The sequence below is a fragment of the Ranitomeya imitator genome, chromosome 5 (genome assembly GCF_032444005.1).
Source record: "Ranitomeya imitator isolate aRanImi1 chromosome 5, aRanImi1.pri, whole genome shotgun sequence".
In the NCBI taxonomy this organism is placed as follows: Eukaryota; Metazoa; Chordata; class Amphibia; order Anura; family Dendrobatidae; genus Ranitomeya; species Ranitomeya imitator.
This window is the reverse complement of record NC_091286.1, coordinates 229,450,655-229,594,833: the sequence shown is the minus strand read 5'-3', so window position 1 is coordinate 229,594,833 and position 144,179 is coordinate 229,450,655. Positions and strand designations below refer to the sequence as shown.

At 44.3% G+C, this 144,179-nt stretch overlaps 1 protein-coding gene across 1 annotated transcript; it reads left to right on the top strand.

The window, feature by feature from the left end:
• Positions 1-41,768: 41,768 nt before the first annotated feature.
• On the top strand, positions 41,769-66,652 carry SMIM28 (small integral membrane protein 28). The gene is made up of 2 exons (XM_069767954.1): positions 41,769-42,030; positions 65,906-66,652. Exons 1-2 carry the CDS (start codon positions 41,920-41,922, stop codon positions 66,293-66,295), a joined length of 501 nt encoding a protein of 166 aa, XP_069624055.1. The 5' UTR covers positions 41,769-41,919; the 3' UTR covers positions 66,296-66,652.
• Positions 66,653-144,179: the final 77,527 nt, after the last annotated feature.

Below are 144,179 nucleotides of genomic sequence, written 5' to 3'. Positions count from 1 at the left end.
CTTCTCTAATGGTTCACCCCGAGGTTGCCAGGGATAACATTTTTAATGAGATTCAGTTGGGTAGAGTTTCAGGCCCATTTTTATCTCCCCCGTTTAAAAATGTTCGCATTTCACAATTGGGTATCGTTCCTAAAAAGGATTCTGGTACGTTTTGCTTAATTCATCACTTATCATTCCCACAAGGATTAGCATTGAACGACGAAGTAGACAAAGCCTTATGCTCTGTGTCTTAAGGCCCCTTCACATTAAGCAACGCTGCAGCGATACCGACAACGATCCGGATCGCTGCAGCGTCGCTGTTTGGTCGCTGGAGAGCTGTCACACAGACAGCTCTCCAGCGACCAACGATCCCAAGGTCCCCGGTAACCAGGGTAAACATCGGGTTACTAAGCGCAGGGCCGCGCTTAGTAACCCGATGTTTACCCTGGTTACCAGCGTAAAAGTAAAAAAAAAAAAACAGTACATACTTACCTACCGCTGTCTGTCCTCGGCGCTCTGCTTCTCTGCACTCCTCCTGTACTGGCTGTGAGCACAGCGGCCGGAAAGCAGAGCGGTGACGTCACCGCTCTGCTTTCCGGCTGACCGACGCTCACAGCCAGTACAGGAGGAGTGCAGAGCACAGCGCCGGGGACAGACAGCGGTAGGTAAGTATGTAGTGTTTTTTTTTTTTTTACTTTTACGCTGGTAACCAGGGTAAACATCGGGTTACTAAGCGCGGCCCTGCGCTTAGTTACCCGATGTTTACCCTGGTTACCAGTGAAGACATCGCTGGATCGGTGTCACACACGCCGATCCAGCAATGTCCACGGGAGATCCAGCGACGAAATAAAGTTCTGGACTTTGTTCAGCGACCAACGATCTCCCAGCAGGGGCCTGATCGTTGGTCGCTGTCACACATAACGATTTCCTTAACGATATCGTTGCTACGTCACAAAAAGCAACGATATCGTTAACGATATCGTTATGTGTGAAGGTACCTTTATTCGTCATTCGATGATGCTTTAAAGGGAACCTGTCACCTGAATTTGGCGTGACCGGTTTTTGGTCATATGGGTGGAGTTTTCAGGTGTTTGATTCACCCTTTCCTTACCCGCTGGCTGCATGCTGGCCGCAATATTGGATTGAAGTTCATTCTCTGTCCTCCGTAGTACACGCCTGCGCAAGGCAATCTTTTATCACACAAGAATCCTAAATTTGTCTGCAGCTTTCTATCCTTTTCCTGTTTTATCTTATATCATTGAGGGCACTAGCGTTAGGCTATGTGCACACGCTACGGATTTGGCCGCTGCGGATCCGCAGCAGTTTTCCCAAAGTTTACAGTACAATGTAAACCTATGGGGAAAAAAAACCGCTGTGCACATGCTGCGGAAAAAGCGGCACGGAAACGCTGCGGATTATTTTCCGCAGCATGTCAATTGTTTGTGCGGATTCCACAGCAAGTTTCAACCAGCACCAATAGGAAAGTGCTGGTGAAAACCCGCTGAAGAATCCGCAGAATAAACCGCAAGAAAATCCGCAGTGAAAACCGCAGTGATTTTGCACTGCGGATTTTCAAAATCCGCTGCGGAAAAATCTGCAGGAAATTCCGCAGCGTGAGCACATACCCTTAGTCTCTGATATAACTGTATCTTGCAGAGCTAACCACAGATCTTCTATGGATGTTGGCATCTATAAATCAGGTAGGCATTTGATTGTCTCTAAATTTATTCTGCAGCAGGACAATGTCCCTGAGCATACAGTCAATGTCATTAAGAACTATATTCAGTATAAAGAAGTCCTGGCAGTGATTATATGAAACCTACAGAGCCCTGATCTCAACATCATTAACTTGGGATGAAGAGACAGAAAGATTTGCACAGGGCGAGTACATCCTGAGAAGATCTGTGGTAAATCTCCAAGATGTTTAGTACAACCTCCGTGCTGAGTTCTTTCAAACACTGGGCAAGTGTACCTAAAAGTGTTGATACTTTGATGCTGTTATAAAGGCAAAGAGTGGTCACATCAAATATTGATTTGATTTAGAGTTCACATTTATTCATTAGCTTTGCATTTTTGTTAATTGACAAAAATAAATTACACTGTTCAAAAAATAAAGGGAATACTTAAACAACACAAAGTAACTCCAAGTCAGTCACACTTCTGGGAAATCAACCTGTCCAGTTATGAAGCAACATCTATTGTGAATTAATTTCTCCTGCTGTTGTGCAAATGGAACAGACAACAGGTAGAAATGATAAGCAATTAGCAAGACAACCCCTATAAAGGAATGGTTCTGCGGGGGGTGACCTCAGTTCATTTCTCTGTTCTCATCCTTTTTGGCTATTGTTTTATTCACTTTTGCATTTTGTCATTGCTCTCACCTGTGAGCACTGCATAGTAGCATGAGGCGGTGTCTACAACCCACAGGCGTTGCTTAGGTAGTGCATCTCACCCATGATGGCACGGTGAGCTGTGGAAGGAAGGGCGGCTGTGTCTGCTAGCACAGTGGCCAGAGCATGGAGCAGATACTAGGAAACAGGTCAGTAAACCAGGAGACGTGTAGGGACCGTAGGAGGCAAAAACCCAGCAGCAGGACTGCTACCTCCTCCTTTGTGCAAGGAGGAACAGGAGAGCCTGCAAGATGACCTCCAGCAGACCACTAACATCCATGTATCTGCTCAAACTGTGAGAAACAGACTCTATGACGACCCGACGTCCACAAGTGGGTGTTGTGCTTACAGCCCAACACCGTGCAGGGTGATTGGCACTTGCCAGAGAACACAAAGTTTGGTAGATTTGACATCAGCATCCTGTGTTCCTCACAGATGAGAGCAAGTTTACACTGAACACACGTGACAGAGTCTGGATGCGCTGTAGAGAAAGTTCTGCTGCCTTCAACATCCTCCAGCATGACCGGCAGTGGGTCAGTAATGGTGTGTGGTGGCATTTCTTTGGAGGGTGGCACAGCCCTCCATGTCCTAGCCATAGGTACCCTGACTACCATTAGGTACCAGGATGAGATCCTCAGATCCATTGTGAGACCATATATAGGTGCAGTGGCACCATGTTGTATTACAGACTATCTAGGAGTTAACTCATGCTTTAATCCAGGTGTGAGAGGAGATCCCTCAGGAGAACATCCGCCACTTCATCAGGACTGTGCCCAGGTGTTGTAGGGAAATCATACAGGCACGTGGAGGCCACACACACTACTGATCATCATTTCCTTTTCTTGAGGCATTTTCATTGACGTTAGATCACTCTGTAATTTGATTTTCCACTTTGATTTTGAGTATCATTCCAAATTCAGACCTCCATGGGATATTAATATTGATTTACATTGATTATTTTTATGATTTTGATTGTTCTCAATGCATCTCAACGCATTCCACTATGTAATGAATAAAGATTTGCAACTGGAATACTTCATTTAGTGATATCTAGAATGTGGTATCTTAGTTTTTGTTTTATTTTTTTTGAGCAATGTATTAACTTCTATTTTTGAAACCAGTCTTACTTTGGAGCATTTTTTACACACCTGACTAAAAGTTTTGCAAAATACTGTACATCTCTTACATGAGCTGAACGTGTATCTAACACTATGTGGTTACTGTACGGGGGCAATATTAGTCTTTGCAATTTTTATTTAATAATAGCATTGTTATCTCCTGAGACACGACGATATTTCTGCTTTATTCCACATGGGTTTAAAGGGCCACTGTCACACCCTCCAGCCGTTATAAACTAAAAGAGCCACCTTGTGCAGCAGTAATGCTGCATTCTAACAAGGTGGCTCTTTTAGTTTTAGGTTCAAGTATACCCCAAATAAAGCGTTTTTATACTTAGCCACAATTCCTGTCTCTAGCCAGGGAGGCGGGTCCTCACTCCCCAGCTCTAACCGCTCCTCTGTCATCACTCAACTCTTCCTGCGCTTTCGGCGCCGCCCCCTCAGCGCTGTGTATGTTTCAAAACCGGCGCCTGCGCAGTGTACTGCTGTGCTGCGCAGACGCAGTAAGCTCTGGCCGTCTGACGTCTCAGCCAGGCTTGCAGACTGCGCCGGTGCGGGCATTGCGGCCAGCCACCTTTGGAATCCCCGCCCCGCACTGTGTTATGCATTATGCATTACTGCTGCACAAGGTGGCTCTTTTAGTTTATAACGGCTGGAGGGGGTGACAGTGGCCCTTTAACTAGATAGTCCAAGACATTTCTCGGTAAATGAATAGTAGATACAGCATTTGTAGATTGTGAGCCTTCGCAGGCAGGGTCCTCACTCCTCCTGTACCAGTTATGACTTGAATTGTTTAAGATTATTGTACTTGTTTTTATTATGTATACCCCTCCTCACATGTAAAGCGCCATGGAATAAATGGCGCTATAACAATAAATAATAATAATAATAATACAGTGAATATGCTAAGTACAAGCTTTACTTACATTTCCAGGTCACAGCAGTTTTTCAGCTATTTGTGGGCAGCTTTACTCAGAAAACAACTCAAGGGAATAGAAACCATTAGAATGCTCAACTTAGCATAACGACGGCATACAAACACATTGAAAAGTGCCAGGGATTATATCCTTATATTGCAGCTATGGAGAATGAAGCCTTATTTCTGTGATTATTGTGCGTTTTAGTGCCAAGTGTGAGGGTGGGTGACCGGTGTCACGGATCCCTACTGAGGGGGGGTGAATGGAGTTGGTGGAACACATCAGCTTCTCAGGCTGCCCTCACATGTGAACACAATTCTCTGTCTGCAGCCTAAATTTGTAACTTTGGTCTGAGGTCAGGTTTCTAGACCGGCCCCCCAGGTTAATATCATAATTGCGGTCTGTTTGATTGGGCACGGCCGCTCTACTAATAAATATATATTATTTTCCTCTGGAGACACTTGTGAGATGGTTCCCATGAATAGCTAACCCTCAGGCCGCAATTAGCACCTCCCCTCCAAGACCTAGGAGGTGCCAAATGTTAGCTTCTTCTTGGCCCTAGCTAGACCTCCTGGGGAGATATGGAGACACAATTTCTACTAGTCCCAAGGAAATACCTATTAACACCTAGGTGCGACTTGCCTTCAGGACAGATGTTACATTATCACTAGTCACACATATAACCCTAGACATATGTCACTAAACACATATAGATACATATATACACACATATTTCAACACAACCGGCTTTACCAGTTAAATGTAAAAGTGGGAAATATTTCAATAACATTAGAACCTCAGAGTAATGGTGGTTCACAGTTGTGGTGCCATCCAAACACATATTTCTCAAGCATCATATGACTTGGTTCACACTAGCATGGTTTTTGTTATATATAAAATGTTTCCTTTACTTGACTGAAAATTATGATGATAACCTAATATTCCCAGCATTTCATTATTGCCTCATCTCATGTCCATAGACCTCAAATAATAAAGAGAGAATCAGATTGATTGCACAGCAATCCTAACGAATTTCTGAGGTGTACGTCTCGCCCACGACATGCAGCAACAGTCAAAGAGCAGAGTACAGCGCTGAAGTAATTAATACAAAATTCAATATGTAATATAATCCAGTGATGTAATATTTCAACGCAACAGGGTTGTCCATGAACATAACTAGTTATTTGATCTTTACAAATAGAAATTAACCCCTTTACCCCCAAGGGTGGTTTGCACGTTAATGACCGGGCCAATTTTTACAATTCTGACCACTGTCCCTTTATGAGGTTCTAACTCTGGTACGCTTCAACGGATCCTGATGATTCTGACATGATAGTGGTAACATTTCTTTGATATTTCCTGCGATAATTTGTAAAAAAAAAAACGGAAATTTGGTGAAAATGTTGAAAATTTCGCAATTTTTCAACTTCGATTTTTTTATGCCCTTAAATCACAGAAATATATATCATACAAAATACTTAATAATTAACATTTCCCACATGTCTACTTTACAACAGCACAATTTTGTAACCAAAATTTCTTTTTGTTAGGGAGTTATAAGGGTTAAAAGTTAACCAGCAATTTCTCATTTTTACAACACCATTGTTTTTTAGGGACCACATCACATTTGAAGTCGCTTTGAGGGGTCTATATGACAGAAAATACCCAAGTGTGACACCATTCTAAAAATGACACCCCTCAAAGTGCTCAAAACCACATTCAAGAAGTTTATTAACCCTTCAGGTGTTGCACAGGAATTTTTGGAATGTTTAACAAAAATTGAATGTTTAACTTTTCATCACAAAAATTTTTTACTTCAGCTCCAATTTGTTTTATTTTACCAAGGGTAACAGGAGAAATTGGACTCCAAAAGTTGTTGTGCAGTTTGTCCTGAGTACGCTGATACCCCATATGTGGGGGTAAACCACTGTTTGGGCGCATGGCAGAGCTCGGAAGGGAAGGAGCGCCATTTGACTTTTCAATGTAAAATTGGCTGGAATTGAGATCGGACGCCATGTTGCGTTTGGAGAGCCCCTGATGTGCCTAAACAGTGGAAACCCCCCAATTCTAACTGAAACCCTAACCCAAACGCACCCCTAACCCTAATCCCAACACTAACCATAACCCTAACCACACCCCTAACCCGAACACGCTCTTAACCCTAATCCCAACCATACCCCTAACCACAACACACCCCTAACCCTAATCCCAACCCTAACCACACCCCTAACTCCAATACACCCCTAACCCTAATACCAACAATAACCCTAACCACACCCCTAACCCTGACACACCCCTAACCCTAATTCCAATCGTAAATGTAATCCAAACACTATCCCTAACTTTATCCCCATCCCTAACTTTAGCCCCATCCCTATCTTTAGCCCCAACCCTAACCCTAACTTTAGCCCCAACCCTAACTTTAGCCCCAACCCTAACCCTAACTTTAGCCCCAAACCCTAACCCCAACCCTATCCCTAACTTTAGCCCCAACCCTAACCCTAATGGAAAAATGGAAATAAATTTAACAAAAAATTGTTATTTTTCCCTAACTAAGGGGGTGATGAAGGGGGGTTTGATTTACTTTTATAGCGAGTTTTTTAGCGGATTTTTATGATTGGCAGCTGTCACACACTAAAAGACGGTTTTTATTGCAAAAAATATTTTTTGCGTCTCCACATTTTGAGAGCTATAATTTTTCCATATTTTGGTCCACAGAGTCATGTGAGGTCTTGTTTTTTGCAGGATGAGTTGACGTTTTTATTGGTAACATTTTCGGGCACGTGACATTTTTTGATCGCTTTTTATTCTGATTTTTGTGAGGCAGAATGACCAAAAACCAGCAATTCGTCTATTTCTTTTGGGGGGGCGTTTATACCGTTCCACGTTTGGTAAAATTGATAAAGCAGTTTTATTTTTCGGGTCAGTACGATTACAGCGATACCTCACTTATATAATTTTTTTTATGTTTTGGCGCTTTTATACGATAAAAGCTATTTTATATAAAAAATAATTATTTTTGCATCGCTTTATTCTGAAGACTAACTTTTTTATTTTTTCGGTGATGACGCTGTATGGCAGCTCGTTTTTTGCGGGACAAGATGACGTTTTCAGCGGCACCATGTTTTTTATATCCCTCTTTTTGATAGCGTGTTATTCCACATTTTGTTTGGTGGTATGATAATAAAGCGTTGTTTTTTGCCTCTTTTTTTTAACGGTGTTCACTGAAGGGGTTAACTAGTGGGACAGTATTATAGGTTGGGTCATTACAGACGCTGCAATACTAAATATGTGTACTTTTATTGTTTTTTTTATTTAGATAAAGAAATGCATTTATTGTAACAATATTTTTTTTTCCTTTATTTAGGATTTTTTTTTACTCATGTAAATATTTTTTTTTACTTGTTTACTATATAGTGTCAGATCGCTCATCTGACACTTTGCAGTGCACTGTGTCAGATCAGCAATCTGACAGGCACTGCAGGAGGCTTGCTGGCGCCTGCTCTAGGCAGGCGCTTGCAAGCCACCTCCCTGCAGGACCCGGAAGGAGCCCCGTGGCCATTTTGGATCTGGGGCCTGCAGGAAGGAGGACAGAGGAGATTTGATCGCAGTGTTCCGGGGGTTAGTGTGCCAGATGTCAGCTGTGATAGCTGAGACCCGGCCCCGATCGGCCGCACTCCCCTCGTGAGCGCGGCTGATCAGTGATGACGTTACTATCCCGTCGGTGGTCATATGGGCCCATACCATCTCGACGGGATAGTACGCCATATGTTAGAAAGGGGTTAAATGGCATTCCCATCTCCCAGATCTCAACTCAATATGTAATAAGTGTAATAATAATATTAGCAAATACCTCCAATTAAAAATGGAGTATAGTTCTTCTGATTTGTATACCTCATGTGCAGGGCATTGCTGTAGCTTTGGTATCCATGGTTACAACCACTAACAACTAATTAACTGTCACTACATGAGTTGTCGTAACCATGGATATCTAATCTAATGCAGTGCCCTCCACATGGGGAAAGTAACTTACTTGTCAAGAGAACTATACTACATTTTTAATGGGAGGCAATTGCTAATATTATTACTATTACACTTACTACATATTGGAATATGATCTTGGAGATGGAAATACCCCTTTAACTTGCTAATATACTTCAAATATGAAATAAGCACTGGTATTCTGATCCCCCTTTCCACTTTTTATTGTTTCTCCCTTTTTTGTAATTCTACCAGCTTCGCTTCAGTGTTTGCTATGACTCCGTTGCAGAGCTTCCTCGCTTCCACTGTGTGTTACATGGTGAAGGTGACTGGGAGGTGTAATGCTGCCGCCACGCAGAATAGCGCAACCTTCACCAGGGAGTGATGGTGGAGTAAGAAAGGTTGCACTCACAGCGTAGCACCACAGTGCAGCAGAGCAAGCGCCACCAGGTGGCAAGAGAGTGGTCAGACGAGCTGGGTCAGTAACGGTCCCAACGCAGTACGAGATGAAACAGCGAAACACGTGGTCAGGTACAAGCCAGAGAAGTCGGGAGCAGAGAAGCCAGAAACAAGAGACAGTCTAACAAGTCAGAGGTCAAGCCGGGTCAGATACCAAGAGGTCACAGCATGGGGAACAAACACTAGACAAGCAGGGTAACAGGAATCGAAAGACACGGGAACTGAGCAAAGGAGCAGAAGAAAAATCAGGGAGTAATGGGGCCAGCTGCTTGAGCCTGGACAGGAACTATAACTGACACTTGCTGCAGAAAGCAGAGTGTTGAAATAGCCAAACTGATCCCAAAATGAGGCAAAGGAGGTTAACCTCCGCATGACCAGACCGGGGAGAGAATAACAAGAAACAAACCCCGGCCTGGATCATGACAGGCGGCAGCTCCAATTCTTCGTCTCTGCATCAGCTATGACAGAGAAAGGGGCTGAGGACTCGTGGAAATAGAGGTGCTATGACTCAAAGAAGTGTCTGAAATCGAAACATCAGTGAATTCAAAGCAACCAAAACACTGCCACAGAGGTTTAAAAACCACATTGTCAGATTTGTTCATTGGACTCAGCAGAGGAAGTGATGCTCAGGAACCACATTGAATCTATACCAAACACAAATAGGTTTAGTGTTGATCTAGTCTGCATGGATGCCAAACTCAAGCCCCATGGGCCGGACTTTGCTTGCAATGTCATTCTATGTGGCCCGCAAGGTCGGGACACACTTCAACACTGCTCAGACCAGCTCTCCATATGGAGAAAGTGGAAATGCAGTTGGAACAATAATGACCACCAATGCGCCTTTTAATGGTGGCAGTTAAGGATACTTATTCCTCAGCGCTGCTTTTTAACAGCGCTGAGAAATAAGGTTATAGTGCCCTCCAGCGTCAGAAATTCTCCGGAGTCTTGGCTACCGGGGGTAGCTGAGACCCCGGAGAACATGATTCGGGTCAGTTTTTACTGTCCCCAGTGTTGCGATCACCATTTTTCACAGAAAAACGACCGCAAAAAAAAAGATCTAGCACATCAGAGGAGAGAGAAATGGGGTCTCCCGAGACCCCGGTACCTCTGGCACCTCCTGCATTCCCTGGTGTTGTACCCCGGCCCTTGACGCCTTCCAAGAAGAAAATGATGGGTGCATGCGCAGTGCGCACGCCATGATCTGCTTGCTGGCACTCGGCAACAATAGGAGATTTATATTGGTTCATTTTGATGACTGTAATAGACCCAATCACAGTGATCAAAATAAAAAATATTGTAAATCAAACCCCTCTTTATCACCCCCTTAGTTAAGTAAAAAATAATAAAATAAAAAAATGTATTTATTTCCATTAGTGTTAGCGTTGGGGTTAGAGCTAGGGTTAGGGTTGGGGTTAGTGCTAAGGATAGGGTTGGGGTTAGAGCTAGGGTTAGGGTAGGGTTAAGGTTGGGGCTAGGGTTAGAGCTTTTGGGGCTAGGGTTAGCATTGGGGTTAGAGCTAGGGTTGGGGCTAGGGTTAGAACAAGGGTTAGGTTTGGGCAAGGGTTAGGGTTGGCTTAGGGCTGGGGCTAAGGTTTGGGTTGGGATTAGGGTTGTGTTGAGGTTAGGGTGTTGGGGTTGGGATTAGGGTTAGGGGTGTTAGTGTTGGTGTTAGAATTAGGGTTTTTCACTGTTTAGGTACATCAGGGGGGTCTGCAAACGCGACATGGCACCCGCCATTAATTCCAGACAATTTTGCATTCAAAAAGTCAAATGGTGCTCTCTCTCTTCTGAGCCCTGCCATGTGCCCAAACAGTGGATTTCCCTCACATATGGGGTATGTATATAGCATATACCTCTGTGTCATCTCCTCCTGTTTATAGTATATATCTGTGTGTCATCTCCTCCTGTATTAGACCTCGTTCACACGTTATTTGCTCAGTATTTTTACCTCAGTATTTGTAAGCTAAATTGGCAGCCTGATAAATTCCCAGCCAACAGGAAGCCCTCCCCCCTGGCAGTATACAGTATATTGGCTCACACATATACATAATAGACAGGTCAGGTGACTGACAGCTGCCGTATTTCCTATATGGTACAGTTGTTGCTCTTGTAGTTTGTCTGCTTATTAATCAGATTTTTACACACAAGGATAATACCAGACTTGTGTGTGTTTTAGGGCGAGTTTCATGTGTCAAGTTGTGTGTGTTGAGTTGCTTGTGGCGAAATACATGTAGCGACTTTTGTGAGATGAGTTTTGTGTGGTGACATGCCTGTAGCAATTTTTTGTGTGTCGAGTTGCATGTGACAGGTTAGTGTAGCAAGTTGTGTGCAGCAAGTTTTGCGCATGGCGAGTTTTGCACGTGGTGAGTTTTATGTGTGGTGCGTTTTGAGTATGTGCAAGTTTTGTGTGAGGCAACTTTTGCATGTGTTGCAACTTTTGTGCATGTGGCAATTTTTCCGCGTGTGCAAGTTTTGCGTGTGGCGAGTTTTCCACGAGGTGAGTTTTGCACGTGTGGTGAGTTTTGTGTGAGCCTAGTTTTGCATGTGGCGAGTTTTGCGCATGGCGAGTTTTGAGCGGCGACTTTTAGGTTTCAACTTTTATGTGGCGAGGTTGGTGTATGTGTGGTGAAATGTGTGCTGAGGGTGATATGTGTTCAAGCACGTGGTAGTGTGTGGCGCATTTTGTGTGTGTTCATATCCCCGTGTGTGGTGAGTATCCCATGTCGAGGCCCCACCTTAGCATCTGTACGGTATATACTCTTTGGCGCCATCGCTCTCATTCTTTAAGTCCCCCTTGTTCACATCTGGCAGCTGTCAATTTGCCTCCAACACTTTTCCTTTCACTTTTTCCCCATTATGTAGATAGGGGCAAAGTTGTTTGGTGAATTGGAATGCGTGGGGTTAAAATTTTGCCTCACAACATAGCCTATGACGCTCTCAGGGTCCAGACGTGTGACTGCAAAATTTTGTGGCTGTAGCTGCGATGGTGCAGATGCCAATCCCGGACATACACATACATACACACATACATTCAGCTTTATATATTACATACAGTTATATGAAAAAGTTTGGGCACCCCTATTAATCTTAAGCTTAATGAAACTGAAATAGCTGTTGCAAAAAAAACAATTTTTATAAAACATTAAGCTTAAGATTAATAGGGGTGCCCAAACTTTTTCATATAACTGTATACCTGTATGTCACCTCCCCTGTATATAGTATATACCTGTATGTCATCTCCCCTGTATCTATATATATAATTGTCTGTCTGTCCTGGAAATCCCGCGTCTCTGATAGGTCGAGACCGCCAGGCCTCGACCAATCAGCGACAAGCACAGCATGGCGACGATGATGTCATAAAGGTTGCCTTGACCAATCAGCGATGGGCACAGTCTGCCGCGAATTCGCCTCGACCAATCAGCGACGGGCACAGTATCGACGTAGATATCATAATGGTTGCCATGGCGACGATGATGTCATAAAGGTTGCCTCGACCAATCAGCGACGGGCACAGTCTGCCGCAAATTCTGGAATCATCATTGTCCATATACTCAATGGTCCTCTGAGGCCACTCACAAAGATGGCCACACGCTGGACCTCATCTTCACCCGCCTCTGCTCCCTTACTAATCTCACTAACACACCCCTCCCCCTGTCTGACCACAACCTACTGACATTCTCGTCCCTCTCCTCTCCTAGTGTGCAACCCTCACTCCACAAACTCACTCACCCTCGCAGAAATCTCAAACATCTCAACTTACAATCACTCTCTGAGTCCCTTCTCCCTCTCACAGACATAGCTTCCCTTCATGACACAGATGCTGCTGCCACTTTTTATAACACCACAATAACAACACTCGATTCGGCCGCCCCACTCATGCATAGTAAAACTCGTACAATTAACAGGTAGCCCTGGCTGACCAGCCTGACCAAAGAATTGAGACGGGCTTCCAGGATTGCTGAGCGGAGATGGAAGCGATCCCACTCTGCCGACCACTTCACTGCATACAAGCAGTCCCTCGCCAGCTTCAAGTCTGCGCTCACTGCCGCAAAACAAACTTACTTCTCATCCCTCATATCCTCCCTGTCTCACAACCCTAAACAGCTTTTCAACACTTTCAATTCTCTACTCCGTCCCCCCGCACCTCCTCCCTCCCCCCTCATTTCTGCTGATGACTTCGCCTCTTTCTTTAAACAGAAGATCAATACGATCAGAGAAAGCTTTGGCCCACAGCGCCCACTGCCCCTCTTAGCTGCTCAACCCTGCTCCTCCAAAACCAGCTTCTCCACCATGACAGAAGATCAGCTCTCCACCCTCCTGTCAAGATCACACCTCACCACCTGCACGCTTGACCCGCTCCCATCCCACCTCATCCCTAACCTTTCCACGGTCTTCATCCCAACCCCAACGCACCTCTTCAACCTCTCACTCACAACAGGTGTCTTTCCCTCATCCTTCAAGCATGCCAAGATCACACCCATCCTTAAAAAGCCCTCCCTCGACCCATCCTCTGTGTCTAGCTATCGCCCAATATCTCTTCTCCCTTATGCCTCCAAATTGCTGGAGCAACACGTCCATCTTGAACTGTCCTCCCACTTCTCCTCCTGCTCCCTCTTTGATCGGTTACAATCAGGCTTCCGTTCCCATCACTCAACTGAAACTGCCCTAACTAAAGTCACCAATGACCTACTAACTGCCAGGAGCAAGCGACACTACTCTGTCCTCCTTCTCCTGGACTTGTCTTCTGCCTTTGACACTATTGACCACTCCCTTTTGCTACAAATCCTCTCATCCCTTGGCATCACAGACTTGGCCCTTTCCTGGATCTCGTCATATCTGACAGACCGAACATTCAGTGTCTCCCTCCCCCACACCACCTCCTCACTTCGCCCCTTGTCAGTCGGTGTTCCTCAAGGCTCTGTTCTAGGACCTCTACTCTTCTCCATCTACACTTTCGGCCTGGGACAGCTCATAGAATCCCACGGTATGCAGTACCATCTCTACGCCGACGACACGCAGATCTACCTCTCCGGACCTGACCTCTCCTCCTTGCTTACCAAAATCCTGCACTGTCTGTCTGCCATTTCAGCCTTCTTTTCTGCTCGCTTTCTACAACTGAACATGGACAAAACAGAATTCATCATCTTTCCCCCATCTCACTCTACCCCTCCACCACATCTATCCATCAATGTCAATGGCTGCTCACTATCCCCAGTCCCACACGCCCGGTGCCTCGGGGTGATCCTCGACTCTGCCCTCTCTTTCAAGCCACATATCCAAGCCCTTGCCTCCTCCTGTCGTCTCAAACTCAAAAATATTTCCCGGATCCGTGCTTTCCTTGACCGCAACACTGCAAAAACGCTAGTGCATGCCCTTATCATCTCCCGCCTCGACTACTGCAACCTCCTACTCTCTGGACTCCCCTCTAGCACTCTGGCACCACTCCAATCCATCCTACACTCTGCTGCCCGACTAATCCACCTGTCCCCCCGCTATTCCCCAGCCTCTCCCCTGTGTCAAGCCCTTCACTGGCTTCCTATCGCCCAGAGACTCCAGTTCAAAACCCTCACACTGACATACAAAGCCATCCACAACCTGTCTCCTCCATACATCTGTGACATGGTCTCCCGGTACCTACCTACACGCGACCTCCGATCCTCCCAAGACCTCCTTCTCTACTCCCCTCTCATCTCTTCTTCCCATAACCGCATCCAAGACTTCTCCCGTGCTTCCCCCATACTCTGGAACTCTCTACCCCAACACATCAGACTTGCGCCTACCATAGAAACCTTCAAAAAGAACCTGAAGACTCATCTCTTCCGACAAGCCTACAGCCTGCAGTGATCCTCAACCTACTGAACAGCCACACAGCCAGCTCTTCCCTCTCCTAGTGTATCCTCACCCACCCCCTGCAGACTGTGAGCCCTCGCGGGCAGGGTCCTCCCTCCTTATGTACTCGTGTGCCTTGTTATCTGCTCATGTTTAATGTAATTGTCTATATTTGCCCCGTATTCACATGTAAAGCGCCATGGAATAAATGGCGCTATAAAAATGTATAATAATAATAATAATATACTACGGGGACATGCATATTCTAGAATACCCGATGCGTTAGAATCAGGCCACAATCTAGTATAGTATATACCTGTATGTCATCTCCCCTCTATATAGTATATATCTGTGTGTCATCTCCTCCTGTATATAATATCATAGATGGCGGCCCGATTCTAACGCATCAGGTATTCTAGAATATGCATGTGCACGAAGTATATTGCACAGCCCACGTAGTATATTGGCCAGTCACGTAGTATATTGCTCAGTCACGTAGTATATTGCCCAGCCACGTAGTATATTGCCCAGCCACGTAGTATATTCCACAGCTACATAGTACAGGGGTGTCAAACTGCATTCCTCAAGGGCTGCAAACAGGTCATGTTTTCAGGATTTCCTTGTACTGCACAGGTGATAATTTAATCACCTACACACATCATGATTCCAGAACCTTGTGCAATGCTAAGGAAATCTTGAAAACCCCCATGGTTTGCGGCCCTCGAGGAATGCAGTTTGACACCCCGACGTAGTATATTGCCCAGCCACATAGTATATTGCCCAGCGACTTAGTATATTGCCCAGACACGTAGTATATTGCCCAGTCACGTAGTATATTGCCCAGCCGCGTAGTATATTGCCCAGTCATGTAGTATATTGCCCAGCCACGTAGTATATTGCCCAGCCACGTAGTATATTGCCCAGCGACGTAGTATATTGCACAGCGACGTAATATACAGCACAGAGCCACGTAGTATATTGCCCAGTCACGTAGTATATTGCCCAGTCACGTAGTATATCGCCCAACCACGTAGTATATCGTCCAGCCACGTAGTATATTGCCCAATCACGTAGTATATTGCCCAGCCACATAGTATATTGCCCAGCCACGTAGTATATTGCCCAGTCACGTAGTATATTGCCCAGTCACGTAGTATATTGCCCAGCCACGTAGTATATTGCCCAGTCACGTAGTATATTGCCCAGCCACGTGGTATATTGCCCAGTCACGTAGTATATTGCCCAGCCACGTAGTATATTGCCCAGCCACGTAGTATACAGCACAGAGCCACATAGTATATTGCACAGCCCGCGTAGTATATTGCCCAGCCACGTAGTATATTGCCCAGTCACGTAGTATATTGCCCAGTCACGTAGTATATTGCCCTGCCACGTAGTATATTGCCCAGCCACGTAGTATACAGCACAGAGCCACATAGTATATTGCACAGCCCGCGTAGTATATTGCCCAGCCACAAAGTATATTGCCCAGTCACGTAGTATATTGCCCAGCCACGTAGTATATTGCCCAGCCACGTAGTATATTGCCCAGCCACGTAGTATATTGCCCAGTCATGTAGTATATTGCCCAGCCACGTAGTATATTGCCCAGCCACGTAGTATACAGCAGAGCCACATAGTATATTGCACAGCCCGTGTAGTATATTGCCCAGCGACGTAGTATATTGCACAGCGACGTAGTATACAGCACAGACACGTAGTATATTGCCCAGCCACGTAGTATATTGCCCAGCCACGTAGTATATTGCCCAGCCACGTAGTACATTGCCCAGTCACGTAGTACATTGCCCAGCGACGTAGTATATTGCCCAGCCACGTAGTATATTGCCCAGCCACGTAGTACATTGCCCAGTCACGTAGTATATTGCCCAGCCACGTAGTACATTGCCCAGTCACGTAGTATATTGCCCAGCCACGTAGTACATTGCCCAGTCACGTAGTATATTGCCCAGCCACGTAGTATATTGCCCAGCCACGTAGTATATTGCCCAGCCACGTAGTACATTGCCCAGTCACGTAGTATATTGCCCAGCCACGTAGTACATTGCCCAGTCACGTAGTATATTGCCCAGCCACGTAGTATAGTGCCCAGCCACGTAGTATATTGCCCAGCCACGTAGTACATTGCCCAGTCACGTAGTACATTGCCCAGTCACGTAGTATATTGCCCAGCGACGTAGTATATTGCCCAGTCACGTAGTATATTGCCCAGTCACGTAGTATATAGCCCAGTCACGTAGTTTATAGCCCAGTCACGTAGTATATTGCCCAGCTACATAGTATACAGCACAGAGTCTCGTAGTATACAGCACAGAGCCACGTAGTATATTGCCCAGTCACGTAGTATATTGCTCTGGAATGCTTCAACGGATCCTGCTGATTCTGACAATGTTTTCTTGTGACATATTGTACTTCATGATAGTGGTAAAATTTCTTTGATATTACCTGCGTTTATTTGTGAAAAAAATGGAAATTTGGCGAAAATTTTGAAAATTTCGCAATTTTCCAAGTTTGAATTTTTATGCCACACAAAATACTTAATAAGTAACATGTCCCACATGTCTACTTTACATCAGCACAATTTTGGAACCAAAATTTTTTTATGTTAGGGAGTTATAAAGGTTAAAAGTTGACCAGCGATTTCTCATTTTTACAACACCATTTTTTTAGGGACCATATCACATTTGAAGTAATTTTGAGGGGTCTATGTGATAGAAAATTACCAAGTGTGACACCATTCTAAAAACTGCACCCCTCAAGATGCTCAAAACCACATTCAAGAAGTTTATTAACCCTTCAGGTGTTTCACAGGAATTTTTGGAATGTTTAAATAAAAATGAACATTTAACTTTTTTTCACACAAAATTTACTTCAGCTGCAATTTGTTTTATTTTACTAAGGGTAACAGGAGAAAATTAACCCCAAAAGTTGTTGTACAATTTGTCCTGAGTATGCCGATACCCCATATGTGGGGGTAAACCACTGTTTGGGCACATGGCAGAGCTCGGAAGGGAAGGAGCGTTATTTGACTTTTCAAAGCAAAATTGACTGGAATTGAGATGGGACGCCATGTTGCGTTTGGAGAGCCCCTGATGTGCCTAAACATTGAAACCCCCTACAAGTGACACCATTTTGGAAAGTAGACCCCCTAAGGAACTTATCTAGATGTGTTGTGAGAGCTTGCAACCCCCAAGTGTTTCACTACAGTTTATAACGCAGAGCCGTGAAAATAAAAATTATTTTTTTCCCACAAAAATTATTTTTTTAGTCCCCCAATTTTTTTGCCCCCAGTTTTGTATTTTCCCAAGGGTAACAGGAGAAATTGGACCCCAAAAGTTGTTGTCCAATTTGTCCTGAGTACGCTGATACTCTATATGTGGGGGGAACCACCGTTTGGGCGCATGGCAGAGCTCGGAAGGGAAGGAGCTAAATTTGGAATGCAGACTTAGATGGAATGGTCTGCAGGCGTCACATTGCATTTTCAGAGCCCCTAATGTACCTAAACAGTAGAAACCCCCACAAGTGACCCCATATTGGAAACTAGACCCCCCAAGGAACTTATCTAGATGTGATGTGAGAACTTTGAACCACCAAGTGTTTCACTACAGTTCATAACGCAGAGCCGTGAAAATAAAAAATCATTTTTTTCCCACAAAAATGTTTTTTTAGTCCCCCAATTTTTTATTTTTCCAAAGGTAACAGGAAAAATTTGACCCCAATGGTTGTTGTCCAATTTGTCCTGAGTACGCTGATACCCCATATGTTGGGGTAAACCCCTGTTTGGGCACACGGAAGAGCTCGGAAGAGAAGGAGCACTGTTTTACTTTTTCAACACAGAATTGGCTGGAATTGAGATCGGACGCCATGTCGTGTTGGGAGAGGCCCTGATGTGCCTAAACAGTGGAAACCCCCAATTCTAACTGATACCCTAACCCTAGCCCCAACCCTAACCCTAGCCCCAACTGTAACCCTAGCCCAAACCCTAGCCCTAGCCCAAACCCTAGCCCTAACCCTAATCCTAGCCCTAACCCTAGCCCTAATCCTAACCCAAACCCTACAGTCATGGCCAGAAGTTTTGAGACTGACACCAAAATTATATTTTTACATGATCTGCTGCCCACTGGTTTTTATTAGTGTTTGTCTGATGTTTATATCACATACAGAAATATAATTTCAATCATATTATGAGTTCCAATAGGTTATATTGACAGAATGAGTTAATGCAGCAAGTCAATATTTGCAGTGTTGACCCTTCTTCTTCAAGACCTCTGCAATTCTCCCTGGCATGCTCTCAATCAACTTCTGGACCAAATCCTGACTGATAGCAGTCCATTCTTGCATAATCAATGCTTGCATTTTGCCAGAATTTGTTGGTTTTTGTTTGTCCACCCGTCTCTTGATGATTGACCACAAGTTCTCAATGGGATTAAGATCTGGGGAGTTTCCAGGCCATGGACCCAAAATCTCTATGTTTTGTTCCATGAGCCATTTAGTTATCACCTTTGCTTTATGGCAATGTGCTCCATCATGCTAGAAAAGGCATTGTTGGGCGCCAAACTGCTCTTGGACGGTTGGGAGAACTTGCTCTTGGAGGACATTCTGGTACCATTCTTTATTCATGGCTGTGTTTTTAGGCAAGACTGTGAGTGAGCCAATTCCCTTGGCTGAGAAGCAACCCCTCACATGAATGGTTTCAGGATTCTTTACAGTTGGCATGAGACAAGACTGGTGGTATCGCTCACCTCTTCTTCTCCGAATAAGCTGTTTTCCAGATGTCCCAAACAATCGAAAAGGGGATTCATCAGAGAAAATGACTTTGCCCCAGTCCTCAGCAGTCCACTCCCTGTACCTTTTGCAGAATATCAGTCAGTCCCTGATGTTTTTTCTGGAGAGAAGTGGTTTCTTTGCTGCCCTCCTTGAAACCAGGCCTTGCTCAAAGAGTCTCCGCCTCACAGCGCGTGCAGAAGCACTCACACCAGCCTGCTGCCATTCCTGAGCAAGCTCGGCACTGCTGGTAGTCCGATCCCGCAGCTAAAACAGTTTTAAGATACGGTCCTGGCGCTTGCTGGTCTTTCTTGGGCACCATGGAGCCTTTTTGACAACAATGGAAGCTCTCTCCTTGAAGTTCTTGATGATGTGATAGATTGTTGACTGAGGTGCAATCTTTGTAGCTGCGATACTCTTCCCTGTTAGACCATTTTTGTGCAGTGCAATGATGGCTGCACGTGTTTCTTTAGAGATAACCGTGGTTAACTGAAGAGAAACAATGATACCAAGCACCAGCCTCCTTTTAAAGTGTCCAGTGATGTCATTCTTACTTAATCATGACTGATTGATCGCCAGCCCTGTCCTCATCAACACCCACACCTGTGTTAATGGATCAATCACTAAAACGATGTTAGCTGCTCCTTTTAAGGCAGGACTGCAATGATGTTGAAATGTGTTTTGGGGGTTAAAGTTCATTTTCTGGGCAAATATTGACTTTGCAAGTACAGTAATTGCTGTTAAGCTGATCACTCTGACATTCAGGAGTATATGCAAATTGCCATTAGAAAAAATGAAGCAGTAGACTTTGGAAAAATTAATATTTGTCTCATTCTCAAAACTTTTGGCCATGACTGTAGACCTAGCCCTAACCCTAATAAGAAAATAGAAATAAATACATTTTTTAAATTTTATTATTTTTCCCTAACTAATGGGGTGATGAAGGGGGTTTACTATCTTAAGCGTTTTTTTAGCGGATTTTTATGATTTGCAGCCGTCACACACTAAAAGACGCTTTTTATTGCAAAAAAATAGTTCTTGCGTCTCCACATTTTGAGAGCTATAATTTTTCTATATTTTGGTCCACAGAGTCATGTGAGGTCTTGTTTTTTGCGGGACGAGTTGACGTTTTTATTGGTAACATTTTCGGGCACGTGACATTTTTTGATCGCTTTTTATTCCGATTTTTGTGAGGCAGAATGACCAAAAACCAGCTATTCATGAAATTCTTTTGGGGGGGTGTTTATACCGTTCCACGTTTGGTAAAATGGATAAAGCAGTTTTATTCTTCATGTCAGTACGATTACAGCGATACCTCATTTATATTTTTTTATGTTTTGTTCTTTTACACAATAAAAACTATTTTATAGAAAAAATTATTATTTTTGCATCACTTTATTCTGAGAACTATAACTTTTTTAGTTTTTCGCTGATGATGCTGTATGGCGGCTTGTTTTTTGAGGGACAAGATGATGTTTAGCGGTACCATGGATATTTATATCTGACTTTTTGATCGCATGTTATTCCACTTTTTGTTCGGCAGTATGATAATAAAGCGTTGTTTTATGCCTCGTTTTTTTTTTTTTTTACCGCGTTCACTGAAGGGGTTAACTAGCGGGACAGTTTTATAGGTGGGGTCGTTACAGACGCGGCGATACTAAATATGTGTACTTTAATTGTTTTTTTATTATTTAGATAAAGAAATGTATTTATGGGAACAATATTTTTTTTTCTTTATTTAGGAATATTTTTTTTTTACATATGTGAATATTCTTGTTTTTTACTTTGTAACATTGCACCGAGGGGGGGGGGGGGAAGGCATCATGTTATAGGGTCAGATCGCTGATCTGACAGTTTGCAGAGCACTGACATGCAGGGCTCTGAGCAGGCGCTGTAAGCCCCCCAATAATAATAATCTTTATTTTTATATAGCGCTAACATATTCCGCAGCGCTTTACAGTTTGCACACATCATCATCGCTGTCCCCGATGGGGCTCACAATCTAAATTCCCTATCAGAATGTCTTTGGAATGTGGGAGGAAACCGGAGTACCCGGAGGAAACCCACGCAAACACGGAGAGAACATACAATCTCTTTGCAGATGTTGTCCTGGGTGGGATTAGAACCCAGGACTCCAGCGCTGCAAGGCTGCGATTGGCCGCGCTCCCCCCATGAGCGCGGTCGATCGCATGCGCGGTCGATCGCATATAACGTACTATCTCGTTGGGTCGGTGGTCATAGGGGCCCACCCCACCTCGACGGGATAGTAGGTCATATGGGATTAAGGGGTTAATCAAATTGATAGGACTTGATTTGGAAAGGCACACACCTGTCTATATAAAGACCTCACTGCTCCCAGTGCATGTCAGACCAAATGAGAATCATGAGGTCAAAGGAACTGGCCAAGGAGCTCAGAGACAGAATTGTGGCAAGGAACAGATCTGACCGAGGTTACAAAAGAATTTCTGCAGTACTCAAGGTTTCTAAAAGCACAGTGGCCTCCATAATCCTTAAATGGAAGAAATTTGGGACCACCAGAAGTCTTCCTAGACTTGGCCGTCCAGTCAAACTGAGCAATCGTGGGAGAAGAGCCTTGGTGAGAAAGGTAAAGAAGAACCCCAAGATCACTGTGGCTGAGCTCCAGAGATGCAGTAGGGAGATGGAGAAAGTTCCACAAAGTCAACTGTCACTGCAGCCCTGCACTAGTCGGGCCTTTATGGCTGAGTGGCCCAACAGAAGCCTCTTCTCAGTGCAAGAAATATGAAAGCCTGCATAGAGAAAACCAGACACTGCTCATCACCTGCCCAATACAACGCCAACAGTGAAACATGGTGGTGGCATCATCCTGGTATGAGGGTGTTTTTCAGCTGCAGGGACAGGACGACTGGTTGCCATTGAAGGAAACATGAATGCTGCCAAGTACAGAGATATCCTGGATAAAAACCTATTCCAGAGTGTTTTGGACCTCAGACTTGGCCGAAGGTTCACCTTCCAACAAGACAATGACCCTAAGGCTAGGTTCCCATTGCGTTAATGGGTTAACGCTAACGGACCACGTTGCACGGCGAAAATGTCGCAATTAACGCCGTGCAACGGGTCCGTTAGTGCACCTATTGACAGCAATGTTCTTTCTGCCTGTAGCGCATCGCTAGCGCGTGCCATTTTCAGCACGCGCTAGCGATGTGCCATTCTTTTGTGACGCGCCTCGGACGCTGCTTGCGTCCGAGGTCCTTCCCTCGCTACCGCAGATCGGGGATCTGCGCTAGCGGGGACGGCGAACGCGGCCACAAAATAAACATTGCGTTAGCGCAATCCGCTAGCGCTATGCGCCTAACGGATTGCCCTAAGGCAATGGGAACCTAGCCTTAGCACACAGCTAAAATAAAAGGAGTGGCTTCAGAACAACTTTGTGACCATTCTTGACTGGCCCAGCCAGAGCCCTGACCTAAACCCAATTGATCATCTCTGGAGAGACCTGAAAATGGCTGTCCACCAATGTTCACCATCCAACCTGATGGAACTGGAGAGGATCTGCAAGGAAGAATGGCAGAGGATCCCCAAATCCAGGTGTGAAAAACTTGTGGCATCATTCCCAAGAAGACTCATGGCTGTACTAGCTCAAAAGGTGCTTCTACTCAATACTGAGCAAAGGGTCTGAATACTTATGACCATGTGATATTTCAGTCTTTCTTTTTTTTTTTTTTTTAAATAAATCTGAAAAAAAATCTACATTTCTGTTTTTTTTTTCAGTCAAGATGGGGTGCAGAGTGTACCTTAATGAGAAAAAAATGAACTTTTTTGAATTTACCAAATGGCTGCAAAGAAACAAAGAGTGAAAAATTTAAAGGGGTCTGAATACTTTCCGTACCCACTGTATGTGTATATATATATATATATATATATATATATATATATATATATATATATACATATATATATATATACATATATATATATATATATCTAATATATAAAGCTGAATGTGTGTGTGTACTGTATGTGTGTGTGTGTATGTATGAATGTCCGGGATTGGCATCTGCACCGTCGCAGCTACAGCCACAAAATTTTGCACAGTCACACGTCTGGACCCCGAGAGCGTCATAGTAACATAGTAACATAGTTAGTAAGGCCGAAAAAAGACATTTGTCCATCCAGTTCAGCCTATATTCCATCATAATAAATCCCCAGATCTACGTCCTTCTACAGAACCTAATTGTATGATACAATATTGTTCTGCTCCAGGAAGACATCCAGGCCTCTCTTGAACCCCTCCAGGTTCGCCATCACCACCTCCTCAGGCAAGCAATTCCAGATTCTCACTGCCCTAACAGTAAAGAATCCTCTTCTATGTTGGTGGAAAAACCTTCTCTCCTCCAGACGCAAAGAATGCCCCCTTGTGCCCGTCACCTTCCTTGGTATAAACAGATCCTCAGCGAGATATTTGTATTGTCCCCTTATATACTTATACATGGTTATTAGATCGCCCCGCAGTCGTCTTTTTTATAGACTAAATAATCCTAATTTCGCTAATCTATCTGGGTATTGTAGTTCTCCCATCCCCTTTATTAATTTTGTTGCCCTCCTTTGTACTCTCTCTAGTTCCATTATATCCTTCCTGAGCACCGGGGCCCAAAACTGGACACAGTACTCCATGTGCGGTCTAACTAGGGATTTGTACAGAGGCAGTATAATGCTCTCATCATGTGTATCCAGACCTCTTTTAATGCACCCCATGATCCTGTTTGCCTTGGCAGCTGCTGCCTGGCACTGGCTGCTCCAGGTAAGTTTATCATTAACTAGGATCCCCAAGTCCTTCTCCCTGTCAGATTTACCCAGTGGTTTCCCATTCAGTGTGTAATGGTGATATTGATTCCTTCTTCCCATGTGTATAACCTTACATTTATCATTGTTAAACCTCATCTGCCACCTTTCAGCCCAAGTTTCCAACTTATCCAGATCCATCTGTAGCAGAGTACTATCTTCTCTTGTATTAACTGCTTTACATAGTTTTGTATCATCTGCAAATATCGATATTTTACTGTGTAAACCTTCTACCAGATCATTAATGAATATGTTGAAGAGAACAGGTCCCAATACTGACCCCTGCGGTACCCCACTGGTCACAGCGACCCAGTTAGAGACTATACCATTTATAACCACCCTCTGCTTTCTATCACTAAGCCAGTTACTAACCCATTTACACACATTTTCCCCCAGACCAAGCATTCTCATTTTGTTTACCAACCTCTTGTGCGGCACGGTATCAAACGCTTTGGAAAAATCGAGATATACCACGTCCAATGACTCACCTTGGTCCAGCCTATAGCTTACCTCTTCATAAAAACTGATTAGATTGGTTTGACAGGAGCGATTTCTCATAAACCCATGCTGATATGGAGTTAAACAGTTATTCTCATTGAGATAATCCAGAATAACATCCCTCAGAAACCCTTCAAATATTTTACCAACAATAGAGGTTAGACTTACTGGCCTATAATTTCCAGGTTCACTTTTAGAGCCCGTTTTGAATATTGGCACCACATTTGCTATGCGCCAATCCTGCGGAACAGACCCTGTCGCTATAGAGTCCCTAAAAATAAGAAGTAATGGTTTATCTATTACATTACTTAGTTCTCTTAGTACTCGTGGGTGTATGCCATCCGGACCTGGAGATTTATCTATTTTAATCTTATTTAGCCGGTTTCGCACCTCTTCTTGGGTTAGATTGGTGACCCTTAATATAGGGTTTTCATTGTTACTTGGGATTTGACCTAGCATTTCATTTTCCACCATGAATACCGTGGAGAAGAAGGTGTTTAATATGTTAGCTTTTTCCTCGTCATCTACAACCATTCTTTCCTCATTATTTTTTAAGGGGCCTACATTTTCAGTTTTTATTCTTTTACTATTGATATAGTTGAAGAACAGTTTGGGATTAGTTTTACTCTCCTTAGCAATAGTCTATGTTGTGAGGCGAAATTTTAACCCCGCGCGTTCCAATTCACCAAACAATTTTGCCCCTATCTACATAATGGGGAAAAAAGTGAAAGGAAAAGTGTTGGAGGCGTCGCAGCTACAGCCACAAAATTTTGCACAGTCACACGTCTGGACCCTGAGAGCGTTATAGGCTATGTTGTGAGGTGAAATTTTAACCCCGCACTTTCCAATTCACCAATTTTGCCCCTATCTACATAATGGGAAAAAATGAAAGGAAAAGTGTTGGAGGAGTCGCAGCTACAGCCACAAAATTTTGCACAGTCACACGTCTGGACCCTGAGAGCGTTATAGGCTATGTTGTGAGGTGAAATTTTAACCCCGCACTTTCCAATTCACCAAACAATTTTGCCCCTATCTACATAATGGGGAAAAAATGAAAGGAAAAGTGTAGGAGGCAAATTGACAGCTGCCAGATGTGAACAAGGGGGACTTAAAGAATGAGAGCGATGGCGCCAAAGAGTATATACCGTACAGTTGCTAAGGTGGGGCCCCGACATGAGATACTCACCACACACGGGGATATGAACACACACACAAAATGCGCCACACACTACCACGTGCTTGAACACATATTACCCTCAGCACACATTTTACCACAAATACACCAACCTCGCCACATAAAAGTCGAAACACAAAAGTCACCGCTCAAAACTCGCCACGCGCAGAACTCGCCACATGCAAAAACTAGGCTCTTGCAAAACTCGCCACAAGTGCAAAACTCACCTCATAGAAAACTCGCCACACGCAAAACTTGCACGCGCGGAAAAATTGCCACATGCACAAAATTTGCAACACATGCAAAAGTTGCCTCACACAAAACTTGCACATACTCAAAAGGCACCACACATAAAACTCACCACGCGCAAAACTCGCCATGCGCAAAACTTGCTGCACACAACTTGCTACACTAACCTGTCACATGCAACTCGACACATAAAAAGTTGCTACACGCATGTTGCCACACAAAGCTCATCTCACAAAAGTCGCTACATGCATGTCGCCACACGCAACTCAACACACACAACTTGACAAACGAAACTCGCCCTAAAACACACACAAGTCTGGTATTATCCTTCAAAAATAAAAATCTGATTAATAAGCAGACAAACTACAACAAATGTACCATATAGGAAATACGGCAGCTGTCAGTCACATGACCTGTCTATTATGTGTATGTGTGAGCTAATATATACTGCCAGGGGGAGGGCTTCCTGTTGGCTGGGGATTTATCAGGCTGCCAATTTAGCTTACAAATACTGAGGTAAAAATACTGAGCAAATAACGTGTGAACGAGTAGGGTTGAGCGAAACGGGTCGAACATTTTCAAAAGTCGCCGACTTTTGGCTAAGTCGGGGTTTCATGAAACCCGATCCGACCCCTGTGCGGGGTCGGCCATGCGGTACGCGACTTTCGCGCCAAAGTCGCGTTTCAATGACGCGAAAAGCGCCATTTCTCAGCCAATGAAGGTAAACGCAGAGTGTGGGCAGCGTGATGACATAGGTCCTGGTCCCCACCATCTTAGAGAAGGGCATTGCAGTGATTGGCTTGCTGTCTGCGACGTCACAGGGGCTATAAAGAGGCGTTCCCGCCGACCGCCATCTTACTGCTGCTGATCTGAGCTTAGGGAGAGGTTGCTGCCGCTTTGTCAGAAGCAGGGATAGCGTTAGGCAGGGTCCATTAACCACAAAACCGCTTGTGCTGCAGCGATTTGCACTGTCCAACACCACCCTCGGTGTGCAGGGACAGTGGAAGTTTTTTTTTTGTTTTTTTTCCCCTCAGCGCTGTAGCTCATTGGGCTGCCCTAGAAGGCTCCCTGATAGCTGCATTGCTGTGTGTACGCCGCTGTGCAAACCAACTGCTTTTTTCAAAGCACAAATCCTCTTGTTCCTTCCTTTCTGCACAGCTATCTTTTTTGTTTGTCCACACTTTTTATTTCATTTGTGCATCAGTCCACTCCTTATTAGGGTTGAGCGAAACGGGTCGAACATTTTCAAAAGTCGCCGACTTTTGGCTAAGTCGGGGTTTCATGAAACCCGATCCGACCCCTGTGCGGGGTCGGCCATGCGGTACGCGACTTTCGCGCCAAAGTCGCGTTTCAATGACGCGAAAAGCGCCATTTCTCAGCCAATGAAGGTAAACGCAGAGTGTGGGCAGCGTGATGACATAGGTCCTGGTCCCCACCATCTTAGAGAAGGGCATTGCAGTGATTGGCTTGCTGTCTGCGACGTCACAGGGGCTATAAAGAGGCGTTCCCGCCGACCGCCATCTTACTGCTGCTGATCTGAGCTTAGGGAGAGGTTGCTGCCGCTTTGTCAGAAGCAGGGATAGCGTTAGGCAGGGTCCATTAACCACAAAACCGCTTGTGCTGCAGCGATTTGCACTGTCCAACACCACCCTCGGTGTGCAGGGACAGTGGAAGTTTTTTTTTTTTTTTTTTTCCCCTCAGCGCTGTAGCTCATTGGGCTGCCCTAGAAGGCTCCCTGATAGCTGCATTGCTGTGTGTACGCCGCTGTGCAAACCAACTGCTTTTTTCAAAGCACAAATCCTCTTGTTCCTTCCTTTCTGCACAGCTATCTTTTTTGTTTGTCCACACTTTTTATTTCATTTGTGCATCAGTCCACTCCTTATTGCTGCCTGCCATACCTGGCTGAGATTACTGCAGGCAGGGAGATAGTAGCTGCCTGCCATACCTGGCTGAGATTACTGCAGGCAGGGAGATAGTAATTGTAGGACATTCCCTGTTTTTTTTTTTTTTTTTTTTTTGGTGGGAGATTAAGATTGGCAATTTGGCATTTCTGCTAGAGTGCCATCCCTGTGTGTGCCATCTCTCTCACATAGTGGGCCATAGAAAGCCTTTTCATTTTTCTGTATTTTTTTTTGTGGGGTGTATAAATTCTCCCTGATAAAAATACAGTGGGAGATTAATATTGGCCTTTGGGCTTGTGTGCCAGTCCTGAGTGTGCCATCTCTCTCACAAATAGTGGGCCATAGAAAGCCTATTTTATTTTTTTTGGGGTTTTATAAATTCTCCCTGAAAAAAAGGGAGATTAATATTGGCCTCTGGGCTTGTGTGCCAGTCCTGAGCGTGCCATCTGTGCCAGCCCTGAGCGTGCCATCTCTCTCACAAATAGTGGGCCATAGAAAGCCTATTTATTTTTTTTTTTGGTTTTATAAATTCTCCCTGAAAAAAAGGGAGATTAATATTGGCCTCTGGGCTTGTGTGCCAGTCCTGAGCGTGCCATCTGTGCCAGCCCTGAGCGTGCCATCTCTCTCACAAATAGTGGGCCATAGAAAGCCTATTTAATTTTTTTTTTTGTTTTATAAATTTTCCCTGAAAAAAGGGAGATTAATATTGGCCTCTGGGCTTGTGTGCCAGTTGTGAGCGTGCCATCTGTGCCAGTCCTGAGCGTGCCATCTCTCTCACAAATAGTGGGCCATAGAAAGCCTATTTAAATTTTTTTTTGGTTTTATAAATTCTCCCAGAAAAAAAGGGAGATTAATATTGGCCTCTGGGCTTCTGTGCCAGTCCTGAGCGTGCCATCTGTGCCAGTCCTGAGCGTCCCATCTCTCTCACAAATAGTGGGCCATAGAAAGCCTATTTTATTTTTTTTGGGGGTTTTATAATTTCTCCCTGAAAAAAAGGGAGATTAATATTGGCCTCTGGGCTTGTGTGCCAGTCCTGAGCGTGCCATCTGTGCCAGCCCTGAGCGTGCCATCTCTCTCACAAATAGTGGGCCATAGAAAGCCTATTTATTTTTTTTTTTTGTTTTATAAATTTTCCCTGAAAAAAGGGAGATTAATATTGGCCTCTGGGCTTGTGTGCCAGTTGTGAGCGTGCCATCTGTGCCAGTCCTGAGCGTGCCATCTCTCTCACAAATAGTGGGCCATAGAAAGCCTATTTAAATATTTTTTTGGTTTTATAAATTCTCCCAGAAAAAAAGGGAGATTAATATTGGCCTCTGGGCTTCTGTGCCAGTCCTGAGCGTGCCATCTGTGCCAGTCCTGAGCGTCCCATCTCTCTCACAAATAGTGGGCCATAGAAAGCCTATTTTATTTTTTTTTTGGGTTTTAGAAATTCTCCCTGGAAAAAAAAAGGGAGATTAATATTGCCCTTTGGGCTTGTGTGCCAGTACTAAGCGTTCCATCTCTCTCTCTCTCTCTCTCAGTCAGTGGGCCATAGAACGCCTATTTTTGGTTTTATTTGTTTTATAAATTCTCCCTGAAAAAATCATTTTATTTTATTTGGTTTCTAAATTCTTCCTGATAAAATCATATTTTTTTTATTATTTTTTTTTCTAAAGTCTCCCTGAAAAAAAAAAAAAAAACAGTGGGAGATTAATATTGGCCTTTCTGCTTGTGTGCCAGTCTTGACTCCTGGGTGTGCCATCTCTCTCTCTCTCTCTCTCTTTCTCTCTCTCTCTCTCCAATTGTGGTCCATAGAAAGCCTATATTTTTTTTCCTTGATTTGGGTTCTAAAATCTACCAGAGAAAATAACTACATCAATCATTGGTAGAAAAATATTGGCCTCTGGGTTTGTGTGCCACTCCTGACTCCTGTGTGCGTCATCTCTCAGTCAGTGGGCCATAGAACGCCTATTTTTGTTTTTATTTGTTTTATAAATTCTCCCTGAAAAAATCATTTTATTTTATTTGGTTTCTAAATTCTTCCTGATAAAATCATATTTTTTTTATTATTTTTTTTTCTAAAGTCTCCCTGAAAAAAAAAAAAAAAAACAGTGGGAGATTAATATTGGCCTTTCTGCTTGTGTGCCAGTCTTGACTCCTGGGTGCGTCATCTCTCAGTCAGTGGGCCATAGAACGCCTATTTTTGGTTTTATTTGTTTTCTAAATTCTCCCTGAAAAAATCATTTTATTTTATTTGGTTTCTAAATTCTTCCTGATAAAATCACATTTTTTTTATTATTTTTTTTTCTAAAGTCTCCCTGAAAAAAAAAAAAAAAAACAGTGGGAGATTAATATTGGCCTTTCTGCTTGTGTGCCAGTCTTGACTCCTGGGTGCGTCATCTCTCAGTCAGTGGGCCATAGAACGCCTATTTTTGGTTTTATTTGTTTTCTAAATTCTCCCTGAAAAAATCATTTTATTTTATTTGGTTTCTAAATTCTTCCTGCTAAAATCACATTTTTTTTATTATTTTTTTTTCTAAAGTCTCCCTGAAAAAAAAAAAAAAAAACAGTGGGAGATTAATATTGGCCTTTCTGCTTGTGTGCCAGTCTTGACTCCTGGGTGCGTCATCTCTCAGTCAGTGGGCCATAGAACGCCTATTTTTGGTTTTATTTGTTTTATAAATTCTCCCTGAAAAAATCATTTTATTTTATTTGGTTTCTAAATTCTTCCTGATAAAATCATATTTTTTTTATTATTTTTTTTTCTAAAGTCTCCCTGAAAAAAAAAAAAAAAAAACAACCAAAAAAAAACAGTGGGAGATTAATATTGGCCTTTCTGCTTGTGTGCCAGTCTTGACTCCTGGGTGTGCCATCTCTCTCTCTCTCTCTCTCTCTCTCTCTCTCTCTCTCTCTCTCTCCAATTGTGGTCCATAGAAAGCCTATATTTTTTTTCCTTGATTTGGGTTCTAAAATCTACCAGAGAAAATAACTACATCAATCATTGGTAGAAAAATATTGGCCTCTGGGTTTGTGTGCCACTCCTGACTCCTGTGTGCGTCATCTCTCAGTCAGTGGGCCATAGAACGCCTATTTTTGTTTTTATTTGATTTATAAATTCTCCCTGAAAAAATCATTTTATTTTATTTGGTTTCTAAATTCTTCCTGATAAAATCATATTTTTTTTATTATTTTTTTTTCTAAAGTCTCCCTGAAAAAAAAAAAAAAAAAAAAAAAAAAAAAAAAACAGTGGGAGATTAATATTGGCCTTTCTGCTTGTGTGCCAGTCTTGACTCCTGGGTGTGCCATCTCTCTCTCTCTCTCTCTCTCTCTCCAATTGTGGTCCATAGAAAGCCTACATTTTTTTTCCTTGATTTGGGTTCCAAAATCTACCAGAGAAAATAACTCCATCAATCATTGGTAGAAAAATATTGGCCTCTGGGCTTGTGTGCCACTCCTGATTCCTGTGTGCGTCATCTCTCACTCAGTGGCCCATAGAAAGCATATAGTTTGTTACATTTGTTTTCTAAATTCTCCCTGCAAAAATCTTTTTTTTTTTTTTTGGGGGGGTTTCTAAAGTGTTCCTGAAAAAAAAAAAAATAAAAAAAAAATAATAGTGTGACATTAATATTAACATTTGTGCTTCAGTGACAGTCCTGCGTGTGGGGCATCTCTCTAATTTGCAGCCACCAAAAAAAGAGTGTGTAACATTGGGCCTGATTTTCGCTGTGGTCTCACCAACCTGTAAAGGGGTAGCTAAATCATACTGAAGTTATAGCTCACCGTGTAAGTTGTGTGACTGCAACAAATAACGTTAGTTTGGTTACGTTTTTAAAACAATGAGGAAGTCTAGTGGAAGAGGTCGTGGCCGGGGGCGTTCATTGTCAGCTGGTAATGAGGGTAGTGGTAGTGGTGGAGCATCAGGTGGTCGTGGGGGAAAAAATATTGCACCTAAGTCTGGAGCTGTGGAGCCAGGTTCGTCGTCCGGCTACACAAGGCCTCGAACGCTCCCTTTTCTGGGATTAGGAAAACCGCTTTTAAAGCCGGAGCAGCAAGAGCAAGTTTTGGCTTATCTTGCTGACTCAGCCTCTAGCTCTTTTGCCTCATCTCGTGAAACTGGTAAAAGTAAAAGCAGCGCGTCGTTAGTGGATGTTCACGGTCAGGGACAAGTCACTTCCTTGTCCTCTTCAGCAAAAACAACAACAGAGAAGAATGCAGCAGGCGACACAACGGGTTACTCCATGGAGCTCTTTACACATACCGTCCCTGGCTTAGAAAGTGAAGCAGTTAACAGTCCATGCCCATTACAAATTGAATCTGACATGGAGTGCACTGACGCACAGCCACAGCCAGACTACTATGCTGGTCCTTTGACTCAGACCACAACATTGCCCTCGCAGGGTGCTGATCAAGAATCAGACCCTGATGAGACTATGTTGCCCCATCACGAACGCTATACCACCGAACGACACGGTGACACAGACGAAGTTGCGCAGGAGGTACAAGAAGAGTTATTAGATGACCCAGTTCTTGACCCCGATTGGCAGCCATTGGGGGAACAGGGTGCAGGCGGCAGCAGTTCTGAAGCAGAGGAGGAGGAGGGGCCGCAGCAGGCATCAACATCGCCACAGGTTCCATCTGCCGGGCCCGTATCTTGCCCAAAACGCGTGGCAAAGCCAAAACCTGGTGGAGGACAGCGTGGCCATCCGGTTAAAGCTCAGTCTGCAATGCCTGAAAAGGTATCCGATGCTAGAAAGAGTGCAGTCTGGCATTTTTTTAAACAACATCCAATTGATCAGCGCAAAGTCATCTGTCAAAAATGTTCTACTTCCTTAAGCAGAGGTCAGAATCTGAAAAGTCTCAATACTAGTTGCATGCATAGACATTTAACCACCATGCATTTGAAAGCTTGGACTAACTACCAAACGTCCCTTAAGGTTGTTGCACCCTCGGCCAATGAAGCTAGTCATCAACGCAACATCCCTTCCGGCAGTGTAGGACCACCATTTAGCGCACCACCTGCTGTATCTGTGCAGGTATCTTTGCCAGGCCAAAGCAGTCAGGGTCAGGGAATCACCAGTTTCGTAGTAGGAAACACTGCATCTAGGGCACCGGCGGCAACAATACCATCTCCCACCGTCTCTCAGTCTGCCATGTCCACCGGCACCCCCGCTAGTTCCACGATCTCCAGCTCTCCAGTCCAGCTCACCCTACATGAGACTATGGTTAGAAAAAGGAAATACTTAGCCTCGCATCCGCGTACACAGGGTTTGAACGCCCACATAGCTAGACTAATCTCGTTAGAGATGATGCCCTACCGGTTAGTTGAAAGCGAAGCTTTCAAAGACCTGATGGACTACGCTGTACCATGCTACGAGCTACCCAGTCGACACTTTTTTTCCAGAAAAGCCATCCCAGCCCTCCACCAGCATGTTAAAGAGCGCATCGTCCATGCACTCAGGCAATCTGTGAGCACAAAGGTGCACCTGACAACAGATGCATGGACCAGTAGGCATGGCCAGGGACGTTACGTGTCCATCACGGCACACTGGGTAAATGTGGTGGATTCAGGGTCCACAGGGGACAGCAAGTTTGGGACAGTTCTGCCTAGCCCACGGTCTAGTAAACAGTTGTCTGTAGCCGTTCGCACCCCCTCCTCCTCCTCCTCCTCGTCCTCCTGCAGAAGCAAGAGCTCGTCCACAGACCGCAGTCGCACAAACACTCCATCCGCACCTGCCACTGTTGCACACCAGGTCTCCCATTATGGGGCAGCTACTGGCATACGTCAGCAGGCTGTATTGGCTATGAAGTGTTTGGGCGACAATAGACACACCGCGGAAGTTCTGTCCGAGTTCTTGCAGCAAGAAACGCAGTCGTGGCTGGGCACTGTAGATCTTGAGGCAGGCAAGGTAGTGAGTGATAACGGAAGGAATTTCATGGCTGCCATCTCCCTTTCCCAACTGAAACACATTCCTTGCCTGGCTCACACCTTAAACCTGGTGGTGCAGTGCTTCCTGAAAAGTTATCCGGGGTTATCCGACCTGCTCCTCAAAGTGCGTGGACTTTGCGCACATATCCGCCGTTCGCCTGTACACTCCAGCCGTATGCAGACCTATCAGCGTTCTTTGAACCTTCCCCAGCATCGCCTAATCATAGACGTTGCAACAAGGTGGAACTCAACACTGCACATGCTTCAGAGACTGTGCGAACAGAGGCGGGCTGTTATGTTTTTGTGGGAGGATACACATACACGGGCAGGCAGTAGGATGGCAGACATGGAGTTGTCAGGTGTGCAGTGGTCGAAGATTCAAGACATGTGTCAAGTCCTTCAGTGTTTTGAGGAATGCACACGGCTGGTTAGTGCAGACAACGCCATAATAAGCATGAGCATCCCCCTAATGCGTCTGCTGATGCAAAGTTTGACGCACATAAAGGATCAGGCGTCTGCACCAGAGGAAGAGGAAAGCCTTGATGACAGTCAGCGATTGTCTGGTCAGGGCAGTGTACATGACGAGGTACCGGGCGAAGAGGAGGTGGAGGATGAGGAGGATGATGGGGATGAGTATATTTTTAATGAGGAAGCTTTCCCGGGGGCACGGGAAATTGGTGGCGTGGCAAGGCCGGGTTCTGGTTTTTTGAGGGACACAAGTGACGTAGATTTGCCTGCAACTGCCCCTCAACCAAGCACAACCGCAGATTTGACAACGGGAACTTTGGCCCACATGGCGGATTATGCCTTGCGTATCCTCAAAAGGGACACACGCATTACAAAAATGATGAACGATGACGATTACTGGTTGGCCTGCCTCCTTGATCCTCGCTATAAAGGCAAATTGCAAAATATTATGCCACATGAGAACTTGGAACTAATATTAGCAACAAAACAATCAACTCTTGTTGACCGTTTGCTTCTGGCATTCCCTGCACACAGCGCCCGTGATCGTTCTCACACGAGCTCCAGGGGCCAGCAGACCAGAGGTGTTAGAGGGGCAGAAATCAGAAGTGGCGTTGGCCAGAGGGGTTTTCTGACCAGGTTGTGGAGTGATTTTTCTATGACCGCAGACAGGACAGGTACTGCAGCATCAATTCAAAGTGACAGGAGACAACATTTGTCCAGTATGGTTACAAACTATTTTTCATCCCTTATCGACGTTCTCCCTCAACCGTCATTCCCATTTGATTACTGGGCATCCAAATTAGACACCTGGCCAGAATTGGCAGAATATGCATTGCAGGAGCTTGCTTGCCCGGCAGCTAGTGTCCTATCAGAAAGAGTATTCAGTGCTGCAGGTTCAATACTAACAGAAAAAAGGACTCGTCTGGCTACCCAAAATGTAGATGATCTAACCTTCATTAAAATGAACCACAACTGGATTTCAAAATCTTTTGCCCCACCCTGCCCGGCTGACACCTAGCTTTCCTATGAAAAGGTCTTGCCTGTGGACTATTCTGAATGACTTTTCCAATCTCGTAATTTTCTTCACCTGATTGTCCAGCATACGACATGTTTCCACCTCACGAAATGGCCAAACTCCCCACACGGGGCCGTGCTATCGCCACTTTGCGCTTGGACCCTTGAGAGTGCTGTTTGTCTGAAGAGGTGGGTGTGGCCGCTTTTGGTCGACGGCACTGCCACTGGGTCCCTCATAGTACAATAAAGTGTCTCTGGCGGTGGTGGTGCGCACCCAACGTCAGACACACCGTTGTAATATGAGGGGCCCTGTGCCTGTAACGCCGGCCACAAGACAGTTCCCCCCCCCAGCTCAAACAGTGCTCTACCACTAGCAAAATTATCTCTCACAGCTTCACCAATGTGTAGTCTAGGCGCTGACATCCTTCAATGCCTGGCACTGACAATACCATTGTTTTGACATTTTTGTTATGTTAGGCCTTCGAAGCCTGTCTGCGGTCCCTTCTTTCTACAACTACTACACTGACCAGGCCACTGCTGGCCGTGTTACCCTGGAACCAATTTAAAAGTGCCTACAGTCAGCCCAATTTTGTTATGTTAGGCCTTCGAAGACTGTCTGCCGTCACTCCTTCCACTAGACTTCCACTGACCATACACTGCTGCCCATGTACCCCTGGAACCAATTTAAAGTGCCTACAGCCAGCCCAATTTTGTTATGTTAGGCCTTCGAAGCCTGTCTGCGGTCACTCCTTCCACTAGACTTCCACTAACCAGACCACTGCTGCCCGTGTACCCCTGGAACCAATTTAAAAGTGCCTACAGCCAGCCCAAGTTTGTTATGTTAGGCCTTGGAAGCCTGTCTGCGGTCACTCCTTCCACTAGACTTCCACTGACCAGACCACTGCTGCCCGTGTACCCCTGGAACCAATTTAAAAGTGCCTACAGCCAGCCCAAGTTTGTTATGTTAGGCCTTGGAAGCCTGTCTGCGGTCACTCCTTCCACTAGACTTCCACTGACCAGACCACTGCTGCCCGTGTACCCCTGGAACCAATTTAAAAGTGCCTACAGCCAGCCCAAGTTTGTTATGTTAGGCCTTCGAAGCCTGTCTGCGGTCCATTCTTTCAACTACTACTACACTGACCAGGTCACTGCTGCCCGTGTACCCCTGGAACCAATTTAAAAGTGCCTACAGCCATGTGTTATTATTTTAGGCCTTCGATGCCTGTCTGCGGTCACTCCTTCCACTAGGCCTCCACTGACCACACCACTGCTGCCCGTGTACCCCTGGAACCAATTTAAAATTGCCTACAGCCAGCCCAATTTTTTTATTTTAGGCCTTCGATGCCTGTCTGCGGTCCATTCTTTCAACTACTACTACACTGACCAGGTCACTGCTGCCCGTGTACCCCTGGAACCAATTTAAAATTGCCTACAGCCAGCCCAATTTTTTTATTTTAGGCCTTCGATGCCTGTCTGCGGTCCATTCTTTCAACTACTACTACACTGACCAGGTCACTGCTGCCCGTCTACCCCTGGAACCAATTTAAAATTGCCTACAGCCATGTGTTATTATTTTAGGCCTTCGATGCCTGTCTGCGGTCACTCCTTCCACTAGGCCTCCACTGACCACACCACTGCTGTCCGTGTACCCCTGGAACCAATTTAAAATTGCCTACAGCCATGTGTTATTATTTTAGGCCTTCGATGCCTGTCTGCGGTCACTCCTTCCACTAGGCCTCCACTGACCACACCACTGCTGTCCGTGTACCCCTGGAACCAATTTAAAATTGCCTACAGCCAGCCCAATTTTTTTATTTTAGGCCTTCGATGCCTGTCTGCGGTCCATTCTTTCAACTACTACACTGACCAGGTCACTGCTGCCCGTGTACCCCTGGAACCAATTTAAAATTGCCTACAGCCATGTGTTATTATTTTAGGCCTTCGATGCCTGTCTGCGGTCACTCCTTCCACTAGGCCTCCACTGACCACACCACTGCTGCCCGTGTACCCCTGGAACCAATTTAAAATTGCCTACAGCCAGCCCAATTTTTTTATTTTAGGCCTTCGATGCCTGTCTGCGGTCCATTCTTTCAACTACAACTACACTGACCAGGTCACTGCTGCCCGTGTACCCCTGGAACCAATTTAAAAGTGCCTACAGCCAGCCCAAGTTTGTTATGTTAGGCCTTGGAAGCCTGTCTGCGGTCACTCCTTCCACTAGACTTCCACTGACCAGACCACTGCTGCCCGTGTACCCCTGGAACCAATTTAAAATTGCCTACAGCCAGCCCAATTTTTTTATTTTAGGCCTTCGATGCCTGTCTGCGGTCCATTCTTTCAACTACTACTACACTGACCAGGTCACTGCTGCCCGTGTACCCCTGGAACCAATTTAAAATTGCCTACAGCCAGCCCAATTTTTTTATTTTAGGCCTTCGATGCCTGTCTGCGGTCCATTCTTTCAACTACTACTACACTGACCAGGTCACTGCTGCCCGTCTACCCCTGGAACCAATTTAAAATTGCCTACAGCCATGTGTTATTATTTTAGGCCTTCGATGCCTGTCTGCGGTCACTCCTTCCACTAGGCCTCCACTGACCACACCACTGCTGTCCGTGTACCCCTGGAACCAATTTAAAATTGCCTACAGCCATGTGTTATTATTTTAGGCCTTCGATGCCTGTCTGCGGTCACTCCTTCCACTAGGCCTCCACTGACCACACCACTGCTGTCCGTGTACCCCTGGAACCAATTTAAAATTGCCTACAGCCAGCCCAATTTTTTTATTTTAGGCCTTCGATGCCTGTCTGCGGTCCATTCTTTCAACTACTACTACACTGACCAGGTCACTGCTGCCCGTGTACCCCTGGAACCAATTTAAAATTGCCTACAGCCATGTGTTATTATTTTAGGCCTTCGATGCCTGTCTGCGGTCACTCCTTCCACTAGGCCTCCACTGACCACACCACTGCTGTCCGTGTACCCCTGGAACCAATTTAAAATTGCCTACAGCCATGTGTTTTTATTTTAGGCCTTCGATGCCTGTCTGCGGTCCATTCTTTCAACTACTACTACACTGACCAGGGCACTGCTGGCCGTGTACCCCTGGAACCAACATCAGAAAATATAAAAATAAGTATTTTGCTTATAAAAAAGAAAATACTGGTGAGATATCAAATGCAGACATTTTAACATTAAAAACAAACACACAACTAAAATCTGGTACAGTACTAAAAATGGCCACCAGCTACAATTACTTTCTCCTGCAAGTAGTTAACTGAAAGTTTTTTTAAATTGAAAACACACATATGGCATCCACCGAGTGTTGTCCTGTCGCGTCTTCTTTATATTATTGCCGAGAAGATGCAAAATAATGAAAATAATAAAATCATTAATTACCAAAATAATAGAGAAAGTCAACACCACATTGCAAATAAACATTCATTCCAAATAAAGAAGCAGGGCGCGTCCGAGGGTGAGTATATACCTAATAAGAATCTAATCACCCTCAGACGCGCAATGCTTATTTCCAACAGCCTTCCTTCCTAAGAATCATCCCTTCCGTGGTGTAGAGAGACGTTGTGTTACACTCCAAGGTGTTCCCCAGGTTGCCTTTCCTGAGCTTCGATCTACCGGCTCTCGTTTAGTAGTTGTTGGAAACTACGCTGCATTAGGCCTTCAAATTGGGTATGGGGTGTAGAGAGATGGTGTGTTCCACTCCAAGGTGTTCCCCAGGTTGCCTTTCCTGAGCTTCGATCTTCCGGCTCTCGTTTAGTAGTTCTTGGAAACTACACTGCATTAGGCCTTCAAATTGGGTATGGGGTGTAGAGAGAGGGTGTGTTACACTCCAAGGTGTTCCCCAGGTTGCCTTTCCTGAGCTTCGATATTCCGGCTCTCGTTTAGTAGTTGTCGGAAACTACGCTGCATTAGGCCTACAAATTGGGTATGGGGTGTAGAGAGAGGGTGTGTTACACTCCAAGGTGTTCCCCAGGTTGCCTTTCCTGAGCTTCGATCTTCATGCTCTCGTTTAGTAGTTGTCGGAAACTACGCTGCATTAGGCCTACAAATTGGGTATGGGGTGTAGAGAGAGGGTTTGTTACACTCCAAGGTGTTCCCCAGGTTGCCTTTCCTGAGCTTCGATCTTCCGGCTCTCGTTTAGTAGTTGTTGGAAACTACGCTGCATTAGGCCTTCAAATTGGGTATGGGGTGTAGCGAGAGGGTGTGTTACACTCCAAGGTGTTCCCCAGGTTGCCTTTCCTGAGCTTCGATCTTCCGGCTCTCGTTTAGTAGTTCTTGGAAACTACACTGCATTAGACCTTCAAATTGGGTATGGGGTGTAGAGAGAGGGTGTGTTACACTCTAAGGTGTTCCCCAGGTTTCCTTGCCATTGCTTCGGTCTTCCGACTCTCGTTTAGTAGTTGTAGAAAAGTACACTGCATTAGGCCATACAAAATGGGTATGGGGTGGAGAGAGATGGTGTGTTACACTCCAAGGTGTTCCCCAGGTTGCCTTTCCTGAGCTTCTATCTTCAGGCTCTCATTAAATTGTGGTTAAATGGAACAACTGCATTTGGCGTACTAGTTGGTTTGGGGCCTACTATCGGTGTCTGCCACTCCTTGCTGTTCTCCTCCACTGAACAAAGCTGTGCCGCCTGTTTACTACGGTTGCCAATTTTGAACTGCATTTCGACTACTTACTGATTTGGCCCTACTCTCTGTGTCAGCCTCTCATTCCAGTTGTCCTCCACTGCAATGCCCCCTGGTTATTCCTGTGTTACCAATTTTGAACTGCATTTAGCCCACTTTCTTCTTTGGGCCTATATCTGTGTTTCCACTTCATCGTGCCCATTGCCCAGCCAGTGATAGATGAGTCTGCTGGTACATTGACCCATAACGCAACATTCCCCGTGCACGCTACACAACAACATTGTGACCCTGCTGAAAGTCAGGTTGCTCTTCCCGCATACCATACCACCTTACACGGGGACAAAGAGGAAGGTGCAGATGAAAGTGCAGGTTCCTTCATCAGGTGGGGGGAGGAATACTAGTTGGCGACGTCACTGGCACAGGGCCTCTCATAGTACGCAAAAGTGTTGCTGCCGGTGGGAGGCGCCCCCGCCGTGCAAACACACCGCTGTACTTTGAGGGGCCCTGTGCCAGTGCCAATGCCAACGAGTGGGCCCCCCCTGCTTGCTCAGGTTCACAGCACTTGCAAAGTTGAAATACTTACCTCTCCCTGCTCCACTGCCGTGACGTGGTCCAGATTTCCTGGGCCCACTAATTACTTGAACCAGCCCTACCCCCCACAACTTTAGCCAAATGACCCCCAATTTCAAATGCCTTCCAATTATTATAAGGTAAATTACGCTTGACAAGCTTCATTAAGAAGAATGGATGGTTTTGACATTAAAATGGGCACTCTAGGTGTTTTCCTGGCCCCCACTCACTGCCGACTATGCTGCCCCATTGACTTGCATTGGGTTTCGTGTTTCGGTCGATCCCGACTTTACGTCATAATCGGCCGATTTCACTCGACCCGACTTTGGACATAGTCGGGTTTCGCAAAACCCGGCTCGACTCTAAAAAGGTCAAGGTCGCTCAACTCTAATCACCAGCACATCAACCCGTAAAACCACATCAGAATTTCGAATTTTGGATTTCCATTGTGGATTATATTAGAAATCTTTTTTTTCAGAATCACGATCGTAAATAGCCACAAATATCACAACAGTGAATTGCAGCAAATAAAGAGCTAAACTCCTGTTTTAGGACAACCTGCTAACGTATGACGCTGAATTTTGCAGTCTTATCGTAATCATATCTTCCAAATAGCGAAAAGCTCTTATAGGCTAAAAGCTTTCCACAGATTTATCATTAACATCTAAACGCTAATGGTTCTAAATAATTCAGCATGTCACTTAGCCCATGTCCTTGCTGCCTCTGACCTCTGCTGCTCTTCCCCGTAGAGCGTACAGTGTATCCATCTCTGCGCCGCGTACTGTACTAGAACCTTAGACAAAAGCACTTTTTATTGTTTCCTTTACAAGGGGTTAATAGACGGACTCTCTTTTTACTACAGGATCCGAAGGCACAAGGTTATTTGTCCGGAATCAGACCATGTGGCGTGCAATTCTCCTTTAATAATCTTAATGCCGTGCACTATCCAATCCCATCTCTGCCCTTCCCCGGTACCTGATGCCAGCTTTCTGGTAATGTAGGCCAGTGTAATAAATCCACAGAGATTGACTTGGGCTGATGGTGTAGCCTGTGTTTTTTTTCTCACTGTAGTTAATAACGGAGAGAACTTATACCAATGATCATTAGCTTCATCCCAGGCCTCCATCTGTGTCGGGGGAGACAGAGATAGGGATTGTGGGACAATTAGTCACTCGCGGTTGGGAATTTAGGCAACAGCAGCATCATTTCTCAGAATGCGTTGGCTCTTGGACAGTAGCTGGAGTAAATTTGGACATGCCGGAAGGGGCACCTACGAGTGGATGACCAGCGAACCTGCCGTTCCCCTAGTTGACACAAAGTTGCAGGTAAGTACTTTTCTCATGGCACATTTCACCCTAATATATAGAGTTACGTTCTTTGCACTCTCATAGTCAAATTCATAGTATTGCCATGAGCTTTACACGCCTTCTCAAAATACGTAATTGATCATTAAACATTTCAAAATTTGTCAAAAGTTAGGACAGAATATTTCATTAGATGGAAATGCCAGAGTTGTGTATTTTCTATATCTAAATTTTTTCCTTTTAATCACAAATCTACAATATTTGTATAATATTAAAATGAAACAGAACTGTGTCTCGGGGATAGGAGTGAATTGGTTTGGTTGTCAGAAGTGTTGCGATGGACGTTTGTATTATGAGGATGGCATTATGTCGATTTTATTATGTCACATTATTTAACACATTTCTCTTTTTATAATACGCATATGAAATAACGTTTGTCAGTTTAGTAATAAGTTCAATTTATTTTTGAACCTATGAAATATTCGATCTCTAATGCCAGGATTTGATGGTGTATTGGCAATTCTATCCCGTCATATACCGTACCTCTCCCCTCACCAACCTGTAGGTTGTAGACCCTCGCAGGCTGCGTCCTCGTTCCCTCTGTACTAGTCTGTCACTCATTTAGACATGTATATTGTACTTGCTTTCTATCTTATATTATAGGCTTACATTATGCATTCTCTATATATTAGCCAAATTTATGTACTGTGGACCCTGTTTGCCCCTTTTCTATATATACATTATTTATAATATATATACATATATGTTAATATATATTATATATATATATAATATATTAAAATATATTATATTATATATTACATAAATTCTGTATTTCCATACTTTTTCTGTTCCTACAGCTGTATATTTTTAAAAATAGGACAAAAATATTTTTGTTTAGTCTTTATCTAAGTGCAGCATTATAATGAGCTAATAATGATCTCAATTTTCAGCACTTTACAATCCCGACAATGATAAATGTCCTAGGCATACATGGACGGCAGGCAGGGATGATAAACCTGCTAACTTCTGACATACACTGTAAATTGTACTAAACATTTCTAATACAATCCTACAAGGCTCCCAGCATATCCATTTATCTAACAATTGGCCTGAAACATCAAATTGAGAACAAAGTGCACTTTCATTGTAAGCCTTCCTGCCATTATACCCCATTATTTATCATTAATATATAATGTCACCACCTCTGTATATTGTAGTGCATTATTATTTACCACCACCATCTATGCACAGGGCAAATATACTATAAAGCATTTTAACACCAAGGCATTATATTAGATTTTATCATAGTTTTCCCTAGGGACAACAATTCATAATTATGTCGCATTGTCACCTCTGTATATTCTAATCTAGTGCATAAGTATAATGCTTTTTTATATATCGTCCACGGTATCATCATCCCGTATTTTATACTGCATTAATATATAGCCATAGCATTAACATGTGAAATGCTTTCCATATATTACATACGAACATCACTCCCAGGGATTATAGAACATTAGTATTATATACCATCATCATCCCTGTATTTTGTAGTGATTTATTATAGGGGGAATACTATCACGTGCAAGATTCTATAGCGTTATTACTTCTGTGCATTACAGAACATTATTATCATGTAGGATCATCAGCCCTATGCATTATACTTCACTATTATATAGCACTCTCCCCTCCATGTATTACATCAGGTGTTATATTATATAGCGTTATTACTTCTGTGCATTACAGAACATTGTTATCATGTAGGATCATCAGCCCTATGCATTATACTTCACTATTATATAGCGCTCTCCCCTCCATGTATTACATCAGGTGTTATATTATATAGCGTTATTACTTCTGTGCATTACAGAACATTATTACCATGTAGGATCATCAGCCCTATGCATTATACTTCACTATTATATAGCGCTCTCCCCTCCATGTATTACATCAGGTGTTATATTATATAGCGTTATTACTTCTGTGCATTACAGAACATTGTTATCATGTAGGATCATCAGCCCTATGCATTATACTTCACTATTATATAGCGCTATCCCCTCCATGTATTACATCAGGTGTTATATTAGATAGCGTTATTACTTCTGTGCACTACAGAACATTATTATCATGTAGGATCATCAGCCCTATGCATTATACTTCACTATTACATAGCGCTATCCCCTCCATGTATTACATCAGGTGTTATATCATATAGCGTTATTACTTCTGTGCATTACAGAACATTATTATCATGTAGGATCATCAGCCCTATGCATTATACTTCACTATTATATAGCGCTCTCCCCTCCATGTATTACATCAGGTGTTATATTATATAGCGTTATTACTTCTGTGCATTACAGAACATTGTTATCATGTAGGATCATCAGCCCTATGCATTATACTTCACTATTATATAGCGCTATCCCCTCCATGTATTACATCAGGTGTTATATTAGATAGCGTTATTACTTCTGTGCACTACAGAACATTATTATCATGTAGGATCATCAGCCCTATGCATTATACTTCACTATTACATAGCGCTATCCCCTCCATGTATTACATCAGGTGTTATATCATATAGCGTTATTACTTCTGTGCATTACAGAACATTATTATCATGTAGGATCATCAGCCCTATGCATTATACTTCACTATTATATAGCGCTTTCCCCTCCATGTATTACATCAGGTGTTATATTATATAGCGTTATTACTTCTGTGCATTACAGAACATTATTATCATGTAGGATCATCAGCCCTATGCATTATACTTGACTATTATATAGCGCTATCCCCTCCATGTATTGCATCAGGTGTTATATTATATAGCGTTATTACTTCTGTGCATTACAGAACATTATTATCATGTAGGATCATCAGCCCTATGCATTATATATCACTATTATATAGCGATATCCCCTCCATGTATTACATCAGGTGTTATATTATATAGAGGTCTGGATACACATGATGAGAGCATTATACTGCCTCTGTACAAATCCCTAGTTAGACCGCACATGGAGTACTTGGTCCAGTTTTGGGCACCGGTGCTCAGGAAGGATATAATGGAACTAGAGAGAGTACAAAGGAAGGCAACAAAATTAATAAAGGGGATGGGAGAACTACAATACCCAGATAGATTAGCGAAATTAGGATTATTTAGTCTAGAAAAAAGACGACTGAGGGGCGATCTAATAACCATGTATAAGTATATAAGGGGACAATACAAATATCTCGCTGAGGATCTGATTATACCAAGGAAGGTGACGGGCACAAGGGGGCATTCTTTGCGTCTGGAGGAGAGAAGGTTTTTCCACCAACATAGAAGAGGATTCTTTACTGTTAGGGCAGTGAGAATCTGGAATTGCTTGCCTGAGGAGGTGGTGATGGCGAACTCAGTCGAGGGGTTCAAGAGAGGCCTGGATGTCTTCCTGGAGCAGAACAATATTGTATCATACAATTATTAGGTTCTGTAGAAGGACGTAGATCTGGGGATTTATTATGATGGAATATAGGCTGAACTGGATGGACAAATGTCTTTTTTCGGCCTTACTAACTATGTTACTATGTTACTATGTTCTGTGCATTACAGAACATTGTTATCATGTAGGATCATCAGCCCTATGCATTATACTTCACTATTATTTAGCGATATCCCCTCCATGTATTACATCAGGTGTTCTATTATATAGCATTATTACTTCTGTGCATTACAGAACATTGTTATCATGTAGGCTCATCAGCCCTATGCATTATACATCACTATTACTTAGCGATATCACCTCCATGTATTACATCAGGTGTTATATTATATAGCGTTATTACTTCTGTGCATTTCAGAACATTATTACCATGTAGGATCAACAGCCCTATGCATTATACATCACTATTATATAGCGACATCCCCTCCATGTATTACATCAGATGTAATATTTTATAGCATTATTACTTCTGTGCATTTCAGAACATTATTACCATGTAAGATCATCAGCCCTTTGCATTATACATCACTATTATATAGCGACTTCCCCTCCATGTATTACATCAGGTGTTATATTATATAGCATTATTACTTCTGTGCATTACAGAACATTATTACCATGTAGGATCATCAGCCCTATGCATTATACATCACTATTATATAACGCTATCCCCTCCATGTATTACATCAGGTGTTATATTATATAGTGTTATTACTTCTGTGCATTACAGAACATTGTTATCATGTAGGATCATCAGCCCTATGCATTATACATCACTATTATATAGCCCTATTCCCTCCATGTATTACATCAGGTGTTATATTATATAGCATTATTACTTCGGTGCAATATAGAACATTATTATCATGTAGTATCATCAGCCCTATGCATTGTACTTCACTATTATATAGCGACATCCCCTCCATGTATTACATCAGTGGTTATATTATATAGCATTATTACTTCTGTGCATTATAGAACATTATTACCATGTGGGATCAACAGCCCTATGCATTATACATCACTATTATATAGCGACATCCCTTCCATGTATTACATCAGGGGTAATAGTATATAGCAGTATTACTTCTGTGCATTATTAAACATTATTATCATGTAGGATCATCAGCCCCATGCATTATACATCACTATTATATAGCAATATCCCCTCCATGTATTACATCAGGTGTTATATTATATAGTGTTATTACTTCTGTGCATTACAGAACATTATTATCATGTAGGATCATCAGCCCTATGCATTATACTTTACTATTATATAGCGATATCCCCTACATGTATTACATCAGGTGTTATATTATATAGCGTTATTACTTCTGTGCATTTCAGAACATTATTACCATGTAGGATCATCAGCCCTATGCATTATACTTTACTATTATATAGCGATATCCCCTACATGTATTACATCAGGTGTTATATTATATAGCATTATTACTTCTGTGCATTACAGAACATTATTATCATGTAGGATCATCAGCCCTATGCATTATACATCACTATTATATAGCGCTATTCCCTCCATGTATTACATCAGGTGTTATATTATATAGCATTATTACTTCTGTGCATTACAGAACATTATTATCATGTAGTATCATCAGCCCTATGCATTATACATCACTATTATATAGCGACATCCCCTCCATGTATTACATCAGTGGTTATATTATATAGCATTATTACTTCTGTGCATTATAGAACATTATTACCATGTAGGATCAACAGCCCTATGCATTATACATCACTATTATATGGCGACATCCCTTCCATGTATTACATCAGGGGTAATAGTATATAGCATTATTACTTCTGTGCATTATTAAACATTATTATCATGTAGGATCATCAGCCCTATGCATTGTACATCACTATTATATAGCGATATCCCCTCCATGTATTACATCAGGTGTTATATTATATAGCATTATTACTTCTGTGCATTATTAAACATTATTATCATGTAGGATCATCAGCCCTATGCATTATACATCACTATTATATAGTGACATCTCCTCCATGTATTACATCAGGGGTAATATTATATAGTATTAAATTATTTATGTGCTTTATAGAAAATTATTATCATATAGGATCATCAGCTCTGTTCATTACACATCACTGTTAAATAGCATTACCTCTATGTATTACATCAGATCCAATATTATATAGCGTTATTATTTATGTGCATTACAGATTATCATATATAGTACATCACTATTATGTAGCATTACCCCCATGTATTCCATGATAGTGCAGCAGTATGTTATAAATCATTCTGACTGCTATGCATTGCATATTATTATCATACAGACTCATCAGCCCTCTGCATTATAGGTAAGTGCAAACTGATCCTTGATAAAGGATGAAAATAAGCAGCACAACATGAATGCAGACACAGAGATAAGCCACAAAATCCAATCCTGCGCAACGGCTGCCAAATGTTGTGTTTGTGTCCGTAATAACCATCAGGAGTTACTGTATCTTGTGCCTATACTAACAGAAAAGCAATGGTCAGTTGGTCTAAGGAGGAGATCACATGGTCGGTATACAATCTGCCAAAGCCTGGTATAGTGATCATTTCTGTTTTTAATGACAAAATTGAATTCATGAAGAATGAAAAGGTTTAGGCCACTTTCATACGGTCAGTATTTGGTCAGTTTTTTACCTCAGTATTTGTAAGCCAAAGCCAGGAGTGGGTGATAAATATAGAAGTGGTGACGTGTTTCTATTGTACTTTTCCTCTGATTGTTCCATTCCTGGTTTTAGCTTACAGATACTAATGGAAAATTACCCATATGATTGCTTTTATAAAAAAAAAATATACAGAGGGAGCTGCAGACCAAGGCCCAGGAGTCCAAAAAATGGCCCCACTTTAGCCCATCAACTGCCACCACCTACCATGAATAATTGCATTGGACCCTCACTGTTCTACTTGTCTATGGGTTTAATTTACAGGCAAAAATAAGGCCCCAGTTAATCGCCTGGCCCACTCTCCAGGGACCTATAAAACATTTGTACATCTAAAAGGTAAGTATTGGTATTATAGTTCCCTCTTCTATTTCTGTCTATTTGTAGAGTTTAAAAAATGGAAAATAAATAACATATTCTATATGCGTCTTTATTATCATGTCATTTAACACCTCAACCCCCCATTGAATGTGTACCATGGGGTATATGACTGAATAGCAGATGTGGAACAGAGTAAAGAGAAACAAAGTGACCCTAGAGGGCACATGGGGTTTACCAATGTAACGTGGCACGGGGCGGTAGCTATGGGCGAAGCACTAGTCTTTCATGCCCTAGCATGCTACATAAAGATGGGTGTGTTGGCTTTGTCTACGAGGGTGCCATTGACTTCAGCAGGTCAGGACCAGATGGTATAAAGTTCAATGATGGAGACCACCAACCACACATAAGCAGTCTTTAACTGAATATCAACTTGGTGGGGTTATGTACCACAGATAGCAGGTGCATAACTTCATGAATTTTTTCTTTACAACATGGAACATATTCACAAATGATCTCTCTACCGCTTTCAGACTTACTTGTTTCTACCCCAAGTTCCTGTGCTCACCACAACCCAGTCCAGGAAGTGAGGCTACTGTCCTCAACCCACAGTTCTGCATCCTCCTTTTCTGTAGGGGAACTAGTTTGCCACTATGGCTGTTACTTAACTTCTCCGCTTGCTGACGCCTTGGAGCTACCTCCACGGGGGCACTTTCTTCATCCCACGCTCCCTTTTCCGTCCTAGCCCGTTACCTCTCTGTCTGGCGAACTCTGGGCCATACTGCTAGGAATTCTGTCCCAGGACCTGTCTCCATCACTCTGTCCTTCTGTCACTTTTCTTTAATCTACTCCAGATCTCTCTATCCAGTGCCACGGTCTCCACTCACGTCAGGGACACCCATGTCATGCGGATTTGCTGACCAGTCAGACCTTAGGTCTGCTTCTGTTGCACACTAGGACCTATCTAACTTCCTGACAGGAAACTGTCTCTGTCCCTTCACCTTATCCCATCCCACTCTAGGCTAGTCCCAAACATTAACCATAACACTCCCTTCTGTGAAGAAAAATACAATCTATTATTAATAATTCATGTCACAATACACATTGCACAATACGTGTGTCTTCAAGGAGCAATGAGGCAGTATGTCTATCTCCTTACACCAACACGCGGACAACAATAGAAACCCTTCATGTCTAAACCTTATTTTTCTTTGCAGTTATGGTGCATATGTATATTGTGCAAGGTTTAGATTAGTCCGTCAAATGAAGCAACAGGCAAAATCGGAAAAAAAACGGTTTATGTGCTGGGAAAAAATAGTGGCTGCCACCAAAGTTATATATACCCATTCAGAGTCAATTCCAAGGTCCCCTGCCTTCTTCTTGAGGCTTCCGCAACTGCCTGCTTTCTGTGTTCTCGGGATCATACCCAAAGCCGTTAACTTGATCCGTTACACAATTATTTCAGAAATAATAAAAAAGTATATAGTGTATTAGTGATAAAGTAAAACCTTCTACTTAGTCCCAGTTTAAAGGGGTCATCCATTTTCATATTGTTTCACTCCATCAGCATGTCCTATGCACCAGTAATAAAATCAGCTGTACTCACCTTCCTCTGCTCCCTCTTTCTAATCAAGGACCAAGGTGATTGTGTACAGGCTGCAGTGGTGACGTGGCGACTACAGGGCATTTAGCCTTGCATAGGAAGATGAAGATGGCACAAGCCGCTGAGCACAGGGATAGACTGAAGCAGTCACGTGTGCTGTAGTCATGATGTCTCCGCTGCAACCTGTAAACTATCACCATGAGCCGGCGCTAGAACAGGGGGAAGGTAAGTACAGTCGATTTTATTATTTTTACAAAGGGTAAGCCAATGGGCTGTTAAACTTTGAAGTATATCTTAAAGAGTGACCGTCATTTTAATATTTGTTTGATCAATCAATAGTACACATGAAAAAAAAGAAACTTTGTAATATATCTTATACCAGAAATCTTCTTCTTTCTCCCTCAGCACTGATATTTATTCTTAAACGTCTCAATTCATGGGTAAAATCTGACTTCACTAAATACAGATTTTACCCATGAAGTGAGTTCAGGAGGAGAAAGAAGCAGATTTCTGTGATAAGACATATTACAAAGTTTCTTATTTTCATGTGTATTATTGATTTATAGAATAAAAATTAAAAGAAAGTTACTTTATAAGACTGATTTTGTTAAAAATTGTAGATAAAATAAACTTTTACATTTTTTTTATACGTCATATTTAAATAAGTAATTATAAATGTGTGCATGTAAGCACAGACAGTGACCCATAGGCACAGACTCAACACCTAACGAAACTGCAATAGAGAACAAATGCTCTTATGTTTTTTGTGCATTTATTGGACATTTATTGGACTCACAGTTGAGTGGTTAAATCTTGATCTATAGGAACAAGATATTGTAAATGACAATATAGAATGATTTGCACTGTGTCAAAGAAATCTTGAATGAAGTTATGACCATCTCTTCAAAAGCATATCTTAAGTATCACATAAGTGTTCACACTGAGCCGCAGTCGTCTCACCACTTAACCATGAATCATGTGATACCATAAATGATGATAATACCCTATATACTGTAGGATTCGCATGTGTAATAATAGCCGCAGCAACGTAACTAGAGTCCAATGGACCCCAGTGCAAAATTTAGACCTGGACACCCACGCCCCTCACCCGCCCGCCTCTGCATGTTGGTCAGCTGTATAGGCACTTGGAGTGTTCTAAATCCTATAAGAGTGGCTCCCACTATTATGTAGTAATGTCCCCTATCTTATGCTCCTTCTTGGTATATATGTCTCGCATTTTGGGCCAGACTTAGTATATACAGTGGGTACAGAAAATATTCAGACCCCTTTACATTTTTCACTCTTTTTTTCATTGCACCCATTTGGTAAATTTAAAAAAGATCATTTTTTTCTCATTAATGTACACTCTGCACCCTGTTATGGCTGGCAATCAGGCAACACAGCGTGCAGTAATCAGCGCACATACAGAGATCTGGCAATAACCAAAAACAATAGGACGAGCTCTGAGACGTGGAATCTCTGTAGACTGCAGTACCTGATCTGTTATGGCTGGCAATCAGGCAACACAGCGTGCAGTAATCAGCGCACATACAGAGATCTGGCAATAACCAAAAACAATAGGACGAGCTCTGAGACGTGGAATCTCTGTAGACTGCAGTACCTGATCTATCCTCACACAACTATAAGCAGCAGTGGATTGCGCCTAACAACTACCTATGCAACTCGGCACTGCCTGAGGAGCTGACTAGCCTGAAGATAGAAATACAAGCCTGACTTACCTCAGAGAAATACCCCAAAGGAACAGGCAGCCCCCCACATATAATGACTGTTAGCAAGATGAAAAGACAAACGTAGGAATGAAATAGATTCAGCAAAGTGAGGCCCGATATTCTAGACAGAGCGAGGATAGCAAAGAGAACTATGCAGTCTACAAAAAACCCTAAAACGAAAACCACGCAAAGGGGCAAAAAGACCCACCGTGCCGAACTAACAGCACGGCGGTGCACCCCTCTGCTTCTCAGAGCTTCCAGCAAAAGACAATAGCAAGCTGGACAGAAAAAAAACAGAAAACAAACTAGAAGCACTTATCTAGCAGAGCAGCAGGCCCAAGGAAAGATGCAGTAGCTCAGATCCAACACTGGAACATTGACAAGGAGCAAGGAAGACAGACTCAGGTGGAGCTAAATAGCAAGGCAGCCAACGAGCTCACCAAAACACCTGAGGGAGGAAGCCCAGAGACTGCAATACCACTTGTGACCACAGAAGTGAACTCAGCCACAGAATTCACAACAGTACCCCCCCCTTGAGGAGGGGTCACCGAACCCTCACCAGAATCCCCAGGCCGACCAGGATGAGCCACATGAAAGGCACGAACAAGATCTGGGGCATGGACATCAGAGGCAAAAACCCAGGAATTATCTTCCTGAGCATAACCCTTCCATTTGACCAGATACTGGAGTTTCCGTCTAGAGACACGAGAATTCAAAATCTTCTCCACAATATACTCCAATTCCCCCTCCACCAAAACAGGGGCAGGAGGCTCCACAGATGGAACCATAGGTGCCACGTATCTCCTCAACAACGACCTATGGAATACATTATGTATGGAAAAGGAGTCTGGGAGGGTCAGACGAAAAGACACCGGATTGAGAATCTCAGAAATCCTATACGGACCAATAAAACGAGGTTTAAATTTAGGAGAGGAAACCTTCATAGGAATATGACGAGAAGATAACCAAACCAAATCCCCAACACGAAGTCGGGGTCCCACACGGCGTCTGCGATTAGCGAAAAGCTGAGCCTTCTCCTGGGACAAGGTCAAATTGTCCACTACCTGAGTCCAGATCTGCTGCAACCTGTCCACCACAGAATCCACACCAGGACAGTCCGAAGACTCAACCTGTCCTGAAGAGAAACGAGGATGGAACCCAGAATTGCAGAAAAATGGAGAGACCAAGGTAGCCGAGCTGGCCCGATTATTAAGGGCGAACTCAGTCAACGGCAAAAATGACACCCAATCATCCTGGTCAGCGGAAACAAAACATCTCAGATATGTTTCCAAGGTCTGATTGGTTCGTTCGGTCTGGCCATTAGTCTGAGGATGGAAGGCCGAGGAGAAAGATAGGTCAATGCCCATCCTACCACAAAAGGCTCGCCAGAACCTCGAGACAAACTGGGAACCTCTGTCAGAAACAATATTCTCAGGAATGCCATGTAAACGAACCACATGCTGGAAGAACAAAGGCACCAAATCAGAGGAGGAAGGCAATTTAACCAAGGGCACCAGATGGACCATTTTAGAAAAGCGATCACAGACCACCCAAATGACCGACATTTTTTGAGAAACGGGAAGGTCAGAAATGAAATCCATCGAAATATGTGTCCAAGGCCTCTTCGGGACCGGCAAGGGCAAAAGCAACCCACTGGCACGTGAACAGCAGGGCTTAGCCCTAGCACAAATTCCACAGGACTGCACAAAAGCACGCACATCCCGTGACAGAGATGGCCACCAGAAGGATCTAGCAACCAACTCCCTGGTACCAAAGATTCCTGGATGACCGGCCAGCACCGAACAATGAAGTTCAGAGATAACTTTACTAGTCCACCTATCAGGGACGAACAGTTTCTCGGCCGGACAACGATCAGGTTTATTAGCCTGAAATTTCTGCAACACTCTCCGCAAATCAGGGGAGATGGCAGACACAATGACTCCTTCCTTGAGGATACTCGCCGGCTCAGATAACCCCGGAGAGTCGGGCACAAAACTCCTAGACAGAGCATCCGCCTTCACATTTTTAGAGCCCGGAAGGTATGAAATCACAAAATCAAAACGAGCAAAAAATAACGACCAACGGGCCTGTCTAGGATTCAAGCGCTTGGCAGACTCGAGATAAGTCAAGTTCTTATGATCAGTCAATACCACCACGCGATGCTTAGCACCCTCAAGCCAATGACGCCACTCCTCGAATGCCCACTTCATGGCCAGCAACTCTCGGTTGCCCACATCATAATTACGCTCAGCAGCAGAAAATTTCCTGGAAAAGAAAGCACATGGTTTGAACACTGAGCAACCAGAACCTCTCTGTGACAAAACCGCCCCTGCACCAATCTCAGAAGCATCAACCTCGACCTGGAACGGAAGAGAAACATCAGGTTGACACAACACAGGGGCACAGCAAAAACGACGCTTCAACTCCTGAAAAGCTTCCACGGCAGCAGAAGACCAATTAACCAAATCAGCACCCTTCTTGGTCAAATCGGTCAATGGTCTGGCAATGCTAGAAAAATTACAGATGAAGCGACGATAAAAATTAGCAAAGCCCAGGAATTTCTGCAGACTTTTTAGAGATGTCGGCTGAGTCCAATCCTGGATGGCCTGAACCTTAACCGGATCCATCTCGATAGTAGAAGGGGAAAAGATGAACCCCAAAAATGAAACTTTCTGCACACCGAAGAGACACTTTGATCCCTTCACGAACAAGGAATTAACACACAGTACCTGGAAAACCATTCTGACTTGCTTCACATGAGACTCCCAATCATCTGAGAAGATCAAAATGTCATCCAAGTAAACAATCAAGAATTTATCCAGATACTCACGGAAAATGTCATGCATAAAAGACTGAAAAACAGATGGAGCATTGGCAAGTCCGAACGGCATCACCAGATACTCAAAATGACCCTCGGGCGTATTAAATGCCGTTTTCCATTCATCTCCCTGCCTGATTCTCACCAGATTATACGCACCACGAAGATCAATCTTAGTAAACCAACTAGCCCCCTTAATCCGAGCAAACAAGTCAGAAATCAATGGCAAGGGATACTGAAACTTAACAGTGATCTTATTAAGAAGGCGGTAATCAATACACGGTCTTAGCGAACCATCCTTCTTGGCTACAAAAAAGAACCCTGCTCCCAATGGTGACGACGATGGGCGAATATGTCCCTTCTCCAGGGACTCCTTCACATAACTGCGCATAGCGGTGTGTTCAGGTACGGACAAATTAAATAAACGACCCTTAGGGAATTTACTACCAGGAATCAAATCGATAGCACAATCACAATTCCTATGCGGAGGTAGGGCATCAGACTTGGACTCTTCAAATACATCCTGAAAGTCCGACAAGAACTCTGGGATGTCAGAAGGAATGGATGACGAAATAGACAAAAATGGAACATCACCATGTACTCCCTGACAACCCCAACTGGTTACCGACATAGAGTTCCAATCCAATACTGGATTATGGGTTTGTAGCCATGGCAACCCCAACACGACCACATCATGCAAATTATGCAGTACCAGAAAGCGAATAACTTCCTGATGTGCAGGAGCCATGCACATGGTCAGCTGGGCCCAGTACTGAGGCTTATTCTTGGCCAAAGGTGTAGCATCAATTCCTCTCAACGGAATAGGACACCGCAAAGGCTCCAAGAAAAATCCACAACGTTTAGCATAATCCAAATCCATCAGATTCAGGGCAGCGCCTGAATCCACAAACGCCATGACAGAATACGATGACAAAGAGCACATTAAGGTAATGGACAAAAGGAATTTGGACTGTACAGTACCAATAACGGCAGAGCTATCGAACCGCCTAGTGCGTTTAGGACAATTAGAAATAGCATGAGTAGAATCACCACAATAGAAACACAGTCTGTTCAGACGTCTGTGTTCTTGCCGTTCTACTTTAGTCATAGTCCTGTCGCACTGCATAGGCTCAGGTTTACTCTCAGGCAGTACCGCCAGATGGTGCACAGATTTACGCTCGCGCAAGCGACGACCGATCTGAATGGCCAAGGACATAGACTCATTCAAACCAGCAGGCATAGGAAATCCCACCATTACATCCTTAAGAGCTTCAGAGAGACCCTTTCTGAACAAAGCCGCTAGTGCAGATTCATTCCACAGAGTGAGTACTGACCATTTCCTAAATTTCTGACAATATACTTCTACATCATCCTGACCCTGGCATAAAGCCAGCAGATTTTTCTCAGCCTGATCCACTGAATTAGGCTCATCGTAAAGCAATCCGAGCGCCAGGAAAAATGCATCAACATTACTCAATGCAGAATCTCCTGGTGCAAGAGAAAACGCCCAGTCCTGTGGGTCGCCGCGCAAAAAAGAAATAATAATCAAAACCTGTTGAATAGGATTACCAGAAGAATGAGGTTTCAAGGCCAAAAATAGCTTACAATTATTTCTGAAGCTCAGGAACTTAGTTCTGTCACCAAAAAACAAATCAGGAATCGGAATTCTTGGTTCTAGCATCGATTTCTGATCAATAGTATCTTGAATCTTTTGTACATTTACAACGAGATTATCCATTGAGGAGCACAGAGCCTGAATATCCATGTCCACAGCTGTGTCCTGAAGCACTCTAATGTCTAGGGGAAAAAAAAGACTGAAGACAGAGCTAAGAAAAAAAAATGATGTCAGGATTTCTTTTTTCCCTCTATTGGGAATCATTGGTGTGGCTCCTTGTACTGTTATGGCTGGCAATCAGGCAACACAGCGTGCAGTAATCAGCGCTAATACAGAGATCTGGCAATAACCAAAAACAATAGGACGAGCTCTGAGACGTGGAATCTCTGTAGACTGCAGTACCTGATCTATCCTCACACAACTATAAGCAGCAGTGGATTGCGCCTAACAACTACCTATGCAACTCGGCACTGCCTGAGGAGCTGACTAGCCTGAAGATAGAAATACAAGCCTGACTTACCTCAGAGAAATACCCCAAAGGAACAGGCAGCCCCCCACATATAATGACTGTTAGCAAGATGAAAAGACAAACGTAGGAATGAAATAGATTCAGCAAAGTGAGGCCCGATATTCTAGACAGAGCGAGGATAGCAAAGAGAACTATGCAGTCTACAAAAAAACGTAAAACGAAAACCACGCAAAGGGGCAAAAAGACCCACCGTGCCGAACTAACAGCACGGCGGTGCACCCCTCTGCTTCTCAGAGCTTCCAGCAAAAGACAATAGCAAGCTGGACAGAAAAAAACAGAAAACAAACTAGAAGCACTTATCTAGCAGAGCAGCAGGCCCAAGGAAAGATGCAGTAGCTCAGATCCAACACTGGAACATTGACAAGGAGCAAGGAAGACAGACTCAGGTGGAGCTAAATAGCAAGGCAGCCAACGAGCTCACCAAAACACCTGAGGGAGGAAGCCCAGAGACTGCAATACCACTTGTGACCACAGAAGTGAACTCAGCCACAGAATTCACAACACTGATCTATCCTCACACAACTATAAGCAGCAGTGGATTGCGCCTATCACTACCTATGCAACTCGGCACTGCCTGAGGAGCTGACTAGCCTGAAGATAGAAATACAAGCCTGACTTACCTCAGAGAAATACCCCAAAGGAATAGGCAGCCCCCCACATATAATGACTGTTAGCAAGATGAAAAGACAAACATAGGAATGAAATAGATTCAGCAAAGTGAGGCCCGATATTCTAGACAGAGCGAGGATAGCAAAGAGACTATGCAGTCTACAAAAAACCCTAAAACGAAAACCACGCAAAGGGGCAAAAAGACCCACCGTGCCGAACTAACAGCACGGCGGTGCACCCCTTTGCTTCTCAGAGCTTCCAGCAAAAGTTAATAGCAAGCTGGACAGAAAAAACAGAAAACAAACTAGAAGCACTTATCTAGCAGAGCAGCAGGCCCAAGGAAAGATGCAGTAGCTCAGATCCAACACTGGAACATTGACAAGGAGCAAGGAAGACAGACTCAGGTGGAGCTAAATAGCAAGGCAGCCAACGAGCTCACCAAAACACCTGAGGGAGGAAGCCCAGAGACTGCAATACCACTTGTGACCACAGAAGTGAACTCAGCCACAGAATTCACAACAGTACCCCCCCCCTTGAGGAGGGGTCACCGAACCCTCACCAGAACCCCCAGGCCGACCAGGATGAGCCACATGAAAGGCACGAACAAGATCTGGGGCATGGACATCAGAGGCAAAAACCCAGGAATTATCTTCCTGAGCATAACCCTTCCATTTGACCAGATACTGGAGTTTCCGTCTAGAGACACGAGAATCCAAAATCTTCTCCACAATATACTCCAATTCCCCCTCTACCAAAACAGGGGCAGGAGGCTCCACAGATGGAACCATAGGTGCCACGTATCTCCTCAACAACGACCTATGGAATACATTATGTATGGAAAAGGAGTCTGGGAGGGTCAGACGAAAAGACACCGGATTGAGAATCTCAGAAATCCTATACGGACCAATAAAACGAGGTTTAAATTTAGGAGAGGAAACCTTCATAGGAATATGACGAGAAGGTAACCAAACCAGATCCCCAACACGAAGTCGGGGTCCCACACGGCGTCTGCGATTAGCGAAAAGCTGAGCCTTCTCCTGGGACAAGGTCAAATTGTCCACTACCTGAGTCCAGATCTGCTGCAACCTGTCCACCACAGAATCCACACCAGGACAGTCCGAAGACTCAACCTGTCCTGAAGAGAAACGAGGATGGAACCCAGAATTGCAGAAAAATGGAGAGACCAAGGTAGCCGAGCTGGCCCGATTATTAAGGGCGAACTCAGCCAACGGCAAAAATGACACCCAATCATCCTGGTCAGCGGAAACAAAACATCTCAGATATGTTTCCAAGGTCTGATTGGTTCGTTCGGTCTGGCCATTAGTCTGAGGATGGAAGGCCGAGGAGAAAGATAGGTCAATGCCCATCCTACCACAAAAGGCTCGCCAGAACCTCGAGACAAACTGGGAACCTCTGTCAGAAACAATATTCTCAGGAATGCCATGTAAACGAACCACATGCTGGAAGAACAAAGGCACCAAATCAGAGGAGGAAGGCAATTTAACCAAGGGCACCAGATGGACCATTTTAGAAAAGCGATCACAGACCACCCAAATGACCGACATTTTTTGAGAAACGGGAAGGTCAGAAATGAAATCCATCGAAATATGTGTCCAAGGCCTCTTCGGGACCGGCAAGGGCAAAAGCAACCCACTGGCACGTGAACAGCAGGGCTTAGCCCTAGCACAAATTCCACAGGACTGCACAAAAGCACGCACATCCCGTGACAGAGACGGCCACCAGAAGGATCTAGCAACCAACTCCCTGGTACCAAAGATTCCTGGATGACCGGCCAGCACCGAACAATGAAGTTCAGAGATAACTTTACTAGTCCACCTATCAGGGACGAACAGTTTCTCGGCCGGACAACGATCAGGTTTATTAGCCTGAAATTTCTGCAACACTCTCCGCAAATCAGGGGAGATGGCAGACACAATGACTCCTTCCTTGAGGATACTCGCCGGCTCAGATAACCCCGGAGAGTCGGGCACAAAACTCCTAGACAGAGCATCCGCCTTCACATTTTTAGAGCCCGGAAGGTATGAAATCACAAAATCAAAACGAGCAAAAAATAACGACCAACGGGCCTGTCTAGGATTCAAGCGCTTGGCAGACTCAAGATAAGTAAGGTTCTTATGATCAGTCAAAACCACCACGCGATGCTTAGCACCCTCAAGCCAATGACGCCACTCCTCGAATGCCCACTTCATGGCCAGCAACTCTCGGTTGACCACATCATAATTACGCTCAGCAGCAGAAAATTTCCTGGAAAAGAAAGCACATGGTTTGAACACTGAGCAACCAGAACCTCTCTGTGACAAAACCGCCCCTGCACCAATCTCAGAAACATCAACCTCGACCTGGAACGGAAGAGAAACATCAGGTTGACACAACACAGGGGCACAGCAAAAACGACGCTTCAACTCCTGAAAAGCTTCCACGGCAGCAGAAGACCAATTAACCAAATCAGCACCCTTCTTGGTCAAATCGGTCAATGGTCTGGCAATGCTAGAAAAATTACAGATGAAGCGACGATAAAAATTAGCAAAGCCCAGGAATTTCTGCAGACTTTTTAGAGATGTCGGCTGAGTCCAATCCTGGATGGCCTGAACCTTAACCGGATCCATCTCGATAGTAGAAGGGGAAAAGATGAACCCCAAAAATGAAACTTTCTGCACACCGAAGAGACACTTTGATCCCTTCACGAACAAGGAATTAGCACGCAGTACCTGGAAAACCATTCTGACTTGCTTCACATGAGACTCCCAATCATCTGAGAAGATCAAAATGTCATCCAAGTAAACAATCAAGAATTTATCCAGATACTCACGGAAAATGTCATGCATAAAGACTGAAAAACAGATGGAGCATTGGCAAGTCCGAACGGCATCACCAGATACTCAAAATGACCCTCGGGCGTATTAAATGCCGTTTTCCATTCATCTCCCTGCCTGATTCTCACCAGATTATACGCACCACGAAGATCAATCTTAGTAAACCAACTAGCCCCCTTAATCCGAGCAAACAAGTCAGAAATCAATGGCAAGGGATACTGAAACTTAACAGTGATCTTATTAAGAAGGCGGTAATCAATACACGGTCTTAGCTGTTGTGAATTCTGTGGCTGAGTTCACTTCTGTGGTCACAAGTGGTATTGCAGTCTCTGGGCTTCCTCCCTCAGGTGTTTTGGTGAGCTCGTTGGCTGCCTTGCTATTTAGCTCCACCTGAGTCTGTCTTCCTTGCTCCTTGTCAATGTTCCAGTGTTGGATCTGAGCTTCTGCATCTTTCCTTGGGCCTGCTGCTCTGCTAGATAAGTGCTTCCAGTTTGTTTTCTGTTTTTTCTGTCCAGCTTGCTATTAACTTTTGCTGGAAGCTCTGAGAAGCAAAGGGGTGCACCGCCGTGCTGTTAGTTCGGCACGGTGGGTCTTTTTGCCCCTTTGCGTGGTTTTCGTTTTAGGGTTTTTTGTAGACTGCATAGTTCTCTTTGCTATCCTCGCTCTGTCTAGAATATCGGGCCTCACTTTGCTGAATCTATTTCATTCCTACGTTTGTCTTTTCATCTTGCTAACAGTCATTATATGTGGGGGGCTGCCTATTCCTTTGGGGTATTTCTCTGAGGTAAGTCAGGCTTGTATTTCTATCTTCAGGCTAGTCAGCTCCTCAGGCAGTGCCGAGTTGCATAGGTAGTTATAGGCGCAATCCACTGCTGCTTATAGTTGTGTGAGGATAGATCAGGTACTGCAGTCTACAGAGATTCCACGTCTCAGAGCTTGTCCTATTGTTTTTGGTTATTGCCAGATCTCTGTATGTGCGCTGATTACTGCACGCTGTGTTGCCTGATTGCCAGCCATAACACTTAGCGAACCATCCTTCTTGGCTACAAAAAAGAACCCTGCTCCCAATGGTGACGACGATGGGCGAATATGTCCCTTCTCCAGGGACTCCTTCACATAACTGCGCATAGCGGTGTGTTCAGGTACGGACAAATTAAATAAACGACCCTTAGGGAATTTACTACCAGGAATCAAATCGATAGCACAATCACAATTCCTATGCGGAGGTAGGGCATCAGACTTGGACTCTTCAAATACATCCTGAAAGTCCGACAAGAACTCTGGGATGTCAGAAGGAATGGATGACGAAATAGACAAAAATGGAACATCACCATGTACTCCCTGACAACCCCAGCTGGTTACAGACATAGAGTTCCAATCCAATACTGGATTATGGGTTTGTAGCCATGGCAACCCCAACACGACCACATCATGCAAATTATGCAGTACCAGAAAGCGAATAACTTCCTGATGTGCAGGAGCCATGCACATGGTCAGCTGGGCCCAGTACTGAGGCTTATTCTTGGCCAAAGGTGTAGCATCAATTCCTCTCAACGGAATAGGACACCGCAAAGGCTCCAAGAAAAATCCACAACGTTTAGCATAATCCAAATCCATCAGATTCAGGGCAGCGCCTGAATCCACAAACGCCATGACAGAATACGATGACAAAGAGCACATTAAGGTAATGGACAAAAGGAATTTGGACTGTACAGTACCAATAACGGCAGAGCTATCGAACCGCCTAGTGCGTTTAGGACAATTAGAAATAGCATGAGTAGAATCACCACAATAGAAACACAGTCTGTTCAGACGTCTGTGTTCTTGCCGTTCTACTTTAGTCATAGTCCTGTCGCACTGCATAGGCTTAGGTTTACTCTCAGACAATACCGCCAAATGGTGCACAGATTTACGCTCGCGCAAGCGACGACCGATCTGAATGGCCAAGGACATAGACTCATTCAAACCAGCAGGCATAGGAAATCCCACCATTACATCCTTAAGAGCTTCAGAGAGACCCTTTCTGAACAAAGCCGCTAGTGCAGATTCATTCCACAGAGTGAGTACTGACCACTTCCTAAATTTCTGACAATATACTTCTACATCATCCTGACCCTGGCATAAAGCCAGCAGATTTTTCTCAGCCTGATCCACTGAATTAGGCTCATCGTAAAGCAATCCCAGCGCCTGGAAAAATGCATCAACATTACTCAATGCAGAATCTCCTGGTGCAAGAGAAAACGCCCAGTCCTGTGGGTCGCCGCGCAAAAAAGAAATAATAATCAAAACCTGTTGAATAGGATTACCAGAAGAATGAGGTTTCAAGGCCAAAAATAGCTTACAATTATTTCTGAAGCTCAGGAACTTAGTTCTGTCACCAAAAAACAAATCAGGAATCGGAATTCTTGGTTCTAGCATCGATTTCTGATCAATAGTATCTTGAATCTTTTGTACATTTACAACGAGATTATCCATTGAGGAGCACAGAGCCTGAATATCCATGTCCACAGCTGTGTCCTGAAGCACTCTAATGTCTAGGGGAAAAAAAAGACTGAAGACAGAGCTAAGAAAAAAAAATGATGTCAGGATTTCTTTTTTCCCTCTATTGGGAATCATTGGTGTGGCTCCTTGTACTGTTATGGCTGGCAATCAGGCAACACAGCGTGCAGTAATCAGCGCACATACAGAGATCTGGCAATAACCAAAAACAATAGGACGAGCTCTGAGACGTGGAATCTCTGTAGACTGCAGTACCTGATCTATCCTCACACAACTATAAGCAGCAGTGGATTGCGCCTATCACTACCTATGCAACTCGGCACTGCCTGAGGAGCTGACTAGCCTGAAGATAGAAATACAAGCCTGACTTACCTCAGAGAAATACCCCAAAGGAATAGGCAGCCCCCCACATATAATGACTGTTAGCAAGATGAAAAGACAAACGTAGGAATGAAATAGATTCAGCAAAGTGAGGCCCGATATTCTAGACAGAGCGAGGATAGCAAAGAGAACTATGCAGTCTACAAAAACCCTAAAACGAAAACCACGCAAAGGGGCAAAAAGACCCACCGTGCCGAACTAACAGCACGGCGGTGCACCCCTTTGCTTCTCAGAGCTTCCAGCAAAAGTTAATAGCAAGCTGGACAGAAAAAACAGAAAACAAACTAGAAGCACTTATCTAGCAGAGCAGCAGGCCCAAGGAAAGATGCAGTAGCTCAGATCCAACACTGGAACATTGACAAGGAGCAAGGAAGACAGACTCAGGTGGAGCTAAATAGCAAGGCAGCCAACGAGCTCACCAAAACACCTGAGGGAGGAAGCCCAGAGACTGCAATACCACTTGTGACCACAGAAGTGAACTCAGCCACAGAATTCACAACAGCACCCCATCTTGACTGAAAAAAAAACAGAAATGTAGAAATTTTTCCAAATTTATTAAAAAAGAAATACTGAAATATCACATGGTCATAAGTATTCAGACCCTTTGCTCAGTATTGAGTTGAAGCACCCTTTGGAGCTAGTACAGCCATGAGTCTTCTTGAGAATGATGCAACAAGTTTTTCACACCTGGATTTGGGGATTCTCTGCCATTCTTCCTTGCAGATCCTCTCCAGTTCCGTCAGGTTGGATGGTGAACGTAGGTGGACAGCCATTTTCAGGTCTCTCCAGAGATGCTCAATTGGGTTTTGGCCAGGGCTCTTTCTGGGCCAGTCAAGAATGGTCATAGAGTTGTTCTGAAGCCACTCCTTTGTTATTTTAGCTGTGCACTTAGGGTCATTATCTTGTTGAAAGGTGAACCTTTGGCCAAGTCTGAGGTCCAGAGCACTCAGGAAGAGGTTTTCATCTAGGATATCTCTGTACTTGGCCGCATTAATGTTTCCTTCAATGACAAACATTTGTCCTGTCCCTGCAGCTGAAAAATACCCTCATAGCATGATGCTGCCACTACCATGTTTTCACTGTTGGGGATTGTATTGGGCAGGTGATGAGCAGTGCCTGGTTTTCTCCACACATACCGCTTAGAATTATCACCAAAAAGGTCTATCTTCGTCTCATCAGACCAGAGAATCTTATTTCTCATAGTCTGAGATTCCTTCATGTGTTTTTTTTAGCAAACTCTATGTGGGCTTTCATATGTCTAGCACTGAGGAGAGGCTTCCGTCAGTCCACTCTGCCATATAGGCCTGACTGGTGGAGGGCTGCAGTGATAGTTGACTTTGTGGAACTTTCTCCCATCTCCCTACTGCATATCAAGAGCTCAGCCACAGTGATCTTGGGGTTCTACTTTACCTCTCTCACCAATGCTCTTCTCCCACTATTGCCCAGATAAGCTGGACGGCCAGGTCTAGGAAGACTCCTGGTGGTCCCAAACTTCTTTAATTTAAGGATTATAGAGGCCACTGTGCTCTTAGGAACCTTGAGTACTGCAGAAATTCTGTTGTAACCTTTGCCATATCTGTGCCTTGCTACAATTCTGTCTCTGAGCCCCTTTGCCAGTTCCCTTGACCTCATGATTCTCATTTGGTGTGACATGCACTGGGAGCTGTGAGGTCTTATATAGGCAGGTGTGTGCCTTTCCAAATCAAGTCCTATCAGTTTCATTAAACACAGCTGGACTCCAGTGAAGGAGTAGAACCATCTCAATGAGGATCACAAGGAAATGGACGGCATGTGACTTAAATATGAGTGTCTGAGCAAAGCGTCTGAATACTTATGGCCATGTGATATTTCAGTTTTTCTTTTTTATTAAATTTGCAAACATTTCTACATTTCTGGGTTTTTTACAGTTACGATGGGGTGCAGGGTGTAAATTAATGTGAAAAAAATGAACTTTTTTCAATTTACCAAATGGCTGCAATGAAACAAAGAGTGAAAAATTTAAAGGGGTCTGAATACTTTCCGTACCCACTGTATGTCCTCCATTCTGGTATATATGTTCCCAATTCTGGTATATATAACCTCCTTCCTGGTATATATGTTCCCCATCCTGGTATATACTGTATGACATCCATTCTGGTATATATGTTCCCCATCCTGGGCCCATTGTGGTATATATGTCTCCCATCCTGTTATATATATCCCTCATCCCGGTATATATGCCCCCCATTCTGCCCAATGTTCTTGAATAAAAAAATAAATAAATGATTGTACTCACCTTCCCCGCCGTGTGGTGCCTCTTCTGAAGCTGAAAGCTGACTTCAGAATGCAAGCGATGGAAGCACATGACGTCACTGCCATGCGCCCCGAGTCAGGTGTACGTCGACATCAGCTGCTGGCTTCTGATTGGCCCGCAGCTTGTACTGCTGCACACAGACCCAGCAAGTATATGCGAAGAAGTAGACTTAAGTGTACTTTTTTTTATCAAGTAATAAAAACATTAAAATGCATTGTTTACACATGGCTTGACTAATAAATAGGTAATTAGCAATAAACAGAGGCAAACACTTGATTACTAGTTTCACGCCGCTCTGTTCCTCAATACCCTATTGATACTCAAAAATGCCAATCCATCCGATTGTATACATACTACATGGCACTATCGTGTTGCACAAATATGCCTCAAAGTGTAACATTTCGAGAATACCTAAAACTTAAGGTGAAAAAAAATAATGTGTTCCTTTTTTCTTTTAACAGAGCAAGCATCACAATCATGTCAGTTCCACCAAAGAAGATCTGCAACCATTCTTATGTATCATACTCCCCACCACTGCTTTGCTGGTAATAGGATTCTGTGCACTTTTCCTCTATCGGAAGTGCCGACGTAAAATCCCACAAGGCCAAATCTTTGCTATAAGTCTCCAGGAGAATCTTCCAGACAGAGAAATGGACTTCTTCCCCACTTTACCATGGAGTACAGAGCCTTTTCAGTACTGTACACTGGTACCAGATGCCTCTTTTCTAACTATATGCTTACCTCCTCCATATGAAGAGGCGATCCTGAAGGCATCAAGTGATTCTTGTATCAGCATCTACCAGGATCCAGTGCCTCCATATGAAGAAAGAGCACGAAGATCAAGCAAATAACATTAAGACATCAGAATGTACTACAGATTTTGCAACTGGACTTCGGCTGGACCTTGAAGTCTTAATGACAAAATGATTATGTAGCGGCTTCCAATATAAGGGCTTTTTACAATAGAGATTGCACAAGCTACAAGTGTTTGATATTTTTTATGACAATAAGATCAAAACTTTCAAAATTTAAGGCTGTAATGGTTATAATAGCCACAACAATGACAACAACAGTAACGCTGTATACAAAGAGGCTGTAAAGCTTTAGTGCGCTGAAAATAAAGGGCTTTCTGGTTTGGATTGTAGGTGAAACTGATCATTTGGGGAATTACTGCTTTGGTAGGTGGACTGCTGTGTTAAGGTCCCCATACACCGTAGACAGTTGAATGCTTCATGAGGAGAGAGGAGTAAGCCTTATCTACCCCAACATCATCTAACGGTGGAGAAACGGTAGACAACCAAACTCATTAGACAGTTGGTCAAGCCTGCTGAAATGGGTGGGTTTGGGTAAATATTATAGAAGTGTAAAAAAAACATCATTTTTTTTATAGAAGGTACATGTCCATCTATCATCACCAAACATGATTGCACTGTGTTTTTCCTGCCAAGAGATGCAGAAATGATTCTGAAATTTCTGCAACAAATACTTAACGTGTGCACATACTTGTAAAGTTAAACATGATGAAGAAAATGATGATATTTCAAGAACTTACACTTTTCCGGATAGTTAATCTACTGCTTCTATTTACAAAAAAAACACTAAATTAACTGATGGCAACACTCTACTCAGGGCCGGCTTTGCCACCCGGCGCACCTGGGCAAGTGGTGGGGCCCTGGACAAATGGGGACCCACTTGCCATAGGGGACACCATCACGCTATGGGGCCCTTGAGTGGAGGCAGCCCAGTGCCAGCGCTGGCACTGGGCCCACCCTCAAATACTCACCTCTTCCCATTCCATACTGCTCTTCAGCGTCTTCTGACTCTCTGTGATGTCTTAGGGCAGAGGGCGCAATGACGTCACTACAGCATGCCCTCTGCCGAGCAGTGCAGAGAGTCAGAAGATGCTGAGGTGACCACAGCAGCAGGGAACGAGGATAGGTGCATATTTGATTAATTATTTTTTGTAAGGAGCACTATATGGGGCCCATTATGCTGTATGGGACACTATATGAGGCATTGTTCTGTATAGAGCAATATATTGGGCCATTATACTATATGAAGCAATATATGTGGGCTATTAGACTGTATGGAGCACTATATGGGGCCCATTATACTGTATGGAGCATTATATGGGAACATTATTCCTTATGGAGCATTATATGGGACCCATTATATTGTATGGAGCCATATATGGGGCCCATTATACTGTAAGGAGCAATATATCGTGCCCATAATACTGTATGGAGGATTCAAGAAGTACTGTACTTTTTGGATTATAAAACGCACAGGACCATAAGATGTATCCCAAATTTTGGGGAGGAAAATAGGAAAACCTTTTATGGTATTTTACCTGGGACGGTCGGCTGCGCGGAGCGGGGTCCCAGGAGGCAGGGTCACTGCTCCATGGATGCAGGAGTGGGCCAATGCTACAGGCCCCGGGCTGGTAGGAGGGGGTACGAGGCTGAGTTCCCCCTCCCTCCATCAAAATTACTGTTATTGTGATCAGGTAAGCAAATTGAAGATGAAATTATCTCTAAAGGGCCAAAAATGATACATTTTGTTTGAATTTTAGGGAAAAATATATTGTTATTTTTTACATTTTAAAAATTACAAAACAGAAAATAGACCAATTTAAAAGTTGGGCCACCCTTGGAGATTTGTGTGCTCGGATAAGTTTGACCAAGGTTTCAGACCTTAATTAGCCTTTAGGGTTATGGCTTGTACGCTATCATTGTTAGGAAAGGCCATGTGATGCAAATTTTCCAGCTTTATAAAAACCCAGCCTCCTCTAACATTGTGCCAAAAACAGCGGCCATGAATTCTTCTAAGCAACTGCCCAGCACTCTGAAAATGGTGGAGGCCCACAAAGCAAGAGAATTCTATAAGAAGATAACACAACGTTTTCAAGTTGCCCTTTCCTAAGTTCAAAATGTGATAAATAAATGGCAGTTTACAGGAAGAGTGGAAGTTAAGATGAGGTCTGGAAGACCAAGCAAAGTTTCATTGAGAGCTGCTCGTATGGTTGCTAGAGACATAAGTCAGAACCCCTGCTTGACTGCAAAAGACCTTAAGAAAGATTTAGCCACTCTGGCGTTGTGTTACTTTGTTCTAATGTTCAGAGACACCTGCACAAATATGGCCATCATGGAAGAGTCATCAGTAGAAAATCTCTCCTGCGTCCTCACCATAAAATTCAGTGTCAGAAGTATGCAAAAGAACATCTAAACAAGCCTGATGCATTTTGGAAATAATTCCTGTAGAGAAAAAAGGGCACAGAATTTTAAGAAAATAATATCTCATCAACCATTAAGCATGGGGGAGGATCAATAATGCTTTGGGGTTGTGTTTCAGCCAGTGGTACAGGGAACATTTCACGGGTAGAGGGTAGAATTGATTCAATGGAATTTCAACAAATTCTTGATACAAACATAACATCATCTGTAAAAAAAAAAGCTGGAGTTGAAAAGAGGATGGCTTCTACAAATGGATAATAATCCTAAACACACGTCAAAATCCACAATAGACTACCTCAAAAGGCACAAGCTGAAGGTTCTACAATGTCTCCTGATCTGAACTTCATTGCAAATCTGTGGCCAGACCTCAAACTAGCAGTGCATGCAAGATGGCCAGGAATCTCACAGAGCTGGAAAAATTTTCCAAGGCAAAATTAATGAAAATTCCTCAAACAAGAATTGAAAGACTCTTGTCTGACCACAAAAATAATTTACAAGCTGTGATTCTACTAGGTTCTATCCATGCAGTGTACCCAAACCTTTGCATTGGCCCATTTTCCTTTTTGGAATTTTTAAAATCTAAATTTGAATATATTTATTTTTTTGCCCAAAATACAATGGAAATGTGTCTTCTTTAACTTTAGGCCTTTTGAGAGAACATGAGATCATTTCATCTTCAACTTGCTTAATTGTTCACAACAACGGTAGTTTTGACTAGGTGGGGCTCAAACTTTTACATGCCACTGTATTATATGCAATGAGAACTAGAGTTGAGCAAAAAGATTTGCAGAAGACTGGTGCAGTGACCAAGTCAGTAGTATGTGGCTGCCAGACTAGAGCCTCCTCACCTGTTCGTATATCCAGAGCTGCTTCTGATTAGACTTGACAGTGTGTCATTGTTGCTGGAGTGGGGATGGCGAAAAGTATGAGGAGATTCACAGGGTTCTGTTCATTTGGCCATTAAAAACTGACAAAGCCACTACACCTATGATCTTTTTGCTCACTTCTAGTAGGTATACAGGCTGGTTGAGATCACAGGTCATGTGCGCAGGACACCTAGAGTGTGGCACTGCAGAAGCTGTGTTTTAGTCAAGTTTAGGAACTAAATCACCTCTTAGTCAGAAGTAGATGGTAGTTAAGTGAAATATGTGGCATAATGCAGCCACCAAATGGTGCGCTTGTTGGTCAATTAGAGCAGTGTGAAACCATTCAGTCCAGCTCAGGACTGTTGCAATAACTGAGCCTGCTGAGAGATGGAACAGGAGAGTGGACATCTCGCTAGCAACTAGCTGTAAGGTGATTTAAAAAATGGAGGAACACCTTGGCCTGAAGTTTTTATCTTAGCTATGGACGGAGAGTTATGTCCTAAAGCGACCAGCAGGAATTGATTGCACCAGTATTACTTCTCCGAGACAATGTGGCGAGATGCTGTTCTTGAGACAGCAATAGGGACAGTGGCCTGTAAAATTAATTGGTACTGTGGCATTAGACAATGTAAAAGACTGTGGGCTGTAAAGGCCCCTTCACATTTAGCGACGCTGCAGCGATACCGACAACGATCCGGATCGCTGCAGCGTCGCTGTTTGGTCGCTGGAGAGCTGTCACACAGACCGCTCTCCAGCGACCAACGATGCCGGTAACCAGGGTAAACATCGGGTAACTAAGCGCAGGGCCGCGCTTAGTAACCCGATGTTTACCCTGGTTACCATGCTAAAAGTAAAAAAAAACAAACACTAGATACTTACCTACCGCTGTCTGTCCTCCAGCGCTGCGCTCTGCTTCTCTGCTCTCCTCTTGTACTGTCTGGGAGCAGGAAAGCAGAGCGGTGACGTCACCGCTCTGCTTTCCGGCTCACAGCCAGTACAGGAGGAGTGCAGAGCGCAGCGCTGGAGGACAGACAGCGGTAGGTAAGTATGTAGTGTTTGGTTTTTTTTACTTTTAGCATGGTAACCAGGGTAAACATCGGGTTACTAAGCGCGGCCCTGCGCTTAGTTACCCGATGTTTACCCTGGTTACCAGTGAAGACATCGCTGGATCGGTGTCACACACGCCGATCCAGCGATGTCTCCAGGGAGTCCAGCGACGAAATAAAGTTCTGGACTTTATTCAGCGACCAACGATCTCCCAGTAGGGGCCTGATCGTTGGTCGCTGTCACACATAACGATTTCATTAACGATATCGTTGCTACGTCACAAATAGCAACGATATCGTTAACAATATCGTTATGTGTGAAGGTACCTTAACATCAAGCTCTACCATGACTTTAGACAGTGGAATTAACTTTGGCCTCAGGCAGTGTAGAGACCTGAGTCATGCTTTAGGACTTTTCCTTAAAGAGGGCTACTGTGGACTGTTTTGGGTATAAACTATTGAATTACTGCAAGGTGTACAGTGATAATTGCCCACAATAAAATTGCTAAGCTGTGTTTGTGGTTGTAATTATCACCTGCTGTTTGTGTAGAAGAGACTGTTCCTGTAAATAAGTCTAATCAACAAGCTCCCTGCCACTGTAAAGTAGGATAACCACCAAGCTTTGTGCTACAGCACTGAAGCATTAAAAGCAAACTGAGAAACTACTGATATTGTTGTGTAGCCACCAAGCTCAGTGCCTTAATACTGAAGTGTAATCATCGATAACTGTACTAACACCGTAGATTAGTCATTAAGCTTGTACCCTCAAATGAAAGACTATAACTAGAGATGAGCGAACCCGAACTTTAAAGTTTGGGCTTTGTACTGGACACTTGGTGCTGAACACTGAACACAGACTTCTCCTTGAAGGGAGAGGGAGAACTACGACCATTTTACAGCTCTTCCAAAACACCAGCATTTGGGTCCCCATTGACTTCTATGGGGTCCAGGTTCAAGCTCGTGTAGAGTTCAAGTACCCGAACTGAACTTTGGAGTAAATTTGTCGAACCCGACTAACTCAAACATCCACGGGTCTGCTCATCCCTAATTATAACCACTAGGCTTGCTTCCCTCCATTAAGTAAGACCAGTTAAATTTAAACCCAGCTGTGCCTATGTCCATCCCAGTGCCATCCTCAACCAGAATCCCCATTTTCAAGTTTTGACTCTCATATAAGCCCAACAGAAATGTGGGTTAGGCCCCCAAATTACAAGAAACATAGGAAAACGATCATGTTATTACCCAGTAGTGATGAGCGAGTGTGCTCGTTACTCGAGATTTCCAAGCATGCTCGAATGTTCTGCGAGTATTTTGGGCATGCTCGGAGATTGTTTGGGCTGCCGCAGCTGCATGATTTGCGCTGCTAGACAGCCTGAATACATGTGGGGATTCCCTAACAAACAGGCAATCCCCACATGTATTCAGGCTGTCTAGCAGCCACAAATCATGCAGCTGCGGGGACACAAACATAATATACGAGCACGCCCAAAATACTTGGAGAAATAGGAAATCTCGAGTAATGAGAACACTTGGTCATCACTATTACCCAGTTGTCCATCCAAAGTACAAACTAAAGTCCAAACTACAGGATGATAAATGTAGAGTGGACACCATTGTGCAATGACAATTTGTCTGTAAAGGGGCAATACACATATAAAGGTAGCCCTGCTCATAAATGTTACGGTGTGGCCTTCATGAAAGAAAAATATCCAACCTACAAATTAGCACTCCTCTCCTGAGGAAATTATGGATCCTTATAATAGATTACTAAAATCCTATTATGTGAAATTCAAGACAAGTCATATATCAGAAAATTACATCAACAGAACAAAGATGATGTTTCCATTTTCTTCACTTAGACCTCTTACCACTATGTCACCGATCAGTGCATATCTGTTGTGTCTGCACATTTCATCAGAGGTAAACCATTCATGTATTTTTAATAATCGTTACTGTTCTTTCCCAGAAAGCATTTTATAAAATGTGTGTATGCATTACTAATGGCCATTAATATATGTAATATAGGATTTTGGAGTTTGCCCAATAAAGTGTCTAATCCTTTTGAAGCTCATACACCCATTTACTGTTGTTATATAAGCTAACGTGCCCAGAGAATTGTGGTCTATATTGCACTAGTATATGACGCTCAAAACAACCACTCTTACACCATAGTATTATATCATTTGGTATCTGAAAAACAGATAAATGCCAGCAGATTGTAATTCAAGATGGCAGCGGATTGTAATTCAAGTCAAGAACATTTGGTGTAATTGTATTCAGATTTGGACTGGCCCACAGGGGAGCAGCTAAATCCCCCGGTGGGCTCCTGTGTAGGAGAGGCCTCCCCAACTTACTACATGAACACAATATCCTTGATTTTCTATGCAAAGAACCAGACAAAAGCAGCATTTCATTAGTGAACAAGATCCAGATTATTATTATATAGAAACAGAGGTAAATGCCATCTGCGCTGCATCCTAGTGCTGTGCTTTTTTCTTGTCTTAGGCTATGTGCACACGTTCAGGAATTCATGCAGAAAATTCCTGACAATTCCGGACATTTTCTGCATGAAATCTGCAAGAAAACCGCGTGCGTTTTTGCCGCGGTTTTGATGCGTTTTTGCAGCGGTTTTGACGCGTTTTTGCCGCGGTTTTTTCCGGACACTTCCCAATGCATTTTGGAGTGGGAAATCCGCAAAAAAAACGCAAAAAGATAGAGCATGTCCGGATTTTGTGCCTGATGCGTTTTTTTTGCGGAAAAAAACGCATCATGTGCACAAAACATGCGGAATTCATTCTAAATGATGGGATGCTTATTGTATGCGGTTTTTTTGCGGTTTTATAGCGTTTTTATCGGGAAAAACCGCGAAAAAAACGCGAAAAAACCGGAACGTGTGAACACAGCCTAATAGTTCGTTAGAAGAAACTTATAAACTTTTTTTGGCATACAAGAAAAAGAAATGCCACATTGATGATAAAAACAGATACCGTCCCAAATAGGATACAAATCCAATCCAGCACCCTTATGACAAATGATCTGAAGTTTTACCATATAGAAAAAATGGATGTCTGAATTAGATTCTGTTTGGAGAGTATGGGTGCAGGCACGTAGTACAATGGAAGGACCAGACAATAGGTGCCTCTTCTAGCCATGTTTTGGCGATTTTTTTCAGACAAAAGTCTGTATGCCTTCAACTTCTTAGGCTTTGTGCACACATTGCGGATTTGCCTGCGAATCTGCAGCGGATTTGGCTGCAGATTCACAGTTTTCCATTCGTTGTACAGTACCATGTAAACCTATGGAAACCCAAATCCGCAGTACACATACTGTGGAAAATTCCGTGCGGAAATGCTGCGGTTTATTTTACGCAGCATGTCAATTCTTTGTGCGGAAACGCAGCGTTTTACACCTGTTCCATAATTGGAATCTGCAGGTGTAAAAACGCAGGTGAAATCCACATAAAAGCCGCAAAAAATCTGCAGTAAATCCATGGTGAATCCGCAGGTAAAACGCAGGGAACATGTCACAAGGTTAATGTGCCCAAACCATGGGCAGCATAAATCAGGACCTGACTGCGTGATTACAGCCAGATGTGTATTTCTCTGTAATATTGTATATACAGGTGCTTCTCACTAAATTAGAATATCATCAAAAAGTTTATTTATTTCAGTTCTTCAATACAAAAAGTGAAACTCATATATTATATAGAGTCAATACAGAGTGATCTAGTGTTCAAGTGTTTATTTTGGTTAATGTTGAGGATTATGGCTTCCAGCCAATGAAAACCCCAAAGTCATTTTCTCAGTAAATTAGAATATTTTTTAACACCAGCTTGATAAATGATTTTAAAATCCATGTTGGCCTACTGAAATGTATGTTCAGTAACTACATTCAATACTTGATCGAGGCTCCTTTTGCATCAATTACTGCATCAATGCGGCGTGGCATGGAGATCAGCCTGTGGCATTTCTGAGGTGTTATGGAAGCCCAGGTTGCTTTGATAGCAGCCTTGGTCATGAGGGGCTTGACACAAGGAATGCGACACTTGTAGCCCATGTCCTGCATACGACTGTGTGTGGTGGTTCTTGAAGCAATGACTTCAGAATTGCCCCCAAATTTTTGAATGGCCTTTTCTTAACAATCCTTTCAAGGCTACGGTTATCCTGGTTGCTTGTGCACCTTTTTCTACTACACTTTTTCCTTCCAATCAACTCTCCAATAATATCCTTGGATACAGCACTCTGTGAATAGCCAGCTTCTTTAGCAATGACCTTTTATGACTTACCCTACTTGAGGAGTGTGTCAATGACTGCCTTCTGGACATCTGTCAAGTCAGCAGTTTTCCTCATGATTGTGGAGCCTACTGAAACAGACTAAAGGTACCGTCACACTAAGCGACGCTGCAGCGATACCGACAACGATCCGGATCGCTGCAGCGTCGCTGTTTGGTCGCTGGAGAGCTGTCACACAGACAGCTCTCCAGCGACCAACGATGCCGGTAACCAGGGTAAACATCGGGTTACTAAGCGCAGGGCCACGCTTAGTAACCTGATGTTTACCCTGGTTACCATCGTTAAAGTAAAAAAAACAACCACTTCATACTTACCTACCGCTGTCTGTCCCCGGCGCTGGGCTTCTCTGCTCTGGCTGTGAGCACAGCGGCCGGAAAGCAGAGCGGTGACGTCACCGCTGTGCTTTCCGGCTGCCCGGCGCTCACAGCCAGAGCAGAGAAGCACAGCGCCGAGGACAGACAGCGGAAGGTAAGTATGAAGTGGTTGTTTTTTTTACTTTAACGATGGTAACCAGGGTAAACATCGGGTTACTAAGTGCGGCCCTGCGCTTAGTAACCCGATGTTTACCCTGGTTACCAGCAAAGACATCGCTGAATCGGCGTCACACACGTCAGCGGGAGAGCCAGCGACGAAAAACGGTCCAGGCCATTCCGACACGACCAGCGATCTCACAGCAGGGGCCTGATTGCTGCTACGTGTCACACATAGCAAGATTGTTACTGACTTGTGACTCAGCAGCGATCTCGCTAGCGATCTCGCTATGTGTGACGGGGGCTTAAGGGACCTTTTTAAATGTTTAGGAAGCCTTGCAGGTGTTTTTTGTTAATTATTTTAATGTACTGAGATAATGACTTTTAGGTTTTCATTGGCTGTAAGCCATAATCATCAACATTAACAGAAATAAACACTTGAAATAGATCACTCTGTAATGACGCTATATAATTTATGAGTTTCACTTTTTGTATTGAAGAACTGAAATAAATTAACTTTTTGATGATACTCTAATTCAGTGAGAAGCACCTGTATATAGCTTGGCTTCTTTGTATGCACTTAGCTGCTTTTTTTGCATTTAAAAGTAATCACTGTTCAGAGCAGGCATCCAGAAGGTCAGGTGAAGATCAGTCCACTAACTGGCATAGAAAAAGAGTAGTACACTAACCCTCAGTATGGAGACCATAGCCAATAAGTAACATTATAAAGAAATAAATACACAAATGCATTTGACCTTTGGAGAAAGGGTCTGACATTACATGATCTTATTCCTTGCTGACAAAGTAATCAGGAAGCACTTAAATACAATACTGGCAGAGTCTCAGCTATACCAGGGCATTTTTGCCTTTTTCAGATTGCTCAGATTTCCCTTGATAGCTTGTCATCTCCACAGTTCCTATGCTTAGATTGGCAAATTGAAAACCTGCCAGCAATGTATTTATACAGCAACACAGTGTATTCTTTGTTTTCAGAGCTGAAATGGAAATTTGATGCCATCACCTCTGCCTCAAAGTAATATAAATCCAAAGTCGTGATTAATAATTAAGCCTTGTAACAGAGAAGCTGTATTGCAGTATTCACATTAATACAGTATTTTTCAATTATAACTTAATAATCTAGGGCTCAGGGCCTCAGCTTTATTATTTTATTATCATACATTTTTATAGCGCCATTTATTCCATGGCGCTTTACATGTGAATACGGGGCAAATATAGACAAGTACATTAAACATGAGAAAATAAGGCACACGGGTACATAAGGAGGGAGGACCCTGCCTGCCCGCGAGGGCTCACAGTCTGCAGGAGATGGGTGATGAAACACTAGGAGAGCTTCTGAGCTCTATTGTGCCACCTCTCACCTACAACAGTCACAAGGCATTGGTGGCTCCCATTAAAGAGAACCTTTCATCAGTTTGAGAATGTTAAGCTGGCCATATCATGGAATACAGTAGGGAAAAATAAACAACACATAAATAAGCAAAAAGTTATAAAATAAAACAAAGAGAAATAATAGAAATACCTAAAGTTGTTATTCTGTTTCCTTGAGGATAGGAGAAAGGATTTATGGATCACATTCAGCTCAGGCTGACCTCCACATGTGAACAACAACTTTCCATTGTTTAGCCCATCTTTTACATGCCCGGTCCTGGGCTCAAATTTCCAGGTTGGCTTATATTGTATTATGAAGGTCTGTAACTGGGCTTGGGGCTTATAAGGAGATGGGCTCATTGCATAATAAATGCCTTGCTTCTTCAACTTCACTCTCCCTATGGTAAACAGGAAAGGTACAGCCTGGCTACAAAGCACCATCTGTCCAGGCTTTGAAGCTCAGGCCAAGATGTCAGGAATGACACTCTCTGTTGTCCCAATGATATCCATCTTTGGTTCTGAGTTCCCATAATAAGATCACATAGATAGAATTTTGGGTAGTGTCAATTATGTGAATTACATACTTAATTTAATGTTACTTTACTGCTGTTAAAATTTCCTTTAGGGCACAGTCAGACACCTGACTGTCACGCTCAGGTCAGGAGAGCCGCCGGACAGTCCGTGCACTGCGATGTGATTGTCGTCCGTGTTATACAGCCGTCTGACTGCGCCCATAAAACAGATCTGGTAGTGCTGTGAGAGTAGAGATGCAGAAGGTGTTTGTAATTAAACCTCTGGTGTGCTCCACCCCCCACACTGACTGCTGTGTGGTGAAAGCTGGAGGAGTTTGTTCTGACACTCATCTCTGCTCTACACCATCTCTGCTCTACACTACACATTGGCTGCAGAGGGTCATTACATGTTTCACAGGACAAAGCCTCTCTAGGGGCTAATCTCTGCTAAGCTAATGTCCCTCTGATCTTAGCATAAATTAGGATCTAAACTTTGCTACCTAATATATCTGCAACAGAGATATGAATTTAAAAATACATTTAAAAAATAGCTCTCCAGCTATTATTCTGTGATATCGCTCAGAGTCTTTGTACAGTGTGACCCCGACTGTATGGGCATGTGCCCAATTTTCCATGTATGAATACAGTCTTAGCCCTCTTTAACCCCTAAAGAACCAGGGGTATTTCCATTTTTGCTTTTTCATTTTTTGCTCCCTTTTTCCGACGGCCATAACTTTTTTATTTTTCCGTCAATATCCATGTGATGGCTTGGTTTTTGAGCAACGATCTGATGTTTTTATTGATACCATTCTGGTGTGTATACAATCTTTTTATCACCTGTTATTTTGTTGCTTTTTATTGCAATGTTGCAGCAACTAAAAAACATAATTCTGGCTTGTCAATTTTTTGCCTCACTACGCCATTTACCGATTGGATTAATTATTTGATTATATTGCTAGAGCGAGCGATTCTGAATGTGCCAATACCAAATATGTGTATATGTGATTTTGTTTTATTGTTTTATTTTGAATGGGGTGAAAGGGGGGTAATTTGAACTTTTATATTTTTTTATTTTTTGAATATTTTTAAAAACATTTTTTTTTACTTGTTTCAATAGCCTCCATGGGAGACTGGAAGCTATGATTATCCAATCGCTTGTGCTACATAGAGCAGGGTGCCAGCCCTGCTCTATGTAGCGGATATGCTCACTTGCTATGAGCGCCAACCGCTGGGTGGCGCTCATAGCTATCCAGCTATGACAGCCACAGGGGTCTCCTACTGACCCCAGGTGGTCATGTCAACCCATCGGCGACCCGTGGTCATGTGACACGGGCACTTATGGGAGGAGGTAATGACGCACTTTCTGCATGTGCATGCTAAATGCCACGGTCAGTGTTTGACATCGGCATTCAACATGTTAATGCAGCGCCTCAGAGACCTGGTCATTGCAGTATGACGCTCTGCCACTAAGGGGAGTGATGGTACGTCTGATGGCACTAAAGGAGTTCTCCTGACCAGGTATCACCAGAACACATTACACTTCACACTCCGGCCACTAAGGGGAGCACAAAAGGCTTTATTTATTGGGCCAGTCCTCACACTGGTAAAACTAGGGGTTGGGGAGGAATTTAGTCAGAAGCTGACTGGGTTGGATTCAGGCAACATCCCGTGGCAGGGGGTGTTGCAGGGAGAAGACACAGGGGGGTCCCTGTCAGGCGTGGGAACCTGGCAGGTGCCTAGCGAACAGAGCAGAACGTAACGGAACCGCGCCTGCACACCCCGCGGCGGTATCCAAGAGAGAGACACGAAGGGAAGGATATTGTGGAACAGTGTAAACGAGATCAAGCACAAAGGAGTACCAGTAGGAGTCGTGCCGTGAGACCGAGGCAACATCCTACTGAGGTGCGTAGCCGGTGGCCGGAACACCGCGGGAGTAACTGACTCTAGGCCTTACTTCGAACTCCGCAGGACAGGTAATTATAGGTTGGCTGTCTCACCTAAAACACCTACGAAGACATAGGGGGCAACAGTGGGAGAGGGGCGTCTCTAGGGTCCCGGAAGACCTCCAGGCCTTCCCGTCATACGGGTGCGTCCTAGCCATAACATATCTGGGGGACGTTGAATTAGAAACATCTGGAACCAAAGAGAGAGAGAGCTGTAGAGAACGAACGAACGAGAACAGCAGTTGTGAGGACTATTCCGAATGCTCAGCAGGGTAGGATTACAACACACAGGCGCTAGTGGTAGGCAACGATTTCCATCTGCGAAGGAAACTCTGGATGTGCCCATCGGACCGGCCGGTCTCAGATAGCCCTGTTAAGTGTGCTCTGGACTGAGGATCCTGAAGTCTTCAGTAAAGAGACTGCAACCCTGTGTCCTTGTTATTGACTGCACCCTACACCATTACCATCTACCTTACTGGGAAGCCCTGGGGACATACTTCACCTGTGGGAAGGTATACCATCCAGCTGCCATTCCATCACCCCAGCGGACCCCACGGCAGCGTCGGTCACCCTGACCGAACACCACAGGTGGCGTCACGAACCCCTGACAGACTGCATCACCTTTATTGGACGCCCCTTAGCAGGGTCGTGGACCGGGTCTAGCCACCGTGACAGCCTCAGAACCGAACCAGAGAGGCCCGGTACCGAGAACTCGTGGCCCTGTGTCTGGGGGCGCTCCATTAACACCCGCAGGTGAATCGCGATTCCAGCCGCAGCTGTTAGGGGCACATGTCAGCTGATCAGATCAGCTATCATGTGCCGGAAAAAGTGCGAGCTTATCGACGGAGCCCGCACCAAACAGGGGGAGGCATACAATGACTTACTCTGCCCGTCATTGGACGTTAAGGGGTTAATAATTGTTTTAATAAACTGTTATTTTACCCATGTGAGCAATTTTCTGTGTGGGCATTTTTTCATGAGGCTAACATAGGAAAAAGAACAAAGAACAACACGGAAAAAGATACAGCCCTACTATCAGGTTACCAATGCACTAGCAGGATGCAGCAGACCATCATGATAAAGGTGAGGGTCGCACAGTGTAAAATACTGATGCAAACAGACACTGACAAACCTACCATTTCATGGAGGGGGTGGCTATGTAGCAGGGCCGGCTCCATGTTTTCATGTGCTCCAGGTGAAAGAGTCTCAGTGAGCCCCTTTAACACATACCATGATACATGATGCACAGATACGGCAGAGAAATATAGGTATAGTACAATGCCAAAGATTTCACTTCTTACATTACAAGACTGAAATCTATTGTAAATTCTACAATAGCTCAGAAACCGGCGAATCCTCACATTGCGCAGTGCATGCCCTGAGGGAATTCAAAAGTTTTCATTTGGGACAGGACAGTATAGTCCTCCATGCAGCATAGTGGCTGCCTTATATTGCTCCATACACTATTTTGGACCCCATATATTGCTCCATTCAGTATACTGAGCCCCATATATTGCTCCATAGAGAATAATGGACCCCTATAATGCTCCATATGGAATAATGAACACCATATATTGCTCCATACAGAACAATGAACCCCATATAATGCTCCATACAGAATAATGGACCCCATATAATGCTCCATACAGAATAGTGGACCATATATAATGCTCCATACAGAATAATGGACCCCATATAATGCTCCATACAGAATAGTGGACCATATATAATGCTCCATACAGAATAATGAACCCCATATAATGCTCCATACAGAATAATAGACCCCATATAATGCTCCATACAGAATAATGGACCATTTATAATGCTCCATACAGAATAATGGACCCCATGTAATGCTCCATATAGAATAATGAACCCCATGTAATGCTCCATACAGAATAATGGACCCCATATAATGCTGCATACAGAATACTTACCTCTCCTTGTTCCCCACTGGCTGGAGCTTCGATCTCCTCAGCTCCGGCGTCGGCAGTCTCTTCTGGCTCTCTGCACTGCTCAGCGTAGATGGTGCTGTAGTGACATCATCGCGGCCTCTGCACCTGAGTTGTCAGAAGATGCAGAAGAGACCGTGCCTGTGACCAGCAGGTAGAAGTAAGTATTTCAAACAGTTTAACGCACGGGGGAAGGGAGGTCCAACTCACGGACCCATAGCATGCCTTCCACTGGCTCCCCTATGTACTGTCCTCCCCCATTCTCTGGGGATGGCCTTGAGGTAAAACCTCCAGGAAAAAGAGACACAAACTGGACATAAAGGATAAAATGCAGATTTATGTATAAAACATATAACAATATAAACTACTTCTATAACATTTAACTCTTTCTTAACCCGGCGTCCTCTTGAGCACTGCTCACCCACTTACATACAAACTCCTTACAGATGTGTCATCGGTCTATGGTATTGCATCTACTGTACGAGTTCTGCCTGAGGTTAGATACAGACCTACATATGCCCACAGATATATACCCTTGGTACAACTGTTCTTATACTCCTTAGTGCTGGCCACCATTCCCAATTTTAAATTGTATATTGTGTCATGTCAATTTCTGCCACTGTTCTATTGTTATTGTTTTGCTGTTTCAGAGACTGTGCCCATGAAGTATGAGAGCAACCACCAGGCCTTGTAGCTCACCAAGTCACTGTAAATATTACAATTGTGTACCACATGCTGTCCTAATTGCAAGGAAAATAAAGAAAATAAAGATTACTTTGTGCTCTAAAAAGTATCTAAGATATTCCAGTGGGGCATAGTATCCTTTCAAAAGATTTCCCAAAGGAACATTGATGAACATTGATCTTGATGTTGCATCTGCCAGCTTGCCTGTTTTCGGTAGTGGAGACTGGTGCCATTTCTTCTCCAGTTAAGCAGCACACATGCACCTGGCCATCCAAATAATATAAACGACAATGTGATTTATTGAACCAGACCACCTTCTTCCATTGCAGTCCACTTGAAAAGCTCACATGCAAATTGGAGATTCTTTGCTGGCAGATAGGGGTCACCATGGCCACTCTGACTTATCTGCAATCATACAGCGGTACATGCAGAAGCTGTGGTGCACTGTGTCTTCTCTAACATTTGTAGTGTTCATTTTTTCTGAAAATATTTCTACGAAAGCTCATATGTAGGCCCATGTGAGGTAACCTTAGTTTCATCACAAGCATTAAAGATGTCTGGGAGACTATGACCCTGTTGCCGGATGGGTGATTAATAATTATGAAAGAGTTGAATATGTGCATGCCACCCTCTTCCAAAAAGTAAGGACTTATGCCACAATAAAAAAAATTGGTATGTTTTGGACTGTCCAGTATCATGTTACCTCTTTGAGAGTGAAGGTGTTCTTGAACATTCAACTTGAGTTTTTGCACCATCATTTAGTGGGATAACCATTCAACTACAGTGGCGGATGTATCCTGTATCACCTAAAGTGTCTCACCACCACAACCCCATTCCATCATTCTGCACTTGGCCATCCCTCCCAACCGGGATAACTCCCATTATGTGCTAACCACTGAAACACAGATCCTTCTTCTTAGGCCGGGATCACACATGCGAGAAACACGTCCGTGTCTCGCATGTGAAATCCAAGCTCTGGCGCCGGCACTCCAGAGCGGAGCGTGCGGCCGCATAACAACACATGGAGCCGAACGCTCCGCTCTGGAGTGCCAGCGCCAGAGCTTGGATTTCACATGCAAGACACGGACGTGTTTCTCGCATGTGTGATCCCAGCCTTACCCATTTTAAAGGATTGGTCAGTATTGGAAGGCTACATATAGTTAAGTATTGCTAAAGTAATACAAATGTATACTAATAAGAGATATTGAAAAATTAAGGACAAACAATTCACTTTCGCATAGTATATTATAATTGTTTGCCAATACCCCATATGCAATAACAGATTACACCAATATATAGTAGAAAAGATCAGGATTCAGTATTCAGACTCATAGGTAACTGGTTATTCCTTACCTTTTTGCTGATGAATCTCCAATTTTTCACAAAACCTCATAATTTTCGATCCTAAGTAAGTAACCATTTGTCCAATGTATGGGGCAACTGATCAACTGATTTCATTATTGCTGCAGAGACCTCATATTTCCATCACACTCTGTGTTCTTCTACTATTTTACTTCCACCATCTTTACCTCCTCCTCCCTTCGTTTATAGTCACTAAAAAACTTCTATACTTTTATACTGCAATGACAACTTGCTAAATCAAATATCAATTTCCTATTAATAATAATATTTAAGGTAAAAAAAAAATCAACTTTTGTAAATCTTATCAGAGAAGAAGAAAAAAAATCTGCTTTCTTACAGAATGAACCGACCAGATCCGGACTATATCTCTCTTTAGATAGAAATTTGTTGTGGATGCATAGACTATCATCTCAACAGATGAATCGTAATGATTGTTAAGTTGAAATCTTCTTGTTTAAGCAAATGCAAACTGAACAAATGCCTGGGCTGGAGATGATCCGTCTTAAGTCAGAGATGGAAATGCAGGATAAAGGACAAAGCATACAGCCCACATCTGCTTTTACTAATGAGAACTCCCATACTTTTCACTGCTTTTAGTCCTGTCATTGGTAATCTCAATATGAAAAAGCAAACATATTTCAAACAGACAATATCTACTGAAAAATACAATAGCTCATAATAGATATTTTCAAGTAAAAATGATGAGTTCACATTGGTGAACATTTTAGGCTTTCACAGCTTAGGTATAGGAGGTCAGAGTTCATAACTGGGAATGGTGAAGATATGGTTACTAAAATAAGTATGCTTTATTGAGGAGTTTTCAAAATCACAAACCGGTTTTCGGGTCCGGAGCCTTCATCAGGTGTTAATTTGTGACTTGGAAAACTCCTCAATAAAAAGTATTTATTTTAGTTACCACATCTTCATCTACCACAGTATGTCCAAAGATATACTGATAGGGAATTTAGATTGTGAGCCCCATCGGGGACAGTGATGATAATGTGTGCAAACTGTAAAGCGCTGCGGAATATGTTAGCGCTATATAAAAATAAAGATTATTATTATTATTATTATTCACCAGCAATAAATCTTATCAGTACAAATTGTATTTAATTTTGAAGAATGCACTTCAAGTAGTGAAAATTCTCTCAAAGATTGCTCATTCATTTTTCTGCTTCTTCCAATGTTGCAGGTTGAGTGTTTGAATCCTGTGGAAGCCAGATCTCAAGAAAAGAGAATTTATTTAAATGAATCTAAGTGTGGTAAAGAGCAGAGAAATGGTGGCCCTGCCCCCCCTGCCCCCCCAGAGTAAGGGTAGAAGAAGCCAGGGGCAGACACTGACAGCTTGGGGCCCCTGTGCAAGAAATGTGTCTGGGCCCCCTTCCTTTAACCCCTTTACCCCCAAGGGTGGTTTGCACGTTAATGACCGGGCCAATTTTTACAATTCTGACCACTGTCCCTTTATGAGGTTATAACTCTGGAACGCTTCAATGGATCCTGGTGATTCTGACATTGTTTTCTCGTGACATATTGTACTTCATGACAATGGTAAAAATTCTTTGATAGTACATGCATTTATTTGTGAAAAAAACGGAAATTTGGCGAAAATTATGAAAATTTCGCAATTTTCCAACTTTGAATTTTTATGCAATTAAATCACAGAGATATGTCACACAAAATACTTAATAAGTAACATTTCCCACATGTCTACTTTACATCAGCACAATTTTGGAACAAAAATTTTTTTTTGTTAGGGAGTTATAAGGGTTAAAAGTTGACCAGCAATTTCTCATTTCTACAACACCATTTTATTTTAGGGACCACATCTCATTTGAAGTCATTTTGAGGGGTCTATATGATAGAAAATACCCAAGTGTGACACCATTCTAAAAACTACACCCCTCAAGGTGCTCAAAACCATATTCAAGAAGTTTATTAACCCTTCTGGTGCTTCACAGGAATTTTTTGAATGTTTAAATAAAAATGAACATTTAACTTGTTTTCACAAAAAATTTAATTCAGCTCCAATTTGTTTTATTTTACCAAGGGTAACAGGAGAAAATGGACCCCAAACATTGTTGTACATTTTGTCCTGAGTATGCCAATACCCCACATGTGGGGGTAAACCACTGTTTGGGCGCATGGCAGAGCTCGGAAGCGAAGGAGTGCCATTTGACTTTTCAATGCAAAATTGACTGGAATTGAGATGGGACGCCATGTTTCGTTTGGAGAGCCCCTGATGTGGCTAAACATTGAAACCCCCCACAAGTGACACCATTTTGGAAAGTAGACCCCCTAAGGAACTTATCTAGAGGTGTGGTGAGCACTTTGACCCACCAAGTGCTTCACAGAAGTTTATAATGTAGAACCGTAAAAATAAAAAATCATATTTTTTCACAAAAATTATCTTTTTGCCCCCAATTTTTTATTTTCCCAAGGGTAAGAGAAGAAATTGGACCCCAAAAGTTGTTGTACAATTTGTCTTCAGTACGCTGATACCCCATATGTGGGGGTAAACCACTGTTTGGGCGGATGGGAGAGCTCGGAAGGGAAGGAGCGCCGTTTGACTTTTCAAAGCAAAATTGACAGGAATTGAGATGGGACGCCATGTTGCGTTTGAAGAGCCACTGATGTGCCTAAACATTGAAACCCCCCACAAATGACACCATTTTGGAAAGTAGACCCCCTAAGGAACTTATCTAGAGGTGTGGTGAGCACTTTGACCCACCAAGTGCTTCACAGAAGTTTATAATGCAGAGCCGTAAAAATAAAACAAAATTTTTTTCCCACAAAAAATATTTTTTTAGCCCCCAGTTTTGTATTTTCCTGAGGGTAACAGGAGAAATTGGACCCCAAAATTTGTTGCCCAATTTGTCCTGAGTGCGATGATACACCATATGTGGGGGGAAGCACTGTTTGGGCACATGGGAGGGCTCAGAAGGGAAGGAGTGCCATTTGAATGCAGACTTAGATGGAATGGTCTGCAGGTGTCACATTGCGTTTGCAGAGCCCCTAATGTACCTAAACAATAGAAACCCCCCACAAGTGACACCATTTTGGAAAGTAGACCCCCTTAGGAACTTATGTAGATGTGTGCTGAGCGCTTTGACCCACCAAGGGCTTCACAGAAGTTTATAATGGAGAGCCGTAAAAATAAAACAAAAATTTTTTCCCACAAAAATTATTTTTTAGCCCCCAGTTTTGTATTTTCCCGAGGGTAACAGGAGAAATTCGACCCCACAATTTGTTGTCCAATTTGTCCTGAGTGCGCTGATACCCCATATGTGGGGGGGAACCACTGTTTCGGCGCATGGCAGGGCTCGGAAAGGAAGGAGCTCCATTTGGAATGAGGACTTAGATGGAATGGTCTGCAGGTGTCACATTGCATTTGCAGAGCCCCTAATGTACCTAAACAGTAGAAACCTCCCACAAGTGACACCATTTTGGAAACTAGACCCCCTAAGGAACTCATCTAGATGTGTTGTGATAGCTTTGAACCCCCAAGTGTTTCACTACAGTTTGTAACGCATAGCCGTGAAAATTAAAAAAAAAAATCTTTCCCCCCAAAATTATTTTTTAGCCCCCAGTTTTGTATTTTCCCGAGGATAAGAGGAGAAATTCGACCCCAAAAGTTGTTGTCCAATTTGTCCTAAGTACGCTGATACCCCGTATGTTGGGGGAAACCACCGTTTGAGCGCATGGCAGAGCTCGGAAGGGAAGGAGCGCCATTTGGAATGCAGACTTAGATGGAATGGTCTGCAGACGTCACATTGCGTTTGCAGAACCCCTAATGTACCTAAACAGTAGAAACCCCCCACAAGTGACCCCATATTGGAAACTAGACCCCCCAGGGAACTAATCTAGATGTGTTGTGAGAACTTTGAACCCCCAAGTGTTTCACTACAGTTTATAACGCAGAGCTGTGAAAATAAAAAATCTTTTTTTTTCCCACAAAAAATATGTCTTAGCCCCGAGTTTTGTATTTTCCCAAGCGTAACAGGAGAAATTGGACCCCAAAAGTTGTTGTCCTATTTGTCCTGAGTACGCTGATACCCCATATGTTGGGGTAAACCCCTGTTTGGGCACACGGGAGAGCTCGGAAGGGAAGAAGCACTGTTTTACTTTTTCAATGCAGAATTGGCTGGAATTGAGATCGGACGCCATGTCGCGTTTGGAGAGCCCCTGATGTGCCTAAACAGTGGAAACCCCACAATTATAACTGAAACCCTAATCCAAACACATCCCTAACCCTAATCCCAACAGTAACCCTAACCACACCTCTAACCCTGACACACCCCTAACCCTAATCCCAACCCTATTCCCAACCGTAAATGTAATCTAAACCCTAACTGTAACTTTAGCCCCAACCCAAACTGTAGCCCTAGCCCTAACCCTAGCCCGAACCCTAATCCTAACCCTAACCCTAGCCCTAACCCTAGCCCTAACCCTAGCCCTAACCCTAGCCCTAACCCTAACCCTAGCCCTAACCCTAACCCTAACCCTAGCCCTAACCCTAGCCCTAACCCTAGCCCTAGCCCTAGCCCTAACCCTAGCCCTAACTCTAACCCTAGCCCTAATGGGAAAATGGAAATAAATACATTTTTTTAATTTTTCCCTAACTAAGGGGGTGATGAAGGGGGGTTTGATTTACTTTTATAGCGGGTTTTTTAGCGGATTTTTATGATTGGCAGCCGTCACACACTGAAAGACGCTTTTTATTGCAAAAAATATTTTTTGCGTTACCACAGTTTGAGAGCTATAATTTTTCTATATTTTGGTCCACAGAGATATGTGAGGTCTTGCTTTTTGCGGGACGAGTTGACGTTTTTATTGGTAACATTTTCGGGCACGTGACATTTTTTGATCGCTTTTTATTCCGATTTTTGTGAGGCAGAATGACCAAAAACCAGCTATTCATGAATTTCTTTTGGGGGAGGCGTTTATACCGTTCCGCGTTTGGTAAAATTGATAAAGCAGTTTTATTCTACGGGTCAGTACGATTACAGCGACACCTCATTTATATCATTTTTTTATGTTTTGGCGCTTTTATACGATAAAAACTATTTTATAGAAAAAATAATTATTTTGGCATCGCTTTATTCTCAGGACTATAACTTTTTTATTTTTTTGCTGATGATGCTGTATGGTGGCTCGTTTTTTGCGGGACAAGATGATGTTTTTAGCGGTACCATGGTTATTTATATCTGTCTTTTTGATCGCGTGTTATTCCACTTTTTGTTCGGCGGTATGATAATAAAGCGTTGTTTTTTGGTTCTTTTTCTTTCTTTTTTTCTTACGGTGTTTACTGAAGGGGTTAACTAGTGGGCCAGTTTTATAGGTCGGGCCGTTACGGACGCGGCGATACTAAATATGTGTACTTTTATTGTTTTTTTTTTTTTTATTTAGATAAAGAAATGTATTTATGGGAATAATATTTTTATTTTTTTTTTCATTATTTTGGAATATTTTTTTTTTTTTTTTTTTTTTTACACATTTGAATTTTTTTTTTTTTACTTTTTTACTTTGTCCCAGGGGGTGACATCACAGATCAGTGATCTGACAGTTTGTACAGCACTCTGTCAGATCACTCATCTGACATGCAGCGCTGCAGCCTTCACAGTGCCTGCTCTAAGCAGGCTCTGTGAAGCCACCTCCCTCCCTGCAGGACTCGGATCCGCGGCCATCTTGGATCCGGGGCTGGAGGGAGCAGGGAGGGAGGTGAGACCCTCGCAGCAACGCGATCACATCGCGTTGCTGCGGGGGGCTCAGGGAAGCCCGCAGGGAGCCCCCTCCCTGCGGGAAGCTTCCCTGTACCGCCGGCACATCGCGATCATCTTTGATCGCGGTGTGCCGGGGGTTAATGTGCCGGGGGCGGTCCGTGACCGCTCCTGGCACATAGTGCCGGATGTCAGCTGCAATAGGCAGCTGACACCCGGCCGCGATCGGCGGCGCTCCCCCCGTGAGCGCCGCCGATCGCGCTGGATGTACTATCCCGTCCATGGTCATAGGGGCCCACCCCACATGGACGGGATAGTACGTCCGATGTCAGAAAGGGGTTAATGGTGACAAAGCTACAAATGTATATAAATATACATACAGTTAGGGCCAGAAATATTTGGACAGTGACACAATTTTCGCGAGTTGGGCTCTGCATGCCACCACATTGGATTTGAAATGAAACCTCTACAACAGAATTCAAGTGCAGATTGTAATGTTTAATTTGAAGGGTTGAACAAAAATATCTGATAGAAAATGTAGGAATTGTACACATTTCTTTACAAACACTCCACATTTTAGGAGGTCAAAAGTAATTGGACAAATAAACATAACCCAAACAAAATATTTTTATTTTCAATATTTTGTTGCAAATCCTTTGGAGGCAATCACTGCCTTAAGTCTGGAACCCATGGACATCAACAAACGCTGGGTTTCCTCCTTCTTAATGCTTTGCCAGGCCTTTACAGCCGCAGCCTTCAGGTCTTGCTTCTTTGTGGGTCTTTCCGTCTTAAGTCTGGATTTGAGCAAGTGAAATGCATGCTCAATTGGGTTTAGATCTGGAGATTGACTTGGCCATTGCAGAATGTTCCACTTTTTGGCACTCATGAACTCCTGGGTAGCTTTGGATGTATGCTTGGGGTCATTGTCCATCTGTACTATGAAGCGCCGTCCAATCAACTTTGCAGCATTTGGCTGAATCTGGGCTGAAAGTATATCCCGGTACACTTCAGAATTCATCCGGCTACTCTTGTCTGCTCTTATGTCATCAATAAACACAAGTGACCCAGTGCCATTGAAAGCCATGCATGCCCATGCCATCACGTTGCCTCCACCATGTTTTACAGAGGATGTGGTGTAACTTGGATCATGTGCCGTTCCCTTTCTTCTCCAAACTTTTTTCTTCCCATCATTCTGGTACAGGTTGATCTTTGTCTCATCTGTCCATAGAATACTTTTCAAGAACTGAGCTGGCTTCTTGAGGTGTTTTTCTGCAAATTTAACTCTGGCCTGTCTATTTTTGGTATTGATGAATGGTTTGCATCTAGATGTGAACCCTTTGTATTTACTGTCATGGAGTCTTCTCTTTACTGTTGACTTAGAGACAGATACACCTACTTCACTGAGAGTGTTCTGGACTTCAGTTGATGTTGTGAACGGGTTCTTCTTCACCAAATTAAGTATGCGGCGATCATCCACCACTGTTGTCATCCATGGACGCCCAGGCCTTTTTGAGTTCCCAAGCTCACCAGTCAATTCCTTTTTTCTCAGAATGTACACAACTGTTGATTTTGCTACTCCAAGCATGTCTGCTATCTCTCTGATGGATTTTTTCTTTTTTTTCAGCCTCACGATGTTCTGCTTCACCTCAATTGAGAGTTCCTTTGACCGCATGTTGTCTGCTCACAGCAACAGCTTCCAAATGCAAAACCACACACCTGGAATCCACCCCTGACCTTTTAACTACTTCATTGATTACAGGTTAACGAGGGAGACGCCTTCAGAGTTAATTGCAGCCCTTAGAGTCCATTGTCCAATTACTTTTGGTCCCTTGAAAAAGAGGACGCTATGCATTACAGAGCTATGATTCCTAAACCCTTTCTCCGATTTGGATGTGGAAACTATCATATTGCAGCTGGGAGTGTGCACTTTCAGCCCATATTATATATATATAATTGTATTTCTGAACATGTTTTTGTAAACAGCTAAAATAACAAAACTTGTGACACTGTCCAAATATTTCTGGCCCTAACTGTATATAAATATAAACAAATATATATATATATATATATATATATATAGCCACACAAACACACACATTTATATATATGACATAGTCTCCTTTATTATGTATATTGCCGTCCCTTATTATACAGTGCCCTCTCTTGTAATGTACAGCACCGTCCCTTATATATTGGATTACATAGAGCCCTGTTTTTTATTACATACCCTCCTGTCTTGTTAGCTGTATAATTAAATGGTGGCTGATGGAGCATGGGATAGCTTCTTTTCTAATGGAGGAGCTGATGGGCTGGTCGCCTGGTCACTGGCTCCTCCATCAGCAGTCATTTTATATTTAACAAGAGAGGGGACTATGTAATAAAAGAGGGCACTGTGAATAACAAAAATAACAAGAATACAGTACTAATAGACAGCACTGTACAGAACAGCAGAGGAAGCTATATAAAAAGGGACAGCACCAAATATAACTAGAGAGGATGGTACGTAATAAGGCACGATGTTATACATAATAAAGGATGAAACTATGTAACTAAGGATGGTGTTATACATAGTACAGTAAGTGAGAACACCATATACTAAGGGACTGTGTTATACATAATAAGTGAGCAGGACTGTGCTATACATAATAAGTGAATGCACTATATACAAAGGGACTGTTTTATACGTAAAAATTGACTACACTATATACTGAGGTTTGGGCTATACGTAATAAACGAGTACACTACATACTAAGGGACTGTGCTATACATAATGAGTACACTATATACTACATAAGAAGCGATAATAATGTCCTTCTCCACCTCCCACTGCTCCTAAGTTCATTATAAATCCCCCTTCCTCCCATCCCAATCCCCCACATCCCTCATTGTCCTCCTCCCCCCGCATCTCATTATTGTTCTCTCCCCCACCCCCATCATTGCCCTCTCCACCACCTCCATCACTGCCTTCTCCCTCACCACCCCATCATTGCCCTTTCCACCAACTCTATCATTGTTTTGTCCCCCACCACCCAATCATTGCCCATTCCACCACCTCCATCATTGCCATCACCTCCATCATTGCCCATTCCACAACCTCCATCCTTTCCTCTTCCCACACCACCCCCATTATTGTCTTTTCCACCACAACCATCATTGTCCTTTCCATCATCACCATCATTGCCTTTCCCCTCACCACTCCCAACATTGCCCATTGCACCACCCCATCATTTCCTCCTCCCCACCACCCCTATTATTGCCCTTTCCACCACCACCATCATTGTCCTTTCCAACACCACCATCATTGCTTTCTCCCCCACCATACCAATCATTGCCCTTTCCACCACCTCCATCATTGCCTTCTTCTCCACGTGGGCCGTAAGCAGGATGGATCACTGCAGCTCCGCTGACATTTTCTCTTGCAGGCAGTGGAGCTGCAAAGATTGCTTCCTGCCTGCCACACATGAGGGCAATCTGGTCAGAAGCCTCCAGAAGCCTCGGGGCCAGATAAACAGACCAGATTGCCCTCTTTATTAGCCACCCTGCAGAGGCCCCCTCCACCTCCAGGCCCCGGTGTCCACCCCTGGAAGAAGCTATGGAGCAGTGGAGATGGCAGGAGAGAAGAGATCACACAGAGTGAGTGGAAGTCAGGACATTGCCTTGACTGCCTGAAACAGTGGGACAGCTCCCTCAAATCGGAACAGTCTGGGATGGATGAGAAGTCTGTTATGAAAGCTGTATTTGCATTAAAGAGTTCAAAAGGGGTTCAATACAGACCTAGGAGACATCTGAGTGTTATACATATCTTCTTCAGGCAATTAGAATTTTCACAGTATTGCAAGTTACAGCATTTATTTGCAGCAAATCAAATTCTTTGGGAAAATTTGGCCACGCCGGCGAATTTGAATTTCAAATGACGAGCTCATCTCTACTACATAATATATATATACTGTATCCATATGTATATATATATATATATATATATATATATATATATATATATATATATATATATATGTAATGTATAAGAATTAGATCTGTCTCTTTAAGAAAGGGAGGGCGGGAGTTGAGAGGAGTTTCAGTTTCAGTTCTGACCTGAGGAGGAAATGTTATGCTGCTGTTATGTTGTGTGCTGGAGGAAATGAGAAGAATAAACTACAGTTAAAGCTTACTCTCTCTTAAATTCCTTACACCGTGTGGACATTACAACTGGCGACGAGGATGGGATAGAATCACCTGCTACTGTGAGTACTGACCCCTGCTTTACTGCTTCACACGCCAGCGCCACTGAGAGACTCCATCAAGGCTGAATACTTGCACATGTTCCCACAGTTTGATATGACTGATGTCACTAATCTCTCTCATAACTGGAGAAAATGGTTAAATCGATTTGAGAATTTCCTGGAAGCAATAGATATAAAAGAGGAGAACAGAAAAAAAGCCGTGTTCCTGCATTGTGCGGGCACAGGAGTCTATGACATATACAGCACATTACCAGCAGCGGAGACAGACACGTACAGCAAATGCTCCAAAGCTCTCACTGACTACTTCAACCCTAAACAAAACATCAGATATGAAAGAAACAAGTTCAGGATTGCTAAGCAGCTTCCAGAAGAATCCATAGACACCTATGTCACCCGGCTAAAAGAACTAGCACATGGGTGTGCATTTACTGACGTAGATGATGAAATCCTAACTCAAGTAATTGTCACCTGCTCGTCTAATACCATAAGGCGTAAAGCATGATTTACTCAAGATGGCCCGTGCTATAGAGATAGCAGATCATCAGGCAACTGCAATGGAGAGTGGGGATCATTTACATGTGCATAATCTCAAACATAACAGTGCACAAGGCAAGCAGGCCCCGCAACAGAAGAAATGTTATAGATGTGGACAAGATTTCCCTCACCACATGAACAAATGTCCAGCTATAGGACAAACTTGCAGTAAATGTGGAAAAGGGAACCATTTTGCAGTTGTCTGCAAATCAGCGCCCAACAAGTCTCCTCTGCCAATGACAAAGCCTGCAAATATAAAAATGGTAAATCAGGATATAGAAGAAATGTCTGTGGCTGAGAACTATGTGTTCACGACGTCTGCCACTGGCTCAGTGCAATCTCCATGTATTACACTCACCATCTGCAACACGGATATCACCTTTACAATTGATACAGGAGCTTCAGTGGATATCATAGACAGCAATACTTATGAACAATTGAAAACAAAGCCAGTCTTACAGCAAGTGCATACTAAAATCTTCCCATATGGATCTAAAACACCTCTAGTTACAATGGGACAATTTGATGCTGAACTTAGCTATAAAAAAATAGGCAGAAAACCACTTTTCACACATTACAAGGATCAGGAGGCTGTCTTCTCAGCTATCACACTGCCTTGAAGCTAGGACTCATCCAGATTGTTCATACCATAACCGACCCTGCGGACCTGGATGTACAAGCCATGGTGAATAGTTTTCCCTCCCTATTTAGTGGATTAGGAAAATTAAAGGACTCTCAAGTGCATCTTCATGTGGATGACAGTGTCCGTCCAGTAGCCCAGGCTCACAGACGTATTCCATTTCACCTGAGAAAGAAGGTAGAAAAGGAACTCCAATTACTCATGGATGATGATGTCATTGAAACTGTTTCTGGTCCCACTCCGTGGGTCTCTCCACTTGTGGTAGTTCCAAAACCAAAGACTCCAGAGCAGGTAAGACTGTGTGTTGACATGCGCCTGCCCAACACTGCTATTCAAAGGGAAAGACACATCTCACCCACAATTGATGACATTATTAATTTATTAAATGGAGCAACTGTTTTTTCAAAGCTCGACCTCAATAAGGGCTGTCATCAATTAGAATTGAGTCCAGAATCCAGATACTTAACAACATTTTCCACCCATGTGGGTCTCAGAAGATACAAAAGATTGACGTTTGGGGTCTGCTCAGCAGCAGAAATTTTTCAAGATACGATAAGGAGTGTCATTCAACATATTCCAAATGCCTTTAATTACAGTGATGACATACTGTTTTTTGGGAAAACGCAAGCTGAACATAATCGTGCTCTATATGCTATCTTTGAATGTCTGCTCTCTGCTGGACTCACTTTAAACAAAGAAAAATGCGAATTTGATAAAAATTCATTGGAGTTCTATGGTCACATTTTCTCGGCGGAAGGAGTACGACCTGATCCCAAGAAAGTGGAATCCATCAGAGCAGCTTCAATTCCACAGGATGCCAGTGAAGTGCGCTCTTTTCTTGGAATGGCAAGTTACTGTGCTAGATATATTCCAAATTTTTCGACAATCAGCACTCCATTAAGGGAACTTATGAAACAAAATTGCGTTTTTCAATGGTCCCAAGACTGTCAGGCCTCTTTTGAAACAATCAAAAAGGAACTCTGCTCAACAACCACCATGGCCTATTTTGATCCAGCTCTTCGAACCGAACTGATTGTGGATGCTAGTCCCGTGGGACTGGGTGCAATTTTAGCACAATACAAGGATGACAATCAAAGTCCCCACATCTTTTTTTATGCAAGTAAAAGCTTAACAAGCACTGAAAGAAAGTATTCACAACCTGAAAAAGAAAGCTTGGCAGTCGTCTGGGGATGTGAACAGTTTCACTTATTTCTCTATGGCGCTCCCTTCACCATTGTCACAGATCATCAAGCTCTCCTTACAATTTTTGGAAATCCCCGAGCTAAAATGCCAGCACGGATTGAACGATGGGGTCTACGTCTACAGGACTATAATTACAAAATTGTTCACAAACCTGGAAAATACAGCAATCTGGCTGATTATCTCTCAAGACATCCCACAAATGATGATTTACCTGTGCATTCCTCCATTGAAGAATACATCCACTTTGTTGCAGCTCACGCCATGCCAAAAGCACTTTGTTGATCAGTTTGTGAATACAAGTGACAAGACACTCTGTGCCTTAATACAAATTATTCAAAATAGAATGTGGCATGAAATTCAAAAGAAAAAATTTCCTGAAGATGGGATTGATCTGAAAGAGTTAAAACTATTTTCAAATGTACGTGAGGAATTATCAGTCACTGAAGATCAACTCATCCTTCGTGGTACCAAACTGGTTGTACCTAAGGCCTTGCGCAACCTAGTCATACAGATAGCACACGAAGGTCATCTAGGAATTGTTGGCACAAAAAAGTTACTCAGAGAAAAAGTGTGGTTCCCAAATATGGATAAATTGGTGGAAGAGAAGATTGGACATTGCTCCACTTGTCAATTAATTACTCCATCATCAACTCTAGAGCCATTACAAATGTCTCCGTTACCCACTGCTGTATGGGAGGAAGTGGCAGTCGACATATATGGACCATTACCAAATGGCCAATACATTCTAGTAACAATTGATGAATATTCTAGATACCCTGTCATTTCATTCATCTCTTCAACGTCTGCTAATAGTGTCATACCAGAACTGGACGACATATTCTCTGCATATGGCATTCCAAGAGTGGTCAAAACAGATAATGGACCTCCATTCAATGGACATGTGTTTGCACAGTTTTCTGAATACTTGGGGTTCGGCCACAGAAAAATCACACCTTGCTGGCCGCAAGCTAATGGAATCGTAGAACGTTTCATGCGCACCATGGGGAAACGAGTCAAGGCAGCTAGCCTGGAGCACACCCCACTGAAACAGTCACTATACAAATTCCTGCGCAATTACCGCAACACGCCACATTCCACCACTAATGCTGCGCCATCTCATCTAATGTTCAGGAGAACTCTTCGTACACGGATCCCTGATGTGACCAGTCATCCCTTACCAAATGACTCTTCAGTGCGATCAACGGATTTCTTTAACAAGCAAGCCATGAAACATTATGCAGACAGAAGGCGACGGGCACAGCCATGTGCCATCAAAAGAGGTGATATGGTTGTTGTGCGTCAAAAATCAACCAACAAAACCTCAGCTGTATATAGTCCTGCAAAATATAATGTTACTGAGAGAAAAGGCAGTATGGTCACGGCTGAGCGAGATGGACACTCCATCACTCGAAATTCCTCACATTTTAAAATCATACCGCAGAACAATGGTAATGAACTCCCACCAGTGGAAGATTTGATACCCGACGGTGGAGAGGACCAACAAGAGGTGACTGATCCGTCAGCACTGGACACCCCCAATGAACGCAGACATTACCCTACACGGGAAAGAAGGGCTCCATCGAGACTTATTGAAGAGATATAGTTTAAAAAAAAAGGGGAATAAGACAATACAGACATGTGGTTTTTCTTGGACATTTTCGTGTTGTTACATTGTCAATATTTGTTTTAGGTTGTTAATATATGTATATAAAAAAAAAAAAAAAAAAAAGGGGATGATGTAATGTATAAGAATTAGATCTGTCTCTTTAAGAAAGCGAGGGCGGGAGTTGAGAGGAGTTTCAGTTTCAGTTCTGACCTGAGGAGGAAATGTTATGCTGCTGTTATGTTGTGTGCTGGAGGAAATGAGAAGAATAAACTACAGTTAAAGCTTACTCTCTCTTAAATTCCTTACACCGTGTGGACATTACAATATATACATTACAGACCAAAAGATTGGACACACCTTCTCATTTAAAGATTTTTCTGTATTTTCATGACTATGAAAATTGTACATTCACACTGAAGGCATCAAAACTATGAATTAACACATGTGGAATTATATACTTAACAAAAAAGTGTGAAACAACTGAAATTATGTCTTATATTCTAGGTTCTTCAAAGTAGCCACCTTTTGCTTTGATGACTGCTTTGCACACTCTTGGCATTCAACTGCACCAACATTTGGTCTCACAAGGGGTCTGAGGATTTCATCTCAGTACCTAATGGCAGTCAGGCTACCTCTGGCGAGCACATGGAGGGCTGTGCGACCCTCCAAAGAAATGCCACCCCACACCATTACTGACCCACTGCCAAACCGGTCATGCTGAAGGATGTTACAGGCAGCAGATCGCTCTCCACGGCGTCTCCAGACTGTCACGTCTGTCACATGTGCTCAGTGTGGACCTGCTTTCATCTGTGAAGAGCACAGGGCGCCAGTGGCGAATTTTCCAATCCTGATGTTCTGTGGCTAATGCCAAGCATCCTGCATGGTGTTGGGCGGTGAGCCACAACCCCCATCTGTGGACATCGGGCGGGCACTCAGACCATCCTCATGGAGTCGGTTTCTAACCGTTTGTGCAGACACATGCACATTTGTGGCCTGCTGGAGGTCATTTTGCAGGGCTCTGGCAGTGCTCCTCCTGTTCTTCCTTGCACAAAGGCTGAGGTAGCGGTCCTGCTGCTGGGTTGTTGCCCTCCTACGGCCCCCTCCACGTCTCCTGGTGTACTGGCCTGTTTCCTGGTAGCACCTCCAGCCTCTGGATACTACGCTGACTGACACAGCAAACCTTCTTGCCACAGCTCGCATTGATGTGCTATCCTGGATGAGCTGCACTACCTGAGCCACTTGTGTGGGTCGTAGAGTCCGTCTCATGCTACCACGAGTGTGAAAGCACAACCAACATTCAAAAGCGACCAAAACAAGCATTGGTACTGAGATGTGGTCTGTGGTCCTCACCTGCAGAACCACTCCTTTATTGAGTGTGTCTTGATAATTGCCAATAATTTCCATCTGTTGTCTATTCCATTTGCACAACAGCATGTGAAATTGATTGTCAAACAGTGTTGCTTCCTAAGTGGACAGTTTGATTTCACAGAAGTTTGATTCACTTGGAGTTATATTCTGTTGTTGAAGTGTTCCCTTTATTTTTTTGAGCAGTGTATATACATATTTATATATATACTAGATGATGGCCCGATTCTAACGCATCGGGTATTATAGAATATGCATGTCCACGTAGTATATTGCACAGCCCACGTAGTATATTGCCCAGTCACGTAGTATATTGCCCAGCTACGTAGTATATTGCCCAGTCACATAGTATATATCCCAGCCAATAGTATATTGCCCAGCCACGTAGTATATTGCCCAGCTACGTAGTATATTGCCCAGCTACATAGTATATTGCCCAGCCACGTAGTATATTGCCCAGCTACGTAGTATATTGCCCAGCTACATAGTATATTGCCCAGTCACGTAGTATATTGCCCAGCTACGTAGTGTATTTCCAAGCCACGTAGTATATTGCCCAGTCACGTAGTATATTGCCCAGTCACGTAGTATATTGCCCAGCTACGTAGTATATTGCACAGTGACATAGTATACAGCACAGAGCCACGTATTATACAGCACAGACACGTAGTATATTGCCCAGTCACGTAGTATATTGTCCAGTCACGTAGTATGTTGCCCAGTCACGTAGTATATTGCCCAGTCACGTAGTATATTGCCCAGCCACATAGTATATTGTCCAGTCACGTAGTATATTGCCCAGCTACGTAGTATATTGCACAGCGACATAGTATACAGCACAGAGCCACGTATTATACAGCACAGACACGTAGTATATTGTCCAGTCACGTAGTATATAACACTGCCCACACAGTATATAGAACACCAACCACAACTAGAACATGAACAGCAGAGAAAGTGTACCCACGCAGAAGATATTTATCAGATAGCCTTTATTTGCCCAGCCCTTGACAAAGGGGCAACGATATCGTTAATGATATCGTTATGTGTGAAGGTACCTTTAGACAATTATATAGTAGATATATATATATCTTGCACATCAATATTACATAGCATAAAACACCACTAAAATATAGAAATATGAAAGTATTGTAATGTACTAAAATTACTTTGAACACACAGCATACACTATGGCTCTGTGTGCACTCCAATATGCAATCTATCAGCCTACAGAAGGCTGTTGTTGGCTCATGCACAGTGCTACATCTGCCCTCTAGTGGTACTTTGCTGTATATCTCTTCAAATTAACTAGTCACTAGTGATGAGCGAGTGTGCTCAGATATCGTGTTATCTGAGCATGCTCCAGTATTATCCGAGTATCTTGGGAGTGCTCGAATAACTTGCTCAAGTCCCCGCAGCTGCATGTTTTGTGACTGGTTGTTAGGCAATTTTGTTAGGCTTGTTAGGCAATCGCCGCATATGTTGAGGCTAACAGGCGTGAAACATGCAGCCATGGGGACTTACACATATTATCCAAGCACACCCGAGATACACGGATAACACCCGAGCATGCTCAGATAACACCTCAACCGAGCACGCTCGCTCATCACTACTAATCACTAATTGGATTTAATATGCAAATTGCCTCTTCAGAGAAATAGAGGACTTGAACTCTATAGCGTCACCTGTTGGAAGTAGCGATCCTACAAGTCACAATCAACCCTTTAATGAGTCGTGCAATATGACTTAGAGATACTGATATGGCTTTTTATCCTATTAGCAGACACGGTGTTTCGGGCTGTTGGCCCTCGTCAGTGTAAAGTATGAGAACTGATTGAGCTATGTGCGAGGTTCTGGACTGGGGTCTAAGGCCGGCGTCACACTAGGCGTATGAAAATACGGTCCGTTTTTTACGGCCGCAATACGCAGAAATGTTCTCAAAATAGTGATCGTATGTCATCCGTAGGCAGGGTGTGTCAGCGTATTTTGCGCATGTTTACCTCCGTATGGCATCCGTACAGCGAGATTTTCTCGCAGGCTTGCAAAATGGACATAGAATGGATTCATGGGCTCAAATATCCATGAAAACATATATACTGTCATATATATATATATATATATATATATAAATATACAGTATATATGTCAGTGAGACACATATATAAATATATATGTATATTTCATACAGCGCTAGATAGCAGAAAAGCTGGTAATTCAATTACCGGCTTTTGCTATCTCCTTCCCAAACCCGACAGGATATGAGACATAGTTTACATACATGGAAACAGGAACACATGGGCTACTTGCACAGTGAACAAGTCTGTAAGAACATGTTCACACACCACCAAGAAACCTGAAGACACAAAAGAGAATGGTAAAACCAAAAACACTCAGTTTGAAAAAATGTTTGCAGTAATCCGCAAGTGCTAGTAAAAGATGTAAATAACAGGGTATTTGGTTGATACGTTTTTTGCAAAAAATGTATACTAAGCTGCTCTACCAATCTTCACGGTATACCCATATCAGAGCAGTCCTAACTAATGTATGCAATCCTATGGTAGAGCAGCTTAGTATACATTTTTTGCAAAAAACGTATCAACCAAATACCCTGTTATTTACATCTTTTACTAGCACTTGCGGATTACTGCAAACATTTTTTCAAACTGAGTGTTTTTGGTTTTACCATTCTCTTTTGTGTCTTCAGGTTTCTTGGTGGTGTGTGAACATGTTCTTACAGACTTGTTCACTGTGCAAGTAGCCCATGTGTTCCTGTTACCATGATTGTTCTCTTGTGTCTACAAGACTGGGGAGTTCCACCACTCCTCTTGGGCTAGCTGCACAAAAGCTGTTCTACCCTGTATGCACACATGGATTTTTCCTCTCTGAACCCTGTTCACACAGGTAATATACAGATGATCAGGTTTTTAAATACATCAGATAGGGATTGCATACATTAGTTAGGACTGCTCTGATATGGGTATACCGTGAAGATTGGTAGAGCAGCTTAGTATACATTTTTTGCAAAAAACGTATCAACCAAATACCCTGTTATTTACATCTTTTACTAGCACTTGCGGATTACTGCAAACATTTTTTCAAACTGAGTGTTTTTGGTTTTACCATTCTCTTTTGTGTCTTCACAGTTTACATACAGTAAACCTTTTCATATACCTTTTTTTTTTGCATATTCCTCATTACTAATGTTAGTAGTGTGTCTATGCAAAATTTGGGGACTCTAGCTGTTAAAATAAAGGGTTAAATCGCGGAAAAAACTGGCGTGGGCTCCCGCGCAATTTTCTCCGCCAGAATGGTAAAGCCAGTGACTGAGGGCAGATATTAATAGCCTGGAGAGGGTCCACGGTTATTGGCCCCCCCCTGGCTAAAAATATCTGCCCCCAGCCGCCCCAGAAAAGGCACATCTGGAAGATGCGCCTATTCTGGCACTTAGCCTCTCTCTTCCCACTCCCCTGTAGCGGTGGGATATGGGGTAATGAAGGGTTAATGCCACCTTGCTATTGTAAGGTGACATTAAGCCTGGTTAATAATGGAGAGGCGTCAATAAGACACCTATCCATTATTAAATATACATAAATAAAAACACCGCGCTAACTAGAGGAGAAGGAGGATCAAATAAATGAATAATAGGGCTATACCACCAGCAAGAAACAGTACTCCATAAAGTGGGGATATAAACCCAGTAGTCAAATAATGGGCAATAATATCTATATAATGAAGTAAAAAAGAGCAAATGATCACAGACCCAGCAGAGTAATCAATAATAATAATAATAAAGCATGTGGCAGAAAAGTATAGAAAATCAATACAAGAACCGCACACTTACTTCGTGAGAGATAACTGTTGAGAAGCTGCTGGCGCTGTCTGGGTGGATGGTAGCTGCAGAGAAGCTAATAGCGCTGTCCTGAAAAAAATGGGCACTGTCCCAGGAAGGGAATGAGGCAGAATCCCCAGCGGTCCGGGTAGCTGGAGCTGCAGGATCCAGAATAGCAGCAAGGGGCGGCACAACACCTAGAGATATGGGGAGCGTCCTCCCCGGTGAGTGCGCAGCCTCCGAGCGTCTGGAGCGCTGCTACGCGGCACACGTGGGCCCGAGGAAAGCCGCTACACAGAGCGGTGAGACAGAGGGGGCGTGGTCTGGGTGACGTCACCAAGACAAAAGAGAAAGGAGCAACGGACGGGGGCCGCACAGGAACAAACTTGCCTACGCGTTTCGAAGGTCACCGGACCTTCTTCGTCAGGGCTAAGGTCCCGGCAGCCAGAAGCTCCTAATATAGCCCCAGGTACCCTCAAGGACACGCCTGCCTATAGGACACAGCAGTGACAAAGAATGGGGAATATACTGAATGTGCAAAGTGCAAAGTGGAAATAGAGGTGGAATATGCCCTTATCTCAAAAATATATATATAAAATATAACCTTTATTAAATACAAAATAAATAAAGACCCATAAAAGCACATAAAAACAAGGATTCACTATATATCCTGGAGAATAGGAAATAAATAGGGGAAATGGAATGAAATATAGTATTGTATAAAATATAATAGAAATATATGTAATAAATGTACAATCGCATGCAAGACTCAATAAATCTAAAAAGACAGAGGGGGGGACCAAATAGACAAAAGAATGAAGAATAAAAAATGAAGAATAAAAAGTTAGACGGCTGATAAAAGAGGAAGCTGTGAGCTATATAAACAATAAGAACCAGAGTTTAATTAAAAGCATATAGCTCAACCTCCTGATTCAAGCCTCTAGGAGCTAAACTATCTAGCATAAAAATCCACTTGGATTCGGTGCGGGACATGAGTTTAATATAGTCGCCTCCCCTCCAGTTCCTATGAACCCGTTGAATGCCACAAAAAATCAATCCTCTGGTTGACCTCCCATGATGTTCTAAGAAATGTCTCGACAGAGGGTGGCCTACAAAGCCTCTCTTGATGTTGTAAAAATGTTCTTTAAGTCGATCCATAAGCCTACGTTTAGTCCGGCCTACGTAAATTTTGTCGCAAGGACATTTAATAAGATAAATCACTCCCGTAGACCAGCATGAGATACTGTCCTTGATTAAAAATTCGCGGGTACCATCTGAATTAAAAAATTGGCGTTGTATAATTTTCCCAAAATTGGTACGCACACAGCAAGAACAGGTACCACAAGGAGTGAAACCTGGATTAATTGGGAGCGTCTTAACAGTGTGACCCTTTCTAGTAGTTGGGGCTATAGTGTTACCAATAGTTTGTGTCTTCCTAAAGATAAATCTAGGGTGTTGGGGTAATATATCGCCTATCACTTTATCGGTTTTAAGGGTAGACCAATGTTTACGTATGATTTTAGTAAATTGTTTATACCCCTGATAAAACTGCGTGATAATAGGGAGCTGGTGGATTTGTTCAGTGATATCCCCTGAAGTGGATGTTTTCCTAGTAGTTTTATATATGAGGGAATCCCTCGGGATTACAGATACCTCCTTATTAGCTGCCTCAATGAGATCTTTAGGATAACCCTTTTCCAGAAATTTTCCGGCCAAATGCTCAGCCTCAGTTTCATAGTCTTGTGGCTTACTACAATTCCGTCTTAGTCGAATGAATTGGCTTTTGGGAATGTTAGTCAACCAGACGGGCAGGTTTGGCAGGTTGTGCCAAAATATTGGGACTTTTGGCACTTTTATGCCTGCCTCGGCCAGCTGAGCCAATATGGTCTGATCCTGACCAGCAAATTCATGAAAAGTTGTGCCAGTCCCCCACTGAAGTATACTCCTCCCAGCGGAACACTGCAATTGTCAGATTCATCAAGCGATGTGCTCATCTTAATGAATTACTTGAGTGGCAGCATTCATTAAGACTGGCATTCACAACGCCAAACTCAATGAATCAGGGCCTTAATCTCTAATCATGTCACATGTATGTGTAAGTGTGGAAAGGCAGGAAAGTCACCATATGCTAAATTATATCACCGAGGTTTTAACTATAGAACACAACATTATTTGATATATTTAATTTACTTAAAGCATCAAAAATCTTAACCCCTCATGACCGGAGCTTTTTTCGGTTTTGCGGTTTTGGTTTTTCGCTCCCCTCCTTCCCAGAGCCATGGCTTTTTTAATTTTTCTATCAATATGGCCATGTGAGGGCTTATTTTTTGCGGGACGAGATGTGTTTTTGAATGACACTATTGGTTTTACCATGTCGAGTACTAGAAAGCAGGAAAAAAATTCCAAGTGCGGTGAAATTGCAAAAAAAAATGCAATCCCACACTTCGTTTTTTCTTTGGCTTTTTTGCTAGGTTCACTAAATGCTAAAACTGACCTGCCATTATGATTCTCCAGGTCATTACGAGTTCATAGACACCTAACATGTCTAGGGGTGGAGCCGCATATTCATCACTGTAATGGGCGGCACCACGTGACCGCTCATACAGGAGAAGCTGCGGCAAGGAGAAGACGCAGCGAGGGAGCCGGGTAAGTATTTTATTAACAATGGGGGGGGCGCACAGGGGGTGGGAGGGGGTTGGGGACAGGGATCTTTTTTTTAAACATTAAAAAAAAAAAAAAAAGGTTTTTCATATCTTCTCTTTAGCGAACGCTGCTGGAGAGAAGAAATGAAATGGCGGCTTCAACACCAGATGCAGGGGACAGCGCTTAACTGTAGCGCTGTCTCCTGCACGGTGCGTGTGGTACCCAGTCGGCACACGGATGCCGCTCGTGTGCCACACTGATGTGCCACGTGAGCACACGGACACGGATAATTCCGGTACCGATTTTTCCGGTACCGGAATTATCTGGACGTGTGAGACTGGCCTAACAGTGTGCTAAATACTGACTGCTCCTAACAGTGTGCTAAATACTCACAAACAAACTTTCATGACTTGCAGTATAGTCATTGTTTTTGTCCATCAATTAAACTTGGCCTCACTGCACAGGGAAGTGGCTTAGTGAAAAAATGGACCCGGCCTCGTCTGCAACACAAATGCACCGAAATTGTGGAGCAAATTTCTGATTTAAAGTTAGCCAACTAATAGGTGGTTTAAAGTTAGGGGGTTAAATGATCATTTAGTGTGCCCTGCATTGTGGTCGGTATACCTAAACAGGCCATTAAATGACCCCCAATCGTGTTGTTCAATGCCTGCAGTCGGGACTTTTAAGCCCAGCATTAGACAAGATCTAAATATATATCAAATTTATCAAGAAGGATTAAAGGGATTTTGTCATCAGACTGATATTTTTCTACTAAGGGCTCCCCCTTTAAAGGCTGAATATATGACCAAATAACTCCTAAAGCTCGGCTTGTTTTTGCACACATTACTGAGCCTATGGTTTAAAGTTAGTTAAAAGGGAAAATGCTTGTAAGCAATAATACATTTTATACATAGTATGTTATGCAAAGTATTAGCTAATATCTTTAAGTGAAAGTGTAACAATTGTAAGGGTGTGACAGTCCCCATACGCCTCTAACCTAAATAATGTTTACAAGAAATGTGTTCAAATATGCCGTTTATTGTATTTTCTCAGTAGTGTAAAATGTAAAGTGCACAGAACCTTATAGGCACTAATGTATGCGGTTCTTCTAATGTATGGTGATTAATGTGTAGTGTATAGGGAAATAATAGAGATAGGTTTAGGACATAAGGTATAGTATAGGGTTTATAGTTCAGAAGGGAAAATATGCAGTGGTGGGCATATTAGTTAAGTAGTACACAGGGTTAGATATGGTGAAAAAGTTTGGGACCAGCCCTGGTAAAGTTCGTATAAAAATGGGGCACTTCCTGGTTAGAACCCATATATGAAATATGAAGTTTATTGATTGATGTTTATCACTATTGCATTTCCTTCTTTGCATCTTTTTAATGGGCAGTGTAACTGTTTGTTAACTAATTCAATAAAGATTGTTTGTACCTTTTTGAAACATACACTCCATTTTCTCCCTTTTTGCTATGGGATATTCAATGTAATGAATCCATTATTGCTGTATACCCAACCAGGATGGCACCAGATCCAGCGCACGTTTCATCAGAGCCTTCATCCAGGAATGTGGCATTGATAAAAAAAATTCTGTCGACATTATGATTATATCGTGTTGTTATGTTTCTTTGTGCATAAATTATTGCGTTTCTAGGTGCATAAATTATGGGAGGTCTAGTATTTCCTAGTGGGTCCTTTTATTGGTTGTTGCCTTTAATTAGTACCACATATAGCACCAACATTCTCTCTGCAGTTTAGAAATTACAAATCGCAGCATACTTATTTTACCATCATTACGAATAATTCATATTTCTGCTATCCCTTATTGGACCTTTCTTAAAGCAATTGAATTAAAAGTGTAACAGCCATAAACATTAAGGCACAAAGACATAAGAGGGGATATCACCCCGCAAACTGCTTAAATGCGCATGTAACTCTTGTAAAGACAGTTCAGCAATATCTTTACATGGCCAGTCTGTTCCCCTGTTAATGAAAAATTAGCATTTGGATTAATATCCAAATGAGGCTGTAGATCTGAAGCCTCTGTCACTCCAGCTATTCTCTCCACCCAGAACAACCACCTCATGTTTGACTGATAGCTACATATTTTTTTGGACTATAAGACGCACCGGTCCTTAAGACGCACCTAGGTTTTAGAGGAGAAAATTAAAGGAAAAAAAACTGAAGCAATAATTCTTTACTTAACATCCCCTATCCTGGTATATATGGTCCCCTCATCCCCATCCTGACACACATGGCCATCTCATCCCTATCCTGGTATGCATGTCCCTCTTATCTCTAGCCTGGTTTGAATGGTCCCCCTCATACCTATCCTGGTAGGAATGGTCCCCTTCATCCCCATCCTGGCAGGCATTGTCACCCTTATCCCTATTCTGGTATGCAAGACCCCATCTAGTCCTAGTATGTATGGCCCCATCCCTATTCTGGAATGCAGGGTCCCATCTTTAACCTGGTATGATTGACCCCCACCCCCATACTGGTATGCATAGCCCCATCAGAAAACATTTAAAAAAACAACAACATTACACTTACCTTCCTAGCACTCCTTCTCAGCATTTCGTTCCAATGCCAGCAGCTGCTTAATGCTAGTAAGCAGCGCATGGCAGGGGACATCATGCGCTGCTTGCAAGCCAAAGGGCAGCTGCCAGAATACTCACTGATCAGCATGCCGGGACTGTATGCGTGGAGAGCAGTGAATATTGATTGCTCTTTAATAGCAGTTACAGTGTCAGCCGGAGCCTTCCTGCAGCTGCAGGTGGTCACGTGTGCCGCTACTTATAATAAATGAATATTCACCGCATTCCACACCCATGTGAATATTCATTACCTTTAGTAGTGGCACACATGACCGCAGGAAGCTGCAAGAAGGCTCCGGCTGTCACTGTGCTTGCTATTAAAGAGCAATTAATGCTCACTGCTCTCTCGCATACAGTTCCGTCATGCAGAGCAGTGAGTATTCCGGCAGCTGCCCTTCGGCTTGCAAGCAGCGCATGACGACCCTGCCATGCGCTGCTTACAAGCATAAAGCAGCTGCTGGCATCGGAACAAGATGCTGAGAGGGAGCGCCGGGAAGGTAAGTGTAATGGTTTGGCTTTTCTTTATGTTTTTGGATGGGGCAATGCATACCAGGATGGGGGCCAATCATACCAGGATAAGGGTGGGGCCATGCATACCAGGACGGAGATGGGAGCCAATCATACCAGGATGCTATTAAAGAGAAATGAATATTCATTGTCCTTCATGCCCATGGGTGTGGAATGCAGTGAATATTAATTTCTCTTTAGCAGCCGGCTCCTGCCTCTGTGACACGCTGCCTCACCGCTGTCACTCCCCCACCTCTTCACCATAGCCAGAGCCAGTAGATCCGGACTATAAGAGCACCCACCATTTTCCTCCACAATTTTGAAGGAAAAAAGTGTTTCCTATAGTGCGAAACAAATGGTAATTTACCTGAAATTGCACAGCATAGAAACTGTCAGTCAGGCAGGAGGAGGCGGAGCTGGGCAGTGAATAGAGATGGAGTGACAGAGGCTTTAGATCTACCAAAGTCCTTTAGCTCATTTAAATATCAATTGAAAAACTAATTTCTCATTAACAGAAGAAAAGACTGGCTATGTAAAGGTATCTGTGGAAGAGCTACATGCACATATAAATAGTTTTGGGGGTGAAATCCTGTGGAAAGATTCCATTTAAGAACTGATTTCTTAAAATATAAACAAATGTAAGTCTACTTTAGATGTACTATGGCACTTTATAGAGTCGTCCATCATTACTTTGCTATCAACTACAACTCGTTGTGCCGATTGAGTAGCTTAAATGGGCTGTCATATCCGGCCGTGTAGTAGATGCTCTCATCAAACAGCTTTCCATCTCGTTTTAGGCATTCTGATAGCTGCAAGATTTGTTCTTGGTTCTTCACGCCATTAGTAAATCCTCCAAAAGATCTTTAAAAACAAAAAAAGAGAAAATTATTGTGTTTATTACAATGAATATCTGGCTATGCTAACATCCTAAAGCTGGAGTCACACATAACGATATCGTTTACGATATCGTTGCAACGATCCCGCTAACGATCTCATGTGTGACAGCGACCAAAGATCAGGCCCCTGCTGGGAGATCGTTGGTCGTTGGGGAATGATCAGGACCATTTTTTGGTCGCTGATCACCTGCTGTCATCACTGGATCGGCGTTGGTGGTTTGCCCTGCAAACGTGTGGATAACGAAAATGACTTAAAAGAACAGAATAGAAAAAAATAAAAGCAGGCGGAGGTCCGAGTGAAACAGTGCCTTGTAAGTGTTTTACTGTACTTGTTAATAAATAAATTAATTAATTAATGAAAAAAAAAATGTGGGGTCCTTCTATTTTTAGTGAGCGGCCAAGTGAAAGCAGATAGCTGTGAGCTGGTCTTATTATTCTGTGAAGGGGGACAATATCCATGGACCTTCCCAACTTATTAATATCAGCCCCCAGTTGTCTGCTTTGCCTCTGCTGATTAATAAAAATGGGGGAACCTAAAAAATGAAGTGGGGTTCCCCCTTTTTTTAATAACCAGCTAAGGTAAACGAGACAGCTGGGGGCTGATATTAATAGGCTGGAAAGCCCTTCCCAATCTATTAAGTCAAGCCCTCAGCCGCCCCAGAAATGGTGCAACCATTAGATGAACCAATTCTGGCTAGGATTGTCATGGGACTTTCACATTATGGATTACGGCGGACCATGTGCATTATTTTTTTTATTATTATTTTTGTGGAATATTTTTAATATTATTTTTTTTTTAAATAAATGGGTAAACGAGGGAGTGAGGGGGAGTGTTTTTTTTTAAATAAAGTATTATTTTCCTTATCGGGTTAGTAATGGAGGTGTGATAGACGCTGACCCATTACTAACATCTTGGCTTGATGTCAGCAGACAATACACAGCTGACATCAACCCTAAATATTATGCTGCTTGCCAACGGACCAAGGTAAGTGGCAAGAGCCGGGCAAAGCGCCAGAATTGGTGAATCTAATGGATGCGTAATTTCTGGGGTGGCTGTGGGCTGCTATTTTTAGGCTGGAGGGGGCCAAATATTCATGGACCTTCTCAATCCAACCCCCAGCTGTCTGCTTTATCTTCGCTGGTTATCAAAAATGGGGTGGATTGCATGCCGCTTTTTAAAATTATTTATTCAAACAATTAAAAAAAAACGGCATGTAGGACCCTCTATTTTTGATAACCAGCCAAGATAAAGCAGACAGCTGAGGGCTGCAGCCAGCAGCTGTCAGCTTACCTGTGCTTGTTATCAAAAATAGGGAAGGCCCCCAAGTCTTTTTTTTAATAATTTTCTTCTAACATGGTGTCCATCACGGTGCTGGAAATGCTCACACTGGAAAACCTTTATTAGTCTGACAAACCCGAACAGTAAACTGGTCGTACAGTAAGAAGTCCATGTCTGGGGTTCGGTACTGGACAGTAGGTGTCCAGTACGGACCCTGAACTTTACAGTTTTCATCCCTAGTAATGTATAAGCAGAAAATTATATATTGTTTACATACATTTTTAAAGTTAAAGAAGAACTTCCATCTATATTTTTTTAATTAAATGTGTGTATGTATGCATGTAGAGTAGTGTGAGTGTATCAATATACTCACCTATGGCTGCTCTCTCTGGGATCCAGCGCTGTTCTGCTTCGCTTCTCAGTGACATCGCCACAATTCCGATGATCTGGGTCACTGTTTGCTCTATGCATGAGCCGGAAGTCTCAATTACAATGTAAGCCTATGTAGCCTCTTTCATAGCTTCTTTCTAATGCTCCGTAGGCTTACATTGTAAAAGCCACTTCCAGCTTACAGAGGTCAGGGTGACTCAAAGAGTCAGCACAGCACTGACGTCACTGAGAAGGGGAGCACAACGGCACTGGATCCTGTAGAAGGCAGATGTAGGTGAGTATATTAATACATTCACACCATACTACATGCACATATACACTCATTTAATCTAATATATAAAGCTGAATGTGTGTGTGTGTGTGTGTGTGTGTGTGTGTGTGTATGTGTGTATGTCCGGGATTGGCATCTGCAGCCACAAAATTTTGCACAGTCACACGTCTGGACCCCGAGAGCATCATAGGCTATGTTGTGAGGCAAAATTTTAACCCCGCGCATTCCAATTCACCAAACAATTTTGCCCCCATCTACATAATGGGGAAAAAGTGAAAGGAAAAGTGTTGGAGGCCAGTTGACAGCTGCCAGATGTGACAAAGGGGGACATAAAGAGTGAGAGCGATGGCGCCAAAGAGGATATACCGTACAGTTGCTAAGGTGGGGCCCCGACATAGGATACTCACCACACACGGGGATATGAACACTCACACAAAATGCGCCACACACTATCACGTGCTTGAACACATATACCACCCTCAGCACACATTTCACCACACATACACCAACCTCGCCACATAAAAGTCGAAACACAAAAGTCACCGCTCAAAACTCGCCACGCGCAAAACTCGCCACATGCAAAACTGGGCTCACGCAAAACTCGCCACACGTGCAAAACTCACCTCATGGAAAACTCGCCACACTCACTTACTTACACATGCGGAAAAATTGCCCCATGCACAAAAGTTGCAACACATGCAAACGTTGTCTCACACAAAACTTGCACATACTCAAAACACACCACACAAAACTCGCCACGCGCAAAACTCGCCATGCGCAAAACTTGCTGCACACAACTTGCTACACTAACCTTTCACATGCAACTCGACACACAAAAAGTTGCTACACGCATGTCGCCACACAAAACTCATCTCACAATAATTGCTACATGCATGTAACAACATGCAACTCAACACACACAACTTGACACATGAATCTCGCCCTAAAACACACACAAGTCTGGTATTATCCTTCAAAAATAAAAATCTGATTAATAAGCAGACAAACTACAAGAGTAACAAATGTACCATATAGGAAATACGGCAGCTGTCAGTCACATGACCTGTCTATTATGTGTATGTGTGAGCTAATATATACTGCCAGGGGGGAGGGCTTCCTGTTAAGTGGGATTTATCAGGCTGCCAATTTAGCTTACAAATACTGAGGTAAAAATACTGACCAAATAACGTGTGAACACGGTCTATTATAGGAGGAGATAACATACAGATATATACTATATACAGGGGAGATGACACACAGATATATACAGGAGAGATGACACACAGGTATATACTATATACAGGAGTAGATGACACACAGGTATATACTATATACAGGAGGGGATGACACACACATATATACTATACTAGATGGTGGCCCGATTCTAACGCATTGGGTATTCTAGAATATGCATGTCCACGTAGTATATTGCCCAGTCACGTAGTATATTGCCCAGCCACGTAGTATATTGGCCAGCCACGTAATATATTGCCCAGTCACGTAGTATATTGCCCAGCCACGTAGTATATTGGCCAGCCACGTAGTATATTGCCCAGTCACGTAGTATATTGCACAGCCACATAGTATATTGCCCAGCAACGTAGTATATTGCCCAGCAACGTAGTATATTGCCCAGCCACGTAGTATATTGCCCAGCCACGTAGTATATTGCACAGCGATGGAGTATACAGCACAGAGCCACGTAGTATATTGCCCAGCCACGTAGTATATTGCCCAGCCACGTAGTATATTGCCCAGCCACGTATTATATTGCCCAGCCACATAGTATATTGCCCAGCCACATAGTATATTGCCCAGTCACGTAGTATATTGCCCAGCCACGTAGTATATTGCCCAGCCACGTAGTATATTGCCCAGCCACGTAGTATATAGCCAAATCACGTAGTATATTGCCCAGTCACGTAGTATATTGCCCAGTCAGGTAGTATATTGCACAGCGACGGAGTATACAGCACAGAGCCACGTAGTATATTGGCCAGTCACGTAGTATATTGCCCAGCCATGTAGTATATTGCCCAGTCACGTAGTATATTGGCCAGTCACATAGTATATTGCACAGCGATGGAGTATACAGCACAGAGCCACGTAGTATATTGGCCAGTCACGTAGTATATTGCCCAGCCATGTAGTATATTGCCCAGTCACGTAGTATATTGGCCAGTCACGTAGTATATTGCCCAGCCACGTATTATATTGCCCAGCCACGTAGTATATTGCCCAGTCACGTAGTATATTGCCCAGTCACGTAGTATATTGCCCAGTCACGTAGTATATTGCCCAGTCACGTAGTATATTGCCCAGTCACGTAGTATATTGCCCAGTCACGTAGTATATTGCCCAGCCACGTAGTATATTGCCCAGCCACGTAGTATATTGCCCAGCCACGTAGTATGTAGTATATTGGTCAGCCACGTAGTATATTGCCCAGTAATGTAGTATATTGGCCAGTGACATAAAATAGAAAATAAACATATTCTCACCTTAGTCCTGGCTCCTGTGTACGGTGCACGCGGCAGCTTCCGGTGCCAGGGTTGGTATGACCATGAGCGCAGGACCTGTGATGACGTCGCGGTCACATGACCGTGACGTCATGGCAGGTCCTTCTCGCGCAGGACCTGTGATGATGTCGCAGTCACATGACCGTGACGTCGTGGCAGGTCCTTCTCCCATAGCATCCGGAACCTGCCAGCGGACAGGAAGCGACATCAATAGTAAAAACTTGGTCACACAGGGTTAAAAGCTGCGTAACCGGAGTGCGTTACACCGCGCTCCGGTAACACTGGCAGTAACCCTGTGAGGGCTGACTGGATGACTGGAGGGGAGTATGGAGCGGGCACTGACTGCGAGGAGGAAAGAGCGGCCATATTGCCGCCGGACTGTGCCCGTCGCTGATTGGTCGTGGCAATGGTCGTCGGTGTTTTGCCACGACCAATCAGCGACTTTTATTCCAGACAGACAGAGACCGCGACCAATGAATATCCGTGACAGAAAGACAGACGGAAGTGACCCTGAGACAATTATATAGTAGGATACAGGAGGAGATAACACACTGGTATATACTATACAGGGGAGATGACATACAGGTACATACTATATACAGGGGAGATGACACACAGGTATATACTAAATACAGGGGAGATGACACACAGGTATATTCTATATACAGGAGGAGATGACACACAGTTATATACTATATACAGGGGAGATGACACACACAGGTATATACTATATACAGGGGAAATGACACACAGGTATATACTATATACAGGAGGAGATGACACACTGGTATATACTATATACAGGGGAGATGACACACAGATATATACTATATACAGGGGAGATGACACAGGTATATACTATATACAGGAGGCGATGACATACAGGTACTGTAAGATTGCTCTCACTAAGTGTATTGGGGACACTCGCTTGGCACGGGATTGACGTAGTCAGGCACGATTTTTTAAAACAAAACAGTCCATGCGGTTTATTAAAGGTCATAAACCGGGTTATGCACAGTCCATATTATACATTCCATCGAACACAATAGGCACCAACTGGTGATATTAACTTGCAGCTTTATATTGCACACTTCATATACGGCTTTGACTCACGGACACTAAACATGCTGGGCCTCTCACTTCGCCCAGTACCATGGGTGTCTGTACGCCGTACACTTCACCAATGTCCATTGAGCACAACAGGAACCAACATATGACATTACAGGTTTTAACTCACGTTTACGGCTTTGTCTCACAGACACTAAACATGCTGGGCCTCTCACTTTGCCCAGTTACCATGGGTGTCTGTACGCCGTACACTTCACCAATGTCCCAAGTCACATACCGAGCATATGACACTGGGTCGCAGTCTCTAAACATGCCGAACCTCACTCCGTTCAGTCACCGTGGGAGACCACACAGTTCATGGAACATCACAAGCACCAACAGTCTGTAAAGGTACCTGACGGGAGCTCCTGCTCCACCTGCTGACTCCTTGTCAGTCCACTCCTCCGGGAAAGCTGCCTTACAGGGTTCACCAACTTGCCTGGCCGGCACACATCAGTCAGTCCAGAGCCACCGAAGGACGGTAACTTCCCCACATGAACCGCACCTGTGACCTGTCCAGGTGCTATTCAGGACCTCATCCAACACCCCAGGCCACTAGCATGTCCAAAGTCCCACCATGTGCTATTCAGAACTCCTACTCCCAGGAAATTCCACACAGGTTGTTCAGTGTGCTATTCAGGACTTCTACTCCCAGGAAAATCCAACACACCCGGCTCACCAGGTCCAAAGCCCCACCATGTGCTATTCAGAACTCCTACTCCCAGGAAATTCAACACAGGTGGTTCAGTGTGCTATTCAGGGATCCGGTCCTACTCCCAGAACCTCCCAACACACAGGCTCTCCAGGACCTTCCACTGGAACCACACAGGTCACTCACAGCGACCATACACAGGAACCACGTTACCCACACCCTGGTCACATTATATACCCTTAACCACTCCCCTGGATGGGAGTGTGGATGTGTGGCTAGTTTGTCCCGCCCATCTCACACAACTAGCCTAGTAAATCTCCCTTACAGCTACACCATACATATACACTCTTGAGGGACTACAGGTCCCAGAACAACATTGCATCAGACTTACTATGCAGACTCCCTCTGCGACACATATCGGCCATTCACAACACAGCCAGTCGCTGTTTCACCACGATTATCACAATAGATATGCCTCCATGCACATCCCAAAGAGCACTCACAGCGCCCCCTAGCTGTCACAGGGGTCACTGCATCACAGTACATACTATATACAGGAGGAGATGACACACAGGTATATACTATATACAGGGGAGATGACACACAGGTATATACTATATACAGGGGAGATGAGACACAGGTATATACTATATACAGGAGGAGATGACATACAGGTACATACTATATACAGGAGGAGATGACACACAGGTATATACTATATACAGGAGCAGATGACACACAGGTATATACTATATACAGGAGATGACTTACAGGTATATACTATATACAGGAGGAGATGACACACGTATATACTATATACAGGAGGAGATGACTTACAGGTATATACTATATAAAAGAGGAGATGACACATAGGTATATAGAGAAGGAGATGACATACAGCAGGTATATACTATATACAGGGGAGATGACATACAGGTATATACTATATGTAGGAGGAGATGACATACAGGTATATAGTATATACAGAAGAGATGACATACAGGTATATAGTATATACAGAAGAGATGACATACATATATATACTATATACAGGAGGAGATGACACATAGGTGTATACAATATACAGGAGGAGATGACATACAGCAGGTATATACTATTTACAGGGAAGATGACATACAGGTATATACTATATACAGGAGATGACATACAGGTGTATACTATATATAAGGGAGATGACAAACATGTATATACTGAGGGGAAAATGAGAGTTGTGAGGTGAAAATGAGGGGTGTGAGGTGAAAATGAAAAGGTGTGAGTGCAAAATGAGAGGAGTGAGGGAAAATAGTGGAGTGATCGGAAAATGACAGATGTGAGGTCGAAATTACAAGTGTTAGGGGGGAATGAGAGGAGTGAGGGGGAAAATAAGAGGAGTGAGGGGGAAAATGAGAGGTGTAAGGGAGAAAATGAGAGATGTGAGGGGGAAAATGAGAGGCGTGATGGGAAAATAAGAGAAGTGAGGTGCTATAACTAACCACAGATATTTACTATGCCCAGGCAATGCCAGGCTCTTTAGCTAGTAAAAAATATAAACAGAGTGCTTCTTTAATAACTAAAATGGCAATATTATCACTACTGTACATGCTGGGGTTATGTATGTTATATTGTAACATTATTACTATCATATCTTATATAGCAGTAATATTGGAAATCTAGATAATAGTAAATCTTGATTTCTTGCAGGCAGGGTAGCTTAAGTAATAAAGACCCAAATCTGTGTGAAGGGGGCGTATTCTGCATGGGCCTGTGTGCTTTCAAATGTCAGGGCTCAATTTTAGCCCCAGTCCCTTCCCTGATTACAAAGCTACAGTAAATAATGCAGGATCCACCATTCACAATAGAAGATTGTCTGGCCATTGGCTACAAGTCTGCAGATACTCTATGAGGCTGCAGACTTGTGAATCCTCACATCGCGCACATTGTGCACTGTCAGGATTCTCCTGTGCCAGCACAGGGAGATGCGGGCACGTTACCACAAGTATGTGATTTGCATAAATGCGTGCAGGTGCCGACTAGATGAGTGCAGCCTCACTAAATACAAGTGTGTTGAGCGATGCCAGACACAGTCTAGTTGGAATGTGGCCAGAAGTATGCAAATCACACACTTGCGGTCACATGACCACCCTCTTGGGCACTGGAGAATCCTAACATCATGTAGTGCGCACGATGTGAGGATTTACAAGTCTGCAGTCACACAGAGTCTCTGCAGACTTGTACCCTAAGACAACCCCTTTAAGTCAATGAGTCATTTCCAGATTATTGCGGTCTATGGTCCATGTGTACCGTAAAGCATATCTTTATATGAGGTTAACAGCAGCACAGGCAAGATGGCTACCAACATATCATGTAATCAAGGTAAAATTAAAAAAATATCTGGCGGCCTCGACCAATCAGAGACGGGCACAGCGACGATGATGTCATAAAGGACGTAGAAATCCCGCGTCTGATTGGTCGAGGCCGCCAGGCCTCGACCAATCAGCATCGGGCACAGCGACGATGATGTCATAATGGTTGCCATGGCGACGAAGATGTCATAAAGGTTGCCTCAACCAATCAGCGACGGGCACAGTCTGCCGCAAATTCTGGAATCATCATTGTCCATATACTACGGGGACATGCATATTCTAGAATACCCGATGCGTTAGAATCGGGCCACAATCTAGTATCTATATATATGGTTTTTCCGTCTGTCTGTCTGTCTGTCTGTCTGTCTGTCCTGGAAATCCCGGCTCTCTGATTGGTCGAGGCCGCCAGGCCTCGACCAATCAGCAACGGGCACAGCGACGATGATGTCATAAAGGACGTAGACATCTCACGTTTCTGATTCAGCGACGGGCACAGTATCGACGTAGATGTCATAATGGTTGCCATGGCGACGGTGATGTCATAAAGGTTGCCTCGACCAATCAGCGACGGGCACAGTGTGCCGCGAATTCTGGAATCATCATTGTCCATATACTACGGGGACATGCATATTCTACAATACCCGATGCGTTAGAATCGGGCCACAATCTAGTCTATATATATAATTGTCTAAGGGTTTTTCCGTCTGTCTGTCTGTCTGTCTGTCCTGGAAATCCCTGCTCTCTGATTGGTCGAGGCCGCCAGGCCTCGACCAATCAGAGACCGGCACAGCATCGACGTAGAAATCCCGCGTCTCTGATTGGTCGAGGCCGCCAGGCCTCGACCAATCAGCACCGGGCACAGCGACGATGATGTCATAATGGTTGCCATGACGACGAAGATGTCATAAAGGTTGCCTCGACCAATCAACGACGGGCACAGTCTGCCGCGAATTCCGGAATCATCATTGTCCATATACTACGGGGACATGCATATTCTAGAATACCCGATGCGTTAGAATCGGGCCACAGTCTAGTATATATATATATCTATAATATAACGCTGGGAGCGTCACTCTCTCCGAAGCCTTTATAGACTGCGCAAGCGCCGGCGCAGTCTGGGCCTCACAGAGTGACGCTCCCAGGAGATCGCGGTATGCGTAAACACTGAACGCACACCGCGATCTCCACCGGAGAGTCAGGGACCGCCAGGAGGGTAAGTATATTCACCTGTCCCCCGTTCCAGCGCTGCGTGCGGCTCCGTCTCCCGGGTCCTCTGCTGTGACGTTCCCAGTTCAGAGGGTGCGATGACGCGCTTAATGCGCACCGGCGCTGCCCTCTGACTGAACAGTCACAGCCAGAGGAGCCGGAAGATGGTGGCGCGCAGCGCTGGAACGGGACAGATAGTTGAGTATAGCAAGTGCTGGGGGCCTGAGCTAGTGGTGACTCCGGCACCTGACCCCCACAGCGCGCCGGTGTCCCCGCCTGCTCAGGCCCCCCAACACTCGGCGCCCAGCGACGATAGGTGAGTATGGTATTTTTTTTTTTTTATATATGGCAGCAGCATACGGGGCATATATAATGGAGCATATTATGGGGGGCATATAATACAATGGTTGCACAGGATGGGAGCAGCACATGACAGAACGGGGGCGCAGGATGGCAGCAGCACATGACAGAACGGGCGCAGGATGGCAGCAGCACGTGACAGAACGGGCGCAGGATGGTAGCAGCACATGACAGTACGGGGGCGCAGGATGGTAGCAGCACATGACAGAACGGGGGCGCAGGATGGCAGCAGCACATGACAGAATGGGGGCGCAAGATGGCAGCAGCACATGACAGAATGGGGGCGCAAGATGGGAGCAGCACATGACAGAACGGGGGCGCAGGATGGGAGCAGCACATGACAGAATGGGGGCCCAAGATGGGAGCAGCACATGACAGAACGGGGGCACAGGATGGCAGCAGCACATGACAGAACGGGCGCAGGATGGGAGCAGCACATGACAGAATGGGGGCGCAGGATGGCAGCAGCACATGACAGAATGGGCGCAGGATAGGAGCAGCACATGACAGAACAGGGGCGCAGGATGGGAGCAGCACATGACAGAACAGGGGCGCAAGATGGGAGCATCACATGACAGAACGGGGGCACAGGATGGCAGCAGCACATGACAGAACGGGCGCAGGATGGGAGCAGCACATGACAGAATGGGGGCGCAGGATGGCAGCAGCACATGACAGAACGGGGGCACAGGATGGCAGCAGCACATGACAGAACAGGGGCGCAAGATGGGAGCATCACATGACAGAACGGGGGCACAGGATGGCAGCAGCACATGACAGAACGGGCGCAGGATGGGAGCAGCACATGACAGAACAGGGGCGCAAGATGGGAGCATCACATGACAGAACGGGGGCACAGGATGGCAGCAGCACATGACAGAACGGGCGCAGGATGGGAGCAGCACATGACAGAATGGGGGCGCAGGATGGCAGCAGCACATGACAGAACGGGCGCAGTATGGAGCAGCACATGACAGAACAGAGGTGCAGGATGGGAGCAGCACATGACAGAACGGGGGCGCAGGATGGCAGCAGCACATGACAGAACGGGCGCAGGATGGGAGCAGCACATGACAGAACGGGAGCAGGATGGCAGCAGCACATGACAGAACGGGCGCAGGATGGTAGCAGCACATGACAGTACGGGGGCGCAGGATGGGAGCAGCACATGACAGAACGGGGGCGCAGGATGGCAGCAGCACATGACAGAACGGGGGCGCAGGATGGGAGCAGCACATGACAGAATGGGGGCGCAAGATGGGAGCATCACATGACAGAACGGGGGCACAGGATGGCAGCAGCACATGACAGAACGGGCGCAGGATGGGAGCAGCACATGACAGAATGGGGGCGCAAGATGGGAGCATCACATGACAGAACGGGGGCACAGGATGGCAGCAGCACATGACAGAACGGGCGCAGGATGGGAGCAGCACATGACAGAATGGGGGCGCAAGATGGGAGCATCACATGACAGAACGGGGGCACAGGATGGCAGCAGCACATGACAGAACGGGCGCAGGATGGGAGCAGCACATGACAGAATGGGGGCGCAGGATGGCAGCAGCACATGACAGAACGGGCGCAGGATGGAGCAGCACATGACAGAACAGAGGTGCAGGATGGGAGCAGCACATGACAGAACGGGGGCGCAGGATGGCAGCAGCACATGACAGAACGGGCGCAGGATGGTAGCAGCACATGACAGAACGGGAGCAGGATGGCAGCAGCACATGACAGAACGGGCACAGGATGGTAGCAGCACATGACAGTACGGGGGCGCAGGATGGGAGCAGCACATGACAGAACGGGCGCAGGATGGCAGCAGCACATGACAGAACTGGGGGCGCAGGATGGCAGCAGCACATGACAGAACGGGCGCATGATGGGAGCAGCACATGACAGAACAGGGGCGCAGGATGGGAGCAGCACATGAAAGAACGGGGGCACAGGATGGGAGCAGCAAATGACAGAACGGGGGCGCAGGATGGGAACAGCACATGACAGAACGGGGGCGCAGGATGGCAGAAGCACATGATAGAACGGGCGCAGGATGGGAGCAGCACATGACAGAACGGGGGCACAGGATGGGAGCAGCACATGACAGAACGGGGGCGCAGGATGGCAGCAGCACATGACAGAACGGGCGCAGGATGGGAGCAGCACATGACAGAACAGGGGCGCAGGATGGGAGCAGCACATGAAAGAACGGGGGCACAGGATGGGAGCAGCACATGACAGAACGGGGGCACAGGATGGGAGCAGCACATGACAGGATGGGAGCAGCAAATGACAGAATGGAGGTGCAGGATGGGTGCAGAACATGTCAGAATGGAGGCGCAGGATGGGTGCAGCACATGTCACAATGGGGGCGCAGGATGGGAGCAGCACATGTCACAATGGGGGCGCAGGATGGAAGCAGCACACGACAGAATGGGGGTGCAGGATGGGTGCAACACATGACAGAATGGGGGCGCAAGATGGGTGCAACACATGGCAGGATGGGGGCGCAGGATGGGTGCAGCACATGACAGGATGGGGACGCAGGATGGAGCAGCACATGTCAGAATGGGGGTGCAGGATGGCAGCAGCACATGACAGAACGGGCGCAGGATGGTAGCAGCACATGACAGTACGGGGGCGCAGGATGGGAGCAGCACATGACAGAACGGGCGCAGGATGGCAGCAGCACATGACAGAACGGGCGCAGGACGGTAGCAGCACATGACAGAACGGGGGCGGCGGATGGCAGCAGCACATGACAGAATGGGGGCGCAAGATGGCAGCAGCACATGACAGAATGGGGGCGCAAGATGGGAGCAGCACATGACAGAACGGGGGCGCAGGATGGGAGCAGCATATGACAGAATGGGGGCCCAAGATGGGAGCAGCACATGACAGAATGGGGGCACAGGATGGCAGCAGCACATGACAGAACGGGCGCAGGATGGGAGCTGCACATGACAGAACAGGGGCGCAGGATGGGAGCAGCACATGACAGAACGGGGGCGCAGGATGGCAGCAGCACATGACAGAACGGGGGCGCAGGATGGGAGCAGCACATGACAGAACGGGGGCGCAGGATGGCAGCAGCACATGACAGAACGGGTGCAGGATGGGAGCAGCACATGACAGAACAGGGGCGCAGGATGGGAGCAGCACATGACAGAATGGGGGCACAAGATGGGAGCATCACATGACAGAATGGGGCACAGGATGGCAGCAGCACATGACAGAACGGGCGCAGGATGGCAGCAGCACATGACAGAACGGGCGCAGGATGGGCGCAGCACATGACAGAACAGGGGCGCAGGATGGGAGCAGCACATGACAGAACGGGGGCGCAGGATGGCAGCAGCACATGACAGAACGGGCGCATGATGGGAGCAGCACATGACAGAACAGGGGCGCAGGATGGGAGCAGCACATGAAAGAACGGGGGCACAGGATGGGAGCAGCAAATGACAGAACGGGGGCGCAGGATGGGAACAGCACATGACAGAACGGGCGCACGATGGCAGCAGCACATGACAAAACGGGCGCAGGATGGGAGCAGCACATGACAGAACGGGGGCGCAGGATGGCAGAAGCACATGATAGAACGGGCGCAGGATGGGAGCAGCACATGACAGAACGGGGGCGCAGGATGGGAGCAGCACATGACAGAACGGGGGCGCAGGATGGCAGCAGCACATGACAGAACGGGCGCAGGATGGGAGCAGCACATGACAGAACAGGGGCGCAGGATGGGAGCAGCACATGAAAGAACGGGGGCACAGGATGGGAGCAGCACATGACAGAACGGGGGCACAGGATGGGAGCAGCACATGACAGGATGGGAGCAGCAAATGACAGAATGGAGGCGCAGGATGGGTGCAGAACATGTCAGAATGGAGGCGCAGGATGGGTGCAGCACATGTCACAATGGGGGCGCAGGATGGGAGCAGCACATGTCACAATGGGGGCGCAGGATGGAAGCAGCACATGACAGAATGGGGGTGCAGGATGGGTGCAACACATGACAGAATGGGGGCGCAAGATGGGTGCAACACATGGCAGGATGGGGGCGCAGGATGGGTGCAGCACATGACAGGATGGGGACGCAGGATGGAGCAGCACATGTCAGAATGGGGGTGCAGGATGGGAGCAGCACATGTCAGAATGGGGGTGCAGGATGGGTGCAGCACATGTCAGGATGGGGACGCAGGATGGAGCAGCTCATGACAGGATGGGGACGCAGGATGGAGCAGCACATACCAGGATGGAGACCATATACCAATATAGATGCTAGCCACCCGGGCGTAGAACGGGTTCAATAGCTAGTATATATATATATGTCAGTGAGACACATATATATATATATGTATATTTCATACAGCGCTAGATAGCAGAAAAGCCGGTAATTCAATTGCCGGCTTTTGCTATCTCCTTCCCAAACCCGACATGATATGAGACATGGTTTACATACAGTAAACCTTTTCATATCCCTTTTTTGCATATTCCTCATTACTAATGTTAGTAGTGTGTATGTGCAAAATTTGGGGACTCTAGCTGTTAAAATAAAGGGTTAAATCGCGGAAAAAACTGGCGTGGGCTCCCACGCAATTTTCTCTGCCAGAATGGTAAAGCCAGTGACTGAGGGCAGATATTAATAGCTAAAAACATCTGCCCCCAGCCACCCTAGAAAAGGCACATCTGTAAGATGCGCCTATTCTGGCACTTGGCCACTCTCTTCCCATTCCCATGTAGTGGTGGAATATGGGGTAATAAAGGGTTAATGTCACCTTGCTATTGCCCGGGTTTTTACAGGCAGGAGCGGCTGCATTAGCAGGCTTCTGCTTGTAAAATTATTTAACCCCTTCAGATGGATTTACAGCGTGGAACAAGACTGAAAGACGGAAGGTATGGGATATTGTTGGTTTTTTATTTTAACTTTGTTTCAGGTGACAAGGGTCTTCAATTGGATTGAGAGTATAGTAAACTATTACAACACCATGTGTCTTTATTTCAATAAAATACTTTTCCATAATGTGTGTGTGTGTTTTATTAACCATTTACTACTATTGGATTAATAATGGATAGGTGTCTTATTGCCACCTCTCCATTATTAACCTGGCTTAATGTCACCTTACAATAGCAAGGTGACATTAACCCTTTATTACCCCATATCCCACCATTGCACAGTGACAGAAACCTGACAAGTCTTTGGAATCCAACCAGACTGGTGATGTCTGGTATGTGAGTCAGCCTGGCATAAATCCCAATATTCTGTCCGAAATCCATGCAGTCTATGAAATCACCCAGCCTGCGAAAGGCTATACTATGCATATTATAGGATCATTCCCTTACCTTATTCTCGGCGGGTGTCTGACACTTGTGTCCTCAGTGATCTGTACAGGCAGAGAAATAACACTACATATCAGGACATGTACAATTGTGTGTTCCCCTTATATAATGATCTGAGGATATACAGTATATAGAGAGAACACAAAGCCACATACAGACCTCTCCCGGGCTCCGCAGTCGCGGTCAGCTCCGGTTACTCTGGCTCTATATGAGGCCGGGTATGGAGGCTGCCTGACAGGGGATCTTTGCGTTTTGTAGGATTAGGTAAGATGTGGTCTTGTAACAGCTATGATTGCAGGCCTCTCCTGCTCCGCACACTAGGGGGCGCTGCTTGAATAACACTTTTCTAATGCTTTAAATGCCGATTGTATACACTAGGCTTTAGTATCTGTGTATCATTTATATTTATTACAAAATAGCAATATCATCTAAATCCACATATTGTATAACTTAAAATGCAGACATTGCATGTGACACATGTTCACACACAGCAGATTTGTTGAAGTAGTTTCATTTTTCTATATAAGGACTTGCAGCAATCCATGCACATGCACAGATACCCCCATGTAGATATAGTACAACAGATTTTAGACTGCAGAATTCTATACACTAAATCTACCATCTGTACATAGACCATCATCACAGTATGCATTTGGCACTATACACTGCAGTACACCTACAAAAAATGTCCCATTATGGGTTCGCTCATCGGATTGCTCTCGGACAATGTTATTCAATGACGCAGTGCAGATCTGAGTTGTTTTTTTCAGTGGTATTTAGCATGCTGCGATTTCACTCCGATATTGGACAGTGTGAGAAAAAAAAATCATCTGCCATACAGACCATCAGTATACGGACCACCAGTATACGGACCATCAGTATACGGACCATCAGTATACAGACCACCAGTATATGGACTATCTGTATACGGACCATCAGTATACGGACCACCAGTATACGGACCATCAGTATACAGACCACCAGTATACGGACCATCAGTATACGGACCACCAGTATACGGACCATCAGTATATGGACCATCAGTATACAGACCACCAGTATACGGACCATCAGTATATGGACCATCAGTATACAGACCACCAGTATACGGACCATCGGTTTATGGACCACCGGTATATGGACCATCTGTATATGGACCACCAGTATATGGACCACCAGTATACGGACCACCAGTATACGGACCATCAGTATACGGACCACCAGTATACGGACCATCATTATATGGACCACCAGTATACAGACCACCAGTATACGGACCGCCAGTATACAGACCATCAGTATATGGACCACCAGTATACAGACCACCAGTATACGGACCACCAGTATATGGACCATCAGTATACGGACCACCAGTATATAGACCAGCGTTCCCCAACTCCGGTCCTCGAGAACCACCAACAGGTCATGGTTTGTATTGCACAGGTTATAATTGCATCACCTGGCCAGGCAAGCATTCAATCACCTGTGCAATACTAAGGAAATCCTGAAAACATGACCTGTTGGTGGCTCTCGAGGACCGGAGTTGGGGAACACTGATATAGACCATCAGTATACGGACCACCAGTATACGGACCATCAGTAATACGGACCACCAGTATACGGACCATCAGTATACAAATCACCAGTATACAGATCACCAGTATATGGACCATCAGTATATGGATTACCAGTATACGGACTACCAGTATACGGACTACCAGTATACGGACCATCAGTATACGGACCATCAGTATACAGATCACTAGTATACGGACCACCAGTATACCGACCACAGTATATGGACCACCAGTATACAGACCATCAGTATACGGACCACCAGTATACAGACCATCAGTATACGGACCACCAGTATATGGACCATCAGTATACGGACCACCAGTATATGGACCATCAGTATACGGACCATCAGTATACAGACCACCAGTATACGGACCATCAGTAGTACAGACGACCAGTATATGTACCATCAGTATACAGATCACCAGTATACGCACCACCAGTATACGGACCACCAGTATACGGACCATCAGTAATACGGACCACCAGTATACAGACCATCAGTATACGGACCACCAGTACACGGACCATCAGTATACAGACCACCAGTGTACAGACCATCAGTAATACGGACCACCGGTATACAGACCATCAGTAATACGGACCACCAGTATACGGACCATCAGTATGCGGACCATCAGTATACGGACCACCAGTATACTGACCACAGGTATATGGACCACCAGTTTACGGACCACCAGTATACAGACCATCAGTATACAGACCACCAGTATACAGACCATCAGTAATACGGACCACCAGTATACAGACCATCAGTATACGGACCACCAGTACACGGACCATCAGTATACAGACCACCAGTGTACAGACCATCAGTAATACGGACCACCGGTATACAGACCATCAGTATACGGACCACCAGTATACGGACCATCAGTATGCGGACCATCAGTATACGGACCACCAGTATACTGACCACAGGTATATGGACCACCAGTTTATGGACCATCTGTATAACATCCGATTATTACAGCTACATTACAGTTCTGTAAAATAGGAAACTGTGAATGGTCCTGTAAAGGATTAATAGCTGCGTGCTGAGTAAAAAAATGTATTGTACACAGACGACAAGTGAGAAAAAATCTTCCCACTTTCCTGGATGAGAATGGGACCGATTATTTATACAAAAGTGTGAACGATCCATAAAAGGGTTGCTCACCTTTGGGGACTATTTTTTTCTTACATAAATGCATGCACTTGCTGCTAAAAATCATTTCAGCAGTTAGATTCAATAAAAATGTTACACTGTTTGCCTCCTATAGCCACTGTATTACACTGTCTATTGCTGACTGGAGAATGAGTTACCTCTTTCACACGTACCGGAGACACTGACACACGTAGACCCATTTAAATGAATGAGTCTGTGCACATGTCTGTGTGTTTCCACGGGCCGTGTGTCCATGTGCTCCACACGTAGCCATGTCTGTTTTTACCGTCAACACGGATGGCAACAAAACGTCCCGCACATGGAGAACACATATTGATGTCCTCTGTGTGACATGCATCAGCACCGGGTAAGAAGCACTACAGGAAGCGCTGTTCCCCGGCGGCAGGTGCTGAAGACAGCTCTAATTTTTCTCCCCTGCTCGGGAAGGGATCGGAGCGAGCAGATGAGAATGATGAGAGTTATATTAAAGTCTGAATGATGACAGCAGGTGGAGGCATTTGGGATTCTTACTCCCATCATCCAACACCTGCTGTCGCTAATAACAGTGACAGCAGGAGCAGATGATCGGGGTATTCTTCAGCCGCCGCCGCCTGTGATATAGACACCTCTCTATTACTAAGCTGTGGGCTTGATGTCACCTAGGGGCTTGTGGCAGTGTGGTCTCTCCTCAGGTACTATGACCGGTTAACTACTTGTGTATTCACCCCCTCCTCCACTTGACTAACGGTCCCGCTGTGCATGATTAGGTGATGTATCTTTGCACTTAGGCTTTTTAACTATTTATATACCTATGCACCATAAGAGGCTGATATGTTATAATGCACTATATTACGCAGTGCATTTGTACTCTCTGTAGTGAACATGAGGCTTTGACATACCATCTACCTGTTGGCATCCACACTGCCATTGTTTGGTGATCATTGTCTTTTCTCTTATTCCCTTTTGATATTGGTATGATGTTTTTTAATGATTATTTAATAAAGAGTTATGTAATTCTTACTTGGTTCTTGTAGTGCTGTCTTTTTAGGTTTCTCTGACAATACAAAGGTGACATCAACCCCACAAATATGAACCCCACTTTCCACCGTTACAGGGCAAGTGGAAAGAGCTGGGCAAAGAGCCAGAATTGGTGCATCTAATAGATGCGCCTTTTCTGGGCAGCTGCGGGCTGCTGTTTTTAGGTTGGGTGGGGCCTATATAATGGCCCCTTACCAGCCTGAGAATACCAGCCCCCAGCTGTGAGCTATAGCGACAGCAGGTGTCGGATGATGGGAGTAAGAGTCCTTAAAGCCCCCACCTGCTATCATCGTTCTTATCATTCTCCTCTGCTTGCGCCGATCGCCGCCCGAGCAGGGGAGAAAATAGAGCTGTCTTCAGCACCTGCCGCCGGGCAACAGCGCTTGCTGTAGCGCTTATTCCCCGGGGCCGATGCGTGTTACATGGACGACATCAATTTGTGTTCTTCGTGTGCAGGACATTTTGCCGCACATGCTGACGGTAAGAAACGGACATGTCTACGTGTAGAGCACATGGACAAACGGTCCGTGGAAACACACGGACATGTGCACAGACCGATTCACCACACGTACCGGAGACACGGATGTGTGAAACAGGCCTTAGATAGTTTCCTCTGGTGAACAGCGATCTTCAAGTATGACCACAGATTCTAAATTGGATTAAGGCAGGGCTTTGACTAGGCCACTCCAAAACATTTACATGTTTCCCCTTAAACCACTCGAATGTTGCTTTACAGTATGCTTTGGGTCACTGTCTTGTTGAAAGGTGAACCTCCGTCGCAGTCTCAAATCACTGACAAACAGGTTTTACTCAAGAATATCCCTGTATTTCGCACCATTCCCCTCGACTTGGACCATTTTCACTGTGCCTGCTGCCAAACAACATCCCAACAGCATAATGTGTCTTGCACAGGTTTGCCTTAGGCTGGCCACAATGAAAGGCCAATCGAAAATGTGCAGTTTTACAGTATTGGGGGATCAGAGGGGGTCATAAAACCAGTCAATATGTACTGTGACCACGATTTGCCTCACGCAGTCCAAAACATTTTCTTCGCATAGAGTAGATCAGGTTGTTGATTCTTTTAAACATGTCCAGGGTGGTAGCCGTAGGTGGGCGTCATGTGTTCGACATCCTGGCACACTGCAGTGTTGAGAGTGTGCGACATTATTCCTGTGTGTGTTACCGCCATCTTCCATTCTGGTACACTTGGTGCAGTATCACCCACTTTGACACTTTCATGAGTCCAGAACAGTTGTTACAAAGTCAAACAATGTACATTTTATGCATGGCCAAATTGATGAACAGGGGATACCATGTTATGCATTCTCCTTCGCCATCTTCCATACAATACACCGTTCTCCTTTCCCTGAGTTATAGTTTGCATTTTGTTTCCAGCAGCAGGTGCCACAGGGGTATGAGGAGAAGTTGAGATTGCGTGCATTTTCCTAAGGGTAGGGTCATATGGTCCTGATGTGTCACTATGACCCTGATACCCCGAGTCTTTGCCTTTGTTAGTCCCAGGGGCCGCTTGTACAGAGCGATACCTTGTCCAAAATTCCCTTTCTTGCTGGACAGTATGTTTCCTGGACTTTTAAGCTTTCCTAGTTGGGCCAACCTCCTGGACATATCTCCACCACGAATGCCCATGTAAAGCATATCAATACCGTGGACTCTAAGGAGACCCCCATCGCAATTATGATACTTCCTAAAGCGGCGGGGGATAGTTTTTAATGATGACACATCCCAACTTGAGAGATGGCCCAACTTGAGTCCAGATGAATATGGACCCTTGGTACGGTCCATCCATCTGGACTCAATGAGAACATCAGTTATGCCTCATTCATATAGTCTTCTCCCATTGCTGATGGATAGCGATTTGTTTTTCATTGTCCCCATTTTTTAATCAAATTGTTTATTTTCTCTTTTAGTATACGGTCAAACATTTTTCTCGTATATATCGATATTTCAAGGTGGAGCAGATTGTGGCAGTTATGTGGTCCTGTACATTATGGAAAAGCTATGAAGTGACTCTCGTCCAGAAAATAATATTCAATCCAAATAATCTAATGTCCAATTACTGTTATAATTATGTTGTAATTTATATGATAATTGTCATGTTAATGCTTGATGGTTTTGGGCATTATATTGTTTTTTGGATTATGATGATTTGATCTTTGACATATAATTATATGTGTTATTATAATATACGGGACGTTGACACATTGATCCAACTATGCGGGTATCCTGTGACTGCGATATACCTGTTCCGCCGCAGTTTTTGTTTGTGTTTTATATCGGATGTAGTATGTGTGTGTATGTGATCTCTGTACACCTGCCCTGGTCACGCATGTTGCCCACTCGCTGCAGCATCTGTTTGCTGTAGGCGTCTTGTGACGTGGTTGGGGCCCGCACCGGCCCTGCCCACGTTGTGACGCCGGCGCTTGCTGGCGTTGCCGTTGACTGGGCAACAGCGCGCGTCACATCCGCGGTAGAAAGAATCATTTCTGGTTATGTGGCATACCACGCTGCAGCCAGGAGATATAAATAATGGAGACACATGGTTCGCAGCAGGCCCGTTGAGAAAGGAGTCCGAAACGCGCGTTGGGGCGGACACTGTTATGATAATGTAATTCAGTACCACAATGGACATAGAGGTCAGAGCACATACAGTGACCTGACAATAACCCAAAAACATAGAACGAGCTCTGAGACGTGGGAACTCTGCTGACCGCAATCCCTAATCCTCTCCAACAACACTAGAGGCAGCCGTGGATTGCACCTAACGCTCCCTATGCAACTCGGCACAGCCTGAGAAACTAGCTAGCCTGAAGATAGAAAATAAGCCTACCTTGCCTCAGAGAAATACCCCAAATGAAAAGGCAGCCCCCACATATAATGACTGTGAGTTAAGATGAAAAGACAAACGTAGAGATGAAATAGATTTAGCAAAGTGAGGCCCGACTTTCTGAACAGAGCGAGGATAGGAAAGGTAACTTTGCGGTCAACACAAAACCCTACAAAAACCATGCAAAGGGGGCACCCTCTGCGTCCCAGAGCTTCCAGCAAGCAGTAAAAAACAAATAGACAAGCTGGACAGAAAAATACAGCAAACAAAATAGCAAAGCAAAACTTAGCTATGCAGAGCAGCAGGCCACAGGAACGATCCAGGAGGAAACAGGTCCAATACTAGAACATTGACTGGAGGCCATGATCAAAGCACCAGGTGGAGTTAAATAGAGCAGCACCTAACGACTTCACCACATCACCTGAGGAAGGAAACTCAGAAGCCGCAGTACCACTTTCCTCCACCAACGGAAGCTCACAGAGAGAATCAGCCGAAGTACCACTTGTGACCACAGGAGGGAGCTCTGCCACAGAATTCACAACAGGACACGCTGTTCCAGGTGATAACGGCATTCCTCATTGAGGTTACCCTAAGGTAATTGTACCTAAGTACTTTTTACTAAGCATGGTCTCTTAGATGGGTACGCCGACCATTGGTAGTGGGGTGACACTGTGGGTAGGTGGAGGTATACAGGATTAAAACAATGTGCTAATTATATATCTGTGTTATCTGTGTGACACAAAGAAAATTGGACTTGTGGTTTAAGTAATGTTAAAGATCTTAAGAGATTGTTTGTTTTTTCTGTTCCCTGTGATGTGATATACTATTGGCACCTCCCTATATAGATATATATGTGGCAGCTGTCCATTACCAGGAGCTGTGCGTCATTAATGGGTGACTATTAGTGATGAGCGAGTGTACTCGTTCCTCGGGTTTTCCCAAGCACACTCGGGTGACCTCCGAGTATTTATGACTGCTCGTAGATTTAGTTTTCATCACGGCAGCTGAATGATTTACAGCTACTAGCCAGGCTGAGTACATGTGGGGGTTGCCTGGTTGCTAGGGAATCCCCACATGTAATCAAGCTGGCTAGTAGTTGTAAATCATTCAGCTGCCGAGATGAAAACTAAATCTACGAGCAGTCATAAATACTCAGAGGTCACTCCGAGCGTGCTCGGGAAAACTCAAGCAACGAGTACACTAGCTCATCACTAGTGACTATGTGAAATAGTTTGTTTGTCTTTTCTACTTTCCCAGTCTTGGCAGTATGGTTTTTAAAATGTATTTTCAATAAAATTATGGTTTTGATATATTAATACTAGCCTTGTGATCATCTTTTTTGTTTGGTTCTATGTAGTAATTGATGATAGGCTGCAGTAATCCAGTTGGCTACATGGTTAAAAAAAATCCTTGAATTATTAGTATACCATTGTTGATTGTCATACTTGTCTGTTTATAAGCTTTCCTGTTGCCTGTGATGTCCTGCCGCCTCTGTAACTGGTTCCTTTCCATTGTAAGCCTTGTAGTTGCACCAATGGTAAACTGGTAAACCTGTCTTCTTCCTTTCACCTCCTCTCCAACACTGACAACTTACTTCCTATATCCCTAAAACCTTCCCACTGGTTACCCTGTATGGCCACCTTTTCCCCCCTCACCTCCAGGGACACTGCAGGATCCTGACACAAACAACGGCCAGAGGTATTGATACATTTTTAAATTATGCACAAATATAACCACACAAAATAACTTTGAGCACACTTGCCACAACATATTCATGAGGGGGTCAGGACCCTCTTACATTGTGGCCTATGGAATGTTGGTGCACTCCTCTTCAATGGCTATGCGAAGTTGCTGGATATTGTCAGGAACTTGAACACGCTGTTGTATACGCCAATCCAGAGCATTCCAAACATGCTCAATGGGTGGCATGTCTGGTGAATATGCTGACCATGCAAGAACTGGAATGTTTTCAGCTTCCAGGAAATTGTGTACAGATCCTAACAACATGGGTCCATGCATTATCATGCTGCAACATGAGGCAATGGTCGTGGATGAATGGCACAACAATGGCCCTCAGGATCTTGTCACGGTATGTCTGTGCAAAATGGCATCAATAAAATTCACCTGAGTTTGTTGTCCATAGCATACAACTGCCTATACCAAAACCCCACTGAAATCATGGGCCACTCAATTTACAACGTTGACATCAGCAAACAGCTCACCCACACGACGCCACACACAGCCTGCCATCTGCCCTGTACAGTGATAATCGGGATTCATCCGTGAAGAGAACACTTCTCCGATGTGCCAGACGGCATCAAATGTGAGCATTTGCTCACTCAAGTCAGTTACAACAATGAACTGCAGTCAGGTAGAGCCCCTGATGAGGACGACGAGAATGCAGATGAGCTTCCCAGAGATGATGTCTGACAGTTTTTGCAGAAATTCTTTGGTTATGCAAACCAATTGTTGCAGCAGCTGTCTGGGTGGCTGGTCTGAGACGATCTTGGAGGTGAAGATACTGGATGTTAAGGTCCTGGTCTGGTGTGGTTACATGTGGTCTGAGGTTGTGAGGCCAGTTGGATATACTGCCAAATTCTCTGAACTGCCTTTAGAGATGGCTTATGGTAGAGAAATGAACATTCAATTAACGGGCAACAGCTCTGGTGGACATTCCTGCAGCCAGCAAGCCTATTGCACGCTCCCTCCAAACTTGAGGCATTGTTTTGTGTGATAAAAATGCACATTTTAGATTAGTAGATTAGTAGATAGAAAACACGGTACCAAGATATATTGCTTTCCTGTATCATATTAGATTAGTCTTTTATTGTGGCCTGCCTTTTATGAGGTGGATGAATTATCTTGGCAAAGGAGAATTGGTCACTAACACAAACTTTTAGACAAATTTTGAACAATATTTGAGAGAAAAAGGCCTTGTCGTGCTTTTGGATTTGAACCTTTGATTCTGTGTTCTGTGTTGGTGTCTCTTTCTACTGAGCCACAACTAATACACCTTTTTTCTGGGTGTGTTAGTTCTGTTTTCTTTGTTTCTTTCAGTTTTGGGTTTGTCCGTCCTACCACCTTTTGGGTGCAGCCTTACAGTAAATACATTCCTCCTACTTGTGTTTCCTGCTGGTGATGAACTTTGTTGCATTCACTGTAGTTTGTGTTTGATGCACTTGCTTTGTGTGTGTGATCCCTTTATTCCTTAGGGAACTGCTACATTAGCAATCCAAGGAGCTGGTAGGGACATTCAGGGGAAGCTGTCGTCAACTGAGGGCACCACTGCGTTTCCTTAGGGTGCCACCTCCATGGTCAGGCAGGGAGAGGCCAGGGTAAAACAATGACTTCCTAGTCTGGTTCAGCTATTTGTCTTGCTGGTTTGTATGTTACCTGTACGAATGTGCTTTGGCAATGATGAGCCGAGATCCCAATATGCACAAGCGCCACCTCCGCCGGCCATTTTCAAGAAGCCCACCTCTGGGGAATGGATTTTATCCACTGGTATTGTGAGCATTTTGAATCCACAGGTACTAAACAGAATTTGACCACATTAGGTCATCATATTAAAAATTTTCATTTTTTTCACGAACATATTGTTTTAGCTCCAAATTTGTAATTTTCACAACGGATAATAGGAGAAAATGGACTCCATAATTTGTTGCGCAATTTGTCCCGAACGTGACTATACCCCATATGTGGTCAAAAACTTCTGTTTAGGCACATGGCAGGGCTAGGAATGCGCACTATTTGCCTGGGCTAGATTGTGAATGCTATGTAGCATTGGAAGAGCCGTGAAAACAAGAGAATCCCCCAATAAGTGACCCCATTTTGGAAATTAGACCCCTCAAGGAATTCATGTAGGGCTGTAGTGAGTATTTTGAACCCATAGGTGCCTCACAGAATTTTATAACATTGAGATGTGGAAATAAGAGATTTTAGTGGTAAAAATGTAATTTTTGTATTTGCTGCAAATTTGTCAGGTACACAAGGGTTAATAGGTGAAACTAGACCCCACAATGTATTGCACAATTTGTCTCGAATGCGGTGATGCCCCATATGTTTTCAGAATTCATTTATGGCTGCAATGGCCAATTTGTAACATCCACGCCAGGCTTTTTGTTCTGGAGAATTGAAAATCTGCCGGTCTCGTACCCAAACATTGTGCTCACATATAGTGTAGAGCCCCCATATATTGTAGCACCAACATACATTGTTCCCAGCTTTGCCTCTGGTGATACGAACCCTTAAATTAAGTGCCTTTTATCCATTACAATAATGCGAAACATGTGGCCGCTTACTGTGGCTTAGGCACAGTGGGGCTCAGAATGAGGGGAGCATTTGGATTTGGGAAAGCAGCATTCAGCAGGATTTTTTTGAGGGGGCGGGAGCCATGTCTCTTTTCCAGTGTCTTTGTTCTAGCAGTAACGTGGGAACCTCCTATAGTTCCATTGGCAGATGATGGACCCGAGTGCGGGACAAATTAGAATTTTTATTGGTATCATTTTGGGGTACATGATATTCAATTGCTTCCAGAATAAGGCTGGATCACATTCTTGTGTTCTACGCTGAGCAATTACGTTGGGGTTTCCGTGTAAAGCGCACAAAAATGCGATTCAGACGAAACCCTCCCCAACAGAACCACTTGCCATAAAGATAGAAACACTTTGTACTCTGTCTGGTGTCTGCTCCGGTGGTATACATCTTTTTATGCGTGCACATAGCTGTGGTCGCCCACACCTGTGTGGTAAAAAGACATCTAAAATGATGGGACACCACTGGAACACAGACCGGCCCAAAGTGACTCCATCTGCCTCATAAGTGAGTGGTTCCATCCGAGGCTTTGTCTGAATAACATGTTTTGTGGAATTAACACAGAAACCCCGACGTAAGCGCTCAGCAGAGAGCTCAGGATAAATGTGAACTGAGCCTTATTATGATTTTGGGAGGTAGAATGGTTAAATAGACAGCAGTATAAGAATAGTTCTTATTTTAATTTTTCCGCGGTTAACATTGCAATATAAGTGATGAGGCGGATTTATGCTTCAGGTTGGTGCCATTACAGCGATACCAGATTTATATAGTTACCGGTATATAGTTTTTAGGTTTTACTAATATCACGCAGTAAAAATGCTTTTTTGTATAAAAAGCAGGTTTTTTTGTCGCTATAGTCTAAGAGCTGTAACTGTTTTTTTGACAACCAGAGCTGTATGAGGACGTATTTTTGGTGGGACGAGTTGCAGATTTTTTTTGGTACCATTTTGGGCCACATTATATTTTTTGATCACTTTTTATTCAGATTTTACACACACAGAATGAACAATACCCAGCAATTCACTTATTGTTCTTATTTTTTTTTTTTTTGTGCTGTTCACCATGCAGTAAAAGTGATAAGACTGTGTCTGGTCAGTATGATTACAGCGATACCAGATTTATATTTTTTATGTTTTGCTATTTTTTTTTTACACACCAAAAACAATATTTTAGCTAAATGAATTTGTTTTTACATCGTCATATTCTGAGAGCTGCAACCTTTTTATTTGGCAAATGAGCCATATTAGTGCTTGTTTTTTTATGGGACAGTTTGGGGTTTTCATTTATATTATTTTGTTTTACATATGATTTTTTGATTGCTTTCTATTCACTTTTCTGTTAGGCTGGGTTCCCATTGCGTTATGGGAACGCGCTTAACGGACAGCGTTGCACGGCAAAATTAACGCCGTGCAATGCGTCCGTTAGCGCGCCTATTCACGGCAATGGGAACGCGCAGCACTAGCGCGTGCCATGTTCGGCACGCGCTAGCGACGCGCCGGTGTTTCCTGGCGCGCCGCGGATGCTGCTTGCAGCGTCCGAGGCGCGCCCGCGGTCCGTTCCCCGCTCTCGCAGATCGGGGATCTGCGAGAGCGGGGACGTTACCGCGACCCCAGGACGCGGCCCCATTAAAAACTTTGCGTTAGCGCAACCCGCTAGCGCTAAACGGGTTGCACTAACGCAATGTGACCCTAGCCTTAGTCACTGTGATGAAAAAAGCAACATTTTTAGAGGTTGTTTTTTTTTCGCCAAACGGAATAAATAAGGCCAGGCCAGTCTGGACACAACAATACCAATTATGTGTACTTTTTGTTTATTTTATCACATGCGCTGCGTTTTCAGTGGCAAAACAGATTTTCGTTCTTTGTGTACACTTTGTGTGTTTTTTTATCTTTTCATATGGGACATGTATAATTTTCATTTTGATTACTGCAGTGTATGACATAACTTATTATGTCTCACTGATACCGTCTGTGAGGCCGGGGTCATAATTACGAGTTCAATGCAAGAAACTCACGCGAGTCTCTTGCATCAAGTGCCATCACAGCTGCCGGCACTCGGGACCGCAGCAATCAGCTGCATAGAAATCCATGCAGAAGTACGCTCCGTTCCTGAGTGTCGGTGGCAGTGCTGGGACTTGATGCGCGAGTTTCCCACATTGAACTCGCAAGTGTAACCACGGCCTGAGACTCAGCGAGTGCTGGATCTCACAGCTCACAGGTCACCATACCCTGGGGTTACCAGGATACCATGGCAACCATCGGGACCCGCAATTCTCATCGCGAAGAGTCCGATGGTTACAAAGGCGACCCCCTTGTAACAACTTAAATACCACAGTGTCATGATTGACAGGGGTATTTAAGGGGCTAATCGGCACCAATCCATCGCAAAACCATCTGGGGCCTATACAGCCGACACCTGCAGGAATTGCCTCCGCTCGGCAGCGCTACACTCCTATTCCTCAGCGCCATTAAAAACTGAGAAATAAGTACCCTTAACGACATCCACTAAAAGGCGTATCGTCGGTCATTAAGGGCTTAAAGAAGCCTCACATCCATTGCTCTGACTCCATAATTAGGCTGCAAGTATAGGGAACTTGAGGCACCGTTTCTAGGTTGCTTCTATGTACCGCTACTTACATGTAGATGTACTACAGAACGCCACTGACTGTCTGTCCGCAGTCTCTGACATCATGTCCGCTCTCTATCTGAAACTCAACCTCTCCAAAACTGAACTTCTTCTGCTCCCGCCTTCTACTAACCTCCCTAAATCTGACATTTCCCTCTCCGTGGGTGGCACCATAATAACACCCCGGCAGCAGGCACGCTGTCTGGGTGTTATGTTTGATTCTGATCTCTCCTTCACCTCCCACATACAATCTCTTGCCCGCTCGTGCCGCTTACACCTAAAGAACATCTCTAGAATCCGCCCTTTTCTCACCATGGAGACAACAAAAACTCTCACTGTAGCCCTAATCCACTCCCGTCTGGACTACTGTAACGCTCTATTAATTGGCCTCCCCCTCACTCGACTTTCCCCTCTCCAGTCTATCCTTAATGCAGCAGCCAGGGTCGTCCATCTGGCTAATCGTTACTTGGACGTGTCCGCTCTTCGCCAGTCGTTACACTGGCTGCCCATTCATTACAGGATACAATTCAAAGTACTTGTTCTCACCCACAAAGCTCTCCACAGTGCGGCACCCCCTTACATCTCCTCCCTCATTTCTGTCTATCGGCCTAGCCGACCACTGCGCTCTGCAAACGACTTTCGACTAACCTCTGCACTAATCCGTACCTCCCACTCCCGACTCCAAGACTTCTCCCGTGCTGCGCCAATCCTCTGGAATGCTCTACCCCAAGATATTAGGACCATCCACAACTTGCATAGTTTTAGGCGCTCGCTCAAAACTCATTTGTTCAGAGCAGCCTATCACGTTCCCTAATCAAACTCATTTTATGTTTGTGTGTGTGTGTAGCCCATTCAGTATCTCCATCTACCCCCCACTCCATGAAGATGGCTGGACCATCATTGTAAATACATCACTGTAAATACACACCTGTACTTTGTATCTCCCCCACCTCATTGTAGATTGTAAGCTCTCACGAGCAGGGTTGTCTTATTTTGTCTTATTTTGCTTTATTACTGTATTGTTAACATTGTTACCTATGACTGTTGTGTTTGAAACTGTTAAACTGTAAAGCGCTGCGGAATATGTTGGCGCTATATAAATAAAGATTATTATTATTATTATTATTATGTAGATACAGCTCTGGCAAAAATTAAGAGACCACCACATCAAAACCCTGTCTCCAGGTCTGAACCCCACTGAAAACCTCTGGAATGTAATCAAGAGGATGATGGATAGTCACAAGCAATTGAACAAAGAAGAACTGCTTCAATTTTTGGGCCAGAAGCAGTGTGAAAGACTGGTGGAAAGCATGCCAAGATGCATGAAAGCTATGATTAAAAATCATGGCTATACCACAAAATATTGATTTCTGAACTCTTCCCGAGTTAAAACATTAGTATTGTTGTTTCAAAATGATGATGAAATTGTTTTCTTTGCATTATTTGAGGTCTGAAAGCACTTTTTTTAAAATTTTGACCATTTCTCTTTTTCAGAAAAAAAAAAAAAAGTTGTTGCTTGCAAATTCAGAGACATGTTGTCAGAAGTTTATAGACTAAAATAAAAATTTACATTTTACTCAAAATATACCTATAAAGAGAAAAATCAGACAAATTGACAATTTTGCATTGGTCTCTTAATTTTTGCCAGAGCTGTATATAAATCAGATAGCTTGAATTTGAATGCAGGAGGTACGTATGAAGATTTATTTTCCAGCTGAGTTCTTGTTGTTATGCACAAATAAAGCATGTGGAGCGCCCCCAGACACAGGGCCATAGGTTACTCAGTACCGGTCCTTTCTGTCTCAGTTCTGGGGTTGTCACGGTGGCTGGACCCGGTCCGTGACCCTGCTAAGGGGCGTCCAATGAAAATTGATAGGAGTCTGTCAAGGTTTCGTGACGCCACCTGTGGTGTTCGGTCAGGGTGACCGACACTGCTTGGGGTCCACTGGGGTGATGTGATGGCAGCTTGATGGTGTAACTTCCCACAGGCGAAGTGTGTCCCCAGGGCTTCCCAGTAAGGTGGATGGTGATGGTGTGAGGTGCAGTCAATAACGAGGACACAAGGTTGCAGTCTCTTTACTGAAGACTTCAGGATCCTCAATCCAGAGCACAGTTAACAGGGCTGTCGGAGACCGGCTGGTCCGATGGCACATCCAGAGTTCCCTTTGCAGGTGGAAATCATTGCCTACCACTAGCGCCTGTCGGTTGTAGTGCTACCCTGCTGAGCATTCGGGATAGTCCTCACAACTTCTGTTCTCATTTGCTCGTTCGTTCTAGTTCTTTCTAATTCTTTCTCTTTCGTTCCAGATGTTTCTAGTTTCTCGTCCCCCAGGTATGTTATGGCTAGGACGCACCCGTATGACGGGAAGGCTCGGAGCTCTTCCGGGACCCTAGAGACGCCCCTCTCCACGCATTGCCCCCTATGTCTGCGTAGGAAATTTAAGGTAGACAGCCAACCTATAATTAACCGTCCTGCGGAGTTTAAAGGAAGGCATAGAGTCAGTTACTTCCTCGGTGTTCTGGCCACGCGCCTCAGTAGGATGTTGCCGTTCTCGGGGCACGACTCCTACTGGCTCTCCTTTGTGCTTGATCTCGTTTCTCACTGTTCCACAATATCCTTCGCTTCGTGTCTCTTTCTTAGGATACCGTTGCAAGGTCAGCGGCGTATCCAGGGGGGGGGCAGCCTCGGCATGTGCCCCGGGCGCAGCCGACAGGAGGGGGCCAGCGGGCCGCCTAATGATGCGGCGGTCCAAGGAGGCTCCCCGTCGGTGAAGCTGACCGCTGCTGGCACTTCCGCATCAGTGAAGCGCCAACAGCGGTGACGTCACTTCACAGACACACAGAGCAGGCGAAGCACAGGCTGCTGCGTTGCAGTGTTGTTGGACGGTGGTAAGTGTGCTCCAGCTCCAACCCGCGGGGACCGGCTGGGTAATGGAGCTGAAGACACCTACCGAACTTAGATTAGAGTCTGATGTTTGATATTTAAGGGGGCTGGTTGGGTTGGGGGGGGGGGTCGGTCGGCTATATGGAGCCTGCAGCCAGGATAGGGAGGGGCCAGGGGCAATGGTCGGTAGTAAATTGTGTGTGTATATATAGAGGTAAGAGGTGCTGTGTGTGTATATAAGTGAGAGGTGCTGTGTGTGTGTTGTGCGTGTGTGTATATAGGTGAGAGGTGCTGTGTGTGTGTTGTGCGTGTGTGTATATAGGTGAGAGGTGCTGTGTGTGTGTTGTGTGTGCGTGCATGCGTAGCGCTGCGGGTGAATGTGCAGAGATGTAAATGGTTTTGTGTGCGCGTACGGGGAGGAGAGATGAGGGCAATGATGGGGCTGATGGGGAGAGGGCAATAATTGGGATGGAGGGGGAGGAGGAGATGATGGATGTGGTGGAATGGGCAATGATGGAGGTGGAATGGGCAATGATGGGGGTGGGGGGGAGGAAATGATGGAGGTGGTGGAATGGACAAGGATGGTGGTGGTGAAAAGCACACTGATGATATTGGAGGGGGAGAAAATGATGGAGGTGGTCGAATGGGCAAGTATGGTGATGTGGTGATGGCGGCGGAAAGGACAATGATGATGGTGGTGGAAAGGGCCAAGATGGGGATGGTGGGGGAAGAGAAAATGATGGGTATGGTGGAAAAGGCAAAGGAGGAAATGATGGAGGTGGTGGAATGGGCAATGATAGGAGTGCTGGGGAAGGAGGAAATGATGGAGGTTGTGGAATGGGAGGTTGTGGAATGAGAAGGGGGGAATAGTGTGATGAGACAGTATGGGGGGAGAAAAATGAGTGGGCACAGAATAGAAACTGAGCAGTGGGGGCGTAGCATGTGGGGACAGTGTAAGGGCACAGCCAGGAGCGGACAGTATACCAAGGAGGGGGAGTGTAATGAGAGTACAGTATAAATACTGGGCCCTATAGGTGGACACAGTATGAGAGGACAGTGTGAAGAGGGGGCCGGTATGGAAAGGAGAGGTCAGTGTGAAGAGCGTGTACCATAAGAGGGACAGTGTGGGGGTCATATTTTGTGCAGACAATATAGTGAGGGGCAATGTTTTATACAGGAGCATTATAATGACACTTGTATCTTTAAAGGGAACCTGTCACCCCGTTTTTTCAGATTGAGATAAAAATACTGTTAAATAGGGCCTGCGCTGTGCGTTACAATAGTGTATGTTGTGTACCCCGATTCCCCACCTATGCTGCGAAATACATTACCAAAGTCGCCGTTTTCGCCTGTCAATCAGGCTGGTCAGGTCGGGTGGGCGTGGTGACATCGCTGTTTTTTCCCCAGCTTTCCGTTGGTGGCGTAGTGGTGTGCGCAGGAAAATGGCCACGGGATGCCGCGCGTGTGCAGATGGAGATCGCGGCAGCCATTTTCCTGAAGCTGAGATGCAAACTCGGCTTTGGGAAAATGGCCGCCGCGATCTCTATCTGCGCACGCGCGGCATCCCGCAGCCATTTTCCTGAAGCCCCGTGCAGCAGAGCACTCCATCTGCGCACGCGCGGCCTCAGGAAGATGGCCGCCCCCACCGATGACAAGGGTAATAGCGCAGATCGCGCGCTTTTTCTTCACCTGCGCGCAGTGGATTCGGCACATGGACATGCGCACACCACTACGCCACCAACGGAAAGCTGGGGAAGAAACAGCGATGTCACCACGCCCACCCGACCTGACCAGCCTGATTGACAGGCGAAAACGGCGACTTTGGTAATGTACTTCGCAGCATAGGTGGGGAATCAGGGTACACTACATACACTATTGTAACGCACAGCGCAGGCCCTATTTAACAGTATTTCTATCTCAATCTGAAAAAACGGGGTGACAGGTTCCCTTTAAGGGCATCATGTGGAGATTTTCTGCAAAAGAGCCGAGAAGATGGAAATCTGCAGAGACGGATGTGGATGAGAAAACTCATCATGGGGTCTGGACAAGATGAAGAAAAGAAGGAGAACGGCTCCAGAGACGACATCATCTATAAGGTACCTGGATGTAAATGTTATTTGTGATACTAACCAACTCATGTTTTTATTTATGTTAGGAGCATTAAAGGGGATGTCCAGGTTTATGATGAGTCTGCAGTCATTCTTTGTGACTACAGACTTCTAAGTTCTCACAGTGCGCACTGCACGCTGTCAGGATTCTCTCGTGCTGGCGATTTACATACATGCGGTCACATGCTGACTAGACATGTGTGGCTTCACTCAATGAAAACGAACTGAGCGAGGCCGGGCACGTCTAGTCGGAATGTGGTCAGAAGTATACAAATCACATGCTTGTGCTGACATGACTGTCCAACGGCAAGGGAGAATCCTAAAAGTGTGCAGTGCATTAGTTGTGAGAATTCAGAAGCTGCGATGTCAGGATTCAGCTCTGCAGGTTCCAGTAGTCGTCACATGGACACTTCACTCATATGTGACTTTCACACTTATGGTCCTGTGACATCGAGCTTCTCTTCTGCTTCTCTGTTTTTCACTGAACATTTAGAGCATTAGGGAGAGCGGCTCGTCGGTACATGACTAAGTGTGCAAATCGCATATGTCCTGGGGGGGGGCGCCAAAATTAATTCTTGCCCCGGGTGCCAGAAACCCTAGATACGCCTCTGCGCAAGGTAGTGCAGGCAACGGTTCCGTAACGTTCTGTTCGCTAGGTACCTGCCAGGTTCCCACGCCTGACAGGGACCCCCCTGAATCTTCTCCCTGCAACACCCCCTGCCACGGGATGTTGCCTGAATCCAACCCAGTCAGCTTCTGACTAACTTCCTATCCAACCCCTAGTTTTACCAGTGTGAGGAGTGGCCCAATAAATAAAGCCTTTTTCTCCCCCTAGTGGCCGGAGTGTGAAGTGTAATGTGTGCTGGTGATACCTGGTCAGAAGAACTCCTTAGTGCCATCAGACGTACCGCCACTCCCCTTAGCGGCAGAGCGTCGTTACTGCAACGACCAGATCTCTGGGGCGCTGCACATGTAAAAAAGACTTTACTGAAACAGAGATGCAAACACATGAGCTTCTAAGATGGCTGACAGCCAGACAGTGAATGAAGGAGAATGAGAGGTTACTGACAGAGCTACATCAGCGCTGGAGAGAGAAAGGACAAACTTTTAAAGAGGGGCAAAGCTTGTTGCATAGCAATAAAACAGCACAAT

What these genes read in the sequence shown, in the direction of transcription:
- SMIM28 (XM_069767954.1), top strand. Translation starts at nt 41,920, where the DNA reads ATGCGTTGGCTCTTGGACAGTAGCTGGAGTAAATTTGGACATGCCGGA. An exon ending in TAGTTGACACAAAGTTGCAG is followed by an intron (nt 42,031 to 65,905) that starts GTAAGTACTTTT and finishes TTCTTTTAACAG; the next exon opens with AGCAAGCATCACAATCATGT.